Source organism: Perca flavescens, chromosome 12 (genome assembly GCF_004354835.1).
Source record: "Perca flavescens isolate YP-PL-M2 chromosome 12, PFLA_1.0, whole genome shotgun sequence".
Classification (NCBI taxonomy): domain Eukaryota; kingdom Metazoa; phylum Chordata; class Actinopteri; order Perciformes; family Percidae; genus Perca; species Perca flavescens.
Window position 1 is genome coordinate 28899698 of NC_041342.1, and position 126146 is coordinate 29025843.

General features: G+C 40.6%; 2 protein-coding genes, 2 long non-coding RNA genes and 2 other non-coding genes across 8 annotated transcripts; 3 read left to right on the top strand and 3 right to left on the bottom strand.

Annotated features, from left to right (window-relative positions):
• Positions 1-5091: 5091 nt before the first annotated feature.
• LOC114565170 (disks large-associated protein 1) lies at positions 5092-53971 on the bottom strand. Its single transcript, XM_028593065.1, has 14 exons — positions 52920-53971; positions 41807-42021; positions 35751-35946; positions 33345-33627; positions 23858-23982; positions 22677-22802; positions 22357-22515; positions 20194-20276; positions 17626-17671; positions 15708-15959; positions 13006-13138; positions 11987-12078; positions 10475-10627; positions 5092-5786 (listed from the first exon to the last, which is right to left on the bottom strand). Exons 1-14 carry the CDS (start codon positions 53859-53861, stop codon positions 5562-5564), a joined length of 3030 nt encoding a protein of 1009 aa, XP_028448866.1. The 5' UTR covers positions 53862-53971; the 3' UTR covers positions 5092-5561.
• On the top strand, positions 24648-24720 carry trnak-uuu (transfer RNA lysine (anticodon UUU)). The gene has a single exon. It is a non-coding gene; the product is annotated as a tRNA-Lys (tRNA).
• trnak-uuu (transfer RNA lysine (anticodon UUU)) lies at positions 25030-25102 on the top strand. The gene has a single exon. It is a non-coding gene; the product is annotated as a tRNA-Lys (tRNA).
• Positions 53972-54376: 405 nt separating the features above from the next.
• LOC114565173 (uncharacterized) lies at positions 54377-97505 on the bottom strand. The gene is made up of 3 exons (XR_003693884.1): positions 97424-97505; positions 72164-72250; positions 54377-54462 (listed from the first exon to the last, which is right to left on the bottom strand). It is a non-coding gene; the product is annotated as an uncharacterized LOC114565173 (long non-coding RNA).
• Positions 73198-86060, bottom strand: LOC114565171 (uncharacterized). Of its 3 annotated transcripts, none has more exons than XR_003693882.1 (3): positions 86021-86060; positions 73592-73747; positions 73198-73418 (listed from the first exon to the last, which is right to left on the bottom strand). It is a non-coding gene; the product is annotated as an uncharacterized LOC114565171 (long non-coding RNA). The 3 variants fall into 3 exon arrangements; XR_003693881.1 differs by lacking the exon at positions 86021-86060 and adding an exon at positions 85760-85796; XR_003693883.1 differs by lacking the exon at positions 86021-86060 and adding an exon at positions 85708-85747.
• A 10631-nt stretch (positions 97506-108136) lies between the features above and the next one.
• cahz (carbonic anhydrase) lies at positions 108137-117579 on the top strand. The gene is made up of 7 exons (XM_028592843.1): positions 108137-108290; positions 109299-109496; positions 111008-111126; positions 113184-113276; positions 113394-113456; positions 113636-113791; positions 115935-117579. The coding sequence occupies exons 1-7, from the start codon at positions 108257-108259 to the stop codon at positions 116052-116054; spliced, it is 783 nt and encodes a 260-aa protein (XP_028448644.1). The 5' UTR covers positions 108137-108256; the 3' UTR covers positions 116055-117579.
• Positions 117580-126146: the final 8567 nt, after the last annotated feature.

The following is a 126146-nucleotide window of genomic DNA, read 5'->3' on the forward strand; positions in this document are numbered from 1 at the left end:
TAAAATTTCAGTTAATTTTACATTTTATTTCATTTTCATAAAATGTGTGTTACCTTTGGAGTACAATGAGAATTAATTTTTATTTTCAAAGGCGACATTTTAATTCTTTAATTGCAATTTTAATTTAGTCACATATAACATGCAAACAAATTGATCATTTAATTTGATAAAGTTTTAGTTTCAATATTGGCATCCCTGATCTTCCATAGTTTCTACCTTTTTGTTTTCGCGTTTTACATTTGTCATTTTTGACACCACAACTTCAAAGTGTGGACATTCTCCAGTAGCCGTTTTGCATCTCCAACTAGCTCTTTTCTAATGTGAGTCATCCCAAGTCGATTCCCAATGTGCATATCTTCCTGTTTCCCCCGGTTCCCATTCGTGTCATGTTGTTACTGTTCTACTGTTCCTCCCAAACACGCAGACAGTAAGCTTGCTACTAAAGAAATGATTCAGTAAATGGTAAAAGAAAAACAAAAAACTCTTTCAGCATCTGTATGGCCCTTTCCTCTTGATAAGAAGGGTATTTCACATTAATTATGGCTCACTGTCATCATCATTTAAACACAGAGGTAATTAGATCCTGTACAAAATTACATACCCTCCCCACACACGCACAACTAATCTTTACAAAAGAAGAAAATAAATACTGAATACTTTCATCAAAAACACATCATCATCATCATCATCATCATCATCATAGAATAGTCTATAGAATCCTGTGAACTGTACTTTAGATTTCCAGTGTTTTTCTGGAGAAATAAATGGCAGTTGTATAAGAGGTTGTCACAATAAATGTTGGCATAAGTAGTGGTAGCAGTATAAATGGCATTATCACAGATAAACAACATGAAGTGGCTCCAAGAAAAATCATCTTGGCCCCAAAGATGTTTCCTTTGTCACTGTTGAAACCAGGTGTGGTTAAGCTGTTGAATATGAAATAAGGGTTTGGAAAGTCTCCTTATGGCACTTTAGAACTCTGGTCAATAAAAGTGTAGCAGTAACAGACAGCAGCTTCTCATCCATATAAACTGAGCGCTGATTCCTTGATTGATTACATCTGCGACCAAATTCAATCTGCTGTTTGAACTTGTTTGTTCACTAGGAGATGTCTTTGCACAAAACGTGTGGAGTCCGACCTTTATAGTAAGATTGGTGTGCCTTTTAAAAGCTTCTTGTTTTGGTTTTGTTGTTTTTGTTGCACTGAGGGGGTACTCAAGCAATTTAGTATTGCACTTTCATAAAGTTTGGGGGACTCGCAGGAGACAGATTAATCAAGGGTGGTCAAAATTGAAGCAGCAGAGGCTGAGATATTCAGACTTTTAGTCATTGCTGTGGGTTAAGCTCCAAAATGCTGGATCCTACATTTTCCATTATGCAACTTGAAAGTATCTCTTTGTTAGACCCTCTCTGCATGATAAACACACATACATCTTTCAAACTCCAGATCTCCAGTTTGTTACATAGGCTTTCTGTTTTAAATTAAAATAAATTTGAAGTCTCTGGGCCCAAGCTGAGATAACCTCAATGACATCACTGTGGCATCATCAGGGTTATTTTGTGAGACTTGACAAAGCTAGGGACACAGAAGACATGATACAACTGTTTTCACAGGCTGAGTAGGACTCTGTGGACTTTAGCACTGAAGCAACACTTCTTTGGCCATTTTGTTCAGGGACATTTGAAATAACTCCAAGTCCCTGGAAGCTCTTGTTTGGCAACCACTGGATTAGTACTAATGGCTAGATTCATAGCCCTTTGTGTCTAAAACTGTCTGATGGATTTCTACACAGCCAAAAGAAGATTATATCTGTGTTAATACCAATTAAATTTTCCCAATTAAACCAACTAAATCTTGACATGGCTTGTCTAGACATCTATTTATCTAATGAAGAAAAACAATTAATTTAAACATCTTAAAATTAGAAAGATGAATTCAACGTTTTAATTGCACAACTAGAGTAGCTACTTAAGAGACGCCATGAGATTATTATTACACTGCACATTCGATTCAGTCTCATTCCGTCTTATTAATTATAGGGTCTTGTGATACATAGTAAATCTTTGAGCACTTCCACAAAGCTCACTATCTCCACTAAATATTGCTTAAGTGTAAATGTACCTACCCTGTAAAATACAAATCACCTTGAAATTCAAGAAGGAGAATGGACAAGAGGATTAAACCAAAGACATAGTATCTTTGACAGTATCAGCACTTCATAATCCACTTGATGGCTTTCTATGTTAAAAGAAAACTGTGTTTGTTTACAACTTAGATTTTGTAGTTTTGGTCATCAAAAGCTGAATTGGTAAAATACAGAAGGCGCAGCCACACCAGCCATCGGACTTTTGAAACTAATCTTAAATTAAGAGTTTTAGAAAACTTGATTAAAACCTGCCTGGTGGCTCTTATTTGCAGTGCCCTGTGTAATTTGTGTGACCCAACTGGTGAGTACAAAATAATCACATCAATGACAATAGATCTAAGATTGTAAAAAAGCAGAATTTTCTTTTTAAATATTGTCCCCATTTCTAACAGGGTTCACCGTAGAGAAAGGAAATACCAGTTGATCATTACATGAAGTTTCTAACTTCAATACAGAACTGATGTAGTGTGGAGACGGAGAGGAAGATGAAAGATCAACAGTGATCATGGCGGGCTCTTCTCTTGAGGGAAGAGAGAGACACTGTTTCTATATTACAACAGCCTGCAGTGTTCACACAGCCAAGACCTGAAAGTATTACCTGCGAGTGCTGATGTCTTCAGTATGTGTGAGTGGGCAGTCCACATGACAGTCAATGATTGTGTGTTTACTATGTGCGTGTGTGTGTTTGTGTGTGTGTGTGTGTGTAAGATTGTCCATCACCTCTGTACATATTAATGTTATGAGTAACATTACAAGACCCACAGACAAAACCTTCAACATCTCCCTAAAGGCCAACTAAGTCTTGGATGATCTGAACAAACCTATAAGACTGAAATCACTCTGCCACCACTCTGCTGGTTGTACTAAATATCTGACTTTTGACCCTCTTTTCTCCTACCATTAGTCAAAACCTGATTTCTGTCTAGAAGAGATTATTATGCTTCAAATAAACTATCTTGTAAGTAGGATTGGGCATCGAGAGCCGGTTCCCACTTGGAATCGTTTAAAATCTTTTGATTCCAATGGAATCGTTTTTTTTTTAATGGAATCCGATCATTGATTCCAAATTTAACACAAGTAACTAAGTTAACACAAGTTTTGGTTTCCATCGTACTTCCAAGCGCTTGTTGTGTTGCTGCTAGGAGCACAGTAAGCAGCGCTCTAAAGTGTGGCTTTATTTTACGTTGAAAAAGCCTGCAAAACACCATTGATTAAAAATAAAATGTTCCTCTTATCTTCTTATCTGTGAAATAAGCATGCGACCCGTTTCAACTCCACCCGTAAAGAATCGGACAAGAAACAATAACAACCGGAATCGAAAGGAAGAATTGGAATCAGAATTGTTAAAATCAAAACGATGCCCAACCCTACTTGTAAGACATGCCATCCGATCCTGTCTAAAATTTTCACACTGGAAGGCGAGGTGAAATGCCTGCAGACCGTCCTCACCCAGAAAACGACCATATAGGTTGATTGTGCAAGCTGCTTATAACGACCCATACTGACATTTATTGTTTTGCAATGACCTCTAGTGACAGTAATAATTAGTGAGGTGACAAGGTAAAAGGGACAACCTCCGTTTTAGGAGAAAGGTTGTGGTGGTGGATAGGTCAAACAAAGAAAGGTCTTTCACTCAGTAGACTGGGGTTTGTGGCTCATGTGAAACCAACAGTCAGATGTTAACTTTTTTAAGTTAACTGACTTTTATGGACCTAAGACCGTAATGTAGCTACGTCCTCATTTTACGTGACTCTTTTTAGGCCGATCCCTGATCTTTTACTAACCTTAACTAAGTATTTTTGTTGCCTAGACTTCAGTGTTCCATTTCAAACCATTAACTACGTGTTTAAAACTGCAATCGTTACATTTTATAGAATGGTCACTCGATTAAAAAGGCCACCGCGGTCACATGTTTTGGTCACGTTTTGGTCACGTGCTTTGGTCACATATTCAAAATGGCCACCATGTGGCCGTTTCACAGCATCAACATATTCTGTCGTTTAGGTATGAGGACGTGTTGAAAGCCTGACATCATAGCCTCCTCCTGGCTGCACACCACTGCCTCCCTGTTCTCTCTCAAACAACTCTATCTTTTGTGTGACGGGTTTGATACGATGACTGATAATTTGCGTAACCTGTGCGCTTGACACTGTGGTGATATCATTTTAGGATCTTCCTCAGCAGATGGACAATGAGACCTCCAAGTTATTAGACATTTTTAAATAATTTGTATTTTGATTCAGCTCAATCTAGGGTGGATTACACATACTATGAAGAACCACTGTAACATAGTTGCAGTTGCGGCTTTATAAAGCGTGACGGTTGGCCTCAGTATTAGAAGTTAGACACATGTATTTAAAGGCAGTGTTCCAACAATACAGGTATGCTGCACATGTCTAAATAATGGGTCTACACTAAAAAAGTCTTGGTGTTTTAGAGGTTTGGACAGCTCTCGGGCCATGGCCAACTGATGCTCCCCACTGAAGGGTTTGGTATCTAGGGTCTTGGAAAGTCAAATGCACATAGGTTGGTAAGGGTGTAATGCAAAGCCAATAGCCATATGTTGGGAAGGGTTGATACTAATATTTGAATTTTTCAAATGCTTGTGATTCATGTATTTTCCTAGCTACAGATTTTTTTTATAAATACTCAACATTATTACAGATGTTTTTTCTTCAATACATGATAGCCGTCTTCGCTGCATTCAACACTGGAGCTGCCCACAGAAACCTGTTGCGCTGTTCTGGATCGCGCTGCACTGCAATGGTTCTATTGACAAAATGTTGATTTGTGACCCTGTGACATCACTGTTGGGTGTGGGTACAGGTGTAACAGATACAAACTTCTGACCAAATCCAACTTCATCTATCATGATGCTGAGTTTAGTGGTAAGAAAACACGTCAGAATTGCCTTAGGCCATATTGCCTGATTTTCTTTAAAAAATGGACGGGGTTTTTAAAATGGAAGTTAGGCTCAGATGAATGTGAAAGTTGGTTTAAAATGTGTCTATGATGAAAAATTTGAAAACTATTAAAGAAACAAGCCAAAATAGCTCTATTGCATTTTTTTTTGTGGATACAATGAGGACCAGATTAAAATAAAAGAAGTTATAAGGAGCGCCTTTTTTAATATCAGAAATACAAACACCACTGTAAAGACTGAATTGTGCTGACTGTAGCAAGTTGTGTAGGATGTCTGTGTGTTTATGAGTTATGACTCAGAAGAATATTACTGCAATTCTTTTTCCCTATCTGTTCAGAGCGCATGATCTGGGCATATCTAAATAAAGTATTCAGATTTTCGGTTACACCCCGTACCTTGGCGTGGACAACCATTCCTTTTTGTGTTTGTGTTGTGTATGGTGTGTATGTGTACTGCATGTCAACCCTGTGTGTGTGTCCCTGGTAGTGTCCTCATAGCCTTGTCTGAGCCTCGGGGATGTAAATCTCGATGCTGTCAGCGCTCTCCGTAGCTGAGTTTTGTCGTACGGATGCGGCTCTCTTGGCAGCCAACAGGCGCTTCCTGGCCTCCTGCCGCTGTTTCTCTGAGCTCTCCAAGGAGCGGTCTCTGGCCAGAGGGGGTTGGTGGTGGGGGCCCTTGGGAGGCTTTTTTGGCACTGGAGGTGGGAGCCGCCTCTCCTGGTGGGAGAGGATGGTAGGGGAGGAGGGGAGAACATTTCAGGAAAAAGACACACATGTATTTGTGTGTTTGTGTGTGTGTGTGTGTGTGGGTGTGTGGGTGTGTGCCTTTGATGCCCATTGTAAGTGCTATCTGCAAAGCTTGTTTAGTGGATTTTGGTTTAATGTATGTCTATGCACTGTACATATGTGTAATAGTGTAAGTAAATAAGAGGTAAAAAAAGATAGACATTTTGTATAATTATTTTTTCATCATCCTTCACAGTTTTTACATTTACACCGTTTCTGTAATACTCCAGCTCTTAACTTATTCCCTACATGTGTTGATTTACACATTTGTTCCATTTTCTCTATTATACAACCTTTGTTGTACCTACTGTACATTATTGTCAAATGTGTGTTTGTATGTGACACAACCTTGTATAGTCTGAGGCTTTCATATGCATGCAAACTAGGTATTATTGTATTATAACTTAATATATTACTTTTATATAATTAAGTGCTGCAAGAGTATCCTGTGGCAATGTCTGTTCCTGCGCCTATTTTATTTTTTCATCAACTGTGCATACATAAACATGGCACCAGTTTCACTACTATGCAGACGACATAATGCCCTCACTTTCTACTGACACCAGAAATGCCCTTAAAGACAATTCTGGTACATCATTTTTTTATACTTGCTGTTTTGTGAAGCACTGTGTAACATGGATTTTGAAAAGTGCTCCATAAAAAAAAGATGATTATATTTAGTATTATTTGTTATAGTTTTGTCCATCATTTCCTCCAGTTAAGACAACATTGTACTAAGTCAAGTTCCTCTTGAGAGACGAGAGACTGAATTACAGTAGGTTCTCTGATTTAGCTTCCCTATCCTTTGCACTCTGTAAAATTCTGTATTTATTGTATTGCCTTATTTATTGCTGGTTTCAAAATCATATTCTGCGCTAAGCTGAGCTTTTGTTCACATGCGTCTGAACTCACTTATGAGTTCAGACGCATTTAAAATGAAACTCATTTAAAATGGACTGAAGACTAATGCTGAATTTCCATAGTCCAGTACAGCACACATTAGCTGTACTGTACTGGACTGCATCCTAACAAAAGACAGTAACCATTCTTATCTTCACAATAGGGAAAGGCTTCCCAAACATATGGATATGTTGAATTGGGTTAATAAGTTAGACTTTTCCCTATCTATTTGCGATAAATCTTGGTTGAAATCTCTTTTCATATTTTAATGGTGCATTTGTTTCTTGTTGACATACTCCTCTTTTTACTGGTGTTTTATTTGGTTTTATTTGCCTCCTAATTCCCTTTTTTTGTTTTTAGTGTTTTAGAGTTGGAGTTTATGCACGTCTTTCTAATTGTATCTAACAGTGTGCTGTAAGGTGTATTTGTGGAGAAGAAATATTAGCCACACTCTCTCCGCTCCATCTATCTTCACACTGGCAGCTACAACACACACAACAAAAAGCCACGCGGACAGTTGCAGGCGGCAGAGGGAAGGAAGGAAGGGCAGAAGGAAGCATGGACAGATGGATGGAAAGACAGATATGATGGATCTACGGAGGCCCAGAGGTGTCAAGGCCCTGTGGTGTTGTTGGCATTGCAGTTATGCTGATTGATGCGTGGCTGTTTGCAAGCGCCTTCACTGTCAACACAAAAAAGCACAAGAAAGGAAAAGACAATAATGAGAGCAAATGAGGAAGCCAGCAGAGTCAGTATTCACAATGATGCAAAGCCAACATACACTGCTGAAAGAGAGAAAACAAGCCAGGCAGGAGACATCTGAAAGAGATTTACAGATACATCTAGAGATAAAATATGCAGAAGGAAGAGTATCTGTATCACCACAGAGACCAAGTCAGACAACCATGCACTCACTCTGCACCATGAGAGAAAAGCTGAGTGATACTGCCCAATTAAAAAAAAGTCTTTCTTTGCTCCTTTCATTGTCATGTGCGTGTATGTATAGAATGTTGATTCGCCAAGATAAAAGCTATTTTGAAGTGACCCTAAACTTAAGCTCCCTACTGATTGCTTGTTCTCGTGCAACATGAATTCACCACCAAACCCCCATTTAACCCTTAAATTGTGTTAGGGTCAAACGTGACCCGTTTTCACTTCAGTTCAATTATGTAAAAAGTTCAATTTACTTTCTTTTATTGGAACAAGGCTTCATTATATCCTCAGAAACAGGTATTCTAACACAACAAAAGATGCTGTAACAATTTTAGTAAATTTTAAATGTTTCTAATTAAAAAAGGTGTGACCCGGCAAGGAATATTGGCTGTTGCATAAGTTGCGTGTTGCTTTGTGGATCAAATTTGGTTAAATTTGCCCCCACCACACCACACACCCATAATAAATTAGCTATGAGGTGAAAAACAATATTGGATGATAATTGTTTTATGAGTATTTTAACACATAACAATGGTTAAAGGTAGCATAAGGACATTGTGAAAAAAAATGTCATTCAAAATGACTGCTGTCACTACTTTAACACTGGGCATTATCATCTGCACGTCAAACAAACATGGACAGTGTTACTGTGAAAAGGATGAGTCTTGCAGATTAAACAATTGGAGCTTGGAAAGTGCTCTGTGATATGACATATTTCATATTGATGTAAAAGCCCCAACACACTCTGGCACCTTATAACAATGGTGTAATACAATCTTAGTCTCAAACTAAGCATCACACTATGATCTCTGTCATATTGTTTAACAAATGTCTGGTCATCAATCATCCACAATGAAAATGAAATAAAATAAAAATGGAGGAAAGCAGAGACATCAACTTGCATCATCCCAAGCTTTGCAAAATACAACAAAAAGCAAGATACAGTATGGCCCTAAAGCTGGCAATGCTTTTCATACCAGTGTGGTATCTACATTAACTGTACAGTATATGTCTATGGGTGATTACAATGTGGCATCAGTTAGTGTACTCTTTCATGTCAAGCTGTATTCTGATTGGGTGGTTTGTAGTCATGGGTTGTAGCAGCAGCCACATTAAACTGTGGGAACTTAGTTTGAAATTTGTGACGCTTGTGATGCAGGCTGTTTTTGGTCTCGAAAGCTCTAAATTAGAAGTAGGTGAATGACAAAACTTTGGTTCCCTAATGGTTGCTAACTTTAATCTAAAGCCCCTTTTCATACATGTAATACTGTATGTAACATTATTAGATTCAACTATCTGTCAAAGTGGTAGCTTTTTGACATTCAGACAGAGGTGTTTTTTTACATTAATGTTCCTTAAGGCTTCACTCAGACATGAGAGAACATTTAGAGAAAGAGCAACAATGCTTGCGCAATATTTGGTGCCTGGTGTGTGTGTCTGAGAGAGAGAGAGAGAGAGAGAGAGAGAGAGAGAGAGGTGATTCAAAAATGTTATGATCAGGAAAACCAAGAGTGTTTTCTGTTCTCTCGCAGGCTGAATCACTGATGCACTTTAATATTGATTTTGCTGTTAAAGCATTTAGTTAATGACCACCGCGAGCCCTCTTCTCATAGTAAACCCACTGATAGATTTTCCCATCATTTTCATTATTTAACATGAATAGAGAGTGAAGAAAGATGCTTGCTTTACAATAAGACGACAACAATTTCGACGACACCAATTTCTGAACATAGCCATACTGAGAAATACAGAGAGAGTTGTGTGAAGCTCATCGTCTTACTTAGCTTTGTAGCAAGTCATTTGGCAATGGCTTGAATGTAACATACGTTCATTATTATAAAAAAGTTACACACTAAAGCTTTAAGCAATTGACTCATGTGACAGTGACCTGTGGGAATTTTAAAATTGATTTCGCTGTTGAAGCTTTTGTTAACGACAACCGTGAACAATCTTCTCATAGTGAACCCACTGATACATTTTCCCATCATTTAATCTTTTTTGAAAATCCATACTGAGCGAACTCTGATGCTTGCTTTATAAAATCCTACAGTACAAGCCTTGAATAACAGGATGTTCAGCTCACATGCTGTATGTAAAGTGATTGTGTGAAAGTGACCTGTGTGCTTGTTCAGACATACCATATGACAATAAATTAGATAATCAGATAAACATAATGGCGTGCATGTCTGAAAGGGGCTTAAACACTCCAAAATCTCAAAGTGTTTGCATGCTGTTATAGTAGCTCTAGAAAGTAATGATAAACAGGCAAACTGCCTTCACTGTGCAATTCTTTGTGAATCTGAAACCGATTGCACAAAATATTAAAACCACATTCTGATTATCATACAGCAAAATCTTTTATTCTTTCATTTCAGATAAAAGTCTGATCAGGAACAGTTGATTTCTGTTGAGCCTGATGAATAATTACCTGGCGAACACAATTTGTGTTTCCATTGGGTGTTCACCCTATCTAAATTGACTCCAAAGCATTTGAAGTACAGAAGTTAGGCAAAAAACAAGACTGTTTACTTGTAGAGTAAATTAGATTTGGAAAAGAAAGCTGTGATTTAACGGCGGAACAGCAGAGCAGTAAAATATCCATTTGGGTACCATAAACAAAAGTAATTTGATGCCAAATGAGACATTTATATAATTACTCACATTCATAATAGCCATGAAGGGGAAAGAACAACATTAAACCTTCTATTCAGATGATGTTGATATCCCTGGTCAACCAGTCAGCATACTGGAAGCTTATGAATGTTTGTGTGTGTGTGTGTGTGTACCATTCTCTCAGGGGGATCCAGGGGTCTCCAGTTGTTGGCTCTGAGCTGGTGAAGCTCATCAAACTTGAGGCTTATGTTCTCAATGGACAGCTGAAGCATATCCCAAAAACCCGCCAGGTCTGAGGCCACCGGACGAGGGTGGGCGTTGGGGTTCTACGACAGGAGAAAAGGAGGAGAAGGTGGAGAAGAAATAGTGTCAAAGTTGAAAGCCGGGGTAGAGGAAATTAACGAAAATGGTTTTACACATTGGCCAACACATCCTCACTCCCATCGCGTAAAATACTGACGCTTGGTCAGGTTCCTTTGGCGTTGTTATTGACGCTAAAAGTCTCCATTAGCGTCATATCTAAACGCGCTTTATCTAAACATGCTGAGTCGGGACTATTGGCCTCACTTTTCACACAGTTAGGTTAAGAAAAAGATCGTGAGTGGGCTTATAAAATGTAAGTTTCCGTGACACCCGGGACAAGAACGGGACAGTTGGGTTTAGGAAAAGAAGAACGGGAAAGTTGGGCTTAGGAAAAGAAGAAAGCGACAGTTGGGTTTAGGAATCGTGACACCCATGTTGTTTGACCCATCCACCCCCTCAACCACCATCCCTATGTGGAATTTCGGGCTTTAATACTGCTCGCTACCGTTGTTGCTCTTAATACCTAGCATCTTACAGCGCCACGTAGCTGCTGCTCTGCCCGGTGCGCTCTACACACATGCTGAACGGTGCTTTTTGACGCTGACAGTCTATTTTCAGAGAAGCTCAAAGAAGGAATATATATTTAATTACAGGTATATCATGGAGAGAAATTTTGCTTACCCCTCCTTGTATTCTAAAGGGTGTTTCAATACATTTAGATAGCTACAGTAAAGATCCTTTGAAGGTCCCATATTGTAAAAACTGTTTTTAATTACAAAGCAGGTTGAGGTACTATATAAATACTGTGAAAGTATCAGAACGCTCAATCAACAGAGAAATGCCCGTATTCAGAAACGGTGCCTTTAAATGAGTGGCATCACAACCGTACATTACAACTATATATATATATATATATATATATATATATATATATATATATATATATATATATATATATTAAATAGAATAAATATATATAAAGAGCTGCCACAGTGCTGTTACAGTTATTCCCCGGCTGCAATGATGATGCAGAGACTCACAGAGATCGCAGATGTGAAAGACCCGGAAACGCTGACCAATCACAGCAGACTGGGCTTAAAGGGGGGCTTAAAGAGATAAGTGCTAAAACTGAGTGTTTCAGACAGAGGGTGAATACAGGTATATTCAGACAGACAGTATGAAAAAGATTTAAACATTAAAGCATGTAAACATGTTCTAGTGGAACTGAGAGGAGAAAGCAGGAAAGAAATTACTGGATAAAGGACATCAAAAGTCATTAATTTGTTAGTAAATCAAATCTTAGTTTGTTCAAAAGTCTATTATACAAAAAGTGAAATGTGTAACAGTGTAAATTATTGTCAGTGTGAGTGTTTCACACTCACCAGATTCTCCTCACACAGCTCCCTGAACTGTTGAAACTTCTGGGACATCAAAAGCTGAGCGCTTCCTACAGCACTCCTCATCTTGCCGAGGACTGCGAGGATAGACACAGAGTTTTAGAAAGAGACTAAACTACAGAACATCCATCTGTTCTTGAGAAAATGTACAACAGACAGTTCAAAACGCATTTTAGCTCTTCCATGTGCTGATGTAAAGTACATGAACTAAGAATGCCCTCAGTGCAATTATTAGTTTTTGGACTCATGACAACACAGTAACAAAAACTGATGTCACATTTAGAAATGTATGACCTCAGCTTTTCTAGGAGCCCATGAACCTTTTGAAGTACTCAGGTACTTTATATAAATGTGGATATACAGTAGCCTTTCACTCCCGCCCCACAAAACACCCCTGTTCCTGAAGTTGAATTTTCTGATGGTTGGGACTGTGTTAACTGTTTCGTGACTGTTCATACACAGACCTTAAGACTGCACCATTTCATTTTAAAGTGCTCATATTATGCTCATTTTCAGGTTCGTAATTGCATTTAGAGGTTATACCAGAATAGGTTTATGTGGTTACATTTTCAAAAAAAACTATTTTTTTGTTGTACTGCACATTGCTGCAGCTCCTCTTTTCACCCTGTTTGTTGAGCTCTCTGTTTTAGCTACAGAGTGAGGCATCTCACTTCTGTTCCATCTTTGTTGGGAGTTGCACATGCGCAGTAGCTAGGTAAGGACTACTAGCCAGTCAGAAGCAGAGAATGAGGGCATGCCACGCTAGCAACTAGGCGAGCATTATAACGTGTGTTACAAAGTGACCACGTTCATCGGAAGTAAAGGCTGGACTACAATAGAGCAGTTTGGAGCAGTTGGTGAACAGTGTTTTCTGTTGGAGATGGGAAGTCTGCTAATTTTTTAGATTTTTTGATTTTAGGGCAAATAAAATAAGGCCTTTCCTATGTTGTAACATACACACTTGGAACCTAAACATGACAGACAACACCCACATAAAGACATACTATCTTCAGGCAGGTCATTCTCCCGTTGGTCTAGCTCCATCTGTCGACACCAGCCCTCCATGCGGTCAGTCTCGGCCTGCAGCAGCTTCAGAAACCAGCGTCCATCTCTGTGACACACCGACCGCTGCACCGCCTGCCATTCAAACATTCAGATGTTCACAACATGCAGAGACACACCTGCATAGACAATTATACTCACTATCATGTAATAAAGCCAGTAATGTGGAAAAATCATGAAGCTCATATATGTCGAGAGAGAGTTTTTGTTGCCTGTTATCAATTAATAATTTGCAAGATCAAAAATCCCAGAATGGCTAATAACTAACTTACTTATAACTTAACTTCTATCTATAAATTGCAGGAACGTCTGTCTGTCTTTATGTCTGTCTGTATTTTATGCGCATATCTCTTGAACCGTTAGTCCGATGGATTTCAAACTTGACAGGTGTCTTGCTGCGGGCACAAGTAAGTGCAGTGCCAAGTTTGACGTTGTTTGGATTAGAAATGCAAAATATATCGTTAAATATATAGGTAAAAGAAGCACACATTGGCTTTTGACGCTCTAGCCGCTGGCCACTCCCCCGCTCACACTGTGGACCAGAGACGGAGAACAGCGGAGCTTTGGCAGCTAAAATGTGACATACACCTCAGACCCACAAAAATGTGCAAAGTTGCACTACTTTGGACTGTCTTTGACTTTGAATAAACAAACGACAATTCCCGAATTTAAGGACGTTTCAGAATCCCACACAGCTATAGACAACAAGCGCAGACAGAGCCTGATGCAGGCTATCTATCTTGTAAAGCGAGACGTATCTATATATATGTGTGTTCGTGTTTGGGGGGTAAGGTAACCTGCACATCACACGCAGACGCCACATGCAGAACGCTTTAGAACAGCGGGGGGACTTTGCTATTGTATTAAATTGCTGTGAACTGGCAGAACATAACGTAATCTCTTAGATTATTCCTTCAGAGCGCTGTGCAATGTGAGAAAATCTCAGAGTTGAAGCGGGCAGATACAGCAGTTTTCATCAGACTCACACTGGGTCGGGTTAATTAAGTCTACTGCTAACTTAGATCACTAATAATATTACCGTCGCCAAAATACCACCACTCCCCTACTTCACCGTTAACCGTCAAGCCACTAAACCTGTATGGAAATGCTCTCATAACGGGCCAGTTGGGTAGCGCACTGCCATGAGTCCATGAGGCTAATGTCTGATTACTTCACATTTTCATTGTGATATTTTGTGATTACATTCTGAATCTGCAGCGTTCTCTGTCAGGTAAATATAGTAGTGCAATGTCTTCCTCTGATGTAGACGTAGCCTACACTGTAAGTCAGTAGTAGGCTATACAGTGGAGTTGCATATTAAATGGTTTGGGGTCCTTCTGTAAGTGATTTTGGGGTACGTTTTTTAGGCCAAGGACCCCTTAGCTGAAAAAGAGACGGAGCAGGAACACCTACTGCATATATTGTACAAAATGTTGTTGTATATTAAACTGGGCCTACAATACAATAACGTTTAGGGCGGCATAAAGCCTTTACACATACCTTTTTATGGTGCATACAACACTAAGCTTTTAAAATAAAAACTGTTGGCATATTCATATATTTATACATCATGTTTTTTTATGTTAAAATGTGGCACAGTGAATCCTTAAACTTGATTTAATCTGTGGATGACCTTATTGAGTACCTTAACTATAGTCCAGTAAGGCTATCATTAGTGCTGTGTGCATTAAAAAAAGATGTATTTTTATTACTACTACTACTACTACTACTACTACTAATAATAATAATAATAATAATAATAATAAGACTAAAGGCTCTGGCACCCATGGTGGTAATATGTTGGATTCATGAAAATGTATATTGTCAAACCATCGAACAATAATTTGGTGGCCCCCCTGCAACAACTCTGAGGACCCCCCTACAGGTCCCGGACCCACTGTTGAAGATCTCTGATTTAAAGGATCATGGTTATGACCATTGTTGACCATTTCCAAATGCATTAAATACAGTCGTACACGTTTGGATATGTTTTTTCTACTGTTCCAGGCCTCCATTATTTTCTGTAAAGGTATGAAAGTCAATTAGTAGACTCACGAAACTTGCTTGAGTTCTATTATCCATCACAGACCACATCAATCATTCATTTTTGTCAATTTTATATTACTGTTTCCTCATTTACAATGTTGAGTGGTTCCCAAACTTTTTCTGCATGGCCCCTTTTGTACATTCAAATAAGTGTTTAATCTGTAATTTTTCTTCAAAAGGCAGACTTTCAAATTTGTGCTGTAAAAAATAATCCACATCGTTCATGGTGACCGCAGTTACTATCTTCCTTAAAATGAATACTAACTATTGCCAACTATGAGCAAATGACTACAACAGTACTTGGCAAACGGTAATATGAACCTGTCACTTCTAGGGATTATCTCCCCATTATTGATATGAAAACATTCATTAGTGCTGCTATAACTGTAGCGTTACATTATGAAAGCATGATGAAGTAGCAAATGACTGGAGTTAATTAGTGAGTGACAACAGTATTTCTGTCATGACGACTACATTTGTAAGAAATTAATGTTGTTGTTTATGTGTTCATGTCTTGAACGTCCCTAGACCTGTTCTTATAAATATCACTGAATACGCTCCCACAAACCTCCAGAATAGCAGAGCTGTTGAAGTTGACATCAAGTGAGTCATCTGTTACACTGTCTATCCAGGGATCTGGAGGGGGGAGGATGGATGGGTCAAAGCCCACATCGTCAAAGTCATCGGAGGCACAGGCGTGGTAGTGGTTCCCTGAGCCTTGGATGCTGACCGTAGAGGTGGCAGCATCGCGGGAGTATTGTCGAGAGATGGCACCAGATGACAGGACTTCCATGTCAGTGTCCGGGGAGTCTAAAGGGGTGTCCAGCAGGTCTGGCATGTCCAAATCTGCCTGGATGGAATAATGAATACATTTCATGTGAGATAAAAATGATATAGTACACCTACTAAGGAGTTCCGGTGAAAAAAACAACAACACTGAGTATAGTCCTTCAGTGCCTCGTCCTCACACAGCCCAGGATGGCGATAATATATAAGCTGCAAGGGTAAACTACACTGCCCCTGTAAACTTTCTTTGTTTCACATTTAGAGATTATCTTTCATCTTTATCACTTTGATTATAAGCATTGTTATTACTACCATTAATTTCTGTTTTTGTGTTGTCCCGTGGACAGGTGTTGTAAATTAGCAAGTGAGCTAAAACACTTGGCATGGGTGGATAGCTAGCTTATCTTGTTGTTAAACATACTGTCAAATTATAGTTACCGATTGTCAATCGTACACAATGTTATTGACTTTGAATCTCCCTAGCATAACGTTAGCTGGCTAACGTCTGGCTTGTAGCTGTCTGAACCAAAGAGTTATACGAACTGAGCAGACTAGTAACAGCTCTGGTTGCCAGGAAGATAGCCAAGGTCCGTCCTATTTACTGGAGAAGTGAACAACGTATCCATTTCATAGAGAAACCTTATGGGATGGAAATTATTGTTCAAGGTACAAGTCCAACTCTCAAGTGTTACCAAGGAAACAGACTTTAGATTTTGGTTGTAAAATCATGAAAATATAAATGAATGATCTTACAAAATGTCATTTGGCAATTAACCATGGTATAAGTGGGTTAATGGCCTTCAAGGTGTCCAGTTCATGGCCTCAAGCAGAGGGCCAGAACCATCCTTGTCCATTAACCCCTGATAATGGAGACATCGTCGAGCATTAACCCTCACATAACTGACTGAACTGACAGATTGTTGTTGGATTGGTCGGTGCAGTTCTGTTAAGTCTTTATCTCACCACTAGAGGTCCACTCGGTTGCAAATTATATTCAGTCTAAATGTGCCGGTTAGTTAATTGTAATCCTGTGTCTGTGACTGTATCAGCTCTGATCAGGTGGTGCATCATATTCATCACAGGAGATGTATCATCACAACCTTGATATAACTCAGGGCTTTTTCCACTAACTGAACATTGTTAAAAGACCTTTTTTTCTGTCCATGTTTGATATAAAGTCACTGATCCATTATTTTGATCCATACTAGATTATCGTGTTCCTCTATTTGGGTCTGTTTGAGTCGCCCTCATTTTCAATAGGGTCTAATATCTCCGGGTCCATTGTGTTTGAAAATGTATCATGTTCAGGTATCGATTAATTTTAGGTCAATCACAAATTTTTAAGGAAAGCTTTACAAGGGAAGCTTTACAAGGAAATGTGCTGATTTCTGGGTTCAGTAGATTGTTGCTGAATGCTGTTTCAAGCGATTTCACTAGAATTACAACTATGAGGGAAATATGTAATGTCTGTCTAAAAATAAAAGGTCATCAAGGGACTTGAATGAAACCCTCATCCTTCAAAAACTAAATGATATGAAAGGATCCATGCGGTTAACTCTCAAAAATAAGAAGACACAAAAAGTGAAGCCTTCCTTAAACTACATACAGTATTGTACTGGGAAGTTATTCACTTCTGCGAAGGCTGCACAATCCTCTAAACCAAAGTACCTTGGAGGGTAATGATTTGAGCTGAGTATCTCAACAACAAAAGAGCAGTAGTGGAAGCTTACCTGTACAGCTGCTGTCACGCTGTTAGAGCGCTGGAACCGACGATACCTGACAACAAGAGGTAGATAAACAGAAAATACTAAGCAACAAGATTGTTTCACGTCTGATACCATGGAAACAGCACTGGAATTATTTTTCAAAAAAAAGTGAGCCTATAGAAAATGTGTATTCTTTATCTGATGTACAATTGATTTAAAATAAAAACAAGTGAATGTGATGTTTTATTTAGAAGAATTGCATTATGTTGTTCTATCCTATCCAATATTTATTATATTTATAAGCATAAACATGCAAAATGCCCCCCCGACTGATAAATGGTCCCCCTTGTGCCACCCCACATCAAAAGTCCTGGAATCGCCCCTGCTCCCAGGCAACAATTTCATGATTTAATGATTTATTAGGTGTCATTAGCTAGCACTGTGACCCAGACTCAAAGCAAAAGAAGAACGTTGATGAATGGATGGTTTTATGTACACTACAAAGTTTCATGCAGGATATACACTATGGTATCAGAAACACTGGTGCTGTTAAATTCTGAAATATTTCCTTTTCTCCCTCAGTTTGCATGGCTTATATTGAGAAAGCTTATTTGTTGCTCTAGCTGTCTGTATGGTGTCTGGTACACTTCTGTCCGTATAGTTTAACCTGTACCAATGTCTTGCTGTTTCCTGTTGCTCTGGTCTAAAATCATCTGGCCAAAGGACTACAGTTAAAAATTAGCTGGCTGACTAACTGGCACATTTAAAGAAATGTGAATTAATGTGTGTTGTCTTTTATAAAATAAAAATAAAAAAGGTTAAAGGTAAATAGAAGTGGTTGCTGTCTGGTTTTAAAGGTTTTTATTGGAAAGTCAGTAAAGTGCATCAACAAGACATGTCACTACCTGGATATTATTCTGACATTATCTTGTGTATCATGGGTTTTCATTACATTATTTAACAAAAGTGTAGCTTAACAAGACAGCCATCTGAAGTAAATTGCAGAGAAGTCTAGAAGTCACTGAAACTGGTCCTCGGCCACAGTTTTTAGAGTTTATTGCAGATGATATCCCTGGCAGATGAGTCTGTGGGTGTTTATTTGTGACCAGAGAGAGAGAAATGATTACACGACAGCTGTAAATGACTCAGCTAGACTCGGCTAGCCTGACGGAAAATACGCCTCATGTAGCATGACTTCAATAACTGAAGACAGCATCTAATCAGATTACCGTGCGAAAAAACTTGTGACTAACTACAAAAAATTAAATATAGGCCACAGATTTTGATATTTTACTCAGTGATCTGATTTTACAGTGTGCTCACTAGTGCAAAATTCAGCAGTAAATGTACTGCCTGGGTCCCAGGCTGTGGAACAGTCTCCCCCCTGGGACTCAGGTCAGCATACTCTCTTGGGTGTTTTAGGTCTCAGCTGAAGACCTATCTCTTTGCTAAATGTTTTTGTGCTTGGGCCATATGCTCTATTCTGAGTAGATATGCGTAATGTTGTGTAATGTTTGTGTTTTACTCATCTTTTGTTCTTTTAACCTTTTTATCTTTTGTAAAGCACTTTTTAACCTAGGTTTTAAAAGGTGCTATAGAAATAAAACTTTACTTTCTTACTTGGTATGTCAGACGATATGCTTGTACCGTGGCTATCACAATTTCTGTATATAGTTATACTTTTTCTCCAGTCTCAGAGTGAGCTTTTGAATATCACCAAAAGTAACAATGGACAAAACTGCCAACAAAAAATGCTAATCTTTTAGGATTTATGTTAGGGTAAAGCTGGAATTTATAGTCAAAGCAAGGGGTTAACAGGAGTCCCACTGTAGTTCCTGATGCTGTAGGTTTTGATATATAAGTAGTTAAGCGCCTGTTGATATCACCTCAGCACTCTAGAGGGGTAGACATTGGTACGGCATAGCCCCCTAACACAGTTTTTAAGGAAAAATCCAGCTTAAGGTCTTCCATTTTCTATCCAGTTCTTAAGATCATTTATGCATCCATTCTATATACCTACATATTCCTTTTCCCTGTCATTAAAATGCTAAAGTCATGGATTGGTCAGAGAAACACCTTGAACAGGTTGCCAGTGTAGCGATTACATATTAATCATTCACCACATTCATTTACTAATTTGAAGTATTTGTGTTGATCGAAATGCACACAAACACAAGGAAAACATGAGGGCCAACATTCAATCTTCAAAATATGTCGGTGTGAAGTGTGAAGAAGTGAATCTTGGCTAATGTCATACTGGATACCTGATACTGGACACCTGATACTGATTTAAATAATTTGAAAGCTTAGTACCTCCTGTGGATTTTGTCCCCCATCACTTACATTGGAAGCACATTAGAGAGTGGCCTTTTAATGGCCAGTATTAACAGGGAGACATTATTATTAGAGTGTACAAAACCTGTTTCAGAGTGTATATGTGCACTTAACTATTGCTTTAAGACTATATTCATAAATAACTTCTCCTTGCTTGCTCTGAAAACAAATGTCCAGCCTTGCTCATATGTGATGTAATGTTTAATGGTCAAGTGTATACTGAGTAAAAAGTCAAGTAAAGAAAAATGTGTGCCTCACCCTCTGTCATCCTCTACTTGCACCCCTACCGAGGTGAACTTGGATGGGTCCTCTGGATCTGGAACCTCTTCTGGTCCATCCACCTACAGGAGACAGGCGGTATAAGTTAGGGATAATGTAGTCATTGTTGCCAACTTGGCGACTTTCTTGCTAGATTTAGTGACTTTTCAGACCATCTTAGCGACTTTATTTAAAAAAAAGCAACTAACAACAAATGTAGCGACTTCAGACCATCATGGGAAAAGCTAGATATATTATACTGTAATTGATTTCCATGCATGTTGCTCAGAGTAACCACAGTCCAGGGCTCTTCAGCAGGATATCTGCAGGTTTCAACAAGTCATATTTAAGACTTTTTTAAGACCTTTATGAATGACATTTAAGATGTATATCACGTCATAAAAGTAAAATGAAATGCAGAGTCACAAAAGTACTTGCAAAGTAAATCAAATTATTAAAATAGAATAAAAGCAACACGGAGTAATAATGATCTGAACATACACAGCAAATTATATTTGGCCTAGTGAAAGAAAGAACTACAACACCACAAAATAAAAAAAAAATGTCTATGTGCATTAGCCGTAGTATTACATGGACGTAGGGAAATGTAAGACCTGTTTAAAATATTATATTTAAGAACTAGAAAATTCCGCAGGAAATTTTGACAGTGTGCCTATGTGCACATCCGAATAACACAGACTAACAGTAAATCTGCTGTTTGACATGTCCTGAAAAGAGAAGACAACACGGCCTACAGTAAAGAGTCTCCATGATAGGAGGAGTTTGTGTTTGGTCATTCAGAATTTTCAAGAAACTCTATTCAAACTATAAAATGTTAGCGTAGCATTCAACTTTAAAATCACATTAATACTTTTTGAAATATTCAACCTTCTTTGAGGCTTTTTAAAAGAACATGCCCTTTTCGGACAGCTACTGTCCTCGCATTTTTTACACAACACAACATTCATGCACAGGATGATTAACAGGGTGTCATGATATCTGCCACAGTATTAAACATTAAGCATTAGGAGTTAGCAGGACTATCTAAGGTGCGCTACAGTCGTGTCTCTGTGAAAACAGCTGTTGGTGTTGAGGCCGGAAGTCAGTTAGGAGTCAGTCAGCTGGTCAGTTAGTCCATCATGACATCACGTTAGCTGACAAATAACACCTCTTCTCCTTTCTTCATCTTCTCTCCTCCTTTCTTTCTCTCCTCTTCTTATCCTATCCTTTTCTTCTCCTCCTCTTCTGGCAGTACGTGTTGCTAAAGTGTTTCGACAATGGTTGAGTAAAGGCCATCGTCACCACAGGTATATAGTTAATATCAATAGTAACAGCTGATCTGAGCTACCTTTACATTGCTGTTTGACATGTCCTGAAAAGAGAGGACAACACGGCCTACAGTAAAAAGTCTCCACGATAGGAGGTGTGTGTGTCAGACCTTGTCGCTAGGGTGATTTCCACAGTGAGGGAGTAGATGAGGGAGGGGGAGACAATATCTTCCATGGGTCAAACATGTCCATTTAATGATAATTCTACCTCTTAAGTTTGTTCTGTAATTCAAAAATGGTGGGTCCAATTGGCAAACATATTATCGTCACAAGAAAGATAAAGGTCTGGCGAATGCATTGATGTGGTTTTTATGTTTGTGGTGTTAAATATATGCGACACAGAGCAGGTAACAAACAGGGAAAAAGGATTGAATTGATGTAAAAATGGTCCACCAGAGTCTCCGTCCATGGCTTCGGTCTGTTATACTTAGCAATGGTCTGTTATACTTAGCAACAGTCTGTTGTACAGAAATAACAGACCATAGAATGCCGTGATTGACCAATCAGAATCAAGTATTCAACAGGGCTGTGTAATTCCTAATAATCACCTATAGTAACACCAATTAAAACTACAACAACTAAATAATCACATCAGTTACATCATAAGAAGGACATCATTGCTTAATTCATGTCAACACAGGGTCTTACTGTATGTGAAATCAATGCTTTGACAAATACTCTTGGTTTGGGGAGGTAATAGTGACTTGTGAGTAGATATGTGTATGCAGAAACACAGATATAGAGGCTCTATATAATGTTTATTTAAATTAAGACCATTATGTCCTCTGGCCTCCTCCTCCATGTCTCTCTGCTACCACTTCTGTCTCATACATACCTGGATGCCTATGGAAAGACATTTGCCCTTCCTGAGTGCTTCTTTCCTGTATACATCCCGGTGGTTTTCAACAACTGGCCCCCTGCTCAGGATTGAGGGGGTGGGGGTGCTGACTGTCATGGTGCTGTTACTGACATGCTGACTGGCTGGTCCATGGACCTACATGGAAATAATGACAACAGACATGAAGTACATTGTGAATACAATATTCACAAAAGCAATGTAAATGTGTTTGTACAAATAGTTGCTTCCCAAAATTGGGAAACATTTTATTATTATTTATTATGTTTATTTGTACATTAACAGTCCAAAGCACTAACCTGTGCATTTGCAGCTTCTATTGCAGCTGTCAGGGCCTTCATGCTGTCAATGCTTTCTGTTGAGTTACTGAGCCCTGATTGGATGGTCATGTCACCTCTGGGTCCCTCCTCTTCCATGTATGCATCCTGGTTGGTTTTAGAAAACATGGAGCATTGCTTTCAGCACCATTAATATCACAAAGTATCACTTATGGGGGATAGGGGAGCAACTCTACCCCGCTCCTCGCCTCCTGCACTGGCTCTCAGGGGCTGCCTGAATCCGATTCAAGACACTGGTACATGTCACTTGGACTGTGAATGGCTCAGGCCCATCCTACATTCAGGACATGATCAAAGCAAAAACCCAAGACCATCTACTACGCTCTGCTCCTGCCAATTGGCATGATACTCCTTCACCATGGAGGGGGCCCGGCTAACTGCTCTACTAAGTCACAACTGTTGGCTGTCCTGGCTCCACAATGGTGGAAGAAACTCCCCATTGACAACGAGGCACATCTGCCGACTGAAGACTCATCTGTTACGGCTTCACCTTGGCCCATGCAAAAAATACAAATACAACTCTTTCTCTATCTCCTATTGTTTCTAAATCACTTGAAGAAGATCAACATATTTGAATCTATGTACTTGCATGATTCTTGCACTTTTTAGGTTGTGCCCACATTGGTTGAATGCACTTATTGTGAGTTGCTTTGGTTAAAAGCATGAGCTAAATAAATATAATGCAATGAGCTGATCCTGTGATATTGTTGCTGGGTTGAGCTGCATCACAGTTGGGGTACGAAACACATTGAGAAGCAAGGCAGGCAGAAGCTAGGGGCAGGGGTGGGCTCAGCCCACACAAACGTGTCTAGCCCACCCAATCAAAAATTTAGAACATGTTTTCAACGTGTGTGATCAGTTTCCTCATGGTGGTTTTCTTGGAAAAGGACTAGTATTTTCAAGCATAATGGTGCAGGTTTTTGGACCTTCAGAGTTGAAGAGGTGTTCTTCTTTCCTGTCTAAACAACCTGAACTACAGAGAAACATACACATACCACATATTTTAGTGAGTGCTTCCATATGTACAATGTGGGAATAAGCCCTTAGGGTAGTGTAACCCTTACCCATAATGTACATTATTACACAAATAGAAGCGCTGATGTTCTGTAGGGGCAGGTTAACGTAATAGAATTGTGCAGTACCTGTGCAGACTCGGTGCTGCTCTGGGCTGTGATGGAGATGTAGGGCTTGGAGGCTGTGGAGCAGGTTGAAGTTCGGGGCGGCACTGGTGGAGGGGTTTTCTTATAGGTGGTGATGCAAGATGAAACTGCAAAGAATGAGAAAGACGGGTGGGGGGGATAATATACAGTATGTTAACATTCTAAACTGTATAAGTTGCAGACACTGCACCCAGGTGTTCAACAAACATCTCCAGTGCTAACTGCTCATATTCAGTTAGTTGGAAGATTGTATACAGGAGAATTGGATCAGACTCCAGCCACACTGTGATCTTCCATTTCCTAGTTTGATCTCATGAACACTGAACTAAACAAGGTTTAACGAGGTTTTAGTTTGATGGTGTGACTCTGCTCATGTGATGTTTTGGAATCTGATCAGTTCAGCACAGGCTGTCCCTGAGCTCACAACTTCCCTGGCAGACCCTGAGACACACAACATTTAATGAACATGAATACATGTTTAAAAAATTCAATATTCACATACAACTTACTTACTTAGAACCAAATGCTAAATGTGTGATTATTTACAAAATGCACAAATACACTGCAAATGAAGGCTGCTGTGTTCTGCAGATTGAAAATCATGCTTGACTTATTTTAATTAGGTGCCTAAAGAAATGTGACATTCATCCAACTGGATAGAATGTTGCCCAGAAGGAGGTGTTAACAGACAAAAGCTTTGCTGTATGGTTTTCACTGGCTCAATCCCCATTTGGAATTTGGATGATACTTCCTCGTGACTTATCTCTTTGAAGCCTGGATAGCTCAGTCGGTAGAGCATCAGACTTTTAATCTGAGGGTCCAGGGTTCAAGTCCCTGTTCAGGCAGCCAGCCTATTGTGTGATATGTCTGTAGTTTCCACTATTGTCGACCTCCATGCAGGTTTGCAGGATGTTGACTGTGGAGAGTTGTGCATTTGGCTTTACTACAGAGTTTTATGTTCACCTATTAGGACACTTAGCCACATGTGTCTCTGTTGGCCAGATCACATATCCAATTGCAATCCATCTTCATTACCAAGGCAACTTGCAAATGGTCTGACCTGTTAACAGACTAAAGCCTTATGGTTTTTACTAGTTCAAACCTCTTTTTGGACTGCAGGTGATGATTTCCCTCCAGAGGGGTAAGTCTCTGAAGCCTGGATAGCTCAGTCGGTAGTGCATCAGACTTTTAATATGAGGGTCCAGGTTTCAAGTCCCTGTTCAGGTGACATGTTTGTTGTGTGTGATGTGTCTGTAGTTCTCAAGATCATCAACCTTCATGCACGTCTTAGATAATTGTGCATTTGGGCAGCACTTTAAGGGGGTAATAGACAAAATATCTGCAGTTTTTACCGGCTCAATACCCCGTTTGGAATTAAGACAATCTTTTCTCCCAGAGGATAGTCTTCACGAAGCCTGGATAGCTCAGTCGTTAAAGCAGGGGTCCTCAAACGTATCACTCAAAGGTCCAAATCTGATGTTTATTAAAGGTCAGAGGTCCGGAAAAATTGGCGATAACAAAATTACATTTAATGAACTCACTTATAACTTTGAAGCAACCCAGACCTCTCAGGTCATCTGGGTCAGGTCTGCTTTCTGTCCCCAGAGTCAGAACCAAACAGGAGGAAGCAGCGTTCAGTTTTTATGCACCACATACAGTATCTGGAACAAACTCCCAGAAAACTGCAGGTACGCTGTAACTCTCACTTCTTTTAAATCAAGGCTGAAGACCTTTCTTTTTGATACTTTGATAATTGTTAATTTCTTATACTGCAATGTAACTTTTATTCTTGTATTTTATCTGTTTTAAATTGTTTTTATTGTTTTTAACTGCTCTTTATGTAAAACAATTTGAATTGCCCTGTTGCTATACAATGTGCTATACAAATAAAGCTGCCTTGCCTTGCCTTACCGTCACCTTTGTGCCAGGCTAGCTACATTGATGTACCATACAAAGAGAGGTGGATGCCCAAAGGGCAGGACTGTGATTGGTGTTAACATCCAGGTTAACATGTCAGATTTAGGAAAGAAAAGCATGTTGGTTCATGCTAGAGAAAGAATTTTGTGGTTTTGGTTAAATGTTAAACATCATGTTGTGTTGTCTGCACATTATTGGAGTCACTGCAGACATTTTCCCATATTAAACAAGACTATGATCTTCCTCTGACTCTTACCAAAAGCTGCTAGTTTTTAAACATAACCAAAAAAAGTTGAATAATGCAATATCAACATTTTGTTCTTTGTTACTTGCCAGATGCACTAATTAACATTTCCTCATTATTTTAATATAAAATCAGTTGGTATTATGTTTCCTTCAAAATGTATTTGCTGTTGCACATTAGTTGTAAGTATGAATTTTATTTCTAGAAGACAGGGTTGGTGTACTTTAATTACCGGGAATTCTCGGGTTGTTACAGAAAAATCTAAGTTGTCATTGCCCACATCTGTCTTCAGCCTCCTCCATCTATGTCTCTGTAATACTTAGAATTAGATGCAAACTTTGAGTGTTGGCTGTAAGGGTGCCTAAGGGCTAAACATGGAATATGAGGATAATCCCCATATAGGAAGGTTTTTACGCTGGAAATTTAAATTTAATTGGCGAAAAGCCTCCTCCTCCCTGTCTCTGTTAAATCAGTCATCCACAGTGGCAAACCACTCCTCTCCCTCTGCTCGTCTCCAGACAGAGCTGGCTTCTTGTAATTCAAGTGTTTCAGCAGAATATTCAGGTTGCTTTTGGACAGGGTCAGGGCAGCTCATCACTTGGTTTTTGATGCATCAGCAGACTGCTAAAGGTTCACTGGGGCTATGTTTGAAAGAGGGCTCTTTAGCTTCTTGCTCTTGGAAGTCAGCTCCTTTGACTGACATATAATGTGTTTTCTGCTTGAGTGACAAAGGATAGGTTCAGATTTGTTCTTGTGTCTATCTTTAAGGGACTTTAAGCACATGCCATATCTGCATTGAGAGAATCTTTGGTCACTCTAACTTTCCTCGTCCCCATACATACAAATGAAGAATTGCCCTTCTCTAGCTACTTCCTCAGCGGGGTCCCGGAGGTCCCCAGGCCAACAGGGATATGTATTTCCCTGAGTGTGTTTTTGGTCTGCCCCAGGGTCTTCCAGTTAGACGTGCCTGGAATACCTCTACAGCAAGGCATCTAAGGTGCATATTACAGTTTTTCTTGATTGCTTTGACGCAGCAGTCAACTCACACTCCACATTTTCAAAACAGTTAACACACAGGCCGAAACAGCACTCATGGTCAAAATGACACATTTTGTTTGCAAAAGGCTCTAACCGTGCCAAAACATTTATAAACATTATCAAAATATGCAACAAAAGCAAATTTTGCCTTCAAACAACACAACTTGCAAACAAGTGTATGAGCTCTTCCAATCAACCATTACACAGTGGACAACAAAATACAAAATACAGCACTCAGTGCGAATCAGTGCACCATTGCTTTTCATTGTAGTTGTATTACTGTACGTAGCTTTCATGCCAGTGCCATTTGTTGTCAAATTTGCCTTCTTGCAAAGAATTGGATCCAGAATCAGAAATGATTTGATGCAAATTTTATTGATTCCATTGATTCTTATTTTCAAACTGTGGCTGAAAACTGAAATACTGTAAATATTACACAAAATACATGTAAACCAAACCAAAATAAAATCTATTAGAGTATAAGAAATTAAGAAAATAAAAATAAAATATATTACAGTAAATGTATAAACATCTATTACTGTAGAGTATAAAAAATAGCCACTATTGATACTCAGTCTCTTCTGTCTTGATGATGGGGCCACATGGCCTAACCCTGCTGACTGATTGCTAATTGAAGATTTGTGTCAAGGAGTGTCAAACAGGTGCTATAGTGATTTCATACTGATGTAGGTAGTTTCTAATAGTTAGGAAAAGATGGTTTCTGTTTGGTTACCATAGCTAAAACAATGGAGTTTGGACTGCTTGAATGACATCCGTGTTAACTGTTCTGCAAAAGCGTGGAGAAAATGTGTCAATCCAATGAGAAAGGGTTAACACATTTGCAAGAGGTGTCTTCTGCTCTGCTGAGACAGTGATGATGAAAACCAAGTGGATCCCAGTTTCTTTAAGCAGGTCAAAGCAATCAAGAAAAACTGTAAATGAAATAGCCACTATTGATACTCTTCTGTCTTGATGATGGGACCACATGGACTAAGCCTGCAAACTGATCTATGGGGCCACATGGCCTAACCCTGCAGACGGATCTATGGGGCCACATGGACTAACCCTGCAGACTGATCTATGGGGCCACATGGCCTAACCCTGCAGACGGATCTATGGGGCCACATGGACTAACCCTGCAGACTGATCTATGGGGCCACATGGCCTAACCCTGCAGACTGATCTATGGGGCTACATGGCCTAACCCTGCAGACTGATCTATGGGGCCACATGGCCTAACCCTGCAGACTGATCTATGGGGCCACATGGACTAACCCTGCAGACTGATCTATGGGGCCACATGGACTAACCCTGCAGACTGATCTATGGGGCCACATGGACTAACCCTGCAGACTGATCTATGGGGCCACATGGACTAACCCTGCAGACTGATTGCTAATTGAAGATTTGTGTGTAGGCAAAAGAGACATCTGTAAATTAGTGGATACTTTTTTTCAAGCGACACAACCCCCACGAAAATACAGTTTTTGATCAAAAATCAGAATTTGATCCATTCTAACCGACTTCCTTAGAAAGTCTAGAAGAGACACACGATTAAATCATTTAATCTCCATTCAAGTTAGCGGAGCGCTAAACCGGAAGTAGACGGCTCGCCTGGCGGAGGCCTCTATTGCTCCTGTTCTATGGGCCTCATAATGTGGAAGCAGCGCCAATCATCCGGGTCATTTTATACGAGGAACTTCTTTTGGCTTCATGTGCCACTGAGCAACTCTCATAGGAATGAACGGGGCTCTGCTGTATCCAGGTTTCATTATATATCAATGGTCTGTAAGGGTGACCCTAGAAACCCTGCCAAGAAAGTTTATTTCGGCTGCTTGTGTCTGCAATCTCATTATTTCGGTCATTACCCAAAACCCATGACCATAGGTCCTAAAAATGTGTCCATGCACTATGACACAGATGAACTGATTCAGCTCAGACGTTCACGCAGGTCAAATCATCCTATCTGAAATGGTAATATGCTTAAATTTGGCATCATAAAATACTGCAGTGTCTCCCTCCTGCTAATTTCCTTGAGCCTGGATACTTAAAGCATCTCTTCACATTGCTCTGCTTCTCTTCAGCCTTCAGCAGTCTGTGAAAATGTTTGCCTGAATCCCACAAAAAGGGGGAAGGAACCTGGGGGACTTCACATATATGACAAGCATAACCTTGATGGGAAACCACTTCCATTAATATTAAATTATGCAAACTTTTTTCTGACTTGCATGAGTGTCCCGGTATGGGGCATGACCTTGTACCTTGGACATCTGTAAGAGCCACACTTCCTGGCCCCTCCACTGCTCAGATACATTTATTTCCAACTTGGCCAAGTGCCATCTGCTCAACTGGCCTGCATGACCACCAGTATCAATGTCAGGTCAATGTCAGCTGTTCTGCCACCTCCAGCTGTGGCTAAAGAGCCATCATAAGCAAGCAGTAAAATGTAATGCACACTATTAACAGTTCAATTTGAAATTAATCTAGATATGTGTAGTTCGTGGCAGTGATGCTGAATAAAGGGTTTTGGGCCTAGGAGCTAGGACAGGTACTTTGGCATTGCAAATGAACTGAAAAAGGAAATATTGACATTGAAAAACATGTATTGGATAAAGTTGTAATGTCACTGAAAAGTTCCACTAAAAAATAAAAGCTGAGCTGACAGTTTCTATTCACATGGAGTCTGGTGAGTTTAGCGATGGAGATTTCGGGGCTGTTTCTATTTAAACAAAAAGGACCTTACTCTTTAACAAAAAGGTCAACCTCTGTAGGGATTCTTTCCATAATGTCGTCAGGCAATCTGAGCCTGTCAGTGGCAAAAACAGCACTTGGACAGAAACTGGCGGTGCCCTATGGGATTACATTGCAGCCCAATTCGCGTCTGCCAGTTAAAGCGTTTTGCTCAATACTGGACCAATTTCAAAGATTTTTGCATGGGAAAATAAGAAATATTACCCTTTAAGAAGGGTCACACTTCATACTGAGAGAAAGCATTGAAAAAAAGGCTTTGTAGAGTGTAATACATGAAGGGCTAACGTCTCAGAGTTTTTTCTCTAAAGAAATATGGAGAACGTTATCTGGCTGATGTCAAGTGTGCCCTCAGCGGCTGAATGGAGAACACAGAGAGGGCTGGTGGGAAAGTTGGATCTGTGAGGAAGCACAAAGAGAGGAGGCGATTAACTGGGCTTACACAGCTCATCAGTCTGCTCCGCTGCTTAACTCACACCGACCTCATTTAAGTTGCATTTTACTATTGAAACCTCTGACTCCAACTTTTGCCTTCTAACAGGTGATTTAGAGTCCCATAGTGTAGATACAACAGGCCTAAGAACTCTTATACATCAGTCTATCCTGTCGCCAAACCAAATCTTCAACACATTGTCACTCCCATCGCGTCAAAAAGTAATGCTTGGTCAGGTGCCTTTGGCGTTTGTCACTGATGTAAAAAAGTCTCCTTTAGCGTCATATTTAGACGCGCTTGGTCGGGACTCTTGGCGTCACTTTTTGACGCTGTGGGTCGGGACGTACATTTAACTGACATGCGGCACGAGAATGGGACAGTTGACAGTTGATTGATACAAAATGTATGTTTCAGTGACAAGAACGTGAGAGAGAACCCCGGTCTCCTGGGTGAAAGTCCTGGGTTGTTTGACCCATCCACTGCCCAGATCCACAACAAATGTGAATTACTTAAAGCTTCTCTCTCCGCTTATTGCTATCTCAGGACCGCCATTCCTGCCAGTCTTTTCCCCCGGTGTCTCCATCCTAAACACTGGCTACCTAGGGTAACAGCTGTCATCTTTTTTTAAACGAAGCTGGCCAAAATGTCGCCTGGATCTCCACAATTTTAATAAAGGTAGAAGTACAAGTTTCCTCTGAAGAAAACTCTCTTTAGTATTCCAAAACTGTCAGTGTATCAGGACGGAAACAGCTCTGTGAACAAGCCTGGCGGCTCTTTAGCTCGTTTTATAACAGCGAATATTGGAATATTCAGTGGGGACTAAAGATAAGACTCTAATCAAACTTTTCTGTTACCTAACTGCATTAGTTACCGAACAACAGTCAACAGGAGTATTTTGATGATGTTGATGCACACAGTATATGATTTTGCGGCAGGCTAACTACTGCTCGGTCAATGATGTTTTCTCTTGGTAGCGAGAGAGAAAATCCTCACTGGACATATTGTCATCTGGTGGTTTATCTTTTCAGAGAGACGGCATATTTTCCCTTGTGTTTTTTTGCCTTGTGGGTTAAAACTCATGTTGGATCAAATACACCCCACTGTAGATGAGTCAACAAATTAAAAAAAAAAGCCAAATGAAGCTGCTTAGGGCTTTGGTAATAGCAATTCAGTTGCACAATAGGCCTGAGTAGACAACTCAGTTTAGTGGACATTGGACCAACATTCATCAGCAAAATCTCCAGTCATGTGGATGTGGAGCTGACTATCTACTGTACTGTGTGACTGCAGAAGAATGTGTGAGTGTGTGCATGAGTGAATAATATATATATATATATATATACACACACACACATTTGTTCTTATCTGCGTGTGTGTGTGTGTGTGTGTGTGTGCATGTCCATTTATCCTCTTGGTTAACTCTATAAGAATTGCCAGAGGAGCAGCAAATGTAGGTCATCTCCAGTTGAGCACTTTGAAAATAAAGACAACCCTAATACCAAACAGCCAACACCAAGTCCCCTGTGGCATCCACTCTGGCATGTTCTCATCTGAATACCACGCATGAAGACAGCCTTTTTTTTTTTTTTTTTTTTTTTTTTTTTTTTTTTTGCGGCTTTTGCAAGATTATCTCTGTGAGATTTCTGCTTCATTGTTACAGTGCACAGCTGAGTTATGTACGTAACTGCAACCCGAAGCATTTTATAATTCGTTCTACGTGTGTAACTGCATGATGTCGTATTGGACTGTGAGTTCTGTCAACGTGCCTCTGAGCACATAAGCAGAACTGTCCTGATACAGTGTAGACACTAGACAGCTCCCCCCCCCCCAAAAGGGATCTCTGCAGTAAGAAGAGTTATGTTCATGTAATCTACAAAACTGCAGTCCAGATTAAAAAGAAGACAATAACAAAATGAGCTTTGAACTGATCCCTGTTAAACCAGTGGCCTACATTGTTCCAAGAGGAATTTTGTCCTTTTCAACTCTTCTTTCTTTTTTTCGTTTTATTTTACAGCACTTCACCACTGACTTCAGGGTCAGATTTTGTCAATATCAATTATTTTTTTATTTTACAAACATCCAAGTGATTGGTTTTGTCAAGCTGGAGTCAATACATTCTGTGCTTTACAGATGAATCCAATGTATAAATTCACACATATTTACATTATATATTAGAACTTTTTGGAATGACGTAGGTACAAAATGTGACTAACAGTCCATCTCATTAGACTCCACAGAAAAAAAAGTCACTTGAAAGAGGAAGGCCAGATAATTGTCAGCTCTCTTGAGAGAACTGGGGAGCTGATTCATTTGGCTCATCATATTATCACAGATGTGAATACTATTCCCAGACTAAAGCGGCAGTGTGCTTGTTACTCATAATGATTAGCCAATGATGTAACATCCCAGCAATTATCCTACTGCAGTGCCCGTTCACAGCGTGCCTGTTTGAAAGAAATATAAATCAACTAATAAATGATTGACTAATGTATTATTATAGATTAAGCTACCCAGAAGTATATAAAATGATTAAAATATATAGCTTCACCAGCTATAACATTAAAGTGATTAAGACATTAAAACATACAATTATAATTCAGTAACATAATATAAATGATTCTAGGGATTATAAGTACTTTAACTTTCGGTACTTTAAGCCCTGAAAGTCAAAGTAAAAAAAAAAGAAAGTCGGACAAAAAATAAGTTTAAGTCGTACATACGATCTAAACTTTAAACAATGGTTTTGGCCATGAACAGTATCCTACGTAGGAGATACCATCTCGTACGTATGACTTAAACTTTTACTTCTTAATTAGGCTGTTTTAAGAGCAAGAAAGCCATGCTGAAGCGCTTAATGCATGATTCAAAGTGAATTGAAAGTTCAACCAAATGAAGCATAAACAAAAAGATTTACCTTCCTAGTTAACAACAAATGTCTACTGTAAGCCCCCCCATACGATTTGGATATTGCCCTAGTCCATATTGCTATTTCAATAAAATTGTGATTAATTCCACAGCCCTATATAGTTACTAAACCTGCCTTTGAAGGGGAAAAGACACACAAACACATTCAGACTGAACATCCCTACCTGTGCTGCTCTGGATGGTCCTGACGGTGGTGGCGGATGTACGCGGTGGGGAGGAAGGCAGGATGAGCAGCGGCCTCCCTCCTTCTCCCTCCTCCTCCCCTGAACAGCCCTGATCAATCGCCCGCACATAGCTGTGGCTCCGCATCCGGAAGCACCCCGGCATAGGCAGGGTGTCCATGGTCTCCAAGCTGTCCATGGCGGCCTCCATGGCCTGGGCCTGCAACGCACTGTAGACCTGCTCACACACCTGCTCGATCTGCCCATTCAACTCCACCTCGCTCAGCTGGAAAGGTAGAGGAAAAGACATCAGAGATGGAGCAGGCAGAGAGAGAGAGAGAGGAGGGGAGAAACAGAGGGAATAATGAGGATGGACATTGGCGAAACTTCCAAAATGTCATTCAAAACATTCTTAGGGCTGCACGATATGAGGAAAATATCTAATTGGGGTTATTCTGACTGATAATGCAATTGCGATATGATTCAGTGTGTTTTGTGGGAATGATCATTTTTGTATCATTATTCTCACATTGTCATTGAAAAATATTAAAATAACAAAAATGAAAATGTTTATAGCCTACTGTGATTTGCGCGAGGATCTGTACCAAACAAAGATTTTTATTCTTTAGTCTGTGGGATAGGATTGTAGGCTGGGGTGTCTCTGCAGCACCACAATACATTCAGAATATTGCCCCCCCCATTTGGATAATGCACTAGTCCATATTACGATTTGAATAATTAATTGTGCAGCCCTAAACATTGTACATTTTTTATACATACACATACATTTTACCTGAGCTCTGCACTGATAGTTACGACAGCTGCTTTTCTCTTCAAATTTAAAATTTATAATTTTGAAATTTCATGTAAAGTAAATTAATTCTTGCATCTCTCTCACTCTGTCTTTAACACAAAGAGCAAGCCTACTGCAACATCCCATTATTGGAATTCTATTTGCAATTTGTATCGCTCTATTCTTTTTATTTTACAATGATTGAGCTTTATTTTCACATTGACTCACATCGATTTAAATGGAAAACAAAGTGAAAGGATCTCAACTGCAAGACAGAAGCATGTCATGGGAAGTTGGTTAATTCTGGTTTTATGGTTGGGTCCATGCAGAGGAGGATATTAAAACTGTTAATAGAGGCAATTCAGTATAGTAATGGCAATTAGGGACAGGTTCGGGATGAGTACAGTAATACAAGTGGAGGTTCAAGGTAAGGTTAAGGTGGGACAAATGAAGGCTTATTGGGCACAGCTTCATTTCACGTGCTGAAGCTTTGAAGAACAGCTTGACCAGTAGCCTGCCAACAGTGAGGGAAGGGACTTGTATTCCTTAGATTTATCCAAACAAAGCCTCAGGCTTGGTTCCGTTTCCGGGTGGGTTCAGACAGACACCAGCACGGCATGAACCCAGGGTCGTCCGGCAAAAAAAGTTGAACCTGGCTGCAATGCAATGCAAAGTCTTTTGGCAAGGTGCTGTGCTGCCTAACCTTAGGTGCCTCAAAGAACAAGGCTAAAGTCAGGGAACCATGATTACATGAAAGACTAACATGACATGCTTTACAAGATGGACACTGGTACACGTCTCTGGCTATTTTGTAAGTTTGGTATAGGCTTAATCGCCCCTGCCCAGAGGTATGCAATATACATGCAATATACAAGAGCCTCATGGAAAGCTTTAGCTTTTAGAACTTAGCCCTCTAAAGTAGCTTCTTGCAATCGATTAGAACAATGTGGGACGACAACCCCCACACCCTCCCCCAACCATCTTGTCGGTGATTGGCTGGAACGTGGTTTGTTGTATTTTGGTGCACAGCCTGTGCCCCATAGTGTTTGTTTGACGTTTACGACCCCTGTGTTATCTCCCGAGACTGGGCTTTTTCACAGTGTATTCAGGGGGCAGGCAGCTAGCGGATCAAGGAGAAATGCCTACAATTTGAGACAAAAATGAAATCGCGCTGAAACCATGCAGGGACTCATAGTGCACCTTTAAAACCCAAAACAAAGCTGCAGTAAAATGCTACGTTTCTTAGAAATTATGGTATGGTGAAATTGTGTTATGTATATTTATACAGTATATGATGGTCAATATGGTCTGTGTTGGAAAACAGTGAACCCGTCGTTTAAAGACAGTGAAAGAAAGAAATATATCTGCACTGTATATTATACCATGCCCAAGCTCTCAATAGGTTACATGTGCTTGGAGTCATCTCCCAGATCAACCAAACAGACAAAAGAAATGAGCAATAATGGCATTAAATCAATGTCATGGCTTTGTTTTCAATGTGGTATAGACCACTCTCCACATATCCCATCACATCCATCCAAGCCTTAGTGTATCTATGGTAAAATGATTGAATGGGGCACACTCTGAATGGAAAGGCAGCAGCGTTGGCAACCAACCTGACTGATGGTGCTCATGGCCCTCATGTAGCTTTCATTGCGTGAGCGGTATTGGGGTGAGGACAGCAGCGATTTGGGGTCGAGGAGGGTTTTGGGGTCCAGGGTATCCACGCTTCTATTGATTGAAACCTCACTCACCGCACGCAGGTAACTGTGGCTCCTGATCTGCAGTTTAGGGGAGTGCTCCGTCGAAATCCTGACAGAGGGACGACAGAGATGTAGGGTTATACACAAAGTTATCTAGGAACTTAGTCAACATTGCAATACTCTATTTCAGCCAGAGCAGTGAACATCCATATCCATGTTATATAAAAAAAACACATAATTCCACCATGGTGGCATGGTTCGGCAGTTCATTCAGCATGCACACAATCATTTGTCAACAACAGCAACATCTGAAGAAGCCAGAATATCTGCAACTCCTTGTCTGTAGTTGAAGTACAATGGCAACAGCGGTTCATTCAGTGTTCCAATTAAATCATTTTATGAATATGGCTGTCAAGATTTCAGAACAAGCTGACCTTTTTCTTTGTACAAATATTATACCAAGCTGCAAAGCCTCTTTTCCACAAAATACATAAGTGTCAATCGTACATGGTTTAGATGTGGCAGGATCACAAACAACAAAACAAAGAATATAAAGTTAGCAAAAACATTTATTTGAATATCTAGTATCCTAAACAACTTTGAAATCACATTTTTGCCTCCTAACTGCAAAGACATTCAACCCACATACAGGCCGATAGCAGTTAAGCTTTAAGGGCAACAATGCTAGCCACGCTAATGAAATATTGGAGTAGAATTGAGTTGTTTTAAATTAACATGGATCTCAGCAGCGTATTCTAAATCAGGGGTCTTCAATGTATTTTTAAGCCAAGGACCCTTTAACTGAGAGAGACAGAGCAGGGACCCCCTACTACATACAGTATATTGTATAAAATGAAGTAAAATAATAACTGTAATTTAAACGTGATTTAATAAATCATGTTTTAATGTTATGTTGAACAGTGAATCCTTAGGATTAAATGTATCTGTGGAGACTACCATACCTATAGGCCAGTAAGTCTATCATCAATGGGTGTCAATTCCTCCTGTTTTCCCACCATTGCATTGTTCAGAGTTTATATTTGCATGTGCACTATGTCCTCAGAGCCACTTTGGTTGGTGGAGCCACACTTGAATGAATACAATATGAAATATAGAAGTATGTAACGAAGTATGAAAGTTCCTAAGTAGTCATGTTCTTATTGAATATCTATGACAATCTCCTTGAGTCTTTTGAAGGGACATTGTTTATTATATATTACTTTTAAGAATTATTCCATGGTTAGGCAAAAGCAAAGTTATATACATGTAGAATGTGTGGGATTTAATAATTGATTTTGTGTATGCAACTTTTAATTAATACCCAATTTTCTTCTGCACACATTAGGAACCTCACCCACACACACATTTATAACAAGGCAGCACGGTGGCTCAGTGGTTAGCACTTCTGCCTCAAAGCAGGAAGGTTTGGGGTTCAAACCCAGGTTGTCCCAGGTCTTTCTGTGTGGAGTTTGCATGTTCTCCCTGTGCTTGCATGGGAGAACATGCAAACTCCACACAGAAAGACCTGGGATGGGTGCTCCAGTTTCTTCCCACCATAAAGACATGCATGCAACTAGGACTACAGTTGAAAATCAGCCATCTGGCTAACACTGGCACATTTACAGAAATGTTGATTAATGTGCATTGTCCTAATATAAATAAATAAATCTTCTTCTAAGTACTCTGGATTCTGCTACACTATTCTGCTTCTGTTACAGCATTTTATGGTCATCTTTGACCAGAACATTATACATGTAGTTTCTCACTATGGTTACACGATGCATCAACAATATGATGGTATGTCACAATTTAGACTACAAAACAAATCACTTATATCAAAAATATGGGTTTCTTACAACCAAAATGCCCCAAAATAACTTGGATGCATGGCTATACATACACTGTATAGAACCCATCTGTATGAAACCATCAGACATGGTTCCCAGAGTCAGTGTCATTCTGACACAGTCTGAGTGAGTCACAGCTTCACACGTGTCATTTGGCTTTAATTCTCCGTTCCTTTCAACTCAGTCTCTATAATTTGTGTATAGTCAGCATTTACGAACTGTAATTAACACCAATCCCTGAAAAACCTTTAATGTGCTAGCACTGTACATCCCCTCCAAACTTCTACTGTCAAAACAAAGCTGTAAGAATATACCCTTACCGGAGTTTGTTACATCTAATACTCAATTACTTTCTTCTACTTCTCCAGACGTTCAATTTAGATATCCATGCTTTTTAAACCTTGATAGTATTAAGGTGAGTGACCCCTCCCTCTCTTCATGTCTTTCTTGCACCCTTCTTTTCTTTCTGTCTTTTAAGATACAGTCTGGTCCATTCTTGAACAATGTCTACTCACACAGTATACAGGGGTAATTAACATTTTGTTTCTTTGTACTATAGACTGACTAGCCTCGTAAGACCGTCCTGATCTGGCGAGCTCCAGTTTTCCACTCGCAGATCAGTCTGGCATCTTGAGGTAGAGAAAATTTGGAGCCGTTAGCCAAACGACCGGGCCAATCAGCGTTGGTTTTGAGGTGGGTTAGGTGGTAATAGACAGATGGTTTATCCAATCAGCTAACCAGTATTTTCAGACAGCGGTAGCCCTAATTCTGTTAGCCGCTCGCTAATGCTTGTTTTCTCTTGGATCCTTCTTTTGGAATATGGTCCGGGAACCTGAAATGGTTCCTTTTATTCCTAAATTCTAGTTACACAAACGGCAAATATCCTTTACCGACACGTTGCTTGCATGCTGAGCTAACGAGCTATGCTTTGCCTGCAGCAGCAGGGGCGGGCTTGTGGTTGTATTTTCATACGCTTCGTGGATCTGATTGGTTGATTTGGCCCGTCTATCACCAACATAGGTGATAGACAGATGGTTCATCCAATCAGCTAACCAGTATTTCCGCCCCTTCCCAAAAGTTCTCCAACGGAAAGTTCCCAGATGGATATGCCGAGCAAATGCGAATCAATCCATCTGGCGGAGTCAGTTTATGGCGACCCGTCCTGGTGGCGAAATAACAAATCCCACTATGGCCACGCCAAGAACCGCCCTACGAAGGAGCTCGATTGGTCAGGGTTAGGCATTTGACCTCAAGTGGTTAAGGTTAGGATAGCCGATTGGTAAGCATGGACGCCTGGCCTATAAATGCTGTTGAAGGGCGGGTCTTGGCGTGGCCATAGTGGGATTCGTAATATCGCGTCCCGGTGACCGCTGCTGGTCCATTGTCAGCTGGGATTGCCCCGGTCCCCCACAACCCTCCAAAGTATAAGTGGGTACAGCTAATCCATGGACTATGTTAGGAACTTTTCCACTGTGTAGTGTTGCTGCATTGTCTCTCTCTCCTCCCCCCTCCCCCGTGTGTTTGATTACAGGACTGAAGTCAGGTGCGCAGGAGTCACAGGGCCAGCGTCTCTTCATCAGCCTCATCCTGCTCTACTTGATACATTCCGTCACTTGGCGCCAGATCATAACCTAATCTACCCATGGTCTGGTCTGGACTCCCACCTCCACTCCACTCCTGCACACACTGCTCTTGATTCTGGAACTCAAACTCTGGACACACACTGGATCCAACTGGATACCTTCCCCGAAATTTCAGAATCTGCTGGATTTTTGGGGAGTTTGGTTGGGAACCGGAGGGTTGCTGCATCAAAACCCATACAGACCAAAGTATGTTGGTGGACTGGTAGCTGGAGAGCTGCAGTTGAAAATTCAACTGAAATTCAACCCAAGGCTGGGATCAGCCCACTTTCTGATCTTCTTTTTTATTTTTTTTTAAGGACTTATTTTTTTTTTGTGCCATTTATTTCTGACAGGACAGCTTTAGACATGGAAGGGGAGAGAAAGGGGGAATGACATGCAGCAAAGGGCCACAGGTCGGAAACCGAACCCGCGGCCGCCGCGGCGAGGACTGAGCCTCTGTATATGGGCGCACGCTCTACCAGGTGAGCTACCCAGGCGCCCATGATCTTCTTTTTAAATATCCCTTTTCAATCCACTGTGTGTGTAAGACACAGTAAGAGGAGAGGACAGAAAAAGCAGAGCGGCTGTCCCTCGACTACACACTGTAATTACTCTCACTATTTAGAGAGCTGTGAAAGCTTAATTAGGCAAAGGTGATATTTCTGCCTTCCTGCTGTAGATTAGACTGAACACTACATGTCTCTGAGGGGCAGACTTACCGAGCCGCCTTTAGCAGCTGTATCAGGGCGACAAGATTGTATGTTGCATCGTCAGAATGCTTCACCACAATTTTACTTAAAGAGGTGGATTGAAGTCTGAAGATTGGGTCTAGCCCTTTCAACCCCGAATAGACAGAATGGACAATAAATAAATACTATTTTCAGCCAATAAAAATACACTAGTTTACCATTTCAATTGTGCCTAACGAAGTGGATTTAACTAACCACTAACTATTTAAAAATACAAGGTGCCAGGTGCAAACTGAGGCATTACACTGGGTGTATACTGGTGTGTAAATTACTTACTAAATTCATCAGATTAAAAGTCAGTTTCAAAATCTTCAATGCAGAGAACACAGGATTGTTTTTTTCTAAATTGAATGTCTATCCTTAAGGAAAGGCAGTTATCATCATTAATCTAATGAATTTATGAAGGTAGCACAATCGTTTTAGTCATAAAACATGTTTTTCTTTACAACACAGGATCCTTATGAAAGACATAAATCCTGAATATGTATCAAGTTCATTTTCAAATATGTAGGGAATTATAAAAACACTGTCAGAACTGTAAGTCGATTGTGTAAAGGTTTTCTGAAAAATGGAGCAAACCAGAAAACAATATTTAAATTACACAGTGCAGAGGCACTGAAAAATAAGAGAAATAAAAACTGATCTATAAGTATAATGAGCAATTAGCGTCGAGTCCATCTCTGGTTCTTTCTGATATGAGTTTAGGTTCATCCCATCTTTGTGTGTGTGTGTGTGTGTGTGTGTGTGTGTGTGTGTGTGTGTGTGTGTGTGTGTGTGTGTGTGTGTGTGCGTGACGGAAAGGTGTGTCAGTTGTTTGTTGGGTGACCATACAGATGTCTTTATGTAAGTTTGATCTTATCGTATCTGTTTCCCAATTAGATAATCAGACTCATGTAAAGGCAACACCACATCCGGCCACATATGATTAACATACATATGTATACTGTCAAATCATCACAATAACACAGGATCACAGCGTGAAATACGTAGATTCTATTTAATTCAAGTGACAATAGTAACTTCCTGAGTAGCTTATGTTTCCTGACTCATTGTACCAAATTCTGTTTCTCATACAAGCTTTGTGAGCTCCACATTTAACCACAACAAAGGTCTTTTCTTCTGTAGTTTCCTCATTTGTCACTCTGCTTTTCATTGCAGATATCCACACATCTCTTTGATGATTATAAAGAGGAATATGATGAAATTTAACTCTGTGTTTGGTAGTACAGTGCTTGTGTTCCTGCCATTTTTTACACGTTGTTTGTTAGTTACGATAGAGAGTTTCTTTCATAAAGCTATTAAATATATTAATGCATTTACATGTGAGCAGGAAAGAGAAAAACATGTTTTCTGTCTGCCAGTATGGCCGCTGTTAGGGGCTGTGATGTCAACTGCAGGACCAAAATATGCTCTGTGCCTTTTAAGAAAGTCTGCTCGTAATACATCAGAACCAAAATGGCCTTGAATCGGCTATAAAATGAAATGTGAATGCAGGGAGAAAAATACTTGTCCTTTAAAATGGAGCCAACACAAATTTAAAAACAAATCAGAATAAAACAATAAAACAATAGGCCCGCACATGCGTATCATAAACACATGCATGGTTAAACTGTTTTCATGACATTTTACATTGTTTCAATCATGACGTTTCAGCCTTATTTAAACATGGGGCAGGGGTAAGAATAAACTTCTGAGTGGAGAAGAGTCAGGTCTGATATGTTAGGAGAAGTTGAGAGATAATTCAGTCTTACTGTAGAGTGGTCATCTCAGTCAGTGACGGCTGTGTGGCTTTCAGGTAGCTGGCTCGGCGTGCCTGGACTTTGGGGGAGGGTTTGGGACTCCCGTCGGAGTCTCCGCTGTCGTCCTCAGCCATGGCTTTGACATAGCTGCCGCTCCTCATCCTCCGACAGGGGATATCGTCCTCCTTCCCCAGCGGAGAGAAGCCGCTCCACTCATCCTGGGGTACCTGACGAACCGGCCGAAAGGACAGAGAAACACTGTCAGGGAGATCCACTCCACTGCTGTCTGAGTCCCAGCCACCAAACTGGCTAACTAAACTATCCTGATGGTACATATGGAACTATTAAAAACAGAGCTAACATGCCGTACAAAAACAACAACAACAAACACGATACAGAACAAGATCTAGCATTCCAAAAACACAGACTGGACTAAACTGATGGCTGGCCTTTCTTGTAATGTGTGACTATTTTACACACATGCATCCATACACAGCTCCCACACTGCTGTGGCGCAGTCTGTTGGCTAATTAGCGTGGAACGGTGTGTGTATGCGCTTGAGTCAGTCAGTCAGAGAAATTTCTCTCTGGCTAATTTATACATCTGCTTTCCAGGAGCAAACTCAGTTCTCACAGATGTGTGACTACATGAGCACAGGACAGTGTCTAGGTGCGGATGAGCATTCATGTGTGTGGGTGTGTCTGCACCGATCTGATCCGAGGGTCTGTTTGTTATATGGGGTAAGATACTGACTGGTTTTACTGACTATACTTGCACAAAATCAAATAAAGGAACTGAACAAACTTATATATAGCATCAAGGTTAAGAGAAAAAAACGGAGGAAAATAAGTTCTTTTCTGAAGTGACTTAAAGGGTTGGTTCAATATATATATATATATTCTCACTTCCCTCCAGTACAGTATCTATAGATAGTGTCTGATAGTTTTTGTTTTATTAGTCAATTTTTAGGATTTTTCCATAGACATATCACATAGATGTGATTGGTGCCTCGATTTGGAAAAATTGGAAATGGGTTTGAATGGGCCCTTGGCCAGACTGACTTGCAGAGCAAATCTCAAATAGTGAATAGAATATAGTTTGTGCTACTCATTGCATTGAGAAATATATATTTTAATCCAACAGTCAGCAACAAAAGTACTTTCCGTTTCCTCACAGTGATAATACTGTCTTACAATCTGAGGGTAATTATGTGTAAGTGTTTATGGTTATATATAGAAATGCCATTTTAAAAACTTGAAATAAAATAGTACTACAAGAGAATGACAATGCTGTAACTGTAGACTGTCTGTGGACTATGTCAGTCTTTGCACATGGTTTTTCTCACATGTCCCAAGGACAAAACTGAGAATTGATACAAAGAGAATACAGCAAGTAAAAGAAATCAATACAGAGAAACAGCAGAGGCCTGTAGTTTGAGGGCGGTTAATTGGTGCAATTGGCTAATAAGTGCTTTCTTATAATAACTGTTTTCTGAGTTTGACATGGACACAAAGGAAGTCCTACTAAACTGTGAGAAAAATACAATACTACAAATTAAATGAAGTCCCTACAATACCATGTGAAAAATATAGTCACTATACTGTACAATGCTTTAGAAGTAATGTATGAATATTACGCAGGGGATGAAAATAATCAAAAGAAGGGATCTGGAATAATGGGCTAATGTTTAAAATGGTTCACTATTGACTATTAAATGTGTCTTAACAGTGAAAGCAGCAAACATTTACAATTATTTAGCAAGAGCTTATTTGTTTTGTTTATCCATTCCAACATAATGGATGGTAATGACATCCAAATAACAGAGAGTTGACTCAGAGCCACAGGTTACAGCTTCTTCATCCAGGCTTGCACGACCACAGCCCTCTCTCACAGTGGACGTGTTGATTCAGAATGAGAAGCACAGGTGGAACTAATAACAGTAATGAGACTGCGCTGCATTTAGCTGTGTCACTGATTGTTTCTGGTCCCAGTCTAGTGCAACAGCAGTTCTTTGCCTTTTTTTAGAGAATGTACAATGTGTTTTTTTGTTTGAAAGGGGGAAGGGTTAAAATCAAGAGCAACTGGACTTGGTCAAAGTTGCTTAGAGCGTTTCGTCTCTCATCCGAGAAAACCCAGCTTTTTCAACCTCTGTGGAGTCGTTGTTAAGGCGATCGATCCCCCTACGTTTGTTAGTGCTTCTGGCTGCTGTAACGACAGGGGTTATGGTAGTTGGAGCCACCCAAGGCTATTTCTACACAGCCTTAGCAGTTTACATACATCTGAAGGGTAAAGGATACTTATCTGAGGACCACCAGGTACACATGGTAGACAGAAAGGACGGATGGTTTGAAAGGGGCGCCGCTTAACACGGGAGGAGGTCTGCAACACCACTTAAAATTCTGTCCTTTAATCTCTTCCTAGGAAACTAAACACGCTCACACTTGGCCTAATGAGTATGCCAACAATGATCGTTCAGACTAATCTTCCAGTATCTCCAAGAACCTAGTCTCGCATTGCCGGACCTATCTCCACAGCGCTATGGAGTAAGGTCTGGCTACACCACTGACACATTATAGGATAGGAGAAAAAATGCTGTGGGTTGTTTGCATTTCTTTAAAACAATCACAATCGTCTCCGCAAAGTAGTCTCGGGAAGTAGTTTGTTTTGGTGGAACATTTGCACCCTGCAAAAGAAAACGCCACATCCAATATTAAATGAAGTTGACTGTTCACACAATACAGTAAAGTGAGCTATTTAAATTAGCTGGATACATGGCTAAACGTCATTTGCTCTTACCAGTGTATCACCATGTTTACATCGGCCACAGCACCAATCGGTCCCAAAACGTCCCAGTTACATATTAAACGTGGCAGTGCCGTAAACAGATTATTTTTCTTTACAATCATTCACCAAAAGAAGGAAGCAGGCCTGCCTTGTTGCACGATCCAAAATTTCTTCAAAACTAGCCATTTTCAGCCTATAGTTTGCTAGTTTTAAGTTTGTTGTTGTTTCCCGAAGCGAAGGGATTTTGAGAACGACGACACACAAAGGGCGGAAGGTGAGGGACGCACCGGATGCCAGGCTTTATCCTGGAAATGTACTTCCCTTGATCCAGACTATCAACAACCATAACGCCTGCCATTACAGCAGCCAGGAGCACTATCGATTATCTTGTTGTTGTTGTGTTATTGCTCAAGGAAATGTTTAAATAGGCAACTTAAGTTTTTTTTCCCCTCAAAACCTTACAGAAGCCTTGACATGCGCTTCGGTGTTTGCGATGTCTTTTTTCTGGAGACTTCAGGGTCTCATCAAGGCTGCTGAACTGAAACATCGCTGATAATAATAGCATGTTAAGCTGTGATGAAGCTACATGATGTCTCTAGATGTAGCTTATAGTCTATATAGACACCCCCCACCGCAGCTCATTATTTTTAATTAGCCACACCTTTGAGTGAATTTGTGCCAGCCAGCTGGAGTGAATCCAGCACCTTTACCGCCCTCAGGATAGAGGCCAGTGTGAGAATTTGACAGACAATAAACAGAGACAGACAGCAGGAGAATTGCACCGCTATCCTGACTAATTATATATGAATCACAGAGGGAAAGAGGCTGAACCGATCTGCTGGGCTCAATGTCTCCCTCTCTGCTTCTGTACGTGCGCGTGTGTGTGTGTGTATGTGTGTGTGACGTCAAAGAGACACAAATGAGCAGTTTGGCTATAAAAAGCGAATGCGGGGAAAGAACCAGCTGCAGAAGCATCAGCAGCGCCTCTCACCCACGCACAGGCCTCACTTCCACTGCAGCTCAATACTCATTCTACTGTAATGGCTGAGGAAGAGTGGAATACTGCTTTCTATGGTTTACATAGCTGTATTTAGTTTGTTGGAGCTTTGGTGCATTCGGAGGTTTAACAAGACAACCACACACATCTGTCTGTCCATGTTTTAAGAAATAGGTCACTGTGCATGTGGCATTCACAGTGACAGTGTGTAGACAGTATGTCCTACGTCTACGGTGTATTTTATATTACAGGCACTAGGTTGTTTCCTTGGCAACATTTGGCTGTTTTGATGGCTTAAGGCAGCAGCATTAGAAATAACAGGTACGGTAACCGTGCAGCCAGCAGCCGTGCTGCTGAGATGCTGAAGATAATAATTAGCAGATTAAACATATAGAGCCAAGGGGAATGGGGACAGCTTATTATATGTAATGTGTTCTCTTCACCTGACTGATACAGCAGCTCTGCTCCCTGTGTTTTGTTTGCCACAATCAAGGAAGACTATATTTTTGAAAGGGAAAATGTATGTTTTCCGCAGTTGTCCCTTCTGCTTAGCTTCTGAATTTGTATTCTTTTTTAGTTTGTCTCCTAGACTTGTCTTTTTGCTTCATGTTTAAAAAGAAAATCCTGAACGCCTCTCGCTCTCTCTGAAAGTGCTTCATTGCTGTTTACCTAAATCAAATTCACTAGCTGTCTAATCTGCAGTTCAAACACTCAAAGATCTGTGTTGTATTTGAACTAAGCTCAATGGGATTTTCACACTTCTTCTTAGCCCACAGCCCAACAGAAAATGACTGCACATGTGTGAACAAGTCAACTTAGCCTCCATGATAACCATATTTCCCTAACTTACACGGCAAAGCTTTTGTTGCCTAACCCTTGAGAAAACGATGTTACAGTACAGCAGTTAATGTATCAACAAATAAAAATGATGAGATAATGCCAAATGCTAAAACGTAGTTGAACAGTAGTAGACAGGTAGAGTAGAGTTGTAATGTCAGCAAACTGACTCAGTAAATTCAGTAACACAACAAAATCTATGCAGCATTTAAAGTTTAATATGAATTGCCATAAACTGTTCAAGAGTGTATTGAACTGGAAAACAATCTGTTTTATTACTCATGAATTCCACTTTTCATTTGTAAGAAAGAAAAAAATGTATTTTGTACTTTCAAAGTTATATTTTGGCTTTAAGATGACATATCACAACATTCTCTAAGGGGGCGTTTCATATATATATATATATATATATATATATATATATATATATATATTTTTTTTTTTTTTACTACTTACTACATCTTACCTAACCCTATTGCAATACAAAATGACATAAAGTCATTGAGAAATATAATGCCACTCCAAATGAAAACTGATAAATGGATGTCACATGGAGTATTTTCATCTGTGAAACTTTTAAACAACATTTATAGGTGATGGTGGTCTCTATCGTTCATCATATTCTAAGTGTTAATTTTATTAGCTGAGGCAATGAACACAAAACTGCCTGAAACACTGCCCTTAAAAAGGTGAAATGTACCGTAGCGTAGGCAAAAAGTCTGTGCTTTCACTTTCTGTCACCACTCCTGGCATGATTGCAGTATGTTTGAATAAATGTCTGTATCACAGTGAATACATGAGTCACACTGCTGCTAGTTGAGACTGACAGCAGGCAAAGAGCGAGAGAGTCTGGGCCACTAACTGATCGCTTTGTCTTTCGCCCACTCAGGTCGACTACTGGATCCTGAAATACACATCCTTCCCCATCAGCTGGGGTCAGAATAGCCGCAGTTTGGGCCTCTCATGTGTTAGCATAAATTCGGGTCACAGAAGTTACCATCGGTGACTATTTCTCTAAAACATAATTAACCAGTAAGGTTTTTTTTTTTTTTAATCATGCAGTACTGCATCACGGAGTCTTTGAGGATTCTGGAACGACATCCAAAATGTAAAAGAGTTTTTAAATGACCCTCTGGGTTTTTCAAACATTGACAGTTAATTATGTTTTACAGAACGTTGACATGAAAGGCGCAAACTGGGCTCGGGTGAGAAATGACCTATATTGATACACTGTAAAAGGCCCTAGAGATATTCTTCATGATTATCGTGTTCAATGGATAGACAGCCAAGAAACTGCTGTTTTTTTAATGTCCTTTGAGCCGCTGGAAGGCCTTTAATGTGGCTCTTCTGTGCAGGATGTGTTGACGTGTATTGACAGAATACTTGTACTGATTATACATTATGCAGAATTGTTCAAGACAACAGGTAAACAGGGTGGAAAGTGTTTGTGTGCGCATTGACAGCAAACAGCATCAAAACCAAATGGAAATGGGAGCAGGGAGACATTAGAGAAAACAAGGACTAATAGCCTGTCTCTAATAGAAACCTGCTACAAATAAAGGCCTGGATCTATGAGGTACATAAAAGCCCCAGCCAGTATTTCACTATTGATGTTATACTTGGTCATTTGAATGTTCACTCTGATGTTGATAATGCTGATGTATGTCATACATGTGTACTGTGCAACCATGCACCCACACAATAATTCCTCACCACACACACACACACACACACACACACACACACACACACACACACACACACATACACACACATGATTATCCCACAAAGCACAGTACAGGTAACAAATAACAACAGCAGGTGCTGGGGAGGCCACTTAACTCTTACAGCTACAGCTTACTAAACATTGGAACGAGTTGAACTACATTCCTCATTTGACTTCTCAGTATTTCTTCTTTGGCTGGCCACCAAAAAAGATTTAAGGCTGATGATCGTATGTAGGCTCTACGCAGAGCCTACGCTGTAGCCTACGTAAGTGGCCTACGCAGTAGTGAGGATTTAACACCGGTGCTGCTGGCATGTCTGTGTCATTTAAGCGTATCTCTTTAAGAGAATAGCAGAGCCGGTATGTGTGTGTGTGTGTGCGTGGGGAGTGTGTGGTAGAGCGAGTGAGAGAGTGACGGGGATAAGCTTCGGAGCAAGTACCGACCACGCAGCAGAGACGGAGAAACAAAGTGTCTCCCCTTTGTATTCTGACCACGTTCGGAAATCTGTAGCAGGAAAAGTTAACCCTCTCCTTGATTGCGTGATGTTCAAAAGTAAGGGGAACCCGGAAATGAGTAGGGGGGAATGCGTCGCTACTAAGTCACGGCCAAGCGGACCAATCACAATTGTTGCGTTCTGCGTCGCCACGACGTGTAGTTACATTTCTGGAGAGGTTTGTGGTTTGTGGACTATGGTTTTGAAGCCTAGAGTTTGCCATGATGTGACAATTTTTGACAATACCGTGGAGCTGGGGAGGATGATGCTTGGGAGGGAAAGTTGCTGATTCTCAACCCTTCCGAAACAAGTTATCCAGGGAGATCTACCTCTTATACGTAGTTAAAGACCTCCCCAACACTTAGCTGAACACAGCAAAGAACAGCACAACAACAAGCCATCAAGAGAAAAACAGTGAGGAAAGGCAAGATAACTGGTAGAGAGCCAGGAAGGGAAACACTACTAAATTAAAAATGAAGTCTACAAACGGGAAAGGATGTCGTTCTTCATGAGTTCATGTGATAACCTAGCATTCAGAGAGTAAGGCTGCTACTGGCTCTGCACTTACTTCTCTCTTCAACTCAAAAGGAGGAAAGAGGAGGAAGAGGAGAAGGAAGAGGGAGGCTCCCCAAACCAAGAGGAAGTAAAGGAGGTGGAGGTGGGTTGGTGGGTGGCAGGGGGTTGGGTGGATAAGAAGCGTGGGGGTGAGTTGGGTGGGTGGAGGAGAGGCAGGAGGGGAGGAGTGGTGGAAAAGGGGGAGGAGGTGGCAGAAGGGTTCTTGGGAAATCAGAATAATAGGCTGGGGGTTGGGAGCAATGTTCCCTTCAAGGCTGTGGACGCACTACAACATTTTTATATTACCCAACACTAAACACATATTGAACAGTAAATCTATTAACATTAGACCAGTGTATAAATCAGCCATTGTTACAGGGCAATTCTGGGATGCTTGGAGATTTAGCTTATTGCATTACTGCACTGTTTAACGCCACTACAGGGGGTTTTCAGTTTGCTTATTATGTGCAAAAGTACCCAAACCCAAATCTGTGGACATTGTGCCTTATAGGAAATTGGTGAAGCACTCAATATTTTGTTATTCTGTTTCTATCAAGGTCTCTTTCCATTTGATATATCTGACTATAGTAGACCATTATAGGCTACTATATTTAAGCATTATTAAGCCACTGATCATGACTGCTTTATGACAATATTAGCAGGATTTTTGATTCAATGCGATGACATTTTTTTTTTATTTATTAGGTATTTATTTTGCTACATTTACCAATCTGGTTACTCTTTTTGTGAGCAGTTTCTCAATTTAACTACTATAAAATGTACCTCATAAAGTTATCCAGTATATCACTGTCACAATATCAAATGACATACTGTATACAATGATAGACTTTATCAACAGCACTCACCCCTTGTTCCAGGTGGTCAGAATGTGGCAGATGGTCCCAAAGTTTGGTTTGGTGTTTGGTTTGGTTTCTATTTGTGAGATTTTTGCTCCATGAATCTTTCTCATGTCTCTGTTTTTCTGTAAGTAAATGTTGCTATGTACAAATAAGAAGACACCCACACTTAAAAAGAGGAAACAATATAACTTCATTGTTTTGCTTTGATTTGTACATTGTCTTGGTGATAGTTATTGACAGATGGCAGGTCTAATCCTATATTCTCAATATTAAAGTAATCCGATTAGAATCAAGGACACACCTTTAAATGTGGTCCCCACACAAAGAACAAGTCACAGTATCAAAAAATGTTAAAAGAAGAGCAAGAAACTCTTTATTCTGCCAGATTCACCAAGCGCTGAAGAGTCACAAATCTGCAGGTCTGTCTCCATAATAAAGGCCCAGTGAAAAATGTTATCTAGCTAACTAGCCAGCAGGCTAATTAAAAAGCAGAAATGATCAACTACTACTAATGCCTCAATTCTACTGTAGCCTATGTGAAGCCTAACATCATCCTTACTTTCTCCGTGCACTTTGGTAAATGAAAAGGTGCGAGAGCCCGAGCCAAACTTCTGACAGGTGATTTCACCATCTGTTATTGACCTAATGTGCTTTAGCAACAAGGAAGCGCTCCGACTGTTATTCTGTCTTTTACCTTCCCGTCTGCACCAGAAGTGGGAATGTGTCACGCTGTCAACTTCGGCATCTGCTGTTTGTGATCACCTTGCAACCAACTTTTTTTCCAAATATTTGAGCAGTTTTACAATAAAACGTACAGCGTGATGGACGGACACGCCTGAAAAAACACGAGAGACTTTCTTTTACAGAAGTCTGACAAACATCGACCAATCTTAACGTAGCAGCGTAGATTATTTTAGGTCTCCTGCACAGCGCTGAGATCACCTGCTCATGTTACTGCTGTAATAGTCATGATGACTGGTCAATGTGTTGGTATTTTTGTTTTTTTGCAGCCGTGTTTCCACCACTTTCGGTATAGTACCCTTAGAACCTGCACTACCCTGTACGGACATTTACCTAAACACTTGAGCTGTTTGGTGGTTTAGTCGGACACAGTGAACAATTATATGGCATTACCTTGAGCCTAAGGAAATTGTGATACATTTTTATAAACCAAAGGATCGATTAATGGATTTAGCTAAAAAGATAATCCACAGATTAATCAATAATGATAATCATTTTTAGTTGCAGGTCTAATCCTTGATAAAACAAATTATCTGCACAAGATCATTTTAAATTAAATTGAATTATTTAAATACATTAAAGATCCAAGTTTGTTATCGCAGACATAGACACAATATAGGGATCGAAAGGACCCTGCATTATACCTATAATACCTATATTACCAGTTGTTGTGTGTCCCAAGCCTTAGCCAGTGATATCCAGTCATGGTTTTCAGTTATGTAAATCTGCAGTTGTCAGCCAAACACTAAAGCAATGCAGGGATTTTGTTTGGACTTTGACCCAGAGCAGGCCACCAAACTGGGATGCACATCTACTGATTCCTTGGAAGGGCTGTCATATAAAGCTACATTTACTAAAATTGCTGATGTGGAAAAGCATAAAATACATGCCCTAAGCAGCCTTGACTGTAGCCCCCAACCCTGCAAACCCTTTTGTTGAATAGACAGCCATGAGGAGTTGCACTCTGATAGAATTTGAAATCACACACTGCAGACTTATCCCATTCCCATGAACATATGTCCCCAACTGTGTCATGACATCCATCTTACAGAAATACACATACATTATAGCTTTTCTCCATATATACAGCTGACTCTTTCAGCTTACTACAAGCTAACTATACTGACTGTTAAACAATATAATAATATACTTCTGATTTCCTTGCCCATGCATCGTCTTCCACTTTGGGGTTCATTACATTCCACTACATCTTAGGTTAGTGGCCTCTGCATTTTGCTCTTAACTAACATCATGGGTGTTATCCCTAGATAAGGAAGTATTGAGTTTGGAGCATGGAGAATATGCAAACTCCACACAGAAAGGCTTGGGGATTTGAACTCAGAATTTGCTTGCTATGCTACGACAGTGCTAACCCCTGAGTGTGTAAATATTGTAAATATATTACCATATATCTGAGAAAGGTTGTCATGACTATTTTGTGTGTGTAAATCTTCTAATTTTAGAGTCCATAAAGTTCCTAAGAACTATAAGAGTGAATTCATATATTTCATATATTTCCAACTCATGTTCTCTGTGAATACTACAGTATGTCCATTACATTATTAATTCAGTGGTCAGAGCACACGTATTATAAGTAACACTAACAAGTAGTTCAAGTTGTAACCATGGTTACTTTACCAAATAATTGTGGCAATAGATTGCAGTGATTCTCACTGTATATTACCGATCATTCTGGGAACTTTTAAAGAATCAAACGTCAAGTGTCCTGAAAGGACTTTGGCATTGGGATAACCTAAAACTTTTACAATCATTTTTGCTAAACGAGTACTTCATGACCTATGTGACTCAAAAAATAATAATTGAATGTGCCAGGAGAGCAGCTGTGCACATCCTGGAACTTTTAGCTGAATTTCCCACAACTTCAGAATGGCTACCTGTCCACTCCAGTAATGGATTCCACTGTTTGGTTTGCCCTTCTTCAACTAATGCTGTTCTTCAGCTAGAGTGTAGTGTTTGGTAGAACTGAAAACCTGAAGTCTCACAAGACTGGACACCACTGACTTAAAGGAAACATTGGTGAGGAAAGTAAGTCGTGGAGAAAAGGGAGGCAACAAAGGGGAGAAGAGGGAATCGACTGGTTTTGGATGGGAGTCGGGGAGGAATTAGTTACCTGTAAGAAATGGCAAGATCGCTCCTGCTGCTGACTGGCCTTAGATTTGAATAGAGCTCTATCTAGGTTTAGGTTACCGGATCCTGCGCTGGCTCGTAGGTGGTTGTGGCTGCTGTTGTTGGTGTAGACCTCTCGGGCCCTGCTCACCGTTAGGCTTGATGACCATGCCCCTTTCTTCACAAGGGGCCCGTCCACAAGACCCAGTGGCATCAAGGGGCCACTTCCTCCAACGAGACCGCCACCGCTGTTATTGCTGCTACCACTAACTGGCACACATGCCGACGACGCTGCATACTTCACATCGTTGTTGCTCCGGGAGGCTTTGAGTGCAGAATGGTGGTGTGTGTGGCCATGGTGTGCATGGGTGTGTGTGTGCTCGTTGAGTGTACTGTAAGGGTCCATCATGAAGTACTGCTGGGACTGCGAGGAGGAGAGACTGGGGAGGGGAGTCTGGGGAAACTTGTCATGGTTGTTGCCGGGATACCGGCCCATTGTCATGGCGATGGGCGAGGGGGAAATGGAGGGTGAAGGTGAGGGTGGAGGTTGGTGGTGGTGAGGGTGGTAGAGACACAGCTCCCGTTCCAGGTTGTCATCTGAGCTCCAATATCCGGAGCCTGGAGCAGACGCTGAGCCGTGGAGCTGGTGGTGGTGGTGGCTTCGATGCTTGGGCTCCGCTGATCGACAGCGCTCACGGCTCTTGCTGCGCTTCCGTTGGCGCACTCCCACTGGTGGAGTTTCACCCTCTGGGCTGGCCCGTGAACCACCACCACCACCTCCTCCGCCACCACCACCACCATTAACGCTCCCATTATTGGCCCCCTTTGAGGGCTGTGTGTGGTGCGGCCCCTCCAATGAATGTGACTTGGTGAAGAGTTTCTGGACTGAGTGGACCAGGTGCCGAATTCTCCCTGGGCTGTCATTGTTGTTGTTGTTGGCCCCCATCCCCCCACTGTGGGCCAGCACTCCTCGTTTGTACTGTAGTGTATGGTAGCCATCTCTGGGAAATGACGGCTGACGCTCAAACGGGTCCGCAAAGATTGCTGGTACCCGGGTTGGAGTTTTACCTCCATAGCCTCCTCCACCTCCTCCTCCTCCTCCTCCTCCTCCTCCTCCCCCCCTCCTCCTCCTATATATGGTACCATGGCCATACACTCATCCTTTACCTCAGGATGGTGGGATGAGGAGGTGGAGTGGCACCTCCTTGGGAAGGTTCCATATGGGACGATGCTGTTGCTGTCGGAGGGGTACGGGGTGCGCTGAGAATTGTAGTAGGATAGCTCAGCTGGATGCGGCATGGGAATGGGCACAGGCATGTCATTTTGACTGATTAAATATGGCTTGCGGTCCACATGGTGACCCAGTAGATCATATGATGGTTCATAGGAGACCACGTGATGGTGACTCCGACTACTGGACAGGCCTTTCATGACAGGGGGAAGGATGGGTGGATGGAAAGAGGAATGGTATGGATGAGAGATGCCAGGCAGGCCTGTGACCAGAGAAGGGCTGCAGAAGACTGTCCCTGAGAGGAGAGCTGCAGACTCTGAAAGACAGGAAGAGAGAGGAGCAATAAGACAAACAGATACTATAATGCACAGCAACAAGTCCAACACATCAACCCTCTGGGTTTAATTAAATCATATTAGTGTTAACTAATGTTAAGACATTTCAACTTTCGTGTTTCAAATAATCAGTTTTAATTTTTATACACCTTAACTTATCCCTTTGTTTCTATTTCAGATTCATTCTCCAAATCCCAAAGACATGCGCAGAAAATACAAACACACTGCTACGAAGCAGCAACAATCTTTCATACATCCAGTGCAGAACAAGCCTGCCTACAGCAGTCAGACAATACAGAACTAAATGGAACAAAACATGGATAGCTGATAGCTGTAGTGTTTTCTTATTTTTTTATCTTTTGTGTTGTATATTGTTGTTCCATGTCATTTTGTTTATGTATGAATGGTTGTATGTAAATGTATGGTTGTTTTTGTAAATGCTTACATATGAGTATAAATGTATGGGGGCATGTGTGTATATTGATAAACATATAATTTTATATTTTACGGTAATTAAAATTAAAATTATGATCACAGACTTTGACCAGCCTACGAGAACAATGCTGCAGATTGTAGTCAAGTAGTGTAATATTGCGCTAAACAGGACGATGACACACACACCAGAATGACTCATTTTTCAAACATACTGTAGAGCTTCAGTGTTTCTATTGGTTGATCGTGCACATCCACATGGTCAAAGTTGAATACAAGTGAACTCTGATCGGCGGGTCAGAAAGAGCTGACTGGAGATGGAACATGCATGCTTGGATTTGTCCGTTGTTTGAGCTGGATGGAAGACGGAGCCAACATCTGTAGGGCGAAAGTGTAATGTGATCATCAGCTTAAATCCCACACAGAAAGGCTCTGAGTGGAACTGAGTGGCTCAGCTGGTAACCAAGAACAAGCCGTTGTTTGGGGCAACACCAAAAAAGTAGGTGGATGATTCAAGAACTGGAAGCAATAAATTTAAAAGTAAACACAGGCAGCATATGAATGATAGGAACATAGGAGCATAGGATAGTATTAAAAGTGAATGTCTTTCCAGTTCAAAGCCTGTCTGCCAGCCATTTCTACTCGGTGTACTAGGCAAACTCATCCAATCAGCTTGCACTTATTATTGCAGGTAACAGTACTGTAAGAAGTCCCCTCTTTCTGATCTTATATAACAGTGAGTTCACATCTCAGGCGACTATGGGAAAAGGCTCCAGGGTTCAGACTGCTCGCAAGGCAGTTTTATTACAGATGAACAGCCATGCAGGGGCACAGTGTTGATGTGTATGCTGCATGCAAGGCTGTGTGTGTACTTGCACTCTTGTTTTTGTGAAAGAGTTGTGGGAAAGGTACGTGTGTGTGTGTGTGTGTGTGTGTGTGTGTGTGTGTGTGTGTGTGTGTGTGTGTGTGTGTGTGTGTGTGTGAGTGAGAGAGAGAGTGTGTGCGAGTTTTCTCTGTCCTACTTGGCCCGTGACAGGACTGCTTAACACAACCTGACAGCTCCACTGGTAGAAGGGCTGCTAACAAGCCACAGTAACTCCCAGTGAGCTAGGATAAGCCACACACTCGCACACACTGAGATCAGTAGAACCCCCCCTCTCCCTCTGGAGTTCCTTCACAAGAAATCTTAGAGATATCACAAACACTCTGTGGCTTTCCGTTGCTTGTTTGATACATTTAAAAATGTAATTATTATACTAATATTGTGCAGCAAAATCCACAACTGATAGCGGGCTCTGGTACAAATCATTTGAGGTGTGACAGCAAAGGACCAATCACAGAAATGCTTTGATAGCATAATTTTGAAAGATAAACTACTATTAAATCCAAGGGTTTAAGGACACTGAGGCACTCAGGAGAGAATTACAGAAAATTTAATAAAGGCTTTTTAAAACTTTAAAAAGCCTTTATTATATTTCTTGGCTAAATCTTTAAAACGAGGCAATGCGTTTCGGTCTTCATCAGGGCAAGTATTAAATGTTTACATTTGAACTGTATCTTATAGCCTATTGGCCAGTAGTCACATGGTCAGTAGGCATGGGCCGATTACCAGTTTCAAGGTATACTGTGGTTTTAAAAAGTCACGGTTTTAAAGGTCCCATGACATGGTGCTCTTTGGATGCTTTTTATATAGACCTTAGTGGTCCCCTAATACTGTATCTGAAGTCTCTTTTATATAGACCTTAGTGGTCCCCTAATACTGTATCTGAAGTCTCTTTTATATAGACCTTAGTGGTCCCCTAATACTGTATCTGAAGTCTCTTTTATATAGACCTTAGTGGTCCCCTAATACTGTATCTGAAGTCTCTTTTATATAGACCTTAGTGGTCCCCTAATACTGGATCTGAAGTCTCTTTTATATAGACCTTAGTGGTCCCCTAATACTGTATCTGAAGTCTCTTTTATATAGACCTTAGTGATCCCATAATACTGTATCTGAAGTCTCTTTTATATAGACCTTAGTGATCCCCTAATAACAAGCAGATTCCAAAACGGCTCTTCTGAGCTTTCATTTTCTCAAAGGCAGAGCAGGATACCCAGGGCTCGGTTTACTCCTATCACCATTTCTAGCCACTGGGGGACCATAGACAGGCTGGGGGAACGCATATTAATGTTAAAAAACCTCATAAAGTGAAATTTTTAATGCCATGGGACCTTTAAATATATAGTGCGTAGAAACGTTTCTGTCGCCCCCATGAGGAATTCTAAGTAATGACAAAAAAACTGTAGGCGCGTCCACATGATACAAGCCTTCCGTGATCGCGCACAGCCCCCACCCCTCCTCCACGCAGTTGCTAGTAGCCAAGGAGGACACGGAGGATTAAAAAAACATGATGGACTCTTCAGAAGATGTCATCTTCACTCGAGTTTCTGCACGGAAAAGTCACCGGACGCCACAATCTTCTGAACACAGCCATACTGAGAAACACAGAGAGAGTTGTGTGGAGCTGATAGTCTTAATTAGCTTTGTAGCAACTCAATTGGCAATGGTTTGAATGTAACAGACGTTCATTAATATCCAAAAGTTACGCACTAAAGATTTAAAACCACTAACATTTTCCATCATACCATTCCTGCGGTAAGAGCAGTTTTTTAGGAGTCTTCAAGGACAGAAAGTGCAGTTTAGAAATCCTTCTCTTTGCCAGTGTGCAGTGTGTTTCAAAATAAAATACACTGTGTTCAATGAAAAAAAAAACTTTTTATTTAGACAATTAAAAAATAATAAATTTTAAAGCTGTAATTTGCAACAGCGTACCGTGAAACTGTGATATTTTTGCTGAAGGTTATCATACGTACCGTCAGAATCTCATACCATCCCATGCCTAATGGTCAGTAGGTAGAGAGTCACATGACAGACCATGTTCAGGAGTAAACCAATCAGCAATAATACAAACACAATATAAAGACAAAAATAGCAAAAAACAAGGAAAAAAAAAAGAGCAAAAAATACATACACATGTAGTTTCCACACACCCGAGCAGCACAGACTGCATTGTGACTTTTTATTAAATGGATCTGTATGAGCGATGCATAAATGGTAATAGATATGAGCATCAGCACGTGAGTGCAATGATTTTCCCTGATCAAGTCGAAAGTCTGAAGCGGTTAAAACTGTCTGTTGTGCTTGTGCCCACTTGGCAGATCCCACAGTAATCTTCTAGACTTATATAATTAGTTTCTCTTCTTTAAATGAATGATGTTTCCTTAGATTTGAAAACAGCCCTGGATTAAACACTGGATGTATGTTCTATGGAAAATTATGGGTAGGAAGTCCTGAATAACTGTGTCTCACTGAAAAGACATTGAACTCACAACACTATCTAAAAATAAAATGTAACTGAGTCAAGGGAGGAAGTGATTCACTTGAAATGATGTGTTAGTAAAGTCAGACATAACTGTACAAGGACCCAAATAACAGGGGGCTTAAATAAGCAGCATGTTTTTCTACTGGTGGCAATATGCATCTGATTAAAACCTACTAGTTTTCACAGTCATTTGATATGACTGTATAAAAGAACCTGAGCAAATATAAAGTCTGAGGTAGCTGGTGGAGAGTCATTCTGAATGGAAGGAGTCCCACTACTTAACAGGAACTGAAACAAATGGTGATCTTTGGGTAGATGTTTCCTCCCAACTTTGATGACACTGGCCATAACTGAACACATCAGCACATTACAGCTGAGAAAGTTTCCTGCAGAAAACAAAGTTACTGCAGTGTTTATGTCGCATGCACTGCAACATGTAGCTACGTGCTAACGTCAGGGAAAGCTGTCATCTTGGTTGCTGATGTTGTTAATTTCTCCCCAATTGCGAAACATTCCTGGTGGAACATGTCCGGTTGTGTAGTTTTTGGTTTAGACTCCTTTATTGGTGAATATTCACGGTAGAACGTGCCACTATACTCCATTATAGTCAGTACCCGGCTGCAATGACGGAAGGTTAAGAGACCATGGATGTATAATAAAACCTGGATATAGCGTTCAAGGCGTAGCCCCCTTCATTCCTATAAGCCAAAAAAGTTCAACTTCCTTGTATAAATTTACCCAGATGATTGGTGCTGCTTCCTCACTATGGGGCCCATAGAGCAGGCACACTAGAGACCTCCACCGGCTACTTCTGGTTTAGCGCTCTTAACTAACTTGAACGGAGATTAAAGGTGCTGTAGGTAGGATTGTGAAGATCCAGGACGTAGCCAAAAAATTTGAACATCGACAACTTCTCAATCCCTCCCCCCTTTCCGCTAAAGCCCTAAACAGTCTCTTAAGTCCCTCCCCCCACAAGGGAGAGCTGTGCACAATAGAGCGTGTATGAAGAGGGGGGAAGGGGAGGAAACCTATATGCAGCTCATGCGCGGGGAAGGGGGAGGGGAGGGGAGGCGTGTCCCTGAGCAGTGACTGACACGCAGTTAGAAACCTTCTATGATTGCATCTACTGACTGTCAACACCAACTGGCCTCAAGTGGAAGTGACTTGGTCCAAACAATCCTGATGCCCACATCAGAACAATAACTGGTCCAATAATCAGTGTGTGTTGCTGCTCCCTAAGCTATGAACAGAAAAGAAAGAAAGAGAGGGATCATGTCATCAGGGAGAATCTAACAGAAAGAGCTACAGAAACAAGACAACCAAAGCCACTAATCAGAAAAGGGTCAGAATGTAAACCGGTGTCATCAAAACCTGATTCATACTGTGATGATTGCTTTTGTTTCCTGGCTGAATGTACGCTAAGATTTACGTTTCGATTCCAAAGAGATCTTTCTAGAAGTAAAAGGGTGACAAAAGAGAAGTTATATGAGAAGAGGAATAGAGGTAAAGCAGTGGACGGAAACCAAGTCTATGTACAAGATTATGAAGAAGGGATGAAAAACAGACGAGAGATTGACAGCTGAACCCAACACATCTTCTACCACCACCTCCTGCTGCATTTTTCAAAGAGCCATATGTGCCAGGCAGGCTGGGTTGATGCTGTGTGTAGGCGGAAGGAGAAATAAAAATAGGGCTGAGATCAAGTTATTTTGGGCTAAATGGAAGCAGGCGAACAAAAAGCCTTTGAGTCACCCTCTGAGGGTGGATACCAGAGCCGAAGACAGACAGAATACTCATTTAATGTAGCCAGATGGGCATTTACTTCCATACCAGGGCGCATGTGCACGCACACACACACACACACACACACACACACACACACACACACACACACACACACACACACACACACACACACACACACACACACACACACACAAACAAGCAAAGAATATACCTCAATAACAAACTCAACAAAGAACTAATTTGTGTCTTTCAAAATAATGTTTATTCTGAATGCATTGAGTATTAGTTCAACTAATTCAACATTTTCTATATCAAAAGTGACCATGTGAAAATACAAAAGGGGTTGTCCGTCGGGTTAGGCGATATGAAGATACCATAAGAATATTATATTATTATATAAGAATATATTATTCGTCAACCATCAGACATTTTGCCATTCCGTTTATACCGAGGTAGCCATCCCTCTAAATTATCAGGTTATGGTTAATCAAACATTCATTGAAATACCTATATTTACTTTGCTGGATAAAAAAATAAAACAAAATCCCACATTCGAGTCTTGTCAATTTATATAGAAGAAATGGATTTTGCAGAAAAGTAAACTTGCAAAATATAGGGCTATCACAATATAAAATGACACGTACAGTAAACTATGATTTCAGCCATATCACCCACTCATGGTTACTCATACCAGTGCGGTCATTGAGCGGTTGTGAATTTAGAAGTAAATTAGCACTCATTTAAAAGTCTACTATTGATGGTGTGTTAATGTGCTGGTGAGAAGCTGTGAAATCTGAGACAGCAGAGTTGGCTGCTGAATGCTGTGAGAAAATGAAACCCATAAGACACGAAGAAATTTGGCGGCTGAACTCTCAAGGGAGAGTTTCACTTTCTCTTTTTCAGGAACACCCTGATCACATTTACACCTAGAGCTTGTCCAGTAAAACCACAGCCTGATCTACTGGCCTTTGATCAGCTTCACAGCTCCAGTAGTTGGGGTGAAGGGCCTTATTTTATTTCTTATTTCACTTATTTGTGGTAATTAGGGAGGTGTTTTTTCAACACATTCATACTCCCAACTCGTAAAATACTGACACTTGGTCAGGAGCTCTCAGAGTTGGATACTGACGCAAAAATCACCCTTTAGTGTAATAGTGATATTCTGAATACATTGAATAGGCATATATCATTTAAAAGATACTTAAAACTGTGCATAAAAGAGTAAGTTAAAACTGCTAAGTTAAAATAATGTAATTCATTGCACTGCTTGGTTCAACTGCTTGGTTAAAAAGATGGTCATTCATTTCTTTACTGAGTTAAAATGCACTATGATCTGTAGATCGGTAATCCGTTGCTCTGACCTTTTCACATAAAAAAGGCTTAAAGGATAAATAGGATAAAAAAATGATTTGTGTTTAAAATGCTGTCTAAGACCATTTGAAATTACATTTTGCAGTATGTCTTTGTTTCCCTATAGTAGTAGTATGTGTGTATATCTGAGGCATTGTTTTTTGCATTCCTGAGTGCATGAGTCTGCATTTGTGTGTGTGTTTATGTGTGTGTGTGTGTGTGTGTGTTACAGTACTAGACACTGCAGTCAACATGTGACTGCAGTACAGTCGAGTGCATCAATACCAGCAGCTCCACACACATGCAGTTCTGGTGAGGTCATCTCTCTCACACACACACACACACACACACACACACACACACACACACACACACACACACACACACACACACACACACACACACACACACACACACACACACACACACACACACACACGCACACACACCTTGGCTGTCACTGTCAATAATGAGGACGTGTGTCTATTTGTTTCCTGTTTTAAGTACTAGTTGATTTGCTAATCTGTGTTCGATAACTAATGCCTTGTTCGGACTGTGTAGGGGAATGTGTGGCTTTTACAGGGGCACGACATTAGCGTCTGTGTGGGACACACCAGGCAAAGCAGCAGCTCAGCCGCAGCGCTGTAAGATGACGTAGCATTAAGAGCGACAACTGTAGCGAGTAGTATGAAAGACTTAAAATCCACGTACGGAGGTTGGTTGGGGTGGTGGGTGGGTCAAACAACACAGGACTTTCACCCAGGAGACTGGGGTTTGTGTCCCTTTTCGTCCCACGTGTCACTGAAACATACATTTTGTAACCCTACCCACAATCTTTTCCTACACCTAACTGTCCCGTTCTCTTGCTTCATTTCAGTTAAATGTAGGCTACGTCCCGGCCCAGAGCGTCAAAAGGTGATGCCAAAAGTCCAAACCCAGTACGTCAAATAGTGACGCCAATAGTCCCAACCCAGAGCCTCAAAAAGTGATGCCAAGAGTCCCAACCAACTGGTCTAAATATGACGCTAAAGGACACTTTTTGCTTCAATAACAAACGCCAAAGGCACCTGACCAAGCATGGCTTTTTGACCCAATGGGAGTGAGAATGTCAGATTTATCCTGATGATAATCATTTTTTTTTTTTTTTATATCAACTTGCGCAATAGACACACTGTGTGCGAATGCGACAGATTGTGAAAGCCACTTAGGGATTTTTTGTTGTTGAAAGAGAGTGTCAGTAGAAAACTGCGATTTAAAATGTGTTTTTCTTTGTTTTTGGTGCCTTTTGCGTTCATTTCAATGTTTCATTTGTTCACTGAGGTAATGTTGGAAATCATTTTCTTCCACTTTCTTTTTAATTCAACAAGCAATTTGTGGTACTTTTCAGCAGGAAGGCAGAACTGATTATTCTTTTTTTTTAATTGGTTTATTTATCTCAAGTAATATCTTTATCGTGATACTCAACGTTATCACATATTGCATATTTTACTCATATCGTGCAGCAGCAGTTGTGTTGAAGTTCAATACATTAATATATATATATATATATATATATATATATATATATATATATATATATATATATATATTTAGATGCATTGAACAGTCCATAATACATATATATATATATATTGAACAGTTGAACAGTCTAATATATATATATATATATATATATATATATATATATATATATATATATATATATATTATGGCAGACTGTTCAATGCATCTATATAACAATAATAGGAGTTTCAATGATCTAAACAAATCCTCTTCCTAAAAATACAAATACTGACATTACCAAACGTACACTGAGCCCAGAGTAGAACACATTTCCGGTGATTCAGACTATAACTGAGCAAGATGTGGTTTAATGGCTGGTATAATGGTCTGTAGTCATCAACTGCTATTGTCAACCAGTTAATGTTCAGACGTCACTATGCAGGCGGAGGAAACTCAATACAAAATGGGACCCCTGGCAAAATCACTGAAAAGACCCTATAGTAATATATTGATTTCTCTCTCTCTCTCTCTCTCTCTCTCTCTCTCTCTCTCTCTCTCTGATCTATGTTTACTGGGTTGATACTCTTTTACCAAAACCTTCCTCGATGGCTTGTGTCTTTCAAGATAAGACAAAGATAAGATAGGATAGAACTTTGACAGGGGCAGGCTCAAACGACATAAAATACATATAAGAACATAAAGATACATATAGAAACGTTATAATAACACTGACTGTACAGAAATCTGCAAAATGCAAACAAACAGTGAAAGAAGAAGCCTGAATGGAGCTGTTTGATGTTGTCTATGTATGTCAGTTCAGTGTGGTGATGACAGTGGGGGTGAAGGATTTTTTAAATAGGTCTTTACTTGCAAATGGGACTCTGTAGCGTCAACCTGATGATAACTGAAAGGATTGGTGAACGGGGTGGGTGGGATCCTGTGTGATTGTAGTTGCTTTCCTGAGTACTGACCGGGTGTGAAGTTCTGTTAGAGTGGTTTTGGGGGGGAGCCAATTCTCTTGCTGGCCTGATTTATTATTCGTGCAAGTTTTGTTTTGTGTTTTGTGTGATGGTGAGGACATTGTACCATGCTGAGGTTGTCTCATTGAACAGTTTCTTATTTTCTGGCCAATGGAGAGTTATGCTTTACCAACATTGCAGGCATATTTGTTGTCATTTGTCATTGCAGGCAGTGCCCAGGAGGTAAACTGGCACCTCTCCAGCTACCAGTTCACACTCCGCGTTTGCTCTGTGTGGGGAAGTGTGCCGACTGAGCTATTGTCGCTTCCCCCCTAAATACAATATTGATGACAGATACATTTTGTATTCAAAATAGCATATTGATGTTAGAAATTACATTAAAAAAAGTATGAAAAAGTGTTAAACTCACTGAATCTATACGTCCTGAGTTGCTGGATATTATAAGACAACTGAATAGTGCATAAATGATAAACTAGTGCTTTCTTTTAAAGTTTGAGTATTTGCTGATTGTATTTTCTAACCGCATACTGCTTTGATCTTTCATGCAGTCTTGCTGAATAATGTAACACATCGCCTGCTGCGCTCATGGCAGAGATTTATAATTATTAATAACAAATTCTGCTCAAGGCTGATTGTTATTTATAAATAGTTAGAGATAGTTATACAGTAAACACTAATGAAGTACCGTTGCAGTGTGATTACCACCAGCTTTGCACAAACTTCTGCCAATCTTTCTGCCTGGACACACAACGCCACTGTAATCCTAGAGGAAGTCTATCGTCCTGTCAGTGGTCCATAGAGGCATTTTCATTGGGTTGCAATGCCATAACATTTTCAAAGTAACAACCAATACTAGAGGAAAGGTAAGGGGTCTAGATAATGTGTCTTTATATATGTATACTTTTTTTTTATTGCATTTAACAAGAAATCCCAGATGAAAATTCATTCTACAATTATGCACAGCTTTCTATGCCCACCGAGCCCCCACCCTCCACCCTATGGCGCAGTGATGCTCAGTGCAAACACACACAAAAAAGGATATACACACACAACACACACACACACACACACACACACACACACACACACACACACACATATACTAATACATAAACATATACCATACCCAAATACATACTAGGGGTGGAGGAAAAAAATCGATACAGCATGGTATTTAGCACATTTTCTGTGGCATTACTGTATCGATACACAGATGGCAAGTATTGATCTAATATTACGTATGTGTTATTGTGTGTTGGTCCGTTTGTCTGCTTGACTATCCCATCTGCATTAGAGCAATTAAATTGAAGTGAGATGAAAATTTATCTTTTTAGATAAAACAGATGTTGACAAAGTTTCCTTCTGGGGACATAATTTCAAATTGGGAAAAAGTTAATAAATTGCAATACATCGCAGAATACTACTTCTTCCAAGTAGCTCGCTACATTGGTGTCAGAAGTGGGATCGAGCACGTCGTAAAATAAAAATGGAAGAAGTCCGAGAGCCAGAGATATCGATCAACGGACGTTTACTCAACCTCTACACACACTCGATACACAGAGGTCATCAATCTATGTCAGTGTCTCAGTCATGGTAACCCAACAAATGTAAATAAACATGAACACTAAATCAAGACTACAACCTAGGTAATGTAAATGCACAACGAAAACACTAACAGAACATCATTTACACACTTAAACTAGGACAGGAACCGTTAAAAACCTAGTCCCGTGATCCTTTGCACTACCGTGCAGAACGATCAACACAACGGCATCCTGCCGGCCGTTACAATATTATCGTGAAGTATCATGATGGTATCATATGCAGTCTAATGTATGTGTCTTTTCCTGAGATTTTCTCTCTCTTTCACTTGTCTCTCCTTCTGTCTCTTCTGGTCTTACAACATAACCAAAAGGAGAAAGGATGTGTAACCATGGTAACCACAGCAGTATGTGAGACAGACATGAGTGAACAGAAATTTCATGAGAAAAAAAAAAAAACACTCATTATACCTCCTACATTCCACAGCATTTAGTACTAACACTGTCCTACCAGTTAGACCCACATGGACACACACACACACACACACACACACACACACACACACACACACACACACACACACACACACACACACACACACACACACAGTGAGTGTTCAGGCAGTACCATAGAAACCCGTCTATAAACAGCTAAGGCAGGAGGGTTTTCCTAATGCAGCCTGGATGTATTTGAATACATATGAGACATGATAAACTTGGAGGAGCAAATGTGCATCCCAACTTTTTGATCATACAACTTTGCTATTTTTAAACTATTGAGCTAGTTTGGTTCAAAAATAGTTATATCAGGCTTTCATGTGGCGTATATAATCGAAAAACGTATATTTCCTGTCCTTACAAGTAATTTCCTCATATGAACTTCGGACAATGCCCGGGTAAGTGTTACCGCCCTCTCTCCGATTAACGCTAGCTCATAGTTCAGGCCCAGTCAAAACAATACTGCTATCAAAACAAAACTAGTCGCTTACAGCCAAAGAACTGCCTAAGATATGCTAATTGTGCATTAAAATAGTCTATGATTTGAGATAATGTAGGTTAAAGTGATCTGTTTTTAAAGTTATGATTAATTATTCCTGTACAACATTACAACTACACCAGCTAGTGGTGCTATTGAGAGTAGCTACAGTGTACCACGAGAACCTGTGTGTAAAATACAGTACAGGTGGCATTGGACTTAGATAGTTGTTGTAAGGCCATTTCATTCTTCCAAACTGTACTTGCAGTTAGACTTTGCAGATGGCCTTGTGAGTATTGAGAATAGCAACCCTCAGGTTTAACATTGTTTAACTAGGTTTATTATCCAAATCATTTTTTGATGTGTTGTACAGCTATTTCATTTATCTAATTGTTTAAGATGACATAATGGCCTGCAATTTACTACCATTTTAGTATGTTTTTATGAATATAATTTCAATAATGAAATAGACATTCTTCTAATAATAATTTCCTGCTCAGATCCACCCAAGGATATACTGTTCTTGATGAATTCTTGGTTTTCATAGCACCCTCAATCTAACTAATCTAGACTAGTGCAGGTGGCTGTTTATTGACTTAATCCAAGATGTTAAATGGTGTAAATATACAGATTTGTATAACCAATAACCAATGTCATAAGATGATTGCCATCTATGAGCCTGTCATTTTAATTAGATCCATCAGGTTTTATTCAGTGGGTGGGTGTTTGGTAGTTGTCAGTCAGTTTGTTATTGTTCAGCAACTGAGGATGCCCAACCTCCAAATATGGAATAATTAGTTAGGAGAGATGGATGTTATTAATTCTTTAGAAAGAAAGCTTAAAAGAAAGGAATCAGTGTGAGCCATTTGATATCCACTCTGCACCCCCTGGACAGCACAGTATTAAACAAAAAGAAGCCCCAAAAAAACCCACTCTCTTATTATTCTTTTATCTGCCTGCAACCCCACTGACCTGTTGCCTATGCCTGAAATTCTGCTGAATCCCCGAGCCGCACCAAACATGCTGAAGGCCGGAAACCAGCAACTTTGAAAGAAACAGACATTGAAAGAGAGATACTCGGAACTAAACGAGATCTGGCCAGAGACTACTTCTGCTTGTACTATTTCACTGTGCAGGTATATACAAGGATATGAATATCAAAATTTCCTGAATGACAGTTCAAAGTTCAATGTTAAATCAGATTGAACCCGCTGTAAAGGAACAAGACAGGGTCAATTTGCAATCGGCAGTGAAGACGTCTCGCCCCATACTCTCTGAAATGAATGGCGAAGGATTTTTTGGTCTGACTGCACTTTCAGTTTGAGCACTTCAGAGGATTAATCACTGCAGCAACTGTACACACAACTCACCTCTTGTAGGATTCCTGTTTGACTTCTGTGTTTTCTTACATCTGCAAAAAGCCCTTCACAGCATGAAAAACTCTAACCTTGAGGCATAACAAACCCACCTCACCTTCAACTGATATGGAATTGATGTGACTGACAGTTGATTCTTTGGACATAAGTAAGCTTTTTGCCTTTCCCCTTTACTGTAAATTCCCTTAAAATGTGCTTATGATGATCAACTGAAACTTGATTATGATTGAAGATCAAATGCATCCATTATTAATCTTTTGTCAGACTGCATATCTGCCTGTAACGCCATTGTAACGTGCTGTAGTTGAGGACTGTTGGTGGTGAGTGAATCCTCTTCAGCTGCTCTCAGATATTTATATCACTGCATCTATCACAAGGACATGGACTATGCACAGCATTATGAATGCTGGTGCTTTCCATGAAAAAAGTGTTAGGTTCAGCAGGGAGGAGTAGGGAATGGTGGACCCAAAATGCAGAGGCAGGCAGGAGAACGTAAAGGTGGAAGGTTTATTAATCCATGAAAAACAAAGTGCAAACAACAAAGGAAGTCCTGAAAGCAGCAGGCAAAAAACCAGAGTGTAGAAAACAAAAGCAGGGAATCCAAAAAACAAGAGCAGAAAACAAACCAGCAACTACAGAACAAAAGAAATCCAGGGAGCAAAAAAACCAGACACGAGCAAACACTGGGAGACACGACAGGCACACACAAACGCACAAAATGATCTGACACTGGACAAGGGGAACACAAAGACTAAATACAGAGGGTAACGAGAAAACAAGCAACAGGTGACACTAAGGCTGGGAAACAGGTGAACCACATTAGGGAAATCACAGAGGAGGGAAAAACACCGGAAGTAAATCAGACAAGACAAGACAGAAAACCAGACCATCAAAATAAAACAGGAAACAGAACATACAGACACAAGGCAAAACAAGACAGGGACTACAGCTAGGCGAGACAAGGGAGGAAACACGGGTTACAACAGAAAACAGAACAAATACACAACATAAACAGGAAACAAGAACAGAACCTCAAAACCAACAGAACTCAAACCCCAAAACCATGACAATAATGTAATGTAATAATAAGACACGGCTCCCATGAAGGAGAGGAGATGGGTTAGAGCTGCATTATGCAACATGTCTTTTAAAAATACACTGAGGCTCAACCAGTGGCTCTCAATCTGAATCTCAGGTCCCAGCGCCACGCTGGTCAGTCTAGTTGGCTACTCAGGAACTAGCTGACGTTTATGTTTTAATTATGAAGTGCAAAGTCAGATATATTAGAGCAGGAACATAATACACATGAATTCAGCACCAGCATACCTGTTTCCATTTATAAGACCTTGTTTCCTAAGTTCAAAGTGAGCAACCATGACGGCAGATGACAGGAGAGGTTTGCTTATAAAAGTTTCTCATACAAACTCTGAACTGGGGAAGACTGGTTTTCAGTGCACCTTGCTACTGGAATTAAACGCAACACAACTTAAGTGAGCTGACTAATGCCTACCAAACACTAGAAGACTTTGAACAGACTTTGAAAAGACTACAGTCTGACACCATCTCACATCTAAAGACAAAGACATTTCACATCTAACGTTAAGACTCTGATAATGTGTAAAGCCTGGGGACCTTGCAGGGTCACAAATTGCAAGACAAAAACTAGATTTGTTTTGAAAAATTTAACCAAGCTAGCTAGCTACCGCTAGCGTTAGCTGTTAACTTAAGGGGACGTTTGCAGATTTTCTTTTCTGCCGTACATGCAGATGAATGTCTCCAGTTCGCGTTTATCCGCCGGTAAAACTCCCGTTGGATGACTGGCTTCAGAGCGGTTGAAAATCTGCAACTTTTGCTCTTTAGCGTTTAGCTTAGCGCGGCGCCATAGCAGCCATAAAAAACGCTGACTCTAGCCCATTGCTGCTTCCTGTTTGGTGCCGGAGGGAGCGCACCCATTGGTTGTTGAAAATGTTCACATGATTTAACTTCACTACCAAAAATTAAAACTTACGATAATATCAAACACGTTTGATTTTGTCTGGATGTCCAGATGGGGAAAAGACCAAAAGATTGAGACGACGGGAGCGTGCCCTAACTCTAGCAAGACTCTCAGGATTTCATTCCAATCCTGTCTGCGACAGTGGAATTGTTGAAAAGTCATTTGGTGTAAGGTCGGCATAACTGTTCTTGTCACAGGTGGTAGAAGTTATCAGACAAACACTAAACCAATTTTCTAAGGAAGTGCAGTTGTTGGCCGGGCGTGTTCAGAATGCCATGGTGTTATCGTTAAATGTCAACTGACTGCTTCAACTCAAGGTTTGTGTACTGTGTGTTTTCAGCTATTTCTGAATACTGTAAGAACACAGTCTTAATGCTGGGGGATTAGTTTGTCCCTCTTGGTGCTTGGATTCTAATAGAGCTCCCTCCCAGAGAAGAGCCTTTAGTGCCAAACATAACTGCATAGTGATTTGCTATAACTTGCCATAAACGGTTAATTCCTTGACGCAAGTATTGACTGACTCTATATCTGCACTGAAGAAAGTCGTGAGTATTTCATCCAGCTGGATAGATTTTATGAAGAGACAAAACAGCCATTAAAATCCCATGGAGAGTGGGACAGACTAAGCACTGCTGGAGGCTATCAACAACTCCCTCCCCATCCCTCCCTCTCTTCCTTTTTCTCCCATACGTACGACCCCCAATCGACTAGAGATGTACGTCAGAATCTGCGTGGAAAGGTTTTTTTTTTTCCTCTTTCTTTTCGCCCACTGACTGTTATGATTCAACTCAGCCTTTAGAGCAGGGTTGAGAAGAGAAGAGAAGAGCGTGGGCTTAACCTGCTTCTCCCTGTGTCTCTCTCTCCATCTCAGTACCGGCTTCCCTTCTTCACAGAGCTGCAGAGCTGCTCCCTTTGACTCAGAAATTAAATCCTGGGTTGGTACATGCCTGTGAAGCCTACGATATACAGACAGATAGAATGGAACAGCTCAGTGGTGGGATGTGTGAAGGAGGTGGGGACCAAAACGACCAGCTGACTGTGAAAGAAGCGTGAATCATATCTTTAGCACCTATCTTCTCCTGTCATATTCCTCTCTCAAACTATGGTAGACTGATTACTTCTCTCCTTTTTTTTTTTTTTTTTACAGCATTTCTGCATCAACAGACAATTCACACTCGGAGAAGTTATCTGTCTCAGATGAATTTAAAAGATAATGAATCCACAGCCAGGAGCAAATCAGATATCACAATATCTCTTCACGAAAATACTTTGATGTCGATACCACGGCGATATTGTAGGGTTGACAATTAGATTTTAGATAAATAATCTTCAGTACCATGGATATAAGGACTAATGGTGTTCTAAAGGATTGTGTTGAAACCATAGAAATAGAATGAGAGAAGAAAGCACAACTGTTGGCCGTGGTCATTTGACTAGATAAAAAGAAAATGGTGCTCAGCACTGACCATTGACCATAGAAATAGAATGAGTTCGCCCACTAACGGTCACAGTTCTTTGCAATGGCAACGGGACACATACAGTAAAATCCGCCGCCGCTTTGATCATCCTGCATTGTTGATTTGAATGGGAATGTCCATTCTACTCTCATTCTATTTCTAAGGGTGGAACCTGACTACATCTACCTTGGCTATGGAGTCCAAGTTGCTAAATACTACAGTTCAGCAGGCAAAGTTCTGCTTCAGAGGAGACAGAGCAGATTCCGATCACCTGATCAACATGTTCTCTGCTATGGGCTTGCTGGAGAGCTCCAGGGAATTCATGGCTCACTGGATACACTCACTGCTTTGCTTAGAGTATTCACGCATACGCCTATGGGAAGGCCAAGAGATCAGATAGTTAAATTAGAAAAGTTGCTTCCTCCTGATCTACAGAAGTGCTTGGAGAAGGTAAAGCTCATGTGACAAAGATGATACCAAGGGCGTAACTTTTGGTTCAACATTAGGGGGGGTTTGAGATCTCCAACTATCTACGACACATGTCTGCATATGTCGTAAAAAAGCCTGGAAAAAGTAAAAAAAAACGCTTGCAAAAATGTCCAAAAGAAACCCGAAAAGGCAACAAAAACATTGAACAAATTGTCCAAAATGAGAAAAGCTTCGGAAAAAGCCCAGTTTTTTTTTTTGGGGAAAAACTTGTTCATTCAAAAATTCTTCTGTGCAGGTGCGTTGGAAAATAACATCAATGTGGAAACAAAGGGCTCTACTCAACCTTCATCAAGACTATTTCAAACAACAAACATAGCCGGGCTTAAAATACATTTGGCCCCTCCCATTTTGCGTCCCCAGGTGTGGGTCAATGGTACGGATTAAATAGAAATGCTGTGAAGTAGACACAATGGAATAACATCTAGTGGAATATGAGAGTTGGATAGTGAGTTATGGTCCATGTACACTCACCTCCTTTATATCCCCATCATTGTAGAGTTGTCGCTAACTGGAAGGGATTGACATCTCTGTATTACCGGTCTCACATTAACTCGTTATCTGGGGAAAAGACACAATGTATGCACGCACACACACACACACACACACACACACACACACATAGACAAAGGGTTACTATAGAAGTTACATGTGTGACAAATTGGTTCAGAAGATCATGTTAGCTGCATCCCGTCTCCTTACTCTCACAAGGAGAACAAAGCAACTTTGCTTTTTACTAAAGTCTATGAATAACGTCAGTTTGTTGTTGTTCTACTATATTATGTTATGCTATGCTTGGTGTATGTTTTTTGTATATATTTTACATTTTTATAACCAATGCTGTATAGTTTTGTACTGGATGAGGACAGATACTGTTTTGAAGCCCACGCTGTATCTTCCCTGAACAGAATAGTGACACAAATAACGTAAACCAAACATATAAAATGACAAGATGCATCAGTGCTGTGGAAAGAGTTCGTGAAATTTACTTAATGTATTAAGGTAAATGCTGAATCTGCATCAGGTTGTTGCTTGTTGCATTTTGTGTACCTATGTAGTTCTGATCTTCTGATAAATTGCCACAGTGGATTTGTTTATACTTACAGCTTTAGTGCGTACCTTTTTTTATATTAATGAACATCCGTTTCATTCAAGCCATAACCAAATGAGTTGCTACAAAGCTAATTAAGAGTATCAGCTCCACACAGCTCTCTCTGTATTTCTCAGTATGGCTGTGTTCAGAAAATGGTGTCGTCTGGCGACTTTTGTGAGCAGAAGCTCGAGTGAAAAGTCAATTATGTTTTTTTAATGCTCCATTTCCTCCTTGGTTACAAGCAACTGCGTGGAAGAAGGGTGGGTGTGGTGCACGATCACAGAAGGCTTGAATCATGTGGATGCGCTGACAGTTTTGTGGAGACAGACGCACTATAGCTTTAAATACTGTAACCCGCATTTCAATCAGGAGATACATTATTAAGAGTGAACAATCCATTTTTATTCAAGTGCATGATAAAAAATAAAAAAAATGTGAGAAGAGTCTTTGGCAATTAGACGCCATCGTGACGTGGTACAGGTACAGGGGGGTAGTTATGCTGTGAGGATATTTCCCCCTGAGGTCTAGACACTGGTGGTGGTGGTGAAGAGAGTTGCTGAAGACCTGGATGATGGAATGAATATGGAGCAGGATATGATGAAGACAAGGGGTAGAACAGGGGCGCATCCGTTCGTACTGAAATGACAAGTGACAGTAGCAGAAAGGAGAACGGATTTTAAAGTTTGACAGCAAGGATATGATATATTGTCTAAGAGATCGTGACAAGATCTGGTTGGACTAAACCAACTAGGCACAGCGCTACCCGGAATTGCCGCTGTGCACTGCGCTCAAAGGTCAAATTATTTTACCTTTGACCTCATTGCCTCCGACCTTTTCAAGATGCAAACATGGGCGCAAACAATTCCAGAACGTTCCTGGTCTGGGCTTTACCTCTTTGCTCTGCGCCCTACCTCTCGGTTTTGCTTGTGTAGGCGGCTTTAGAGTGAAGGCCCACAGAGTAGAAGCTGGAGAGAGATGAGAATGAATGAGTGAGTAAAGGGAGTCTTCCTGATGGAACTTACACTAAGCTTCATCTGTTTGCAATTGCATTCTCTCAGTTAGTGTGGCCTGGAGCTGTCCGGCCTACTGTGGTGCTGATTTCTTATCATGTACAGCAGCTTGCTTTACTTCTACATTAACCGGATTAACTGCATGTGCATGCACTGTCAGGTTTTGGGAATGGATTACATTATGTTTAACTGTTGCTAGGTGAAAGCGAGATGATATCATGCTACAGTTTGTGTAGATGGTCTAAACATGAAAACATGATGTTTACAGTGGTAAGTTATATGGTGATCATCAGACATTGCAGCATCAGGTTTTTGAAATGTAAAGAATGAAAAACAGCTACAGTAAGCACGCGATGGAGTGCTCCAAGAAGTGTTTCAGTCGTTATTTGCCAAATTTCTACTTAATTACGGTTTATATATATTTAAAGCAATGCTTGTCAATGCCTGATGGTATTAATCCACATTCCTGTTTTTATTATTTTACTAGCTATTGTTTTCATTATTTGATTTTGCAAAAGTGATTAAGAGTGACTGATATTTTCATTCTACTACCATATTCATTTCAAAAGTGAAGACACAATTCCTTTCTAAACCTTATTTCTACATATAAGCCTTTTGGTATTTATACAGTGCCTACTGTACCTCTCAGCCTAATTGACTTCTCAATTTCCAGTAACGGATTCTGACATCAGTTGATGACACAACTAAACCTCCAACAGGCCTACGAGGCTTCCACAACAATTGCCGTCAACAATTGCTGTTGACGGTTGCACTGCTGACACTGAAACATCAGTGCACGTAACATCTTAAGTCACAGTAGAGGGCTGCAACCGAACTGGAAATCTCAGGCGGCACATGAATTTTGCACGTGTGAGCTATTTTTACTGTGATGCATGTGATCAGCACATCATATATGGAAATATAAGAGGCTTATTATTGCGCTTAACCATGCATGTAAATTGTCTTTAAGTAAACCAGATGTTAGTGATGTAATGATGTTAAATTCGTAAGGACTTACACTAAAGTAATTCCTCTCTGGAAATGTATGTTGCGGAGGGACCACGGCGTGCGCTAGCTAGGTAATTCTTGTCTCATTTGTGGTCGGATAGACTGTAAAATCATCAACAAAGCGGTCAAAGCTGTGTCGAGGCTTTCATCATACAGAAGCGGGTGCGGTTTCATCTAAAGTGGGTTGTAAATGACAATAGAAGCAGCCAGGAACAACTGGGTCTGTTCTCAATAGCAGAGCCAAGACCAAGACAATTTTGAGTCCAACAAGGCACAACACCAAGGCACCAAGTGCAAGACTTCAAAAAAAATGGTCTTGAGACGGGACTTAAGACAGAGACAGCCAGGGCTTGAGTTTTACAGGCCTGCAAGGCACCCTTTAGCGTATACAAAGCGGCTTATTTGAAGCTATGTACTTCTTCTATGTGATTCTTGCTGTTCCGAGTTTGTACTACCATGATTGAATGCTCTTATTGGAAGTTGCTCTGGATAAAAGCGTCAGCTAAATGTAATGTAATGTAAGATTTGATGACGAATGGGTTGTTTTTGACATCGCTGTGTGATTTTATGTGTTTCAGTATTTCCCTGCTCCTCTCTCTCTCTCTCTCCTCTGCTCTAAGAGCTGTGTGCTGTTGTGTGGTGTCGTTTGGTGTGTCTACACACACACACACACACACACACACACACACACACACACACACACACAGGATGAAGCTCTGCTTTCACACAAAATCCGGCAGTGTGGCACCTTCCAGCAGGGTTTTGCGTTTATTTGTGCTATACAACGTAACCACCGTGAAACAATCAGAAAATAACGTCTTATTCCTCTAATTCACTGCTTTGTTCTTACTAACGTCGCCCCCTCTCTCACTCTATAGCTTGCTCGACCACCGCTGCGCTCTCTCTCGCTCTCTTGGAGGCGTGGAGCCGGGGAGGAGGGGCCAACTTTGAACGCAAACCAAAGAAAGTAACAAAATTATACATTTAATAGTTGTTAATTTAAGAAATCTTTCATTTTTGAAATTGATCTTGCGTAGATCCTTTACTTCACTGTAAAAGTGCTAATACCACACTGACAAAATACTCTGTTACAAGTAAAAGTCCTGTATTGAAAATGTTACTTAAAGTATTAAAAGTTATAGTATTCACATTCATTAAAGAACTTTCTGTGTTTAATTGTCTAATCATTTCTGCTGTAATTGTAGGGCTATATATTGTTTGGTAATTCCATTTTTTACAAAACATCGTATTTTTGTGTGTGTTTTGTGTGCAAAAATCTTAAGGTGTAAAGTAACTAGTAACTAACACTGCCAGATGAATGTAGTGGAGTAAAAAGTACAATATTTCTCTCTGAAATGTAGCGGAGTAGAAGTAGAAAGTGGCATGAAAAGATAGGAGTGAGTATAAGTGAAGTACAAGTACCTCAAATTTGTACTTAATTAGAGTACTTGAGTAAATGTATTTAGTTACATCCCACCACTGGTAGCTGGAAGGGTCTGCGTAATTGTGTGGACCATGTTTCCGCCCTAAAAGCCTCCTGAGGATTAATATAAGTTGTTCGTGCCTATTTTGAAATAGCAACGAGGCCAATGGGGAAACTCTCACACATTCACAGTAAGTCCTGTTTTGTAGTTCAACCAAAACATACAATAAAAACAGCTGTCTCAAAGTATTACAATAGGCACTCAATAATAAAGACATTAAATTCATGTTTGTGCAGCTTGTAGGTTCTGGCGAAAGTCAAAACAATAATCTTTTCATTTGGATTCAGTCGCGCCAAGTCATGTGAACGACGATTTCCAGCTCTTTTCTGTTTTCCATTTTATTGTATCATATTGTTTACCTTGCCTTCAAATCAGGTCAACACAAGCAGCACATGCACCATTTTCAGTGCTGAATTGAAATGCAGTTGAAACCATGCATGTGGATTTTTAGAGAGCAGTCATGACTTTTTGAAATTTTTAGGAGGCTGTGTGGCTCAAGGCTATTCTCCATTGGCAATGACAAACGTTGGTAGCTGCTTGGTGTACACACCCGGATACAGACAGACAGACACACACACGCACACACACACACCAACAGCAGGTGCTTAATTGTCTACAAATAAGCAATTTCCAGCTCTTCTGTTTCACAGATTAATTTGTTAACTGTCTGAGATTTGTCCCACAACTGATGATGGGAAATGACACCCAGGGGCCCTATTAAGTTTTTTTTTTTTTTTTTTTTTGTTCTGGTGAAAACCTGATGAAGTTGTTGCCTGGAAACAGGCTCATTAAAAACATGCTGCTTTTTCAGACCCAGAGTTGGAATGGAAGACGTGTGTTTAGCCTATCTGAGCCTATACTGTGGGTGATAAAAGGATCAGAGAGCTGCTGCACTTCAAACAGCTGAATGTAAGCAAACCATACACAGCTTATTTTACATATTAAAGCCATGCTTTGCTGTTCTAAAATACATTGTGGTTTTCCTAAGCTTTTATCTTCTGCAATGTAGGATAAACATATTACTCACAGTCTGATGATAAACCATTACGACCTGAAACCGGAACGTGGCCTTTCTCAATACAAGTGCTCCAAGTTTGAACTGCCGTTCTAGGGAGTTTAAACTTGGCAAGTTGAGTATGCTTAATGCTTCAAACTGTTTCACTGTTTTTAAAGTTCAATTAGTCTATATCAACGACGTTCCACTTTTGGGATTGCTCCGGTGCGGCCAGAAACTCCGCCGGATGTCCCTCTTTTCGGCCGGATATCCATTTCTTTGTGTTGGCATTCTAAACTCTGGTGGATTTCTGAGGACTAACTGCTCCTCAGATCTCTGCAGGGTAAATCCAGACAGCTAGCTAGACTTTCTGTCCAATCGGAGTTTTCTGTTGCACGACTAACACAACTTTTGAACATACACACGTTCCACCAAGACAAGTTCTTCCCGAGGCTAATTTGCTGTGCCTCTGTCCGCCGCTTGATTGGTTTAAAGAAATGCCAATAAACCAGAACACGTTTTTCTCCCACCCCGGAATGCTGTGTGGACTAGCCAGACCCTCCTCCGCAGCGCTGTGGAGGAAGGTCTGGCAAAGCGAGACAAGTTCAATATATGCAACATCTCTCCAAAAGTCAATGAGTAATCTAGTTAAATAATCATAATTTCAATATTGGCTGAAAATAATTGTGATTATGATTTTTTCCATAATCGAGCAGCACTAGTCATACTGTTTCCACACGTCCACACAATGCGTGTGCAATTGTCCATAGAAACTAAATTTGTCCGTGTGACCTTGGCTCCGGTTGAAGTTGTTTTTGTGTTGTTGGCTTGTTCATGGTGTAGCAGAGAGGAATCAGCTTCAGACAGTGAACAGGGCGGTTTGTGTTAAGACTAGGTCGGGGACGGCTGTGCGTTTTGGGAGCTAATCATCTCAGTGGTTTAATATGATAATCCATTAAACCATTTTAATCCCTGCCCTCAGCCAAAACATCGCAACACAAAAAATGCCACAAAAAAAAAAGATTCCGCTCAACAGCCTGAAACACAAAACAGCCAAAACATCGTCAACTTTTAACTTAAAAGAGGTCATCACTGTGTAGACGGAAAGCAAAAAACACAAAACAACAGGAGAAGGACTTCAGTATCCTGCAGGTAATGCAAGATACTGCACTTTTTTTCTGTCATGCTTCGTAATTGAGGCGTTAATGAAATCTTGGCTGAGGGATGCACACAAGAACAAATATTATTGAGCAGAGCAGCTAGTTTCTGGTAGACATTCTCTGTGGTGTATAGTCCACAGCCTGCTGTGATGATTAGTCAGTGACTTGCCACTGTTTTTGGTTTTTTTATGCAATCTCTTTTGCATTGATGATTAAATTCAAAATACAAACGTAAAGAGGGCTGGATATTAACCCTCAGTGTTGAGAAACGACCAAAGACTATCAAAACCTGTCGAGTCCTGGAAGCTGGTATTAAATGCTTGGACTGATCTGGACTCTTCTCATCGTTTGATCAGATCGCTCCTTATTTAAATATTGTTGCCAGTTTGAAATTGTATTTGATTTGGCTTTATTTGCTTATTTTGTTAAGCAATAATTTATTTAGAAGAAAATACAATGTTATATTTTTCTTCTAAATAAATTATTACTTGCGTAATGGTCAGTGTGCGGGATTTTCTCTAAAAATGTTGATCTGCTACCTTTGATCACATCCTACGCACCTGCCCGATAAAAAGAGGTGTGCAAAAAAGCTTTCCTACGTTCCTCAAACATAAGAAAAATATATACTGTCTTAAGTCGGATTTATGGTTCTGCAGAGGCTCCATGCAGAGCTTTCGCCATACCCTACGTAAGTGGCCTGAAGTTTATACTTGTGCGTTGGTGTGTGAGTCGATCTCTTTAAGAGAATAGCAGGGCCGGCGTGTGTGTGGTACAGCGAGCGAGAGAGTGACGGTGATTAGCTTTGGAGCGAGTACCGACAGAGTAAGAATGGATTGATGACCGACTGTCATTTGCCTGTTCATTCCTGTCCTTCCATCTCACAAGGGCACACACACACACACACACACACACACACACACACACACACAGTAAGCAAGCCTTGAAAGTTAAATGGGACATTTCTATCACTCACCAGCAGACACTCTCAATCCCACTTCCAGCAAGCCTCCAGCACACACACACACACACACACACACACACACACACACACACACACACACACACACACACACACACACACACACACACACCGATGGCAACGGAGCTGCCATGTCAGAAGCCATGAGGAGGAGGAGCTAGGGATTGAACCTCCAACCCTGTAATTAGTGGATGACCTCCGCTCTTTCTCCTGAGCGACAGCAGCCTCAGAAAGTAAGAGAGAAAGTGACCTTTATCAGCAAAGTAAAGTAAAGGTCGCAGTGTGTTTGAAATTCATCGGCACGTGACACTACCGGAGGGGGATTTACAGAGTTCAAAGCTATGTATACATCCTTCATTAGTGCAAACATACATGTGTCACTGGGGAGGTTAAATTCACAGGATCACCAGTATTTGATCTGTTAGGGGATGCAGAGGTAGTCACTCTTAACTCAGCATAAGGCTAATCAGTCCAGCAAGCCCTTAATTATACACTATAGGACCTTTCAAAAGTGATTTACAATTAAAAGACAGACAGCATCAAAAACAGGTGAAGACATAAAAGAGAATGAAAGAATATTCTCCAGTGAAATGTCAAACTGTATAGTATCACATTTGAAGCAATGTATTATATAATAACAGAGCAATAGCAATAGAACAGTTAGAAAATTTAATTATTAGCATTAAACCTGATAACAAGTCAGATAAGCAATATTTTAGTGGTTTTGGGGAATGTAGTCTCGTTTTGCCGGCCCATCCTCCAAGGCGCTGCGGAGGAGGGTCTGGCTAGTACATACAGCATTCTAGGATGGGAGAATAACGTGCTCGGATGCATTGGCATTTCTTTAAACCAATCACAATCATCATGGGCGGCGTTAAGCTCCGCCTGGAGCCGCTGTAAAATAGCCTCGGGAAGGAACTTGTTTTGGTGGAACGTGTACGTTCAAAGATTGTTTTAGTCGTGCAACAGAGAACTCAGATTGGACAGATAGTCTAGCTAGCTGTCTGGATTTACCCTGCAGAGATCTGAGGAGCAGTTAACCATAGTCCTCATGAATCCACCGGAGTTTAGAATGCCAACACAAAGAAAGCGGAAGGTAACGGACATCGGCAAAAATCGATAATCTGGCGGAATGGCCTACGGCACTGGAGCAATCCCGGAAGTGGAACGTCGAGGATATAGACTATAAGGAATGTAACGTTACTGGTGCAGCAACAAGTCTGGGACAAAATCACTAATATAAAGCTTTAAAGGTCCACTGTGTAGTGTTTTAAGTATTTGATTAGCTAAAATCAATGTCTTCATTCATGAATATGTCCTCATTGGTGTAAAATTACCTCTGCCAATGATCTGATTTATCCTTGTAAACGAAGAATTTCTTCTTCTGTATTTACATTGAACGGGCAAGTCCAAGGAGGCGTTATTCCAGTCCGTTCCGCCATTTAGAAAAACTATAATCGCTGAGAGGGACATAAAGCACTGGCCTACCTGTCTAGCTAATCCACGACGCATTTTCGTTCAGAGCCCGCGTCACGTAACTGGAGATCGGTGAGAGGCGCTTGTCACTGCCCCCAGGCAAATTTGAAAGCCTGCACTGCACTTTAGTTCATAATGGAGGATCATACTTATGCCGAGCCACAGGAGAAGGATTCCTCGTCGCCAAAAAAGCAATGAAGTGCTATTGGAAGACACGTTGTCACAGCTTCATGGTACATAACGGCTACCGTAGCTTCAACACGTATTTGAAAAAGCTAGAGAGCACTATTCGTTTGAATGTAAAAAACAATTTCACCGCTAGATGGGAGAAATTCCTACACAGTGTACCTTTAAACTGGACATACAGGAAACAGCTTTTGTTCGCTCTGAGCAATAAAATACAACAAATATTTTTTGCGTCCATGATGTTTCCACATTAGGAACGACTTCCCAACTCGGGAAATGGGACCATCCGAGGAGCATGTGAACGCAGCATTAAAGAGGCAGGCGCTGCATCAGAGCGTGTCAGGCAGACGGTGAATACAGGTGCAGCAGCCATGGGCAGTATGAGATAAAAATAACGTGTTCCTTTTTACATTAAAAAAGCATGTAAAAACGTTCTAGGAGAACCACAAAATACAAGTAGGGACCTGAAAACAGTGGAGACCTGAAAACAGGAAATCTGCATTCTGCCTCATGACAAATGAGCAAGTCTTCTTCACTTTCCCATAACACAGTGATTTTCAACCACTGTGCCGCGGCACACTAGTGTCCCGTGAGAGATCGTCCTGTGTGCCATGAGAAATTATCAGATTTTACTTTATTGGTACAATAACAATTTTTATTACAGGATGTAAGCAGTAGGGCCCGAGATCATTGATGTAAGCCTGCAAAAGCGATGGATACATTTTTAAAAAGGAAAAATGCTGATTCTGATCTTATTAGGCTACAATGTGTCATTTTGTAACATTTTTGGTTGGTGGTGTGCCGCGGGATTTTATTAATGTAAAAAATGTGCTGTGGCTCAAAAAAGGTTGAAAAACACTGCCATAACAAACAGATGTTACTGTAAAAGACAGTCAATGTTTGTGTAGCTTTTATGTGGTCGTTATTTATTAGTTGATTGTGAGAAACGGTGATGTTCTGATTGGTTTCTGTAGTCATCCAGAGAGCTTACTGTCAATCCAGCATGTCCTCGGAGAAGTGTTACTATTCTCTGTGCTGAGAAGGAAAAATCGTTCAACTCTGTCAGCTCTCTGACTGCTCCTGAGGAGATTAACATTTTCTGTGTCCTGTTACACTGAATGTCTGACACTGCCAGACCAGCAACCTCAACATACAGAGATGCTCTCTTCCCATTTCTCTTTTGCCCTCATACCATTGTCTATAACAACACCTAATCACCTGCTTTTCTGCATGTGCTTTTGGTTTGATTTGTTGGCTTCTGCAGGAGATGGTATAACACCGGGTGGCACAGTCAAAAAAAGAAAGCAGTCAAAAAGATTTGTATTGCACATGGTAGGGATTTTGAGACTTTAGCAGACAAATCTGTTGCAACAAACTATGTATTGCTGGCAAAAAATTAACCAACAAATATTTTCTTCTGAGTATGTACCCAGGTCTGCTACAGGAACAAAAAAAACACAGTCTCACACTCTGAACCCAACACTTGCCCTGCCTACTCTGCTTTTACGTATATGTTACCAGTGTAACTCTTGCCGATCAAATGGAAGCAATACAGCCTGTGGGAAACAGTGTGCAAAAACTAGGGCTATAATGGTATGTGTATTCGTCCCGAACCGTTTCGGTACAGGACAATCTGTACGCGACAACATTTGCTGGTTCGGCACACATGTGAGCCGCGGATTAGTCTTGCATTGCCAGACCTAAGTGTCACAGTGCTGCGGAGTAAGGTCTGGCTCCTCCACACATGCATTGCAGGATAGGAGGAAAAAAAAACTCTCTGGGTTGTATCCATTTCTTTAAACCAATCACAATCCTCTTGGGCGGTGCTAAGCCCTGGACGCAGCGACGGTGGCTCTGCAAAGTAGTCTCGGAAAGGAACTTGTTTTGGTGGAACATTTGATCCCAGATAAAAGAAAACGCCACATACAATATTAAATGAAGTTAACTGTTCACACAATACAGTAACGTGAGCTATTTAAATTAGCTGGATACAAATGTAATTTGCTGTTACCAGTGCATTGCCCTGTGTAACGTTACTTTGTCGTCAGCAATCCCACCAATCGGTCCCAAAACGTCCCACTTAGATAGGAAATGCCGTAACGTTAAACATATTCTTCGTACATCTTTACAATTTTTGTCAGGGAACAACCAAGCAGGCCTGCCTTGTTGCACAGTCCAAATTTTCTTTGATTATCCAGTAAATTAACTGTCGTCGATGCAGACTAACCGCGTATTAATTGAGAATAATTGGATTAAGGCTATACTTTAAAACAAAAAAAGAAAATAAAAGTTATTTTATGCATTTTTTGTTTGTTTCCTCTGTTGTGACAAAGACACACCGAACCATGACCCCCAAACCCGAGGTACTAAAACCCACTTGGGTTTTGTGTGACCAACTTTTCAGTCACCACCCAGTAGAAGCAGAATTCATTCTGATCTACAGTGATGTCCTACTGCAGCTTCTCCTTTACAATGTGCATTAATTCCTTTAAGACTGCTGCTTTAAATGAATGCTTCTCACATGCACGTCGCACACGCACGCGCGCGCACACACACACACACACACACACACACACACACACACACACACACACACACACACACACACCTTAGTGAATGTGTCCCAGAGGAAAAACTGGAGCCTCCCTCCATCTCTTGTCTGCTGCTGGCTCAGTCCTCCCCGTGGGACCCACAGTCTATCAGTTCACTCAATTGCAGTGGAGCTCATTTTAAACACAAACAGTATGATACATCAGCACCACTCTCACTTTAAAAATATCCTACTTGTGTCATCCCATACATGTATGAATACTATTTCTTAACAGAAACACTTCAACTCATTTCCTGTTGACTTGGTTTATTCAACTGGCTTCAGAATGGTTGTAAAAAATGTAGCTTACTGTATTAGAGGATAACTTTACATGTTTCTAGTGGTGCATGGGTACGTACTGTTAGTTACAGTAACAGGCTGTTCTTCAGATGGGATAGGCTACCCCTCTTTTCCCCATGGTCAGTGGGCAACTCAAGCACCATCTGACAAATGGGGAATCTCTCTCTCTCTCTCTCTCTCTCTCTCTCTCTCACTCACAGGGGTGGGAATCACCAGAGGCCTCACAATACGATATCATCAGGATACTTCTGTCACGATACGATATTATTGCGATTTTACAGTTTTTGCCTATTGCTTACACACTAAAAACGAATGCTTAGACCAAAGCCCCAATACCTAAACGTCTTGTAGCTTACTTTAAACATACGGAAGCGTATTGCATTCACCATAGGAAAAAAAAATGTAGACACCTTATCTTGTAATTACGAGAAAAGATCTCATAATTACAAGATCCTCATCTCCTAATTTTGAGAAAAGATCTCATAATTACGAGATCCTCATCTCGTAATTAAGAGAAAAGATCTCGTAAATATGAGATAAACACCTGGAAGGCGGCATATAGGAAAACGTTAACGGAAAAAGCTTAACGTGGTTTAATGTACCTAAACAACAATCAATCATCACCAAAATCCTCTCCTATATGATGATTGATCGTTGTTTGTACATTAAACCACGTTAAGCTTTTTCACGTTAAGTTTTTTCACGTTAAGTTTTTTCCTTACAATACCCTTAATGGAGCAGCAACGCTAAGTGTCAGATAACGTCCATAATATTTGGACTTTGGGTTAGATTTTTTGAAAGTTTTAAGTGGTTATGATGAGCAATATAGGAGAGGATTTTGGTGATGATTGATTGTTGTTTAGGTACATTAAACCACGTTAAGCGTTTTCACGTTAAAGGTGCAATATGTAATATTGTGTGTAATACTGGCAGCTAGCGGTTAAAATACTTACTGCACTACCAATTCAAAATACTGGAGAGTCGTATCCCCCGCCCCCTCCTTCCCAGACTCGAAGTTCACGGAGGTTGCCAGGCTGAGACCGCAGCATTCACAACAATGTTGCTAGACGCTTTTCTCACATAGCCAGACATTACTCCACAGCACAGCGGAGTAGCTAACGTTAGATGCTAGTCTCACATAGCCAGACATTACTCCACAGCACAGCGGAGTAGCTAACGGTAGATGCTAGTCTCACATAGCCAGACATTACTCCACAGCACAGCAGAGTAGCTAACGTTAGATGCTAGTCTCACATAGACAGACATTACTCCACAGCACAGCAGAGTAGCTAACGTTAGATGCTAGTCTCACATAGCCAGACGTTACTCCACAGCACAGCAGAGTAGCTAACGTTAGATGCTAGTCTCACATAGCCAGACGTTACTCCACAGCACAGCAGAGTAGCTAACATTAGATGCTAGTCTCACATAGCCAGACGTTACTCCACAGCACAGCAGAGTAGCTAACGTTAGATGCTGGCTATATTGACAGTCATAAAAGACCGTGCTCACGCGGAGCTCTGTAACCAACTGACAGACACACTTTTTCGGTTTAAAATTACAGTATGAACTGCTAAAAACACAACAACCTCACTGTCCTCTCCACACGCCAGTCAGGCACACTTCCTCGGCTTAGAATTACAATACGAAACGCTAAAAATACCACTAATTTGCCGACGGAACACACTTCATTGGCTTAGAATTACGGCAACAATCGCTAAACACACTGCAAACTCACAGTCATCTCTTTCCGATTTACAGCCCCCCTCTCGTGGTTTAAAATAACTCACCGTTGTCGGCTCCAGCCGCTGAAGAGGCTACACGCTGTAAACAGCCATGAGCAGCTTGCCTGGTCCTCCCGGTAACGTTAGCATGGCGGCGTTAGCCAGGACCAGTCGGGATAACTTTACTGGCTATGTCTCAATTGTTTTTGCAAGTAACCAACTCGGTTACTCCAGCTATATAATTCAATGTGAGTACACAAATGTTGAAATGACAAAAAATGCCCATCCCTAGTAGCTGTGATAAATTATCCTGAAGCTAATGCTTACCTGTTCAGGAGAAAATAAGCCAACTCTGCGTCCTTTTGGGATCTAAGCTGTCTCCATCTTTCAAATACAACTCCAATATTTACCAGGGGGTTGTTACGTCTCTGGTCACGCAACTGTTAGAAACATGCTGTTTTCTTTTTTTATGTCATGTAGAATCTATCTCCGTTGATCCTGTTGGTTTGTTTGCTGCTTTCATGGCTGTACTACCGTTACAGCTGTAGCGCGCTGGGTTTACGTTTTTACAGGTATATCTGGCAACCCGGCCTGGCTGTCAAACTGGGCCGCTGATAACAACACACAGATCAAAACATAAACATAAATTCCGTCACGGAATGTAAATTTCAAAAAGAAAAAATACTGAAATTAGCATTGTTGTCAGAAAAGATAGTATTTCAGTTTAACATGTTTCCTTAATATCTGATGAGGCATTGGTGTCATTTTTGGAGTTATTACAGTACAAATATTACATATTGGACCTTTAAGCGTTTTAGAATGTCCCCTAGATATGCCGCCTTCCAGGTGTTTAAAATTATCTCATAATTACGAGATCAGGATCTCTTTGTCAAAATCTGTTTTGTTATGTCCATCTCACTTCAATTTCATTTCTGCAAAATGGGATTGTGTCAAGCAGACAAACTGACCAACACATATAATAAAAGATCGATACTTGGCGTCTGTGTATGTATGTAATCATTGACACAGAAAATATCGCGATAGTATGCTGTATCGATTTTCACCCCCACCCCTAACACACACACACACACACACACACACACACACACACACAAACAAACACAAAATGCACTATGATTGATCAAAACGATTCCATCTGGCTGGGCTATCCCCATGATTTACTCTGCCCCACTTTCCTATTGTAGGCACTTTTCCAATAAAATGGTTTAAAGTAGGATAAGCTTATTGTCAATCTGCACATACACACACACACACATACACACACACACACCCGTGGCCTCAGACATCCCACAAAAAGAAAATGAGGTGGCTGCATTTATTGACACTGTGCGAATGTTTGTCTGAATGTGGCCTGTTTTGAGAAGATGAACAATTTTGAAGGACTCGGATCAGGACTGAGGCATTGCTTATAACGACAATATTTCCTAACTTAATGCTGTATCTTTCTGTGTAAGTAAGTGTATTGTAGTTCAAATTACAGCTATTTGTCCATCTGCTGTATTGAGAAAGATTTAAGGGTGCAACTCCCAAAAACATGAAAATGATGTGAATTGTATGGGTGAAGCTCCAGCGTAAATTCCCACGCAATCACAAGGTAATGTAAGTCAATGGAGGCCAAACGGCGTTGATAAACATGCTAAAAAGCTAGTATGCGTCTTGATAACACGCCAAAAATGGCATATGAATTGGCGTGTCATACATGAGCCATTTCATGAGATCAGTCTGTCATGAAAGAAAGTGGGAGCTCCAGTGTAGCAGAAAGCAGGGCAGCACAGAGGCTTGGGCAGGCTGTGGGCAGAGCGGGCAGAGAAGTCAATCTTCAGTATGGCAGGAATATGAAATACAAGAAATATTCTGCTGGACCAAACAGCTAGAGGTTACTGTATAATTTATAACAGTACACCAAAATACTCCCACTTAAGCTAAGACATGGACGCACAGGGGAGAGGAACGGATGGGCAAGCACCCAGGGGAGTTCTTAGTACAAGAAATACAGCTGGAATGGGCTTTTTGAACAGTGGGGACTAGAGCTGTAACAATTCCAAATTTTGCTGTACAATTAATTGTCTTATAAATAATTGTCTAATTTAACTGTCTCTTTCATTTAAATAAAAAAAATATGTATTTATTTATGATTTCTTTTTAAACAAATTAAAGTTTTGAATGAATTCCAGGATACATCTTTTGGGTATATATCACTGTCATGTGACCCAGATAATGGAATAACACAAATACACAGCCTATGATGTAAACGTTTCTTTGTTATCATAAAACATTTTTTCTAACTGTATCCCGCTTTTTCATTTTTGTTGCTATGAGCGTGTATAGGGTCCAACAACAAACAATAAAAATAATAATAAAAATATATAGTCCGACCAATAATCACTTATATTATTAAAATCTGGCCTATCCAAACAAAAATAATTACCACTCATATGCCTCAGGACTTTAGCTAATGTAAGCAATTAACTAACATGCGGTTAAACAAAGAAACCAAGATTATGTTAAAGAAAAATTGACAATTAGACAATTATGTAAAAATTGTTACAGTTCTTTGAGTGGTTAGTTGGCAGGAGGTAGATTATGTTTCAGGTCATGCTTTATCGCTTCAATAACAGTCAACTGGAAATACCTATCCATTTATCATTAAATAATTAGGCTAATGCCAACAAGATCATTCATTGTTTGCCTTGTCAGTTCGATACGATACCTTTATGATATACTTTGTTGTCCCCTTGGAGAAATTTGTTTTGGACTCAAAAGCTGCACACATAACTAAATGCCTTGTAGGGCTGTACGTTTTTTTTTCATCGTCATCGCGATATCAACCGGCGAAATAAACACATCATGAAAGTCGCAAAAGATTTTAGTTGAAAAGAAATATCGGTAGGAAACTGCACTTTAAAATCTAATTGTTGTTATTTTTTTCAGTGGTGCCTATATCCCCTTAAATTTTCAATTTGTTCAATAAAAGAATGTTGGAAATTATTTCCTTTTATTTGTTTTAAGTTCAACAAGCAATTTGTTGTATTTTAGCAGAATACTGAAAGCAGTAGAAATGCAAAACCGAGTACACTTTAACATCTGTTAATCACAAGAAATATCGTTATCGCGATATTCAACAATGTTATCGCATATCGCATATCGCATATCGCATATTTTCCTCATATGGTGCAGCCCTAATGCCTTGATAATGATAACAACTTTAAAAAGACATAAAAGCTGCAGCAGCAAGAGTCTGGGTCGCCAGCGGAGCAGCGCCACCAAATCCACATTCTCAAAAAGCCACAGAAAACCTTACAGTGGTGGGTGCCAACTGTTGCACATGTTGGTGGAAGTATAATGATATGTATCACCTACTGGGAGTCAATACAGTTGCCCTGCATGGTCTGCCCTTCCAGAAGACAACCCTGTTATTTACTGTGCACAGCTAATGCAGTGTGACATCAGAACAAAGAAGCCTGAAACACTTCTGTCACAGCCAGGTCCTACTACTGTACTTATTGTAGAATACTTAAAAATATATAGGCTAGGCTTAAGGATATCCTTACATCCTCACGAGTAATCATTAGACCAAATAAATAATCAATAAGTTTCATCTCCAAAGACACAGAACTGTTGTTCCACACAACACTCTGCAACGACTGCTATCACCTGCACAACATCGCCACGTTTTCACTGGATTCTGTCACCGACGACTGGATGTGCGTTTTCTGGATGTGTACTTGGACAGAGGTGTGCTGGAGACCTTCTTCAGGATTCAGAAGATAAACTGGAAAAGACAACTAAGACAGAGATGGGGACTCGAGTTTGAGACTCGGACTCGAGTGCGACTTAAGTCGCACACACACTGACTTCAGACTTGACTTGAAACTCGTCCTCGAAAGACTTCAGACTCGACTCGGACTCGAGCTGCGGGACTCGTGAACAATGTTTATTTTTAGGAAACGTCTATTCCCAATGGCTATACCCCTCCCTCCGTTACCTATAACCTGCCTATGTAACACGTACGTATTGCTGGCTGGAGGACAACAAACAAACAAATTCAAATTCACCGGCCGCTGCTGTGCCATTCATTGTAAGTTTTGCGTTCAAAAACTTTAAACAAGACGGCCCAAACAAAAGAAGCGCTCAATGCAAAATATGCGGTATCACGATAAAAGATTCTGGCTCAACCACATCTAATTTTATCAGGCATATGAAAACGCACCCTGATAGGTGAGTAAACATGTTTAGCTCAGCATTGACCATCTACGGTTAGCTTTCTTCTTGCTTTAGCGACGACCTAACGTTACGGGAGGTTAACTCCGACTGTCTTCCTTATCAAATATAAATGAGCGTTTATTTAATTGCCAAACTTGTGGTGGTTGATTAACGTTACGTTAATCATTTACGTGCCGCTGTCTGCCATCACGTTAATAATTAAGGTTGTCTGCAAACAGCTTACAGGATTATTGTTGATCAAATAACGTTACAGTTTCATTTAGTTATAACGTTACACTGGTTTGAGAGTCTGGGATGTGTTGACTTACAGTAGTTTATAAGGTATGATTAGTTGCATAGGCAGTGTTACATGGATCTGCCACTAAGTATATAACAAATAATTGAGGATTCTCTATCATAAGGAAGTGCACTGTAGTGTGTTAAAAAATTCATTTGGTTGCAATAGTGTTTTGCATTTAGCTACACTGTGATGTTTTGCAGTTTTGAACTAAATAGGAACTATGTCAATTTTAGTGTTGTGAGTTATAACATTTTCTATATTTGGTCTTATGGCCCCACAGAGCCAGCACAATAGGAGCCAAGGCCTTTCATTATAATTCATCGACAGACAAGGGAGTCCTTTTTCTTCAGAACCTCAATTGTTGGTCTGTACTGTACTGTATGTTCAAGCTACAAGGCAAAATACAGATATTAACTTAAAAGTAAAGCATTCTTGGTGTTTTTATCAATGTTGCAATAGTCTGTTTACACTGATTATATACCAAAATCAAAGCTGATGCTGTATGCTGATAGATAAAGTAGTCATAATAACATATTGCATGCTTTGAATTCCTTATATATAGCTATGCAGTGTTCTAAGCAGCCTGGATGGGTCGCTGTACGTGATGCAACACTTATTATAACCACAAGAGACTTGAGACTTGACTTGGACTTGTAGCTCTGAGACTTGAGACTTGACTTGGACTCTAGCTCAGAGACTTGAGACTTGACTTGGACTCTAGCTCAGAGACTTGAGACTTGACTTGGACTCTAGCTCAAAGACTTGAGACTTGACTTGGACTCTAGCTCAGAGACTTGAGACTTGACTTGGACTCTAGCTCAGAGACTTGAGACTTGACTTGGACTCTAGCTCAAAGACTTGAGACTTGACTTGGACTCTAGCTCAGAGACTTGAGACTTGACTTGGACTCTAGCTCAGAGACTTGAGACTTGACTTGGACTCTAGCTCAGAGACTTGAGACTTGACTTGGACTCTAGCTCAGAGACTTGAGACTTGACTTGGACTCTAGCTCAGAGACTTGAGACTTGACTTGGACTCTAGCACAGAGACTTGTGAGCATCTCTGAACTAAGACCAGCAGAGCAATTAACCTGCCTCCAAAGGAGCGAGAGCCGCCGACACGCCGCTTTTTACCAAGCGCTGCCCAATGAGGAACCGAGACAGCAGAAAGATATTTTTACATCTTACTCAGTGAATTAAGGCTTTACAATGAGTTAACAGGTAATGTATCTAGTATTAGTTAAGGGAAAGAGACAAACTGGAATTCGGAAGGTGTACGGATGTATCTCTCTCTTTAGGTGTAAGAGCTTTTCTTTTCATAACATTTTGTGAGATTGTTTTCTTTACTAAAAAGCTAAGAGAGCTAAGCGAAGTCGCCGCTCGTGCGCAATGCATCCTGGTACATGTAGACACAGCTGCCACTGCTCCACGAGCAGTAGAACTCGTTTTCTTAGTAAATATAGCACACACTGGGGATTTCTTCAATAGACTACCAATACCATTAGTACCGATTGGACATCCACATTAAGGTGCCCAATTTTCCCTTTGTTGCAATAACAACGCTGAGAGAGGATCGGACTTCTGAGACTGCATGCACAGAAAAGAGAACAAACGGAAAAATGATCTCCAATCCTTACACCTTGCAGCATCCAACCCGTTCGCACTCCCAACTAGTAAAATATGGACAATCGTGTGTCTATTAAACTAATATCTACCTTCCACTCCAAGTACTCCTACAGTTAAACTCCATGCCTTTTTTTCTTCCGTTGTCCCGATAAAAAGGATCTGTGATGTCGTATTATATTTTTCCACCTCCAGGATGAATCTCTCGTCGTCCGTGGTGTTGTAGGGGAGACGTAGACGATATTGGGGGGTGTGTTTTAGTAAATTGAATGGATTCTCTCGCTGTTTCACTTATTTCACTGTTCCTACGGAACCGGTAGGAATCGGACCGGATTAGAACGCAAATTTCTGTCCACATTTCGGTTCCACTTAATGTGTCGACTGAAATATTTTCCCTCTGTCGCTATGAAATGGACGTAAAATATCACACTTTCTCTGTAGTCTACCGTTAACTAGCTACCGTAAATGTAAGCTACTTTTAAAATGCCATATTTTCCCTCTGGGCTCACCAAAACGGACATAAAAGCATATTACACTTACCACATCTATAAAAGAGCCTTTCTTTTATGTCATTTTTCAGCTTTTCAAGAATCGGTTTAGGAATCGGAGACCGTTTTAAAAGTACCGGTTCGGCATCAGAATCATAAAAATCCAAACAGTACCCAAAAAAACAGACCTGGCGCGTATCTTTAGCTGAGCGGAGAGCCGCACCATGCATGCTTCTGGGACGCGCCGTGGTGCGGCTGGTAGAATATCAAGCATTGACTTGAATGACCGCGATTGCTCGTGGTGACTCCGGAACGCAGCGCAGACGCGCCTGGTGGAAAATACCGGTTAAGAGCGACAACTGTAGCGAGTAGTATGAAAGGAAAAATCTTAATTTTGGCTTAAAGATTTTCATTTTCACTGTAAATGCATATTGATTCCAAATATCTGTTATCGGTTCCATTAACTACTAATAATCGGCGTCGGCCTTTAAAAACCAGTATCAGCCGATCCCTAAATCAGATTCTTGGACCTTTGTCATGGCTGACATTTTGACTTGTCATCGCAGGTATCTCCATTCCATCGATTATTGCAATGCAGCTATTACAGTTTTTTACAATTGCTTACACACTAAAATTAAAACTTTCCCAAAATTAGCAAAACCTTACACTTAAGGAGCAAAACATTGGCCTAGATCTGCACAACTGTAAGCACATTGTCATTAGGTTAGCAACAGCAGTGTGTATCTGGTTCAAAGAGGATTAAGTCATATGGAACGTGTGCGTTTCATATGGTAACAAAATATGTTTTTTATAAATTAGTGTATAGTTTTTGAAAGAGTGTTTCATTTTGCAAAGGGTCTGAGGTGTTCTGCTAATTGGGTGTATGATTGTGCTAATTGTGTGTAGTGTTTAGTGTAATGTTCAAAATTGTGCTTAAGCAATTGAAAAAAACTGTAAAAATGCTATTAGTGTGGCCGGTTAGCTCAGTTGGTAGAGGGGGCGCACGTATGTAGAGGTTTATTCCTCGACGCAGAAGGTCAAGCGTTCGAGTCCAACCTGTGATGGTTTCCTGCATGTCTTCCCCCCTCTCTTTCCCCTTTCATATCTCAGCTTTCCTATCCATTAAAGGCGTAAATGCCCAAAATGAATCTGCTATCAGTGACACTTGACGAGTCACAATGTCTGTTGTGAAAAAAGTCTATTCATCTTCAGTTTAGTCATGTGCGCCCCCTATCGTGGACACACCACGCATCTTGGGAACCACTGCACTGTGGGTTAAAGTGTAAACAGTATAGAAGAGAGCATACAGAAGTCCCCACTCTTTTTAGGAGATTCATTTTAAGACAAAAACATGCACTGCTGTATAACAAGTGTCTTTTCTGATACGGCCACTATAGATAGTCGGATATATTAAAATCCAACACGCTTTCAAGTGCTCAAGAGATGGCAGATAACAAATTAAAAAAAGGACTAACTTTTGTCCTACCTAATGAACAGAACCGTACCAATTAAAATGACCACCGACAGGGATGTGACGTTTGAAACATGAATGATTTCATTTATTCGTCATGGGGTTCTTTCAGTTAAACCTGTCATGCAGTGTTTTAACTGTGTCCTGCTCTGCTTAATGAGCAGGTTACAGTATCTCACACAATGAAGGCAACCTGGGACGCCCCCATGTAAATCACGACACTGTTGTCCAATCAGAGTGTTTTACAACCTATAAAATGCTGCCCATTCCAAACAGTTTGACTCGTTAACCAGCATTTGACACTCACTGTGTGCTGAACACAGCCCTTTCAGTTGACTGTTAATTCACAAAAAAGGAAAAATATAACAATGTGACATTAAATTCCCCAAATATTTAGCTTTTTTTTCCTCTTTATGTCACTTATTTTTCAGCTGTTCTCAGTACTGGTAAAAACTAGGCACAGTGCTCCAACTTTTCCATAATGTATGGCAACCCTGCATAAGATATTGTCAATTAGTTAAACATATATCTCCATTCCCAGTTGTCTGAAGGGGATGTTTCATAAGTGAAAAAAAGCCAGGCACCGGATTCGACTCCGACCTGAAGCCATTTGCTGCATGCCATTCCCCCCTCTCTGTCACCTTTCAAGTCTTCATCTGTCCTGTCAATTAAAGGCCTAAAATGCCCCAAAAAATAGTACCATGAGTAAACAACACGAATGGAGTGGAACTAGGAGTGGAGGAGTAACAGGCCGTTCAGACAGAACTTGTAGTGTCATATTAGTCTAAGTGTCAGCGACTCATTGTGTTCACACGAGATGTGTTGTCTAGGCAGCACATCAAAACCAAGAGCTGTGAAAGTAGCAACAGGAAATCACTCTGACACCATGAGTGACTCACCAACTAGCTAATGTATTGAAATAGTTTGAAGAAGGTCAGAGACGAACTGTTCTCGAAAAGAAGCTGCACTCCAGAAAGCAGCCAAAAGCAACCAAAGAGCTTAAACATAGAGCAGATTACTGTGATCAGCGCAGCTATTTTTTTTTTTCCATTCATTGTCTTCATGAGTTTAAATCCATCTCATTCATTCGTTGTCTTCATAAGCATAAATCCATCTCATTCATCCGTTGTCTTCATGAGCACAAATCCATCTTCCTTCATGATGGCGCGGGCAAACCCTGAGGTCAGCTACTGAGTTAGGCAGGCAACACGTGAGAAACATTACAAGATCGCCTGTTAATTTGAGCGCTCAACATTTGATGGATACTACTAGGGTTGCACGATATTGACAAAATGTGATACTGCGATATCGATTATGAATATTGCGATATCAATATTAATGTCAATATTTTTTAAACATATGTAAAATTACAAAAGTTATGGGAAAACGCATCAAATAGATTTGTAACAAATTAAACAAGTTTTCTTACAACACAAGGTTTATTTCAACTGACGGTCATATTGGACTGGTCCAACATGAATAAATAAATAAGGACCATGTCTACAGAACAGGACATGTTTTACTGGTTGGACAGTATAAAATAAATAAAGAGAACAGGACACAACGTTTTTTTTTCGCTTCTCTGATTTATTCCATTTAGTTGTCTCTATCTAGTTCTTCACTTACACTGTCACTGTCGGAATATGCCCACACGTGCATATTCGTTTGGGGATACTTTACCCCATACACTACTATTTAAGAGAAAGCGCACAGCCAGAAAAGGATTTCAGGCTGGGGTTGTCAGCAAAGAATTAGGTGTGTGCTAACAGACAATCATGTCAACTTTCTAACGAAGATTTAAAGATACATTATATTCATTGGGTAATCTAGATTGTAATATAAAGCAGCCGTCGCGTTTGCTCGATAAATAACTGAAACAATGACACAAAAATAAAAATGTATGTAATTACATTTCTGTCAAATGAGTCATTGTCCTAGCAGCACACACACACACAAAAAAAACATTTAAAAACTCAAAAGCAACTTGCCTTTCAGAAGGAAATGTCCCACTTTACTCTGAATAATGTCCACTGCTCACTGTGACAGTTTTCTTGGGAAACTGGTTTGAGTTGTTCTCGCCTGTTTTTAGGAGGCGTGTCGTCTCGTGTGGCCCTGTGATGTCATATTATTATTGCCATCGTTGCAATAAATGCCAATACAAATAGATTTGACTTGATTGGCGCACCACACACAATGTATTTGACCCTCTTTACTTAAGTTAGGAATCACTTTGTATAGACGTGGATTAATGGAATAAGACTACATTATTATGTTGAATGCTGGGGATATACAGAGCATTATGGGAAGCCATAGCGCTAAGTCCATCCTGTAAGAAAAGCTAAATGAAGGTAGGTGATGTACTGCAGGCTCGAACTGAGTCTCCCTCACATGTTGAGTGGGAATATAATAATACAAAATCAATCCTTTCCCGAGTTGACACTCTGCCCACACTGTTACCATTACCAGTTGGTCTCCTTGAATTAGAAACACGCCGGGCTCTTCTGTCCTCTCATCCTCACAGCCACGGGCGACAACTGACGCAAGCTCCTCTGATCTCACAACTTCTCACTGAGGCGGAAGATACAGAGTGCACATCACTCCCCAACCGAAGATTACTGCACCACGTATACACAGCACTTCGGTTCTGACATCATCACATGAGCCTTTTTTACCTTCTTATCCAAAGGCTATATGATCAGGCTAATTATTCGGCACTGTAGGGAACCGTGCGTGCTTTTCTGTGTCTTTCCTGCATAGCAACCCCTCCATCCAGCTGTGCCAGTGTGCCGTACTGCATGAGCACATTCAATCTGACAGCATCAAGAAGGTATTACAGCATGTTTGGGGACCCCCTGTTATGGTGGCTGTATGTCATGTCACATCACATTTTCCGACCATGTACGGTAGTGTGGCTTTTAAAGCCATACTGACGCAAACCCTCTGTTATCTTAGGTGGTTATATTCAAGACCTCCGTCAAGAAAAAAAAACCTGCTAATTTTCGCCATACGTGACCACTGCGCCTCGGTTGAAAATGCTTTGGCTTCTTGTCATCACTAATTTCTCCGACAACAAAAATTAATAAATAATAAATGTTTACTAAGCCGGGCAGTATATAGCGAGCTATCACACAGCGTCAATCAATCCAGAAACTTTAACTTTCATTTAAATGAATGGGGCGTTATGCCAGCTGATTCTTAGACGGATTTCTGAGGACTCACTCGGAAGATTTTTCGTCATATTTCAATGGGGGTATTACGTGGCGTTACACTTAGGTAAATTAGCAAGGCCATATTAAATAGCTAGACACTTGAAAGGCAACAGCAGCATGAATCTCCCCACGCGCGAAGACGGCACGTAATAAAGGGCTGCAGCTGCTGAGGCTTCCGTTAACGCCAATGCAGCCTAAAGCAAAATTAACGTGAATCGTACGGTCGTTAATGATATGGCTGTAACATTGCAAAACACCGTTTTTTTTGAGGGACGTTTCATCACCGGTGGTCCTTTCTTACCGGTGTGAGTCATTTCATCAACAGGCAGCGGTCGTACTGATAAGCTGTTGAATTCTGAACCCATCAAGCGCTCGAACCTGAATGTGTCAATACACGGTTTAATGCTCAGCTTACCTTTACCGGATCAGGTCTTCACACCATCGCTGGACCAAGCACCGGCTGCTAAATCCAAAAGCACGTCCGTTTCTGGAAGCAAGGCGATCACAACAGAGAGTCACTGGTGGAATGTGTGTGTGTGTGTGTGTGTGTGTGTGTGTGTGTGTGTGTGTGTGTGTGTGTGTGTGTGTGTGTGTGTGTGTGCGTGCGTGCATGTGTGTGTGTGTGTGCGTGCGTGTGTGTGTGTGTGTGTGTGTGTGTGTGTGTGTGTGAGAAAGTGGCACAAGCCTGTGGTCCGTGAACTGCAGCAAGTTGACCAAGGTTAGCCAGAAAAGCAGGCGATTTTGCTTTACAAAATAAAAGCAGACAGTTCTAGTGTGACATCAGGCAGAAATAAAGTAGGGAAACGTTCTCTAAAGGTTGCAACGTTAGGCGAACGTTCTGGGAACGTTCTGAGAACGTTAGATGTAACCAAAAACTAACGTTCCCTAAACGTCAGGAAAACTTTCCATGGGAACCAAAAACTAACCTTCAGGGAACCAAAAATTGTTAGCTGGGTATGGAATTGAAGGATTGACAAATAAACCGAACTGATCAAATGACATTCTCTATGTGCTTAAACACATAACGTATTCAATATCTATTTATAATAGGCCTACATCACTTGTCTTACTTTTCACCATTGTTGTTCTTTCTCCAAAGTATTTTTTTGTATTTTCAATTTATACAGATTTTCACCCGCAGAGTAACGGACAATCTGCTTCTTGTTTACACCGGCACGTACATGCCCATTGTATGCAAATCGTCATGTGATATGGTTTGTCACTTGTCAGACGTCTTAATATAATCTTATAATACATCCAGGCAGAAGGGAGCTTCTGGCTCTGAAGGGAGCTTCTGGCTCTGGCTTAGAAGAAAGGACAATGGATGGGGAAAGCAAGGATCCTAGTGCTGGCTGCAGGGGGCAATAGGCACACATCTCTGCCACTGCTCCACCACCTTGATGTTCCGGGATTAAAGGAGTAAAACATTAGTGAATGGTAGCTCCCGCCTTAAGACCCTGCTTAGCAGGTGGACCCACCTGTGTGCTCACATCCATCCATGGTTAATATGGACAGAAATTAGCTCGGCTACTGGAGTTAAAACTCTTGTGTGGACAGAGATCGTTTTTGTTTCAAAACGTAGTAGTAGTGTGGATGCAGCCTGAGGTGTGGTAATGTAAGATCAATCCTCCAGGGGACCAACATGTAGCACGTAGCCTACCAGATTTGTCTCATGTAGGATAATACGTTGACACATAGGCCTAGTGCAATTTGTTTGAAACAGGCCTGTTAATAACAGCATAGCCTACCTATAGCCTTCAACATGAATTTCTATAAACCTTCACAAAATTGAAAGAGAAGTATGGTTACACATGATTATTGTGAGTGATGTACAGTACAACTGTACTCCGATACTTCCTGCTCCAGGTTTGCTGTGTCCATTAGTTTGTGGTAATTTGAGTAAAACGAAATTGACCATGTAAGCACAATATCAAGTAAAATAATAAAAGGTAGTCAACTACATTTGTAGCCTGACATCAACAATGACACAAGATCCCTCTACAAGACCGTTTGCCTTAAGATTAGGGAAAAATGCAGGAGCCACCTACCAAGGCCCTATCACTTTAGTTCACATTGTCCCTTAGTGGTGCATATTACCAAATGCATTTGCATTTTAGTTCAAATTAAAGTGTCAATTCAGCTTTGGTTGAAAAATAGTATTATTTCTTTCTGACAGATACATGCTTAATTTGGAAATAAGGATTTTATTTTGAAGCAAAATGGAAGTAGAATTGTGTTACTGCAACGGACTTCACTCTGGCCGATTCATCCAACTTAGGGAAAGTGAAGACGTTTCTTCGACATGTCGCTTGTAAGACCAGAAATGGAATAACTTAATTCATTTCAATTCATGTATTCATGTCCATGTGTACAAACCCCAATAATAAATATTTAATGCAAACCGATAATTTTGTCACAAACTTGGGGGACATAAACCAAAAAAAGAAAAAGTACTTGGCATTAATTATTTTTAACTGTAGTATTTTCTTTAGGCAACAGACACACTTTGCATCAAGGGGCAGATTTATCCTCCTAGCCTATATGATGTTTAGAAATATTTCATGCATCTCTATCTCCCTGGGAATTCAGTATGCTCCCTACATCTCAAGACTAGGTTGTATGACTGAGGCATCTTTCTCTGATTTAAAACAACAAGAAATTGTATTGTCTGGGCATGAAAAGTCATGCTCTTTCTTTTTCTGACTGTAAGATGTGGTTAAAAGACATAAACAAAAAAACTAGTCCGCAGACCTCTGATTTGTACTTTGTAAAATAAAAAGATAGATGACATACACTACTCATTTCCCCACGCTCTGTCTCCTATTTTAACTTCCTTTTCAATCCTCTCTCTAAATTATGAACTAAGGAGAGATTGGAGAGAATCTGGGACTGAACCTTGTAGCTTCACTACTGGAGTCCCTCAGAGTTCTGTTCTGGGTACCCCTCCTATTTTCTCTTTCCACCAAGTCACTTGGCTCTGTTAATTACTCACATGGCTTTTCCTACCACATCTATGCAGATGACCCTAAACTAAATCTGTCTTGTCCCTGGTCTGGCCCATCCTACATCCAGGCCATGGTCAAACCATACACCCCAACCCATCCACTCTAGCTAAACAAAATCACAACTTTCAAACGTTTGCTGTCCTGGCTCCGCAATATTGGAATGAGCTCCCAATGGAAATCAGGACAGCAGAAATGTACACATCTTCCGTCACAGACTGAAAACTCATCTTTTTATACTGCACCTTAACTTCCCATAACTCTTACTCCATCTCCTATTGTTTTTAAATGCAGCACTTAACGCAGTTCAGCATATTTGATGAAGTTGATGCACTTGTGTGATTCTTGCTATTTGTGGGTTGTATCCATATGGTTGAATTAAGTTATTTGAAGTGGCTTTGGATAAAAGCATCAGCTAAATAAATATAATGTAATATAATATATTCCAGGTGTACCTGTACAGTACCAGCAGACATACATTTAGATTCCAACCAAAACAACCGTCCACCACCACCCTCATTTAACATCACAATCATTTTCCTTGGCACACTAAATTCCTACATGTCAAATTTACTTTTCATTTATAGCACATCCTTTCAGGATGCAGTGTTTACCCTTTGATGACAGTAGGGTTGGTAAATGAAGTGGTGTATTTAGCTAAAGAAGTGCTAATGATTAAACAGTTCACACTGCAATTAGCACTTCATTATGTGGAGCAGGATTCACCTGAAGTAAAGTTGTGAATGCCCTGGAACTGCCTGATGAGAGAGAGAAAGAGAGAGAGAGAGAGAGAGAGAGAGAGAGAGAGAGAGAGCAAGAGAGAGAGAGGGAGGGGGCAGGATAGACAGGAGACTGTCTCAGATCATCTGCAGGACATAGTGGATCCTATACAGAACCTTAAGACAGACTGATCCTGAACCTCTTCAGCCCTCTAGCCAACAAAAGGCTGCTTTTCTAAAAACGTGCTAACGTGTGTGTCTATGTCGGTGGATTTGAGGCCACTAAAATCTGACTTGACAGACCTGAGTCATAATGTCCATATCTACAGTTCACTATATTGACCCACCACCACATCCATCATTATGTAACTATAGTACAAGCACGTTTAGATTTCAGTCTCTGATATGTCACTATTTCAGCAACACTTTTTGACTATAACAGTTTATTGCATTTCATTTTTATTTTGCTAGTTGTGTTTTATTGTCTTATTCCAAAATCTTTTCCACAACACCATTTCTCAATTATATAATTAATTCATTATGCCACTTCTGTCAATCAAGACCAACAGACCAGAGTCAGTTAAGTGACTGGTTATCCACTTATTCAGACCAAAGCAACAAAGTAGAGGTCAATGAAAACAGCTGTATCCATCCATCCATCTTCGTCCGCTTATCTGGTGTCGGGTCGCCGTGGGAGCAGCACCAGCAGAGGACCCCAAACTTCCCTTTCCAGAGCCACATTAACCAGCTCTGACTGGGGTATCCCGAGGCGTAGGCCAGGTTAGATATAATCCCTCAACCTAGTCCTGGGTCTTCCCCGAGGCCTCCTCCCTGCTGGACGTGCCTGGAACAGAGGCACCCAGGGGGCATCCTTACCAGATGCCCAAACCACCTCAACTGGCTCCTTTCGACGCGAAGGAGCAGCGGCTGAGCTTCTCATCCTATCTCTAAGGGAGACGCCAGCCACCCTCCTGAAGAAACCCATTTCGGCCACTTGAAAACAGCTTTGGTCAAATAAAAATGACCTATCATAAATACTGAATAAACTATGACTATGATGTATGAAAAAAAAGCTTTGTGTCGTCATTGATGTTCTTTCTTGTAACATCACATTGAGAATGGTTTTCTTTTTTCTTTTTTACATGTTGTGAAACAAATGTAAAAAAATAAATCTGTTATATTATGTAGTTGTAATATAAATGTAATGTGCATAAGTATTGTGTGCAACATAAACTGAATACAGAGAAAATGAACTATGAAGTGTAAACTACAGAGAAAACCATCCAACATTTGTTAATACAAATTTAACGGTGGAAAACAGGACCCCCAATTCCTCCACCAAGTGGTGCAGATTATCCGAATCAGCAATATGCGCATAATAGACACTAATTAAATTAAATAATAGCTTCTTGCCAGAAATTTGCCAGATCAACACAAGTTCCACCTTGTTCCCGAAGCATTGTAACCATCACTTACAGCAACAAAGCTCAGTGGTGGGGAGCCTTGTATACAGAGCACAGCAATCTTGTCAGTGAGGACGATGATGGACGATTATCATGTGACCCAAGTTCTGAAGGAAGACCATAAATTGTGGATGGAAGTTCTGAAAAAAAGCTAGTAAGCAACAGATTATATCACATTCTCACCCTGTAAAGACAAGTGTTGTTGTTTTGAGAGAAGAAATTGACCTGATGTACATCTGTGACTGAAAAAAACTTAATTCCTGACACTAAACCATATAGCCATAGTCTATGTTAGGTAATCCCAAATAAGCAGTGAATGTCACAGCTTATTGAGCCACAAGATGGCAGCAAATGTATTGACTGACGTCAATGTGTGATACTGTAGAAAGTTAGTTATTAGTAATAGAATACTATATATATAGAATATTATATATATAATTGTTGTTGATATTATACATACACGTACACCAAAAATATAAATAATACAAGATCATATGACGATACTTTACAAGTTAGCCTGTGTTAAGACAAGACAAGACAAGACAAGTGTATTAGTATAGTACCTTTCAACAAAAAGACAATTCATACTTTAAAGAGTAGAATAAAAAAGAAAAAAAAAAAAAAAAGCTAAATAGAATAAAACCAATACATGATCAAAATCAGTGGCAAACAAAACGTTTTTCAATGCTTTTGTTAAGGATATGTATGGAAATTAAACGTCAGCTTATTTTTCATATTAAGTATGTTCATCTAAGGCAAAATGGCAAACATGGCCATCACAGGGCTGTAGTTAAGGTGTACGGCTCACCTGTCTAGACCTGTGCATTCAAGGAAAAAGGAACCAGGCCTGATTTAACTTATTGGGACTTTAGCTTATTCAGTGTATCCCCCAGAGTTAGACAAGTCCATACATACCCTTCTCATCTCTGTGCGTGTCGTAACTCTGTCTGACGCACCCACCGCTAGCTTAGCCTAGCACAGATCCTGGAGGTAACCGGCTCCATCTAGCCTACTGCTCCCAATAAGTGACAAAATAACTTTTTCCTATTTACATCTTGTGATTTGTATAGTCACAGCGTGTACAAATAACAAGGTCACATGAGACACCGCCATCTTCTAATCGTTCTAACGTATGTATGGACTTATCTAACTCTGGGGGATACGCTGAATAAGCTAAAGTCCCAATAAGTCGGCATGTTCCATCAAGTGAGCATGTTTCCCTGTAGGAGTGGGACATTTTAATGTTGTTACTTCAGTTGAATAATAATATACAGTATTGTGTAGTAATGCCGCTGAATTAGCAGTTGAGTGATTTGAAAAAGTTTACTGCTGTCACTGTGTTGCATTGGGAAAGTATGCTGTGGAGAAATCAAACCAGAAAGCACACATTATGATTACTTTGTGTCGACTCTTATGTGATTATCACATCCTTCCAATTATTCTGATGGCATACATTTATGTTTGGAGTACATTGAAACACTGTCTGTAAAAACTGGTGCAGTTTGTTACTTTCAACCCTATTTTTCAGTGACAGATCTGTGCATTGCCACTAGATTTGGCCAAAGGATAAATTAACATTTCCTGTCCAAAAAGTAGTAAAAAGCAACCTGCTTGTCCAGTCCGACCCCTATTCTATACTGATTTAATCTATCAAAATACCCCCCAGCTTCCATTTTCACAACAATATAATCAACAATGTGAAATAAGAAAAGAAAACCATCAACAATATCACCATTAGCATACCATACATTCCCCTTCCTCATTTCTGTAGCCTAACTTGCAAATTTTTTTTTTTAAACCGTCTGCTATTTTTACTTTGTTTGATTTCTTCCTCCAGTCCATTCCAGTAAATCACCCAACAAATTGATACGCACATACATTTAAGGTTGTTGCGAAGACAAAGTAGTTTCAAATTAAGTTTTCCCACAATCTATATTTTCTGTCCAAGAAAATGTTTTTGTACATCGCCAGAAAGTGAATAATTTCTTGCCTGTACATTGTTTGTGCCGTCTTAAATTCAACCTCTTTTCTGAATTTCTATGTTTTCGAATAAAAAAATAAATAAATTGTTATTGTGTTCCAGATATCAAACATTGTTTACTATCCTTATGGCTTTAGTATGGTAGGTGCTGCCTCACTCCTCCACTCAGTAATTCAGATTCGGTAACACAAGTGAACAATGCCTGCCTTAAATTGTTACATGTTGGCTGTTCTGTTACCATGGATACAGTCACCTGGTAACTGAACTAAAGAAAAGTTTTTATTTTGAAGACACCAACTTATGATATACTGTTACAGTTTTTTTCAATTGCTTAAGCACAATTTGGAAAACAGGGACCGTCTTTTTCAAAACACACCATATGAAACGCACACGTTTCATTTGACTTAATTAAGTTTGAACCAGATACACACTGCTGTTGCTAACCTAAAACACTTTTAGCAATTCTACTTCTCAGTGATTAGAGTACTATAAATGAAGTACACAGAGAAAGTGCAAATTTACAATAAGTTCACCAAACACTACACAAGACCAATGCTGCAGACTGAGGAAAATACCATTTATTTCTCTCCATATACCCAAATCAGTCAACATGTCAACATGGAGAATCACAAGTTTTCATGCTACTACAGTAGTGTGCATAACACTGTTAGCTCAGCAAACAACAGACAAACATAACATACGGTATCCAGTACAGGTTACAATCACAAAAAAAACAACAACAAATAAAAAAATGATCTGAAAAGGTACAGCAAAGACATTATCTCTACGCCTAGTTGGATCTGACCAGAGAATTTCATCAACATCACAGGCGATATATCTTCATTGGCAAGACAACCGCCTTGAATGTCGAATCCATCCTTGCAAAGCTGCGGCGTTGACTTGGTCACAGGCGTCCTCCATGGCCTCAATGAGGGGTACCTGAGCCTGGGGCCGCAGATCCTAAACCCTCGTGTGAATATGGGCCCCGCTTCCTCCTTGTCGTTCTCGACTCTCAATCCTCAAATGTCACAGGGAGGGGTATCAAAAGGTCTTATATGGTGCAAACAATGAGCAGCTAATTACTGTAAGTGTAGACAGATTTTCTTTTACCTGTTTCCTTGTCGAAATGTCCTCATGACAGATGCCGCTGTATATCTACTAAGATTTGGCTGAACTCTTAGTCCAGCCTCCCTCAGCGTCAATCCGTGGTTCACAACATGGTCCACTAGTGTTGCGTGACTTTCATTTGATACATTTGGTCCTCTTCTTCTTTGAGCATATTCTCCGGCTTCAGGTCTTCCTCTCCCTCTCCCTCTCCCTCCACCTCGGCCTGTACCTCTGGCTGGGCCTCTTCCTCTACCTCCTTCTCCTCCTCTGTGGATTCCCCCTCTCACTCTCAGTATTCTTCTTCTGACTCCTTCCATTTTGGTTGAAGGCAGGTGAACTTACCTGCTGCATTTTATGTAGTGCTTAAACCTGATTGGTGTGTCTACAATTAAGCAATCATGTGTTTTCATACCTGGTGGCATTGGTTCATGGGTGTGTTCATTTGAAAGCCCTTGCTTTAAAATTGCAAGAAAATGACATCACGATAAATGTCTGTGTCAAATGCATACAAGTGTGTTTAGTGTTTTGCAAATGACTGTGTGTGATGTTTTGCAAAAAGTGTGAAGCTGACAATGTGCTTACAGTTGTGCAGATCTAGGCCAGTGTTTTGCTCCTTGAGTGTAAGGTTTTGCTAATTGTGGGAAAGTTTTAATTTTAGTGTGTAAGCAATTGTAAAAAACTGTAAGAGCAACTTTTACATGATACATCTACTGTATGTAGTCATGTTTGTTTATCCACAACAGACACCAAAAGAAGCATATCTCTGGAAAAAGTAAATCAACTATGTGTATAATCTGTGTCAGTTTGAGTTACTCGAAAGAAGGGATGTCATTTGTTATACTTAAAGGTCCCATGGCATGAAAATTTCACTTTATGAGGTTTTTTAACATTAATATGCGTTCCGTGCGTGCTGTAAGGCTGTCTGACGGTTCCAGCATTAGCTTAGCCAAGCACAGATCCTGCAGGTAACTGGTTCCAACTAGCCTACTGCTCCGAATTGTGACAAAAGTGACAAAATAATGCCAACATGTTACCGGGAACTATATTCTCAGGCGGAAGAATATAGTACTTGGGCGGAGTGATATGCTTGCAGCAAGCCTGTCTGAGAATATAGTTCCCGGTTTGTTTACAGTTAGAAGACGGCTGTGTCTCATGTTACGTTGTTTTTTGTACACGCTGTGACTCTACAAATCACAACATGTAAATAGGAACATGTTGGCGTTATTTTGTCACTTATTGGGAGCAGTAGGATTACTGGAACCATTCACCTGCATCTCCTGTGCTGGCCTGATGCCGCTGGAGCCGTCAGATAGCATTACAGCACGCACGGAGATGAGAAGGGTATGTATGGACTTGTATAACTCTGGGGGTTACGGTGAATAAGCTAAATTCCCAATAAGTCGGCGTGTTCCTTTAAAGGTCCCATGACATGGTGCTCTTTGGATGCTTTTATATAGACCTTAGTGGTCCCCTAATAAGGTATCTGAAATCTCTTTTATATACACCTTAGTGGTCCCCTAATACTGTATCTGAAGTCTCTTTTATATAGACCTTAGTGGCCCCCTAATACTGTATCTGAAGTCTCTTTTATATAGACCTTAGTGGTCCCCTAATACTGTATCTGAAGTCTCTTTTATATAGACCTTAGTGGTCCCCTAATACTGTTTCTGAAGTCTCTTTTATATAGACCTTAGTGGTCCCCTAATACTGTATCTGAAGTCTCTTTTATATAGACCTTAGTGGTCCCCTAATACTGTATCTGAAGTCTCTGTTCCTTTAAGTGTTAATTAGGGCTAGTGTGTGTGTGTGTGTGTGTGTGTGTGTGTGTGTGTGTGTGTGTGTGTGTGTGTGTGTGTGTGTGTGTGTGTGTGTGTGTGTGTGTGTGTGTGTGTGTGTGTGTGTGTGTGTGTGTGTGTGTGTGTGTGTGTGTGTGTGTGTGTGTGTGTGTGTGGTTAGGGTAAGGGTTAGGGTTAGGCATTTAGTTGTGATGGTTATGGTTAGGGTAAGGGGCTAGGGAATGCATTATGTCAATGATGGGTCCCCACAAAGATAGTGAAACGCACTATGTGTGTGTGTGTGTGTGTGTGTGTGTGTGTGTGTGTGTGTGTGTGTGTGTGTATGTGCGTGTATGTGGGTGTGTGTGGGTGTGTGTGTGTGTGTGTCTGTGTGTGTGCTTGTAACAATTCATTTTATATAATTATTTTACAGGACAAACATGAATAATAATCAGAGACACACTTTGGACTGAGAGTGGAGGTCTGAGGGTGGGTTGCAGGGTTATATGCCCCAATATGTCTCTGACCGGCCCTGCAGAGAGTCACAGGCACGCACATCCCAGGTAGCCTTCATTAAGCAGAAGCCTATAGGCTTATACACCGGGATCTGGATAACCGAGATCAAAGAAGGCCTGGCAAGAGGTGAAAAGAAAAATGTTGACTTCAGGATATTGCGATAAAATCCTCTAGACCTACGATCCTCACAGCGCTGCTCCAAAACGCTGATCCTTTAACAGCTGCAGAGCAGCGCGCGGCGGTAAGGTGGATAGAATAAATGTGTGTGGATAATGTGCGCGCATCAGGGACTCATCCATCTCTGCCGGGAGCGGAGAGATCAGGGATCAAATAAATAAATAAATCCAAATAGCATTTCTTCAACAATCTGCCTCTCTAAATATTCCGAAGAGCGACGGCAGGGACGCAGAGGAGAGGCGAGGAGGTGGAGAGCTCCAGGAGGCTGCCCTGTTCTCCTGATTAACCGGCCCGCTGAAGGGCCGATAAGCCAACCCCACCCCCCACACCCCTCCGCTGTGAGGACTGAGAGGAGACAGCCTATATATAAAGCCCAGCAGCAGCCTTTCAGCGGGCATCTGCCATCAGATCATCATCACCCTCCTCTTCTGCATCTTTTCGACCTGCAACCTGACTTGGATTAATCATTGTTTTTGCGTTATCAGTATAGCACACAGTAGGAGCAACCATGTCTCACGGATGGGGATACGGACCAACTAACGGTGAGGACCTCTCATCATGGATGTTCAGGTTTTCTATATGTAACAAGTTGCTGCCCCACTCTGACATCAATTTTGCATCCGTGCAGACAACTTAAATACTTAAATATTTACATTATCACAGTAGCATAACTTCAATTTACAGTTGATAGTTCATTCAACAATTCAGTTTTAAACTCAGGCTACTTAACTGGTAAAACAGGGAAGCATTTGTTATTTTTAATCCAGCCATTCTGTAGGACAGTTAGTGGCTCTGTAGGATGTGCAAAACATATGAAAAACTTAAAAAAAAAAAAAAAAAAAAAAAAAAAAGAATTTACACTGGCTAAAACAGACAGTTAATTCATCTATAAATTGACTTAAATTGGAACCTTTACTATTAATGGATTATAATGATTTTATTGAGGTATGAGAAAGATGTGTGTGTGTGAAGGATCTAAAATAGCCTCTTATACAGCAACAGAAGCATGGATAGAGATTAGAATTAGCTCTCAGTGGTATTATTTAAGGTACATTTAATTTACTCAGTTGCAAGGTATAGCCTATTTTAACTTCCATTTTACTTTCTATTTTTTTAATGCTGCTTAAACTGTATTGCAGTACTTAACATGAAAAACAGAAGTTAACATGAAAATCACTAGTACACTAGTAATATCATGCTGACAAAGGCCATTGCATATTGAATAATTGTACTTCTCCTTTCACTTTGAGTACATTTTTCTGATAATACTGTATTTTTACATACTCCTAGTGAGTATTGTTGCACCACGGTTTTGCTACGTGGAACCTTAAAACTTTCAACTGTGGTATCATGTGAAGGATTTGAATACTTTGCGGCACAACTGCCTGATAGAGCAAGGAAAAAAACAGCAAAGAAATGATAATTATTATTTTCTTTGAGTATTGAAGAGGTTGGTGTGGAAATTCTCCACACACAGAAAATAATAGAATTGGACAAAACAGTGTGCTATTAACATGTACTTTTTTAAATATTTGAAATTGTATTTGTAGGACCTGACAAATGGGGAGAAGAATTTCCTGTAGCTAATGGGACCAGGCAGTCTCCCATCAACATTGTCCCGAGGGAGGCCCATTATGACCACACTCTGAAGGCTCTAAAACTCAAGTATGACCCCTCCAACTCCAACGGCATTCTCAACAACGGACACTCCTTCCAGGTGGACTTCGTGGATGACACAGACAGTTCCAGTAAGCAATAGTGTTAGGACACAAAAGAAGACATATAGCCATTTACCCATGCACATCTAACACATCATCATACCTAAACATCATAGGTTGATTTCCAAAACCTCCCAAAATGACACATACGACCGTAACCGGCTCAGTTTAAACACGTAGTAAACATTTTGAAACCAAACTAGTTACGTTTAGGCAACAGAAATACTTAGGGTGAGTAAAACATTAGGGATTGGCTTGAAATGAGTCATGTAAAACTACTAAAATTAGTTTGCAGCGTGATGTCATGGAGGTCACTGCGTTAGAGACTAAGGTCCCTAAAACTTAATTTCCAAATAACAGTTTTGGTTTCACACGGTACACGGACCATGATCTCCTGGGAAAAGTGTTGTGTGATAATATTACAGCCATGAGAGGTCGCCGCCTAACAAGACACGTCATTTTGGGTCATTATGATCTGCTTGCATAATCGACCTATAAGGTCGATTACATGTAAAGAATACATGTACTTGCTTTGCACAGCTGTTGCAGCAAATATCATTTTCTACAATAGTATTAGTACCGGTTAACGTTATCTGGCTGTCTTGTTAATGCCTCCACCCCTGAATGTACTGTAGCAGATAAGAGCGTCGGATGATGTCAGCACTGTTTAAGTATCAGGAGGTCCACAGGACATATGCGCCCCACCTCACCCTGCTGCGCTGACACTGGTTATTCAACATTCATCCAACAGTGCAACTCATGAAAAGCACATCAATATGAATTCAATTTATTTTTGTATAGCAAATCAATACATGTAAAACATATTTATGTAAACTCTCTGAGTTTATTATGGCACCAAATATTGCCTAATATTGCAGCAGCAACAGTGGTAAAACAGAAGTTAACATGAAAATCAATTAGTCATGAACTACCAGAAGGGTGCAACAGAGACTGACTGATATTTAATATTGAGACAAATTTATAAAAGAATGGTCAAAACAGGCAGAGATTATGAGTCAAGCTCCAAAACCCAGCGTGACATATTTCCCATGATGCACCTCAACGATGTCTTTTATTAGAACTTCCCTGACATAGTAAACACCCACACCTTTCAAATTCCACACCTCCAGTTTGAAACAGGCTTTTCTGTTATAAATGTGTATTCTCCATGCCGATGACATCAATATGACATCATCAGTGTAATTTCCTTAAGCTAGGTAGAGTAGTACTAACCATGACTTTTACTTATGTGAAAAATTCAGTGGAGTGCACCTTTAAAAAGTGATGGAGGATGTCTTGCAAGTGAAATTTCACAGAACATGGTTCTCTGTTTTATGGTTAAAACAAACGATTAAAAAGAGAATGTACATTTGACATTAAATAAAAACAATAAAAGCATTAAAATGGATTATAAACAAGGAGAAGAACACGTCATTACCGACTGTATGATACTGACAAGCATGGATTTACTTCAATGTTGGTGTTAAATCTGTCTTTTCCTGGATGCATCTCTAATGAGTCGTTTGTTTTGTTCTAACCAGCCCTGACTGGAGGTCCTATTTCTGGAACTTATCGTTTGAAGCAGTTTCATTTCCACTGGGGAGCCAGTGACGACAGAGGCTCAGAGCACACTGTCAACGGCATCAACTTTCCCTGTGAGGTACTGAAGCTACTGGAGCTTCTGCTTACATCCACCACATACAGTAACAGCTCCTCAATTCGTGTTATTTGATACACGACTAGCTTGCGTGGTGTTAATGTTGGGACTATCCGTCTTTGTCGAGAGGCTTATAGTGTGTTCCATTTACCTCGGAAGTTGGAAGCCGAAGCTGGGAATGGCGTCCCACCCGAGTTGAATGCGTTCCATTTACAAGTCGGATTTTCAGTGTTTTCATTAGCTCTAGCCAGGTTAGCCATTGTTAGCAATGCCAGTTTATAACAATGCATTACGCTGTTTTTGTGCATACCAACATAGTGACAACCTTGTCCACGGATAGAATATGGACGAATGATTTAGTGAGACGCAAATAACAAAGAAGTGCTTATAACTGTATGTTACTACAGCTTTCACAACTGATGCAGCCATGTTGGATTTTTAGCTCGGGGTACTCGGTGGTTGCCCAAATTCGAAGCTCGGAAATCCGAGGTCAGGGGGGCGTGTTTCCGACTTTGACCTCACAACAGGAGTTATCTCAGGACACTTTACAGATAGAGTAGTCTAGACCACACTCTATAATTTACAAAGACCGACAGTGGCGAGGAAAAACTTCCTTTAAATGGGCAGAAACCTCAGACAGACCCTGACTATTGGTGGGCGGCCATCTGCCGCTGCCGGTTGGGACACAGAGACAGAGATACAGATATAGAGAAATATGATTCATAATAATTATAGCAGTTGGTATGATGAACAGTGGCACTTATAGGAAGTAACAATATAGGTAATAGAACTATGACTAGAAATAATAGTTGTAGCAGTGCAGGGCATAGCAGGGCATCGAGGAGCTGCAACCACGACTTAGGTGCCAATCCAATCCAAGGAAATTTGCAAGACAAGAAAACGTAAAGACTCCTGGTAACAAGCTCCCTGGAGCCAAATTAGTAACAAGCATTACTGGGACATGAATGCACGCAGATGATGAGAGAAAGGAGTTCAGTTTGTCAAAAGAAGTCCCCCAGCAGTCTAAAACTAAAGCAGGCAAACCTGAGCCAGCCTACAAAGGGTTGGTAGATGAATCCAACAGCTATGAAGAGAAGCAGAGATAAGGAGGGGGTGCCGTGTCTGCAGCAACACACACCCTCCCTTGCAGAAATCTTTATATTGGTTCTTTTTATTTTTCATAGGACACTGCAAAAATACAGAATTTATGACTTTATTAAACACATAAAAACTTGGACCCATGACCTCGGTGCTGTATTCCCAAATTACTGACTGTGGCACTGCCACGAGGAGACTATAGCAAATTAGTCAGATAAAGTCTTAAATGATCACAGATGGGCCTCCCACTCTATCTCCGACATTTTTGGACCTAGCTGAAAATAATACAGGCTTGAAAATAATTGCAATTGTCTCTCTTCAGATCACTGTCTCATTTTACAGGCTAAACCATTCATACAAATAGCTAGAAAAAGCAATTAGCTGTAATTTGTATGTATACCACATATTTATTACTGTAAGCCCCACATCAAGATGTTGGGTCTGGGAACTCAGCATTGGCAGGGCTCAATCCGAGGGGATAAACGGTTGTCTTTCAAATTCCCTTTGCACGCAATAGGATAGGGCTACAACCAACCAGAGCAACGCTAGTTGATAGATAACATATTTGCCGTATCTGGTCGACAAAACTCATTTTTTAAGACTGACTTCAGTGCTTAACTCCAAGTCTTCCAGAGTCGGGGCCAAAGCCAATTCGAAAGACCTCTGTTCGCCAGCAGCAGCAGCCATTTTCTTTGTTTTTAAGTAGCAGGGAATTCATGCGGAAGCGTTGCAACACTGCCATCCTTTTGTTAAGCCCACCCACCGATTCTATATACAATGTGATTGGCCTGACCAGAATTTGGCTTTTCTAACTTGCAAGCCAACAAAGAGTGGCTAGGCTGACACTGGCTACAAATTACATTTGGGAAAAAAAACACACTATCGTTCATGATAGTGTATGGATGAGATACTGTCTGAAGCCTGTGCCTTAAAAGTCAAACTTGGCTTCTTTTTCTTGATAGCTTCATCTGGTGCACTGGAACACTAAGTACCCTAGCTTTGGCGAGGCTGCCAGCCAGCCTGATGGACTCGCAGTGGTTGGGGTCTTTCTCAAGGTAAGTCATCAGTGATTTATGCAAGGGACTAAGTATGTTTAAGAGAAAAGCCAAATAATGAACACTGTATTTGAGTATTGTTAATTCAACTCTGTGTGTATCTGTGTTGTGCTCCAGATTGGTGCTGCCAACCCCAGGCTTCAGAAAGTTCTGGATGCCTTGGATGCTATTAAGACTAAGGTAAAAACAGTCCCAGAATTCACAAAACACAGATTTTCTGAAGACAAATGTGCTCATAACTTCTATGAACAGCAATTAATAAGTTTGTGCAACTGTCAGCTCAATTTTTATGGTGAACAAGGAATAACAATTCCTTCCTCACCCACTCTTTTCTCTCCTTTCTTCCCTGACACCTGCAGGGAAAGCAGACCACCTTTCCAAACTTTGACCCAAAGACTCTTCTTCCGGGTTCTCTGCATTATTGGACCTATGATGGCTCTCTGACCACGCCTCCCCTGTTGGAGAGTGTCACCTGGATCGTCCTCAAGGAGCCAATCAGTGTCAGCTCTGCACAAGTACTTAACTTTCATTACATACTTGCTCACTTCAAAATCAAAAGCAAATTTAGTGTTTTGACTATTGATATACTTGCCTTTGGTAGACTAAAGTTAGCTAACTACAGTACATGCTCTCCAGTCTTTCTTTGCTGTTACGAAGGTGTGTGGATGAAGCAATAAGTTGTCAAATTGTACTTTTGTAGCGACTGCCTAGTTAGCGAGCGGTAAAAAATGGTATTTGCCGGTGCTGCATTGGCTCATGTGATTGATCAATCATCGACGTACACTTACGTCCGGACCAATAACTGTACAAAGTTCATCTCGTGCAGGGAGAGTACCGACTCTGAAGTAGGAGCTAAAAAAGGCCATTCTAAAACGGCGTTCTAAGATCTACGATCATTTGTAGTTTTTGTGGTGCGGACAAAATAAAAAGGGGGGTTCTTATAACTATGAAAAAGTTCCTTGTAATGTGCGTGCACAAGCACACAATATCCTGTGTGTAATTGTGGCAATTACAGATATTTTTCTTGTCAGCCCACCTGCTGGTATGTAGGTTGGATATTAGGGGTATGAATCTTCACTGGTCTCACGATTCGATTACGATTATCCTGTCAACGATTCAAATCAATTTGATTCCACGATGATATATATGAAAGAGTATTTGCTCTTAAAAAATGCCCCTTCCTGAATGTAGCAGAGTCTGAAAACAAGTTAAAGCTGAAAGTGTTCATCTTAAAATGAGAAAATATAAGACTAGTGTCATGCCTCAGGTAGTCTGAGAAGAAGAAAAAGGCCAGTCAATTGCTGCAGAATTAAGAGAGCTGGCTATTCCCTCATTAGTCTTACAGTATTTTTCAAATACCTTCATACACACTTCAGACTTTGATTTGGTAGTCATCTCATTAAGTGTTTGTGCATGGTTTAGGGGGCCAGAATGTTGGTCCAAACATTGTCATTGTCAAGAGTGTCAGAAGCCGTATCATGCTTTAGAGCAGGGTGGGGCTGAGCATTGAGGGCCTTCTGTTTTGTTTAGATTACATTGATTCCCTGTATCTCCAGTGGCCAGTTTGCTATCTACCTCTTTGCATGATTAACACTGCCACCCTGTACTTTCAAACACACATTGGTAAAAGGCTTTTTACTTTTAAAAAGGCTTAGGTTTAATGCTCAGTTTACCTCCCCTAAATAAAAGATTTAAATGTACATGTATAAGGTGTGCTTATATAGAAAACTATTTCCTTTCTGCAATGTATAAATTAAGCCACCGATGCACTAAAGAACAGCGCAACACTAAAAGAGGTGCAAGCATTGCTGAGTGAGCCTGCTGCGGGAAATTAAATCCAAGCTTAACAGCTAGCTAAAGGCTAAATGGCTCCCAGAGGAATTGTTGTTTATGCCACACTGAGGCTTGCATGCAAACACAAACACAAACACACACGCACGCACGCACGCACACACACACACACACACACACACACACACACACACACACACACACACACACACACACACACACAGGTGTTTTACACTCACCATACACCAACAATATTTCATTGTTGGACAATTTCCTTGCAAATTGCAAATCTTAATGCAAATATGTGCGAAATGGGACTAGTTTTTGCGTCAGCAGCGCTGTGTTCTGCACCATCATGTGCACATTGTAGATAACAACCACAGCAGGAGGGTGTGAGGTGGCTAACACTGTATAACTGGGGTGGAGCTTCACTCTGGATTTTCACTCCTGCCACCTAAAATGACACAAGTATTGTCTGGTTACATTACATAGGTAGGGTAGGAAATTGGCGTAAACAGCATTACTAATCTTGAAACCATTTTCTGTTATACTATGCTGGAATAAGGTTCACAAAATGAATGTTTATCTGACAAATCTGCTACATTTGAATCTAAAATAATAATAATCTTGGACGCTCTAAATGCAAATCAAGTATCCCCAACAATGCCAATGTGGTGTTCGATACTTTGAATTGAAAATTAGGCCAACCGAATACAGTAATGACAAAAATGTAGGCTGCTGTATACAGATTGCTGTATCCGAGTGGAGGTCAAAGCACATTTCAGGACACAGGTTCATTGTTTTAAACTTTAAATCTTGATTATCTTTTCCTCTTTTTTCTTTCTCGTCGTCTCCTTTTCTCATCAGATGGCCAAGTTCCGCAGCCTCCTCTTCACTGGAGAAGGAGAATCTCCATGCTGCATGGAGGACAACTACCGGCCTCCTCAGCCTCTGAAGAACCGTAAGGTCCGCGCCTCCTTCAAATAAGCCCTGCTTCATCTTCATAGCTTCCTTGCCCCCTTGGGGCTTATCCTTCCCTCCTTTCCTGAACCTTCTTACTCCCATTTTTCTCCATATGCAGTCTGTACTTAGCTTGTATTAGCCCTATTGACATTAACTTCAAAAGTAGAAACCTCTGCTTACACTTTTTATGACATACACTTCCTGGATGTATCTTGAATCAAATAACTTTGAGCATTTTTTAAGCTTTGACACTATTAAGACATTGGCCCCATTTACACTTTTCAATTTGAGTGTTTTATATCCAGATAAAATCCACTCCACCCTCTCGTCCAAATAAGGCCACTTCCGGTTTAAAAAAACTCTACAAACCAATGGGTGACGTCACTGTTGCAACGTCCATGTAAACACGTTTTACAGTTTAAGAATGAGACAGAACCATGGCTAATTTCAGTGTCATTTTTGTGTAACTTTAACTGCCGTTTACACGAGGACAGAGACAGAATATTGATTTATTTTAAAATAATCTGACAGTGAGTGGCTATTTTCACAGACTTCTCACTGACATAGGTAACTCTGTGGGAGTAGTAAATATTGTGTATGTGTCCTGGAGATGGAGCTATAATGCACTTCAAACTACCAAGATCCGATATACCAAGACGCATTTAGTGACTATATGTAAATGGGGTCATAGATTGGGCACTTGTGTGCCACTCAGAAATATTACATACGCATTTTCCACTTGGTCAGACACTGCCTTAGCACAAAAAATGATAGCCTAAGAATGTTAGTCTATATCAGCTAACACAGGTTCCAAGGGACTAGTGATCTACTGAAATTGTCACAACTACTAACACTGGAACAGGTATTGTTACCCCTGTTCTTGTTTTGTTTGTAACATGTTATGCAACCCATTTTCTCTGGTCACTTTATAACTAATAATCTAAATTATTTTCTTATTTATAAGAGTATAATTTTCAATCAACAGTAATATACTTTTTGTTAGCATTGTTGTACTGAAGTGAAAAAATGGGATGATGTGTGCTATATTCTACAATTATAGGCAAAGGCACAAAAAACTACAAGTAATACAAAAATAATGATAATTTCTCCGTACTTTTTTAAAATATAAGTAATATGCTTTGCCTTGTTTGACAATGAAAGCCTTTATTAACTTACGGAAGCTTCTTGCTATGCATTCCATGCATTTATTGTGTTGTGATATTGTGCTGCAGACAGCTGCTCAGATTGTCAAAGCTTATGTTTTTATCGATGCCTTATTTTTGTCAGTTTGAGACAAAGTGATCATACTGAGTTTGGCCATAACGTCTCGCCCTGGTGACTATATATTTGTGCACTGTGGCAACCACCCATCCATTGGCACTTCTATACAAGTAGGATTTTTAGATCATCTCATGATGGCAATGCTATGGAATGCTCCAGTATGTTGTGAAAGACAGTCCTACCTATTGGCTGATTGTTCAGCCTCAGGCCATGTCTACACTAATGCATGTAAAAAGAAAAATGTGACGATTGTTGTCTGTGTTGGGCTTCCATCCATTCCGGGTCAATGGAGGGGTTTTTTGTTACAAAAATCAGCCAGAACCCCACTGACACAGCTGCATTACTGATGCTATGGCTCAACTCATCAGTCTACAGTACGATTGTCACTCCATGTTTTATAAAAACTGATCAAAATCTACTGAACTGAACTACCTATCACCACAGTGCATTAAAATGTGCCTTTACGACTCATGTATGACTGAGCTTCTAAGCTGGAAAGAATTGAAAAGATCAATTTATGACTATACATTAACATAAGCTACATATCAACGTAGGTGATATAGTTTTTCTTGAAATACTTAGAGTTTCCCAGAAATGTCTGTAGTCATTACTCAAACTAAACTGAGATCAATGGCAGACCGGCGCAATGTAACTTTCAATGTTATAAACCACTTTCAGAGTGTGGCTTTAGTGAAACAGATGTAACATTTTAAAGTGTGTCTCCTAAAACTTCTGTCATATTACAGATGGGAAATATTTTTTTTGTGAATCTATCATGTCATAATGGACAATAATTGTATCAATAAAAACTCGTAACTTGCAGATGCTTCAAGTTGTCTTTCTTTCGCACAACTCCTAATCACATATTAGCATTCATTTGATCTACAAATTACAGGATTACTCCAAAGGGTTTCATTATTCACAGATATTGTACTGTTAGTTAGCAGCATTGAGGATAGCAATGTTTGTCTTGTTAGTTGGTCCACTCCTTGGATCCAGATTAAAATATCTCACCATTGAATGAACTGCCATCATTTTTGTACAGACATTTATGGTTTCCAGAGGATGAACCTTAACAACTTTTGGTTATCCTCTGGCTTTTCCTGTAGCTCCTCCATGAGGTTGATATTTGTGGTTTTGAGTGAATTTTCTCAACATATGTTTGAGGGATTGTCATGTAATTTGGTACAAGAATGGTTCCCATTGGTGTCCCTATGATGTTTAATCTAGCACCATTATCAGGTCAACATTTTACCTTTGTCCAATACTTTAGTTTGTGACCAAATACTTATTATACAAATTACATTCACAAAGGCCAGAAATACACACACCTGCAGACAGGACCCACACACATGGAGAGATATCAGAGAGAGCAGGCTGCCCATGGACAGTTGATGCTTCGGTGCCTTGCTCAGAGGCACTTCGGGAGTGCAAAACCAATGACATTCCCATTGTATCATCCTTTGAGTGAAGAATTTTACTTGGTTTAACCCAATTTTAATGAGGGCGGATGGGATGCTTTGTTGCAATAATTAATTCCTTTCACATAATACTTTACACAATGCAGACTTTGATATAATTAGGACAGAATTATAAATTGAGATTCTATTATAAATCAATTGTAAAACAATGCTGCTGCATTTGGAGGAGGATGAGTGGTATTGGCTAGTGAAAGCCTTATGTAACAATGTTTGGCTGTTAGTTGGTGTCTCTGCCAACACTCCTTTGTTTGAGTCCTCATCATCACAAACCATTAGCTGGATGGTCTTTGTTGGCCATTTAACAGTCTCTGACAGTCTCTTTCAGTGTCTCAGCTGCAGCGATGGATAGAAGGGGGAGGGTGTGTGGGGTGGGGTGGATGAGTTGTTTTTTTGTTGTCTTTTTATATTTTTTGGAGAGAAATTAGCTCATTTCACCACTGTGGAGCCAGAACAGAGAAGAGCCTGACAGAGATGAGCGACCAGGATCCTCTGATGGATGGAGAGGCAGAGGAACGCAGTGGACTTCATATATGTACTGCTATGGTATTGTCCTGGCCTTCAGCACTACTGTCAGAAATCTAGGAGATATTTTTGATCAGGATATATCCTTTAACGCCCATCTAAAACAAACCTCAAGAACAGCCTTTTTTCATCTTCGTAACATTGCCAAAATTAGGAATATCCTGTCTCAAAAAGATCCTGAAAAACTAGTCCTCGTCTTGCAATTCGTTACTTCCAGGCTGGACTATTGTATTTCCCTACTGTCAGGTTGCTCAAATAAGTCCCCTAAGACTCTCCAGCTGATCCAGAATGCTGCAGCGCGTGTTCTGACAAGAACTAAGAAAAGAGATCATATTTCACCTGTATTAGCTTCTCTGCATTGGCTTCCTTCAAAATTCAGGATTGAATTTAAAATCCTTCTTCTGACCTACAAACCTCTAAATGGTCAAACACCTTCATATCTTGAGGAGCTCTTAGTACCTTATTGTCTCACCAGAGCACTGCGCTCCCAGAATGCAGACTTACTTGTGGTTCCTAAAGTCTCTAAAAGTAGGATGGGAGCCAGAGCCTTTAGTTACCAAGCTCCTCTGCTGTGGAACCAGCTCCCAGTCTGGGTTCGGGGTGCAGAAACCATCACCACATTTAAGAATGAACTTAAATCTCTCATGTTTGATAAAGCTTATAGTTAGGGAGTGAGGAGTTGCAGCTTCCGCCTAGCACGGCCACCTGCTTCTCTTCATAGTCGTCAGATCAATATAATATAACAAAAGTAGAGGCAGGCCAGTACAGTCCGATCCGGCAGGGGAGAGTTTTAAGCCCGACCAGGCTCCTCTCCTTTGACCTGCCTCTCTTAGTTACGCTGTTATAGTTCTAGACTGCCGGGTGACTTCCCTCCTTTGACACACTGAGCTACTCTCTCCTCTCCCTTTCCATTTGTGTGCATCCCGTCCCAGAAATGCTTGTTACTAACCTAGCACTGAGGAGTTTCCTATCCCGGAGTACTAATGTTTTTTTTCACTCAGCATATTTCCTTGGAGTACGTTGGCACCAAGATCTTGGTTGCAGCTGTTGCCGTGGCCCTGCTGCACTCCCTGCTACACCCTGCTACGCTCTGCGGTGCCCTGCTGCGTCATGCTGAACACTGCTACTTCCTGCTACGTCCAGCTATGCTCTGCTGGGCCACGCTACATCCTGAATCGCCCTGCAGTGCCCTGCTATGACATGAACTACTATGACTACCATTTGTAGTCACTGTTCCATTATCTTTAATGTGACTATTATTGCCACTGTTCATCACATCCCCAACCGGCCCCGTCAGACACCGCCTACCAGGTTTCTTCCTAATAGGGAGTTTTTCCTCACCACTGTCACACTGCTTGCTCTTGGGGGAATTATTAGAATTGTTGGGGCTTTGTAAATTATAGAGTGTGGTCTAGACCCACTCTATCTGTAAAGTGTCTCGAGATAACTCTTGTTATGATTTGATACTATAAATAAAATTTAATTGAGTTACGACTTTTTGTCTCAAAGTATTTTTAAAAAATCAAGTAATTTCTTTCATTTGTTTTTTCTCGAAATCTCTGATATTTTCTCGAACACTAATACTCCTTTGTATGAGGAAAACCACAACAACCATTAAACAGGAATTACCCTTCCACTTATGATACTGTTCTTTTTTTGTTCTGTTAATGGCCCAATTTCTCTCCAGTCCTTCCTTGTTCTTGTCCGCTCCTGACTGAGAAATTTGGAAAGGATATTAACGAGAGGACAGATTTGGCAGCAGCTCCACTGAGCTACAAAAATGTCTAACAATGCCATGTCCACTTCAAATACAAACTGGTTACGTTCACTGCGTGTGTTTGTGCATGTGTAGCGTGGCTGTCAGGATATGAAAGGGGCTTTGATGAATCTCTGCTTCACAGACTAGGCCACTGTTTCAGAGAGAGACAATGACAGACTGAGAGAGGCGAGAGAAACCGAACTCTCACTGAAGATGGTTTGGAATTTTTAAAGATAAGGATTCGGGTTGTGATTGTGATTGTAAACATGGTTTTTGTTAATCTGTTGCTGCTCTTCATGTTCTGCCCTGCTTTGATAGAGAGATGCATGACTAATCCTCTGTGTTAACTCCAAACATTATGTAATAAAAGGATTCCCTAATCAACTTCCACTCTCTGGCACTACGACCACCCATCCCCCCGCCCCACAGGGACATACAATGCCACTCACGGCTGAGTGACACCAGTAACCATGGCAACTGCATGTTCATATCATAAAATATAGAAAAGGGGGGTGTTGTAGGAACAGCTTTTTTCATTGGAATGATTTGCAGGCTGAAATGAGCGATGTGTTTTTCTGTAAACAGAACTGTGGCTGCTCATCCTCATGGGACCACACCTTGATTATTCTGCCGGAGTTCATAGTCTTGGACATATTTCTATGTGTTAATCAGTGCAACACAGTGCTATAAGATTTATTTTTGGGGTTAGCACAGATATGCACCAAAGTTGCCAGACCTTCCTCAACAGTGCTGCGGAGAACGGTCTAGCTAGTCCACACAGCACTCCGGGATGGGAGAAAAACATGCTCTGGTTTATTGGCATTTCTTTAAACTAGAGATTTTTCGATACCGATACCAGTATCGGAAAAGCCTCCAATACCACCTAAAAAGCTAGTATCGGTATCGGCGAGTACTGGAGTTTATGCACCGCTCCAATACCACGTTATTTAGCCAGGAAGAAAATCTACTTTAAAGTAGTTTATTTGAATGAATGAATGAATGAATTTTGTATTGGTCATAACCAAAGGGTAGGGTCAGAAGCTTCAGCTTATATAAGGCCCCCCCCATTTATGTTCTTTCTCCGTTATGACTGACTCAAACTGGATACTAAAAGAAAGTTCTACAGCGTTCATAGTTTGTGTTTGTTCATGTTTCACAAAAACTTTAACCTGAGCCAGACCGTATAAAAAAGATATAAATCATATCAAATCCATACAGGGATAGTAGTACACAGCTGTTAAAACATAAAATATATGACACACTGGCATCGGATCAGAACTCTGTATCAGCTGATATGCAAGTTCAGGTAATGGAATCGGTATCGGAAAGGAAAATATATCGGACCATCTCTAGTTTAAACCAATCACAGTCGTCTAAGCACCGGACGCAATAACGGATCCGCTGCAAAATAGCCTCGGGAAGGAACTTGTTTTGGTGGAACGTGCTGGTTCAAAAGTTGTTGTAGTCGTGTAACAGAGAACTCAGATTGGACAGATAGTCTAGCTAGCTGTCTGGATTTACCCTGCAGAGATCTGAGGAGCAGTCAACCATAGTCCTCATAAATCCACCGGAGTTTAGAACACCTACACAAAGAAAGTGGAAGGTGACGAACATCCGGCCGAAAATGAGGGACATCCGGCGGTGGGTCTGGAAAAAATCTTCCGATGACGGAAAACGATGATTTTTGCGTCATCAGAAGATTTTTTGCACAGAGGCAATGGACTACAGCCAGTAGAAGCTTTCGCTAAACAGGCTCTCTTTTTAGCAGCAAATTTTGACAACAATTATGTGCATTCAAACTACCGAACATGTGTACCACCGGGAGACATTGGTACAGATCGGAGAATATGCAGGAAACTTTATTACAGACGGAATACTCGACACACTACGCGAGCTTGGCCTGTTACGGAGACAAGCACCTCAGCCTGCGGTTCTCGCCCGATGCCGCTAGCCGGTAAGGGGACATCCTCAGCGGTGAAATGCAAACGAGGGCTGGAGTATGACCTAGCTAGGTGGAAAGCTAACGCTAGCCGGCCACCTGTTCCATCAATCCTGCTTGCAAGTGTCCGCTCATTAGACAACAAACTGGACTACATCCATCTTCAACGAAACTCCCAACACGAGTTCAGAGACTGCTGTGTTTTTGTTGTTGTGGAAACATGACTGAACACCAGTGTACCGGACTAGCCAGCTACCAGGCCTGCTGCTCTGTCGCCGGGTAAGACTAGCTAGTGGAGGTGGGCTGTGTTAACACGGACTGGTGCAGAAATGGGGTGCTTGAATCCAACTAACTGCTAACTGCTGGTGGAGTTTGTGACTGTTAAATGCAGACCATTCTACATTCCACGCAAATTTACGGCTGTGTTTATTCTCGGTGTCTACAGCCCACTAAGTGCTAATGCTAGTATGCGTTAGCTGAACATTACGGAGCCTATAATGTGTGTGCACTAAATGTAGCCTGTTTCGTATGTCGTTTTTATATAGTGTCGTTTTTATATATTTTAAATGTGTAACACCACTAGAGCCACGGTGAAACGTTGTATCGTGCATATGGTTGAAATGACAATAAAACACACTTGAGTTGAGTTGAATGCCTCACTGTCTATCTGTCTGTAAACGGTAGGCGTGGCTTGGAAGTGGACTCTAATGGCTCTTATATACTAGACGCAGCCCAGCTGGCTCGTGCAAATGTGACGTCATGGGATCGGCGTGCCTATTTATACCCGCGCTGGTGCTCGCGACACTAGTTGCAGTCTTCTCCTGAACAGAGGTGGCGCTAATGAGCAAAGGCTACCGACGTTGTTCTTTCTACGGACTAGAAGAAGAAGAAAAAGGTAAACAACTGCAGAACTGGCAGCAGCATTGCCGTCAATGCTTCGATTTGATTCGATGACCTACTTCGTCGGATCAAGCCTTCACCATGAAAGAACTCCTCTTAACCCAGTAAGTTTACAAGAGAGACTTGCAGTCACTCTGAGAGTCCTGACATCCGGTTGTCGGCGAACTCGTTCAGGCCTCCTGTTTCCATTTTGTCGCGCGACCTCTGCTCGCGCGCCCAGGTTTATGGGCGCGCCGGCAGAATATTACATCATTTTGACATCATGCAAGTGCATTCTGGGATTTGGTGTCTTTCATCCACATGAGCCAAAAACACATTTTCTGGCTTTTCTCGGCCTAGAAGGCACCAATATCTAAAAAAACAAATCACATTTCTACTACATAAGTGACCCAATTTAAAGATATATTCATCTTTTCAATGGTGAAATATCCCTTTAAATGAATAGTCGTTGATATAGATTAAATGTGTCCTAACCTCATTAGCTGGACAAACAGCAGATCTCCTTATGTACTAGCAAACCATCCTTCTCTGTGTTCCCAGATCTCATTAAGTACAATGGTGAGGACAATGGGCCAAGGTTGAAATAAACCAAAACAATCCTTTAATGCACCCAAATTGAAACAGACTAAAGTTTGTCCTGACTGTGGCTGAAAGAAAGGTCATGGCATTGTGAAAATCAATAGATTTATCACATTTGGGGTTGAAGGTCACCATGCAATGTCTATTAGACACTGTATGCCAAAAATGTTCCCACATTATTGTCCGATTATGCTGAATATGTCATACTGCTGTGTTAAACTCTAGCAGGGTGTACAGCTAGTTGGTTTGGTTTTTGTTTTGGCTGATGCACATTACCAAAGGTCAAACTGAAGGTAAAATCTGAAAATGTTTACACTGCCAACACTGACTCTTAGATAATACAGCAAACATAAACAAGACTTCTAGACCATACTGTAAATCTCCACTTAAATAAAAGAAAGGTTTGCCATGAAGGGCAAGGTGAAGATAGCTCTAGTCTAAGTTTTTCTAGTCTGGACAACATCATTAATAAAACATTTGGGGCATTAGTAATCCGAAATTAAGGATGTTAAAGAATGAGAATCTCGACTCAAATTATCCATGTTACATCCTGTAAATGACAAGTCATCCATCATTATCACCTCCAAAATTAAGTGCATTAATTGGTTCAATTCCTCACAATTATTATACACGTTCTTAGTGATTGGCTGGAGAGTTTTAGCAACAGGTGGAAGAGCGATGGCATTACACACTGTGCAGATATAATGCAGACAAATGATATGGGAGTATGATGGGAGATTTCAGCCTACAGTATTGCAGGTTTCAGAACAGCCGGCCGAGACCCTTATCACTGTCTGACTGGAGTTTGACTCCATCTAGTGTTCACATTGCTAACTGACACGCAGTCCTGCAGGAGGCCTCAGTGTTGCCAAGAGGCTTTAAAACTCCAAATCAGCTGATGGTGCACCAAGATCAATGTGGCAAAGACAAACGAGTTACTCTTTTGTAAAAAAACAAGACACAACAACAGAGCCAGTTTTACTTAATGGCCTAGCAGTTGAAACTGTGGGAACTTTAAGTACCTAGGTACAGTTCTTTTTAAAGAACACAGAATATATTTATAAGAAATGCTCACAACGACTCAGTGTCCTCAGAAGACTGAGCTGTCTGGGCGTCAGTGGTCAGATTACTGAGCTAGTATACACCACACACATTGAAAGTGTTTTAACCTTTCACCTCTCTGCTTGGTTTGGCCATTTAAGCTGCAAACCCAAGAACAAGCTTAACAGGATAGTGTCAATGGTTAGCAACATAGTGGGAAAACTCCCACAACACCTGACCCAAATATACACTGACAGAATGAGGAAGAAAGATAGGAAAATCACTGCAGATAGATAGTACACACCCTCTTTCCAGCCAGTTGGAGCTCCTGAAGTCTGGGAGGCGCTTCAGAGTGCCTCTGGCAAAAATTGTGTATTTAAAAAATCCTTTATTCCAAATGCCATCAGCATCCTCAACCAAATCAAGTGACAACATCAAACTGAGCTGCTATTTTAATGTATTTAAGCATATTTATTCTTTTGTTATCCTGATATTTTCTTCTCTTTCATTTCATCTTTTTATACTCTTGTAAGGCTTGGTGGACATTAAAGATTTATTCTATTATATTATATTCTAAGGTTATTTAGTTTTGATTTTTCAGTTTCATTTATGTT

Coding starts and splice junctions, on each gene's coding strand:
- LOC114565170 (XM_028593065.1), bottom strand. CDS start 53,861: ATGGGGGCCAACAACAACAACAATGACAGCCCAGGGAGAATTCGGCAC. Junction 23,983..33,344: donor GACCATCCAGAGCAGCACAG/GTAGGGATGTTC, acceptor CATTCTTTGCAG/TTTCATCTTGCATCACCACC. Junction 15,960..17,625: donor GCGTGACAGCAGCTGTACAG/GTAAGCTTCCAC, acceptor TATTCCATCCAG/GCAGATTTGGACATGCCAGA.
- cahz (XM_028592843.1), top strand. CDS start 108,257: ATGTCTCACGGATGGGGATACGGACCAACTAACG. Junction 109,497..111,007: donor GGATGACACAGACAGTTCCA/GTAAGCAATAGT, acceptor TGTTCTAACCAG/CCCTGACTGGAGGTCCTATT. Junction 113,792..115,934: donor TCAGTGTCAGCTCTGCACAA/GTACTTAACTTT, acceptor TTTTCTCATCAG/ATGGCCAAGTTCCGCAGCCT.